General features: G+C 48.6%; 10 protein-coding genes across 13 annotated transcripts; 1 reads left to right on the forward strand and 9 right to left on the reverse strand.

Moving 5' to 3' along the window:
* Nucleotides 1-12,428: 12,428 nt before the first annotated feature.
* On the reverse strand, nt 12,429-13,246 carry HOXD1 (homeobox D1). The gene is made up of 2 exons (XM_088168002.1): nt 12,835-13,246; nt 12,429-12,697 (listed from the first exon to the last, which is right to left on the reverse strand). Exons 1-2 carry the CDS (start codon nt 13,244-13,246, stop codon nt 12,429-12,431), a joined length of 681 nt encoding a protein of 226 aa, XP_088024128.1.
* Nucleotides 13,247-21,019: 7,773 nt separating this feature from the next.
* Nucleotides 21,020-23,648, reverse strand: HOXD3 (homeobox D3). Of its 3 annotated transcripts, none has more exons than XM_014880247.2 (2): nt 23,153-23,648; nt 21,020-22,717 (listed from the first exon to the last, which is right to left on the reverse strand). In XM_014880247.2, the coding sequence occupies exons 1-2, from the start codon at nt 23,646-23,648 to the stop codon at nt 21,966-21,968; spliced, it is 1,248 nt and encodes a 415-aa protein (XP_014735733.1). In that variant the 3' UTR covers nt 21,020-21,965. The 3 variants fall into 3 exon arrangements, with proteins under 3 accessions (XP_014735733.1, XP_088023607.1, XP_088023608.1); XM_088167481.1 differs by having other exon boundaries at nt 21,020-22,725; nt 23,155-23,600; XM_088167482.1 differs by having other exon boundaries at nt 21,020-22,714; nt 23,153-23,600.
* Nucleotides 23,649-37,145: 13,497 nt separating this feature from the next.
* Nucleotides 37,146-38,880, reverse strand: HOXD4 (homeobox D4). Its single transcript, XM_014880248.2, has 2 exons — nt 38,275-38,880; nt 37,146-37,870 (listed from the first exon to the last, which is right to left on the reverse strand). Exons 1-2 carry the CDS (start codon nt 38,681-38,683, stop codon nt 37,566-37,568), a joined length of 714 nt encoding a protein of 237 aa, XP_014735734.1. The 5' UTR covers nt 38,684-38,880; the 3' UTR covers nt 37,146-37,565.
* A 15,682-nt stretch (nt 38,881-54,562) lies between these two features.
* On the reverse strand, nt 54,563-56,384 carry HOXD8 (homeobox D8). 2 transcript variants are annotated; one of them, XM_014880139.2, is made up of 3 exons: nt 56,250-56,384; nt 55,823-55,970; nt 54,563-55,251 (listed from the first exon to the last, which is right to left on the reverse strand). In XM_014880139.2, the coding sequence occupies exons 1-3, from the start codon at nt 56,367-56,369 to the stop codon at nt 54,956-54,958; spliced, it is 564 nt and encodes a 187-aa protein (XP_014735625.1). In that variant the 5' UTR covers nt 56,370-56,384; the 3' UTR covers nt 54,563-54,955. The 2 variants fall into 2 exon arrangements, with proteins under 2 accessions (XP_014735625.1, XP_014735623.1); XM_014880137.2 differs by having other exon boundaries at nt 55,823-56,384.
* A 4,484-nt stretch (nt 56,385-60,868) lies between these two features.
* Nucleotides 60,869-62,849, reverse strand: HOXD9 (homeobox D9). Its single transcript, XM_014880141.2, has 2 exons — nt 62,072-62,849; nt 60,869-61,458 (listed from the first exon to the last, which is right to left on the reverse strand). Exons 1-2 carry the CDS (start codon nt 62,769-62,771, stop codon nt 61,217-61,219), a joined length of 942 nt encoding a protein of 313 aa, XP_014735627.2. The 5' UTR covers nt 62,772-62,849; the 3' UTR covers nt 60,869-61,216.
* A 3,048-nt stretch (nt 62,850-65,897) lies between these two features.
* Nucleotides 65,898-69,312, reverse strand: HOXD10 (homeobox D10). Its single transcript, XM_014880140.2, has 2 exons — nt 68,543-69,312; nt 65,898-67,144 (listed from the first exon to the last, which is right to left on the reverse strand). Exons 1-2 carry the CDS (start codon nt 69,282-69,284, stop codon nt 66,867-66,869), a joined length of 1,020 nt encoding a protein of 339 aa, XP_014735626.1. The 5' UTR covers nt 69,285-69,312; the 3' UTR covers nt 65,898-66,866.
* Nucleotides 69,313-77,132: 7,820 nt separating this feature from the next.
* Nucleotides 77,133-78,548, reverse strand: HOXD11 (homeobox D11). The gene is made up of 2 exons (XM_014880132.2): nt 77,942-78,548; nt 77,133-77,368 (listed from the first exon to the last, which is right to left on the reverse strand). Exons 1-2 carry the CDS (start codon nt 78,546-78,548, stop codon nt 77,133-77,135), a joined length of 843 nt encoding a protein of 280 aa, XP_014735618.2.
* A 6,207-nt stretch (nt 78,549-84,755) lies between these two features.
* On the reverse strand, nt 84,756-85,896 carry HOXD12 (homeobox D12). The gene is made up of 2 exons (XM_014880146.2): nt 85,335-85,896; nt 84,756-84,994 (listed from the first exon to the last, which is right to left on the reverse strand). The coding sequence occupies exons 1-2, from the start codon at nt 85,894-85,896 to the stop codon at nt 84,756-84,758; spliced, it is 801 nt and encodes a 266-aa protein (XP_014735632.1).
* Nucleotides 85,897-91,384: 5,488 nt separating this feature from the next.
* Nucleotides 91,385-93,138, reverse strand: HOXD13 (homeobox D13). Its single transcript, XM_014880145.1, has 2 exons — nt 92,430-93,138; nt 91,385-91,635 (listed from the first exon to the last, which is right to left on the reverse strand). Exons 1-2 carry the CDS (start codon nt 93,136-93,138, stop codon nt 91,385-91,387), a joined length of 960 nt encoding a protein of 319 aa, XP_014735631.1.
* A 7,494-nt stretch (nt 93,139-100,632) lies between these two features.
* Nucleotides 100,633-103,689, forward strand: EVX2 (even-skipped homeobox 2). Its single transcript, XM_014880148.2, has 3 exons — nt 100,633-101,056; nt 102,218-102,474; nt 103,036-103,689. The coding sequence occupies exons 1-3, from the start codon at nt 100,633-100,635 to the stop codon at nt 103,687-103,689; spliced, it is 1,335 nt and encodes a 444-aa protein (XP_014735634.2).
* Nucleotides 103,690-105,181: the final 1,492 nt, after the last annotated feature.

Genomic DNA, 105,181 nt, shown 5'->3' on the forward strand with positions numbered 1-105,181 from the left:
ATTAGTATGTTGAATATATTCTTCGCATGATAGTGGAAGCATGTTATTATTAGAGCAGTAGCAAAAGCAGACGAGCCAGTAGATACATTGGAACAATAGGCTGAGGACTTGAAACAGTGATATGGAAGAGCACTGATTATTTTTAAACGCTGATGAAAGCTTTCTGTCTAATTACAGCTGTAAGTTGAATAGCTTTGCAATTACAGAAACTGTGCAGACTTGAGAAGCTGAGTGGCTTTGCATTAAGATATTGCAAGAGTCTAAATTAAGCTGGTTTGGGCTATTTGAGTCCTTTCATCAGCAGCAGTACTTAGAAGGCTAGAAACACAAGCCATGGGGCAAAAGGCCGAGTTTGAACTAGGGATAAGCTAGGCCAAATCCATATATTAGCAGGCAATTACAAAATAATGTTTCTTTGTAGAGTTCAGTTTGATACAAAGAAGTCATCTGCAGTAATGGAGATGGATGATGCAAACTAAATCAGGAAACAAAAATCAGAAAGTAATCTGGCAAGTATGAACAAATAAATATTAACAGAAATCTGCTGCCAAATCCAAACAATTAGCCAAAACAGGAGGAAAACTCAGTGGTGCTCAGGCCATGCCTCCAACAAGTGGCAAAACACAAATGCTCAGGCTTCTGTCTCTGGGACGGGAGATTGAGGCAGTAATTTTGTTTCTGCATTCCCAGTCCTCCTCCCTGCTCCCACTGAAAGGACTGTTTTAGCACAGTACCTTGTAGGAAATCGTCCAGGGACAATAGATAGGAGCAATGAAACTGACTGCATCGCCACCTTCAACTTTATTCAATACGCCTCTCTCCTCAAGCTTTTCAAGGAAATGCATCATTCTCGTGAGCCTGGCTTCCTGCACAATCTGCATGTGAATTCTTTCTTCAGATGCCTTACCATTAACAAACTTATTTCTGGTAGTTCTTTCTCCGTGCCACGAAAACCTCCCTAGCTTCCACAGATCTTAGAGGCTTCACAGCAGATCTCAAGGTGCTGGTCCCTCTGATTTCAGTGCAGAGAAGGATGCGCTTTCACATGGGTTTTCAAGGGAAACTAAAAGCAGAATTACACTGTCCCTTGGGCTTTGCATTTCAGAAGGTCAGCCCTTAATGAGGGGTGCTTACATGGGCACACCAAAAAGATGGAGTTCGGTTTTCTCATAACCCATCTCTCCACTGGGCTGCCTTTACCCTGTAAGGTATTAACTGCTAGAGTTAAACTATCCATGGGTGAAACAGGGCTAGGACACATATACATATATCACATTTTAAATAGAATGGAACTTGAATGAATTGTTATTCTGCCTAGGAAAAAGCAACTGTTCTTATTGGTTCCCTTAATATTATTAAGACAATTTTTAACATCTCTTGTTCTCTGTTAATATTTTACAAAATGGATGGCTAACAATAATGCATACCTTTACCTGCAGTATGAGTCCTTTGCAGATACAGTTAGGAACATTTTACAAAAGGAATTGTGAGATGACAACTAAAGACTTTTGGACTTGTGCATTTTTTCAAGCTGTTTTCTTTATAACACTATTGTTGGCCATTCAAATTAAAGTCTAGCTAGCTGTATGGGTGACAGTAGATAAGACTAAACAAATCACCAGAAAATGAAGGCATTTAAATTAGTCTCTCCAAAACTGAGGACGCTGCTGTGTGTCACGTGCAGTTCTCAAGTTCATTATTGGCTAAGTCTGGTTTAAGGTGGATACAAGAGTATTGTATCAGCCCAACACCGATAGCAAATATTCCTCTTCAGGGAACTGTTGAGGTGGTAGAGGACACTGCAGAGTTGATCTGTGTTGCAGTATAACCTTTCTTCATCCCAAGACAACAAGGTCGGGCCACATGCTGCTCAACAGACCTCATCAGAGCACTTTCTCAGTGCACAATTGGGGACATCTGCCCAGAACACTGCTCTGCATTTCCACGGAGCAGGTCTCTAACAAGTCAGGCCTCTCCAATACACAGGGGGAGTGCTGACAGTCATAGATTCCATTAGCAATGGTCCTGTCAAAGAGAACTGTGCAGAAATTTTGTGTATGGGTGAAGTGTCTGAAGACTGCTTGTGTGGTACAGCTGGAGTTTTGAGAAAAGGCCAAGCAGTAGAGAGACATGGGGGGAAAAAACAGCACTGAAATGCCTTCTCCTTGCCTGGCCCATTGCCAGGCTGCCCCTCTGGTATAACTTAGAGCATCCTGGAGGCTGCTCAGCATTCTGCTGCCTGTCAGTGTCTTTAAAGAGCTATTATGGCTGCTGGAAATCTCTACAATGAAGGAAGACTTGAATAAGTCCTTCCCTGCCAACACATGCAGTGCCAGGCAGCAGCAGGAGGGCGTTTTTAGCATGACTGCATGCCAGAGGTTCTCTGTACACTAAACAGCCTGGCAAAATACACAGACCAACTGAAACAAATGAATCTGGACTAGCATGATCAAATGAATCTAATAGGGCATTTGGTATACTTTTAAGGCAAGCTTTTGCCTATCAGTGATTTCATGCAATCTATTGTTCAGCATGAGGAATGGTGCCAAAACTACTCAAGCATGAGCCAAGTTGCAAATTTTTCAGTTACACTCACAGTCCTATGAGTTTACTAAGGAGATACCATTTTATAGGGAACTTGAATTCAAAATTGAGGCCAAACTCACCTATGTAGCTCCCATGCACTTCCTTAGGAAGTTGGCGTGTATGTTTTGTGGTAGTGTCCCTGATGGAGTAAGAAATAATGTTGGGCTTATGAAAGTTCAGGAGTACCTTACAATAGATTTTCATACTAATAAAATTAATTGCATGCTGCTGACAGTATTCTCTTATTTTCATAATCAAGTAGGCTCAAAAGGGTCTAATTGTTGTGTAAACAAGATAAGTTATGATTTCTAGAAACATATGTCTATAAAAATGCAATAGTCAGAGTATTAATATCAATCACTTCACACTTAAGGAAGATGCTGCATACTTAATTGACAAACAAAATAATGCTGATGCATTTTCCAGCAACCTACATTAAGATAGAAAGGGTTTATTAGAGTTTTAAGAGCTACAAGAACAGTCTTTCTGAAAGCAAACAGGGAATCACAAACTGTATGAAAGCCATTAGATTAATAATTTTCTTCTTTTCTCACCTCCTTTTCTGCATTCTTTTATTCAGCAGGGTGAGATTTTCAGGGTTGCCAGGCCTTCTTTAGCACATCTGTCATCCCTGCAGCTGCACTGAGCGGACATCAAAGCAGCTGTGCAGAAATCCAAACTTCACTATTTTATTCACTGAAGGTGTTACCAGCCCCCAGGCTCTTGCATATCCCTGTCATTCCCAGCAGCTGCTGAGGAAGCTTGCTCTGTGCTCTGAAATAGCTGAGATCTTGAAGTCAGACCTTGATCTTCCCAGCTTTACCCGAGCTTTCCCAGAAGAGCTCTGCAGGTGGGCAGGGCACAGCCTCTACAGCCCATACTAGTGCTCTCAGCCCGGGGCATCAGGTACCTCCACGGGGACAGGGACATCAGCTCATAAGTCAGAGTCCAAATAAGAAGGAGCCGTGGGTAGGCAAAGAGGGCAATGACCTGGACTGAGCTTTGAATAGATCCCCTGGACTACTGGAGGGGAGGGTGTCCCAGCTGGAGCCCAGGGCCATGACAGTGTCTCAGCAGCCCATGGAGCTTATTTTTCCAAGCAAGTGGTGGATTTAGAGCAACAGGCTTCACACAGCTTATGCTTTATGGGATCAGGATTTGGCTTTTTAACAAAATCTCAGATCAGAGGGACCTGCAAGCAGGAGCTTGCAGAAGGGACACAACAGCTTTGTCCTGGTTTCCCTGCCCGTGCTAATGCACAGTCCACACTGCCTTCCTCTACTCTTCCTGTCAACCTATGCCTTTGGTTTCCTTGGATCCAACCTGTATTAACAGGCTGCTTCCATACTTGTCTATCTTTTTTAAATCCCTAGTTGACCAGACACCACCAAGTCTTTTTTTAAAGCATAGATCTGGACTGCATTGTCAAAATGACATAAATGTCAAAGCAGCAATCATGATTCCAGCTTGCAGTAGCAATGTCTGTAAAGGTTCATCCTGATATTTGTGTAGCTCATGCTGTAGCAAAATCCAGATCCATCTTATTAATGAAAATAAGAATAATTATTCACAGTTTGACTGTAGGCACTGGTTAGGCAAGTCTTCTCAAACTCTACAGATGTTATCTGGAAAATTAAGAAGCTGCAATTGAATTCAGTTTCAGGAAAGCATGGTAAATACTGAGGAGGTTTATTGATTCATCAAAGCTCCCTGTGAGAGGGTCTAAGTCCTTTTCTGGAAGCCAGCATAGAAAGAAAGCACATTCTCCTTCTTCCTTTAGAAATGATCAAAACTGCCTACCCTGCATGGAAGGAAGAGGCAGCTGTAATGAATTATTTATCTTCAACACATTGTAAGAGGGATGTGCTGTGAATTATTGTAGAGCTGGGCAGGAAATGGTTGCCTTATCCCAAAAGATTTTTGAGATTAAGAATGTGTTGCTCTTCTACACCAGGATAAAACCAAAACCCTTTACAAGTTCTAAGAAAGATAAAAAGAGCAAGACCCATCTACAAAACTCTCTCATCAGTCACATAGGTAGAACTCTTAGAACACCTGAGAAGAAAGTTTGGTAGAGAATTCATCAGATCCAAGCCATCCCATTCAACCTCCACATCCCTGGGGAATGCTTTAGAGAGAACAACATGCAGGAGCAGGGACATGAGCCTGTTGATCTTGTGTGAATGCTGTCTCTGCTGAGCCAGGATGGTGCTTAGGTATTGGCTTTTCATGCTGTTCATTTCACTTCAGCAAAAGAGTTGTGTTTGGTTCTGCCTGATTACTTAGTCCTCGTAGAAGCAACCCATTGTTTATACTGACTTTTCCATTTTTACAGCTAAAGGCTGCAGACCTGAATGATCTTTTATAAAATTTTTACCTCTACATGGGAAATCTCTTTTAAAAAGCTTGCATGTAAGTGACTTTATTTTCTGAATCATTTCCCCCATGTATCCCATAAATAAGTTTTCTCTAGCAGGTTTTTTTTTCCCAACACCTCCAGTTTAAACACACAGCCTGATCGTCAAAGTGCCATTCTATATTTTTAAGGGAGGCTGAGAACTGATTCAGCAGATACAATATAGAAGAAACTTCAGAAGTTGAATCTATTCCACCTAAAATCATTGTCTTGTTCCATAAAAAGAGCAAGAAAAGCTTTGCCATATCTTCATTACAGCTGTAGAAGTTCATACTCGACATAGTTTCTCCCCAGGGTAACTGTGGTAAGGAAAAAAAATTATGCTGACTGAAATAACTTGAATGTATATACATTAAAAACACATGGTCTTTTTGGTTGTAGGTATGAGTTGGTGAGGCTGGGTACCTCCTGAGATTTGTGAGGAGATGTGGCAGATCAGATTGATCCTTTCCCTGGCACCAGGAGAAGGATGTAAGAAAAGCACCAGGTGTTTCTTTTGGTCTTTGTAGAGACAGAGCAAGCAGAAATAAAAAGTTGTGCAGCAATGATTGCAGAACATTTTGCAAATAAGATGCACTTTTAGTCTTTTTGAACACTGGGACATGGAAAAGGAATGCCTGGTTGAGATATATTTTGAGATACATGAGCCATATTCAGTTTATTTAAGTGTGGAGAGAGCACAGGCTAGCTAAATTTCAACTTAATCCAGTTAAATTCCAGCCTAGTCCAGCTAACAGCCATGTGTATATGTGATGTTCCAAATCCCTCCCTTCCTCTCTGTTCCCTGGAGACTGACAAAAGTTACAAGAGTAATGTTGCTGGATCTGAAACCTTCTTAGTCAGATGTTTAGAACTAAATGTGTTTAGTGAAATGAATGCTGGTATGGAAGACTTACAGTGATGAGTCAGATGGCCAGTGTGCCTGAACTATCAGCAGAGTTGGATGCAGAGAGGACCAATGCAGAACACGCCCTGACTGAAAAATCCAGCAAATGTGACCGATTGGTGACACTGCCTGTACATCATGTGGCCACTGGTGAGGCTCAGGCTGCAGCTGATGAAGGCTTTAGGGCACAAATTACAGGCTGGCAGTGACCACAGATCTGGGTGTCCCTGTCTGGATGTGACTGATGCCAACGGCATCTATCTGCCATCATACCATCATGTTTTTATTAAATACAAATGAAATTCAAATTTAGGAAATTTTTCTTCAGAAAAACAATCCAAAGCCATATTCTTCCAGTTCTTGAAAGTACAGCCATCTGCTCTGGGTGAGCTCTGTTGCAGGCCTTAGGTCACTGTGATGGACACAACAGCATCACAGATGAATGACATTGACAACGGGCAGACAGAATGTAATGTTTTAATTCTTGTTTGGGTCTATCTTTATTTTTTCTTTCAAAATTATTCTTACACCAGATATGTGAGAGCCATTTTCTTTGTATAACTCTTGCTACAACAATTCACACATGTAAAGTCCCAAATCAGATTAACAAATCTATTTGATTTAGCACTACATTTGAACAGCAACCAGAAGCACCAGGTGTTCCATTTCTTAAGTGAGACGTGACATTAAGAGTGTTCAGCCAGTCCTGTCCTATTTTTTTGAAATTTCTGCCTAGTCACATTGAAATGAAAGTCACAGTGCTCACAGTGCTGGTTACAATTACAAAATTTTACAAATTCTTGGATGCATTAGAAAATGTCAGCCTGTTATGTGTATGCACTGTTGGGGGTCTAGTCTGTCCAGCAGGAGAAAATGGGTTTGATAGCTCATTGGTGTCATGTACCTACTACATGTTTATTCAGCTGGATTTCTAAAGGGAAAGATAGATTATTTTATTGATAGGCTTTTAACACTGTTTGATAATTATCATTGGATTTGATACACTTGGATGTTGAAGAAAATGTCACTCCACATAAATTGTGTAATTTATAAATCTATAAATGTCTGCATATTAAAAATAATTATACCAATATCTATGCTTAAGATATGGATCAAATACTAGAGGTTGCCAGCATTAGAAACTGTTTCCATTATCTGAACAGTTACTGGGCAAAATCAGATCTGAGTAGTCATTAAAAAATTTAGTGATATTTTTATCTATTTTCAAATACCACTCTAAACCTTATAGTGTTTAATCTAGCTTACTTGTTAAAGGAACATAAAAAGAGGCATTAGGAATGTAGATTTAGTGTAGCACAGCCATTAAGATGAAGAGTAATGGCAGGAAAGCCTTAGCTCTCAGATTCTCCTGCTGTACTAATGTCACCAAAATCATATTACTGGGTTATGGGTGTTTTTCATTGGCTCCATGGGCAGAAGAAATGGTTCTTTTTGCCCCACAAAAGCAGGTCTCCTGATCCACTGAATTCACACATGGTGGCATTTTATGCTCACCCACAGCACCATGAATTGATGCATTGCAAAGGTCTGTTCTCTGTGTAAGGTCTCAAGCACCCGGCTTAGGAGTGTCCCCCCATGCTGGTCAGTGTAGGGGTCTCACTCTAAGGTCAGGGCCATGGCCAGACTGATTGGGTTAGACCTGTTAAACACTTCCATAAGACATAATATGCCATCCTGGTTAAAAAATGCCACATTTTTCAGAATAAAATGAATTTTTTGAGTTATTATTTGTAATGCTATGCTTTCGGATGAAGCACAGTAAAAAAAAGATCTGTTTTCCAGGTGATGGGAAGTCTGCTAGGCTAGTAGTAAAGAAACTGACTGGATTTGTTCCTGTGTTTGTTTGTTTACTTAAACTGCTGGTTTTCAGTTTGCTAATTACCAGTGGCTGTTGTCTTCTGAAGAAACAAAAACACAAGAGTACCAAAATTGTTTATGAAAAGCTCTTTTGTGGACCAGTGGTCTAATTTCTTTCAGTATAAAGGAAGCCTTGTCCAGTTTACGAAAAGGTCTCAGGACTGTATCTCCAGCTGAGATTTTAACACTCCATGTAAGAGTAAATTGGCTTAAACAGCCAAGGAAGATTTACAGCTGAGGGTTACTTTGTTCACTTGGCTGATGATCAAGAACAGCAAAAGACTTCCAGATAAAGCTGAACTACAGTACGGCATTGGCTCTGTGAAGCATCTTTTCCCTGTATATTTCCCAGAACTATCTGGAGGGCATTTTAAAGATGTGGTTAAGTAGACGTATGAATAACAGATATTGTTATGATAGGGAAAAGAATGATTTGGTTCACCTTTCTTTATCAGAGTGACTTTCCTTGGCCAAAGACTTCTTAGTTCACTGACATTAGGAAAAGTCATAAAGAAACAATGGTTCATATTGAATGAATCACACAAACATATAGCCATATGTTTATAGCCATATAGCTGTATGTAGCCATATATTGCAAATAGAATAGGTGTCCCCTAAACCTCAGTCACCTCTTAATGATAAACTGGTAACAGCCATGTCTCATCTGGGGTTTCTCTCCGTACCTGTTCTTCAGTCATCAGAGATTCACAAACGTTCTTGGGGATTCCTAGGCACTTGGGCTAACAGAGTGGTGCAGGACAAATCATAAGCATGAATTCTTAGCTGCTAGAGATAAGTTCTTGGAACTCCAAGGATGTGTTTGCAATTTGTAATTTTGTCTGCAAAGATTTTTCTTAAAAGAAGTAATAGTCTGTTCTCCTCTACTAGCAATCTGTACCATTATTTGCATAAACCACGGTTCCAGGTTGTACCAATAAATAATGGAAAGGGACACTTTTAAAAGGAGATTAAAATGTGGCGATTGGGTTGCGTATTTTTGTTTTCTAGCTTACTGCTGGCTGCTTGCAATAAACCTGGATATGCAGCTCATACCATAAAACAGTCGGTTTGACCCTCAGCAAAGTGTTCCCTGTGCTGTAATTCCAAGCAGTAACATAATAAAACTGGTCCACTTGGGAAGACAGATACCCAGACAAGTCTGGGTTCTTGCCTAAACTTGGTTTTCAAAGAGGTGCAATCTTCTGTTATCATTTACCTATCCAAAAGATATGAAATCTCTGCATTCACATATACTACTTAGGAACAGTAATTTAACTACTTTTTTTCCTCTTGGAAGCCTTCCAAATCAATATTTTTGTTCTGTTTTGGGCAAAATGGGAACGTATAAAAAATTACTTTGTTCATATCCCTTTGTAGCCCGGGGCCCTTTGAGCAAGAGTCAGTAGGAAAAAATTAAAATATGACTGAAAGAAAATAGTCTTTCTGTGGTTTCTGATGATGGCTGAGGAAAAATAAGGCCAGGAAGTAGTAGTTTCATAATTTGTGATAAATTATATGGTGGTGAGTATCTCCTGAGTCCAGTCTGGAATATTTTGTTCCGATTGCAGTGAAAACTGCAGCTTGTGCTCTTACCTCTAGCTGCCAAATCTAAAACCTGTTTCCAACTGCCTGGCATCAAACTGAGCATGTGTGAGACACAACACTTGGGATTAATGTTAAATGAGTGAATCTTAGACCTTATCTATCATTTATTTGTCTCATGTGTGCATACATGGATATCACAGGCATTTTTATTTAATTATTTAAGAATTGGCACGTGACTTGCATTAGTTCCTTCCTTTGGGTATCTTGCTGACAGAATAGTGCAAAGGAGCAATATCTAATCCTCATACAGCTAGAACTGTTTGTGAAGAGAAAGATCCTACTAAACTGGCCCTGTCATGTGAGCGGAAATTACACTTAGTATTAAGTACTGGTTCTTAAGACAGAATATAGTTGTGCTCATACCACCAAATTGATTCAGACTGCCATAAAAGAGTCGTAAGGTTTCATCTTAATTTCAGAGTAAATCTCTGTGCATTTGGTCTGTGTCATTTTGATGGATACAGAACTATGCACTGCTACAAGGCCGGGATATGTATTTATTTATTCAGGAAAATACATGTCATGAAAACATTCATTGTAAAAGACTTAGTGTGCTCTAATGGTCTCATCCAGCACCACTGAAATCAATGAGAATCTTTCTTTCCATGTTAGTAGTGCAGGAGTGTGCCAGCAGTACAGAAAGCATTCCTCTGGCCTAAAGTGCCTGGCACAAATGTCAAATCATTAGGAAAATAAAAGGCTGGCAAACAAGCAACCCCATAGACAGGCAGCAAATTTGGAGGCAACTGAAAATACAGCTGTTTTCTGAAGTTTGTATGTGAAACATATGTTCTGAGAAAGATCAGTAATTCTAGCTGTATGTCTATGCTCATTTGTAGTACTAAAAAAAAAAAAAACAAATGAGAGAGTAATAACAGAGGAAATCATAAAAATAGACCTTAAAAACAGCTGCAGAAAAGACCTGGTTAGTATTTTTCATGCCTTTAAAATTCAACTTGCAAAACAAAGTTGATTTATTCAGATTTTCATTAATTTTACCAGATTTTGTTTTATTCTGCTTTAAATAGCAACTTAAAAAAAAAAAAGTGGCAGAAATATTATTTCCTGGTTTTTAATGAATGATCCGCCTGCAGTATAAACACTTGTTTGGTGTCATTACTTTAATGAAGAACTGCAAACCACATATTTTGGCTGCAGCTAGTTTCACACGAGTACTTCAGTCCTGGGAATTTTTAGGGCTATCCCATGAAGTGAACCAGCCTAAGGGACATGAACTGTAACTCTATACACAGAACAAAAATATGCCTGTGTGCATGCACAACTGTGAGCCTCGAGCATTATTGTCCTTTGCCTGTACAGTCAGGATATGATGTGTGACCAAACCCTTCTGTCTTGGGAAGTCCCTTCCTTTGGATGTTCACTGGGGGGAACACCCATCTCCTTGCCAAGGAGACTCCTGCCCCCTTTTAGCTGTGGATTTGTTGCCACATCATCACAACTTGCCTGCCCAGCTTTTGGGAGTAGTTTCCCAGGGTTCCCAACCTCTGCTGAGGCTTCCATCAGCATTGGTTTCCCAGTTCCTCAGCAGAAATCTTCAGAAGAAAGCCTTAAGCAGAAGGGCTGGGAGGATGGAAAGTATTACAGAGAGTAAGGATCTTCTTCGTTGCAGACTTTTTGACTTGAGACATCTTCTCTCTGTGCTCGTTTTACCCATCCAGGCATCCAGCAAAGACAAACAGTTGTTGGTGTCTGGGGCTGGCTTCCAGACAGGGACCCAGTACATTCCACAGGTCCCCATGAGGTCTATCTTCCCTTCTCCCAAAATTGGTTCTTCACCCCAAAGTCCAACACTCAGCAGAAATCCAGGGCAGAAAGAGACTTGTCCAAAATAAAAGCTCTGTCCACAAATAAATAAAATCACCTTCATGTAAATCCAGTTCTCATTCCTCTCCACATTGCTCTTATGCTTTCCCAGGCACAAACAGGAAAAAAGTCTAAACTTGGTTCGTTTTTCCGCTTTGATACCATTATCTTCTCTATGGGAACATTGCCAATCTTTTTTGTGCAAGTATCCAAGTTAAAAACCCAGGAATCCTCTTGTCCTTTTGTCTTTGGTCAAACCCAAGCATCTTTCTGAGCTTCAACAGGTCTTGAGGTTTTGCATATGGTGAGATTTGTTGCAAATGAATTTAAAATGATGCAATTTTTTACCCATAAGATACAATGAGGACTGAGAGAGCTAGATGAACTGAGTCTGGCCCTAGATGCTGTAAGAGGCTTTATGTTGTCTATGGACATATGAGAGGAGGTGGGAGTCAATAGAGTGGCTGCTGGCCAGTCCTGGGCTGCTCAGAGCCTCTGCAAAGGAAATCCCAGCACTTCTGCAGTTCGAAAGGGAAGAGGTGCTCTTCTTAAGACTTTATTTCTTTTTAAATTTTACCTTGCAGTTTTTTTCTCTCAAAAACCGTTTTTTTTTTACTAAATCAGCCATATCAGGAAAAAGAATGGGAATGAATGAATGAATGAATGAATGAATGAATGAATGAATGAATACAAGCAAAACCAGCCTCTTTTTTGCAGCAATTTTGCAAAGGGCAGGGCAAAAAACAAAAGACGCTTCTTTCAAGAGGGGATCCTGGACTCATGCCATGAGCATCTCTGACCCTTCCTGCAAGAGGAAGTTTCCCTGTTCTCCCCTCTCGGAGTTTCTCCCCTTCTACACCAACTCTGCCTGGGCTCATGGATCTGTCTTTGTAAATGCAAAATGTGCTCGGGAGCATGGGGCAGCCCCTCCACGCACCCACCTCCCCCCGAACCCCGGGGGGTTGGCGGACCCGCTCATTGCCCTGCCTTGGGCTAACTCCTAGCTGCAGCCTCCCGCTGCCTCAGCCCGGTCCGACACCGAGCAGCGGCGCTCCGGGCCGGCGGTTTTCCCTGACTCCTCATAAATAAAACTGTACATAAAGTCGCAACAGAAAAAGCAGCGGAACTGCACGGCCGCGGTCCCGCGTGAAAGGACACGGGGTGCCCCAGCTGCCAGCCCAGCCCAGCCCAGCCCCGACAGCCCCGCGGGCCCCTCCGTTGGGCGGCGGAGCCTCAGGCGGGGCCGCCCGGGACACCCGCGGGCGCGGCGGGGGCGGCCAGCGCCTCCCGCTCCCGCTTCTTCTGCTTCATGCGGCGGTTCTGGAACCAGACCTTCACCTGGGCGTCGCGGAGGCGCAGCGAGCGGGCCACCTCGAGGCGGCGGGCCCGCGACAGGTACCGGCTGAAGTGAAACTCCTTCTCCAGCTCCGTGAGCTGCCGGGTGCTGAAGCTGGTGCGTGCGGAGCAGGCGGAAGGTTCCCCCCCGCACGGAGCCGCACCGCCTGCAACGCCGAAAAACGCCGCTTTTCAGAGGGGGCAAAGGCAGGAGGAGGAAGTGGGGCGGGGGTCGAGGCAGGAGAAGGGCAGAGGGGAGCCGGGACGGGAGCAGCCCCCGCCCCCTCCCCGCTGCCCCACTCACTTCTCCCGGGCGGGCTCCGCTTCGCTCGCATCCACTCGAAGGTGCGGGGCGCCGTCGGGGCCGCCGCGGGAGCCGGGGAGCCGGGCGCGGGGGCTGCCCCGGGGCAGGGCGAAAGGTGCCGCAGCCCCCCGGCTCCCGCGCCGAGGCAGGGGCAGCGCCGGGCCGGGTCCGGCGGCGGCGGGCGGATGGACGTAGCGTGGCCCTGCAGTCCGGCTGCCCGGGCCGGTCGGTAGCCGGGGCCCGGCGCCGCGGGGGCAGCGGCCGCGTACCCCAGCGCCTGCGGAGGGGGCGCAGCGCTGGCCGGGGTGCCCAGCCCCAGGAAGGCGTCATCCCCTTGTTGTGGGTACGGGGCCTGCGGGGCCCCGCGGCACAGCCCCGGTGGAAAGGCGAGAGCAAAGTACCCCAGGTCCATGACCCACGGGGCAACACCGCGCCCCGCCGAGGCAATATTGCCCTAATATAGGCCCTGGAGCGGGGCGGCACGGCCCGCCCCGCGGCCAATGGCAGCCCGGAGGGGAGAGCCCGCGCCGGGGGTCCAGCTCCCCTGTGCAAGCCCGGCTACCCAGGTGGGCAGTCCCGCCGCACCGCACCGGGATTCCCCCGGCACCGAGATACCCCTGGACTCGACGGAGTCGCTGCACACTTGCGACGTTCGCCGGGAGTTCGGAAGGTGAGTGAGCTGGCGCTTTCCCGCTATCCGGACTCCTGTCTGGGTACAGGTTTGCGTTCTCCCCTGCCCTGCAGCCGGCCAGGCTCCTGGAAGCTCCCTCGGGAGTCCACGTGGGCACACCCAGGTCTCCACACCCGGAGGCTGGGCGAGGGGCGGGTTGCTACTGCACCTCGTAGCACTTAATGGTCTCGTTCCATCAGATAAGTGCTCTGCAGCCTCTCAGAATGAATCCCCTCACCGTTAACATGCTCACACCGTTAATGGACTTTTATTTTTCCCTTGGCGATTCGGCATTTTTTACTGAGTGTTTGCAGCTGGCAAAGAGCACCAAGTTGCTCTACCCGGCCAAATCGTCCAACTCTCTCTTGGTTTTCAATCCCCCAGAATGGCAGGAAACAGCAAGAAGGTGAAGGAGGTGAAATCTGGACTCCCGAAGTGATCATCTTTCCCTAAATATCTCCGAGTGACACTTGACCATCCAGTCTGAGCCACGCTGATATTTGATTTGTATGATGGTGGGTTTGAGCCAATGCCTCAGCTGATAACCACGTGTCAGTGCAGTTCAGAGCAGCAGAAGGGTGTGCTGAGCAGAGTACACCTGGGCTTTGGTGACTTGGGACTGGACATACAAGGAACACGAAGAAGGGCTACATCATGCTGCTTTGAATTAGACTTGCAGCCTTCTAATTCTTAGTAGGTGAATGTGTAGTCAGCTGGGAAATGCGAGGGTTGTACTTTATTTTTAAAATCTATTTTATTTCTAAATAAAAGCATGAAATTTATATGCCTTCATCCATCATGCCTTCCACTCAACAGCTCAAGGAGATCTACAAGCTCTTGGCCATAGTGCCATTTGCTGTGGTCAGGAAGAGGCCACAGATTTTACAAGGACCATGCATAGTGCCAACCTCATGAAGGCAACCAGAATCCCCAGAGTCACATTCTCCCCAGAGAATCACATTCCGCTGGGTCTCCTGTGAATTTCAGGGGGCTGGACTGGTGACAGGAAAAGGATATAATGGGGAGATATATCCAGATCACTTCATTGACTTAGTATCTCTTTTTCCCATGGAGATTTGTGGTCTGCAGCTCAGCTCCACCATTATACCCAGCTGATGAATTCGGAGCAGATCTGTTTGGATTTTTTTCTGCAGGGGCCCTGAGAGGACACATTGCTGGGATAGGTATATGCAAGCCTGCAAAGGTACATGAGTGTTGCCCTGCACAGGGACTCTGATCAGTGACATGGCCTCCTATCCAGCCCCACTTTCTCCTTAGCTAATATTGTTCATCTACTATAAAACAACTATTAGAGAGCAAAGACTGGCTGTGTGGATTATGTGTTAAGGGTGTTTGAACTTCGTGTCTACAGACACAGCAGTCACTGAAATCTCAGAGCCCTGAAGCTCAGTGTTCTCCTGCCACAGACTTGTTCACTCTGATGGGCTGTGCTGCCCTGATACACTAATAATGGAGTATCACCTAAATTTCTATATTCAGGGGATGCGGGTGAAAATTAGAAGAATAGCTTAAATCAAATACACTTTGTCAGGAAACATACATTTTGAGGAAAGGGTTAAATTCTGGATGATGCCAACTTTCTCAGCATTCCCATGACAATCAGAGCAGTTTGGAAAATGTTATCATCTGAAAAATCAGAAGCCTGGGAACACCAGGTTTTCTCTTTAGCAGAGAATGGCTGTCTATGCAGGAGAGCATCTGTGCTCTTCAGTCTCCCCTGCTGTAAAAATTCCTGCCTGCAGTGAAGGAAAGAAAATTGGCTCCAGAGCAGGGCTGCTGCTTTACTTGAGGCTTGTGTTTGCAGAATGCAACTGGTTTAATTACACCTAAGACTGTTTTAAATGCTAGAAAAGCTGTCTGTGTTCACACCAACATACGATCTTTCCATTTACCCAGCTGGATGCTGTTGCGAGTTTCCTGTTCATTACCTGTTTGTTTTGGCAGGACTGTTCAAGGGTGACAAAAGCAGAAATCAGTGACTAAATACAGGGAAAACATCTCTTGTTGGTGCTCTGGCTTTTGAGGGAGGGCTTTTTCTACACGCAGGAATTTCAGTGTTCAGACTTTAATAGTTACATTCCAGTGATAGAGAACAGAGTGACTGCAGCTGTTTTTTTACAAGGAGTCTAATGGGAAGGATGAAGGACTCCATGGAAGCCAAAAGAAGCAAAAAGAAAAATGGGGGAAAAAAGACTGTGAAGAACATGATGTGTCAGAGACAATTTGAGAATGGGAGGTTTAGGGATGCCTGTGTGAGTAGTTCAAGTGATGGTGAGACAGGGGAGCTGCTGGGGCAGAAACCTCTGTGAGAACAATGGACCAAATGAGCCCTTGTGTCACCATGTTTCTGGAAATATGTGGGCCTCTACAAAGTCTGAGAAAGCCACTGTGGAACCAAGACATGATGTAGGAAAAAGTCCAGACAACAAGCCCTGAGTCCCATTGGTTGCAGACAGCAGCAACTCACCTTAGTGAGGCTGCTTGAGCAGTGTGTGTTGAAGGCAATGGCAGCTCTGAGCCACAGACACTGCTTTGAGACTGAGACATGTGGCTTTTCTCCCTAGAACAAGAGTCCACCCTCTGTGCCTGTCACAGTGACTAGCACACAGGAGATCCCTGCCCAGCCCCCAGACCTGGAAGGCGTGGTTCAAGCATCACCTTGTCCTTACCCCTCTACTGCTACAACACTGCCAGCTGGGCAAAGCTGGTTCTCAGTGGTAACTGGAGATGTGCATCCATGGAGTGGAGACAGCTGGGGTGTGGGTGAGCATCCTGAAAGGAGGTAAGCAAACACTGGGTATTTAAGCAGTGGCCCTGTTAGCACAAGTAAACCACCAATGTTCCTGGGAGAAAGGCTATTACAGAAGGAGGGAAAGGTCTTGGCAATTTACTTTGTAAAATGTGAATAAAACCAGAGATGAACAGAGACTCTGGCACTCCAGGGGAGCCATCCTCACCTCCTGCAAAAGCACAGCCCTTTCAGGCAGTCACAGCAATCCTCAGGAAGGGGTGCTTCCCTCTGCCATCAATATTTCACTGCCACGAGTTCCCCTTTCCCAGATGACTCCTGGGGTAGGAACCTCCGTTCTCCCAGTATGTGGGATTAATGACAAAGATTCTCTATATGGACACAGAAGAGAAAAGTCTATCCCTTCTTCTGTAAAAATTTACTCTGAAGAGTGATTCCATGTTGGCCCCTTGCCATGTAAAGCCCTGTTTCCTGTCTCTGTGGAAATCCCCATGGCTGTGAATTTGGTGGGACAGAAATATTACACATATTGATAAACCAGAGGTGTCAAGGTAAGCCATGCTGCTGTGTGAAAAAAAGAGGTGTCAATAAGTTTGCAGCCAAGATTTCTGTCTTGTCTAGCCTTTCTTGCTCCCAAAGATCGTAAAATATGGACCACGTTTCTTGGAGGAAAGATTGAGGCTATGTACGTCACTCAGCATGGGATTGCCTACTGCTCCCAAAACTTCAGCTGTTGCAAGAAAAAATGCATGTCAGCAAATAAAAAAATGAACCCTGATGTTCAAATTCTACATTCATGAGTATTTTTAACCAGAAGACGTCCATCCTGTCTGGTACAAATTCCTTGCTGTTTTCACTCTTCTTTGTGCTTACTGTCGTTGCATCTGAGCCTTTCTGTAATTCATCCCAGAAAGTTCAGAAAGTTTCAGGACCCTGGGCTCCAAAAGGAGAGACAAAAATTCACCTCTGCCCCTGAGCAGCATCTGCAGAGGCCTAGGGATGTGCAGGCACAGATATCTCACTGTGTCCCATTTTGTATCTCAGCCTATGTGACCCGAGGAGTTCAGTCCTGCCCTGTTACTGCATGGCTCTCAGGCTCTGAGACAGTGTTCGGCTTCTGCTGGATTGGGTTTCTGCTCGGGTCCCAGCTGGCTCAGGTCCAAGCAGAAGTAGGAGGAACCACTGTCGAGTAAAAAGTGCTCTTTGTATGATTGATGATCCTTAACAGAGCCAGCCCTCTCACTCCCCTGGCAGCCCCACTCCAGGCAAGGACCACGGGGCACCCACTGCTGCCTCTCACATGGGAACAGACATATTGCCATTCAGGGATTAACTTGCCACTCAGTCCCTGGAAAGTGGATGCAACCAACAGAGCTCTGGTCCAGTTTTCTTTGCACCTTTTAAAAGCAGAGGTATCTTGTTCATCAGTCTGTAACATGACGTGATACCCAGCCAACCACCACAGCCCTAATTGCTCTGGCAGCACCAGCCTCTTTGTGCTGCCCACCCAGCTCCACCTTTTGTTTCCAGGCAGGTCTGCAGTGGAGTGCTGAACATCTGGGCCTGTCCACCGTGCAGCACACTGTGCCTTTGCCAGACTGCCATTGTGTGTGGCTGCTGGGCATGCACAGCAGGCTGGCATACAGAAGGACAGCATCACATCCTGCAGCTCCTTTCCTCTCTCCTCAGCTGACAGCTGTCAGCAAGGCACCACCCTCCCAGTGGTAGACCAGCAGCCCCATCCCCTTTACCCCGTTTTTTCCCCTGGTCAAGTAGTCCTTTTAGTGCCTGGACCTCCCTGCACACTGTTTCAAAGGGCTTCCCATGGGGCTGGAGGGTTGCAGACACCCCAGTGGTGGATCCTGCCTTCAGACTTTTTGACACGGAGTCCAAAAGACGGAGATGGCCCTCCAGAAAATCAGGGGACTTCTAGGTGATGCTGATGGGCTCCCTCTTTCTTAGCCAGCTTCTTCCCTGCATGCCCTCCTCCTCCTGCAGCCAGCTGCCTCCTCTTCATCTTTGGACAAGGTTGCCTGCAGCCCCAGAGGACCCTGGTGTAGTCTCATAGTGGAAGCTATGGAGATACCCCTGAGTCCTTCTCTGGCCTGCCCAGGGACCAGGGCTGGGAGCCTCCCGTGTCTGCTCAGGAAGTACTTGCTAGTGGAGCAGGAGGCACTTGGCTTTGTTTTTCCAGCCAAACACAAGTGGCGCCTACAAAACTGTGATATCCCTGGAAGTCCCTGGCTGTGCTTGTCTAGGTTCTCCTGCCCTGGCACTGCTAACCAGGCCATACACAGTGGGACACTGATGGGCCTCCCCCCCAAAGAGAAACAGGATGCAAAGGGGTAGCTCAGCCCTGCAGACACTGCATGGAAATAACACAAAGACTCAGCTCTCTTTTGCAATAGGGAAACTGCTGCAGCACCATTAAATGGTGGTTGCTGTAAAGGCCAAACCAGAAAGTGGAGACCCAAACCCCGCTGATCTGAACAGAAGAACTTGCATGGCCTCACTGAAGCTCAGTGCACCCTTGACACTTCTCAGCCAGTGCTGTCAGCAGCTCCCTATCCCAAATAGTGCAACATCGCTGCTGGCATTTAGAGGCCCTGGCTCACTGACCCTTTTATGGGTCTGGAGCAGATGGAGAAAGCAGGGAAGGAGAGGAAGGGGTCCTATGCTTAGTATTTCTAAAGAAAGACAAGGCTAAGATCAACCCCAGGCCTGGGCTTGGCTTACTAGTTGTGTTTTAAATAGGTGACTGGAGTTCATCCCATCTTTTTTTTCACGAAGGAAAAAAAAAGTCTGGCTTATGCCAAAGCATATCTCTCCTCTGGATTGCTGATGCTTGTACAAACATTGTAAAAATGCCAACGATCTTGCTAAAGTTACATTACTTCTAATAATTAGGTTATCATCATGGACTTCTATTGCATTACAAACAAGATGCCTCTGACAGAGTCATGGAGAAGAAAGTGAATTTATTTACAAGAAGATTCTCCCTCACGCATGCTCCTCCTCCCCCACTGGAAACTATGTCTGCTGGCCTCATCTTTCTGCAATACGAAAGTAAATCAGGGCAGTGGGCCTCAGTAACACTGTGTTTGTGGTCAGGGTTCCTCTGAACTCCCTTCCTTCCCCAGATCTCTAAACAACCTTTTCTTTCTTAACAGATTTAATGAAGGACTAATAGTGTAAGTCAGGGCAGACACTGTCTAACAGCCTACAGAGCACAAAGCAAAAGGGAAAAGAACACTGCATGTCCTGCAGAAATGGTGATGCCTCACTGTTTCGCAGATAGAAGCAGGTAATGCAAAATATATTGTGTTTCAAGAACACACAAAAAACCCACACGGACAATATTGTTTGTGGGCACATTGATTGCAGAAAAATTTAGGAGAGACAAACATATGTGTATATTTATGGCATATTACAAAAGTATAAATCACAAGTGGTGTATAGCATTACTTTTTGTGTTGTTTGTATGTTTTGTTTACTCCTGGGTGGTGCTTCTAAGAAACAATTCGTGTGAAAACTTCCATAGAATACAATTTTAGGGCTTAAAAGGGTTAAAATATGTCTCCAAACAAAGCAGTTTATTCTGTTCTGTATTGTTTACAGATCTGTAACACATATATCCAAATTCGCTTGGTTAAAAGTGAAATTTAACAGAAGATACACTTTTCACTGTAGCACAGCATTGTTGAAATCTCACAGAGGGGAAAACAAAACCCTAAGTAATATTTTGAATCATTAGTGCTCAGCTGAACATAAATACCAAATGGCGAGGAAGAAAGCAGGGATGGCAAAGAAAAGAAGAATAAATAAAAGAAAACTTGTCTGTATTGACCAGGATGGGAGGTGGTAAAATATTTCTCACAACAGGAATGCCAGGTCTGTCATTAGAGGATGGAGTAGGAGCTGCAGTGTTTGTCAAGCTGGAAAGTGATGCATCAGACGCTTTGGTGGGGAATACAGAAGTTTGGATTACTATTTAACTCGACATTTTTAGAAAGAGATAAGAATAGTCTTCTCAGAGCAATATGTACTGTCAGGAAGAGACTTTAATCACAGCGTTAACAAAAGAAGTATCTCTGTAAATCCAGCGAGGAGTTCAATACAGCCGTGTAACTAGAGAGGAGGAAACACGAGGGTTCCGAGCATCGTTCCCTTTCCTTTTCCTATCTTTTTATCTTCTTGTTACTTTATTTTTTTTTCTTCCCCGTGTTCACTGTCCTGTTTATGGCAGGGAGGGGTGACGGTGCCCCTCTGCCGCGGTCGGGCAGGGTGGGACTGTCCTTGCCGGGCACCGGGGGAGTGCGGCGGCACCGCCCAGCCACTGTCCGCACCCCGTCTCAGCGTCTCCCTTCGGCTGTGTGTATCTGATTGTCAATTTTCTTTCAAAGTTTATACTTAGGAAAAAAAGGGAAAAGGGAAAAAAACCAAAAAAAAAAGAGGAAAAGCTCGGGCTTCCAAAGACATCTAAAAATTGATTTATGGTTAGTATAAAGACAACAGTATAAAAATAACAAAGGAGGCGGCAGCTGCTGCGCAGATTGCTATGGAGACCCTAATGAAATTAGCACTATCAGAGGGTTTCTAAATTTTTTTTGCCTTCTAAGCTTCTAATTTCATTTCTATTTTGGATAGCCAGAGTGTAATTAAAAAAAAAAAAAATAAAAAAAAAAAAAGAAAGAAAAAAAGAAAGAAAAAAAAAAAAAAGAAAGTAGCCCACCGAAATATTATGTGCGATAGATACCCAGCCAATAAATAAATGTTAACCTCACCGAGGTTTTTATATGCAGGATTTGACCTGAAACAAGATGGCCAAGAGCCCCTCTTTGTAGATCGCCTCCTCAAAGCGGCTGTGCTTCCAACTAAAGGTGGCTTCACCCGGCCGAGCCAGCTGCCAGCCAAGCCACCGAGGAGCTCGAGTGGGGCCAGCCGATTAGAAATAAATACTTTCAAAATACTTTCAATATTTTTTTAAGTGTAACGGCTCTTTGTGTGACGCCACAGTTTGTTTTACTCTATTAATGATTTACGACTTGCTGTCTTAATTAATCCTTACATAAACTACAAACACCAGCCACTGTTACAACTGTTCAAGACTACTCTCTCAACTAGCTCAGACCGATTATACTAAATAGGTGAAATGTAAGTCACCACGGACCTGAATCCCTCTCCCGAAGTATTGGTGAAGAAACTCTACAAATACCCACATAAATACATTAAGACGAGGATAAATAATCAGTGATACAAAAAATGTCTCGCTTAAAATAATAAATACATATCATTTAGTCCAATGCGATCCTTACGTTACGGAAGAACTCATAAATTAACTTCTCTGAAATAAGCTTACGCGCGGGCGAGTTCCGACGGCTCACGACTGGTCTAAAACACCTCAGCATGACGCGCTGCTAACACTACAGCATCTCTAAGACTTACCTTCAAGTACATCATTACCAGCTTATCAGTCCCTCGGTTGGCAGTATATTGCACTGTCATGCTTAAAACAGCTCTAAAGAGAAAGGCTCCTGCTCACGGACCTACTCGGGGCTGCGGAAGAGAGAAGGGAGCTGCTAAGGGAGACAAATCCACTAATACTGTTGGCACTCGAGAGCACAGTAACACTGTCCCGTCAGAAAAGTGAGGTAATGGAGAGGGGAGCGGGGCCCGCTGGCCGCCGCCCCGCTACAGATGCGTGAGCTTGGGTGCCTCCTGCATCCGTCCCTGAGAGGTGTGGTGAGAGGAAAGGTCCGTGTAGGTAGGGTGGGGGTCGCAAGGTCCGTGGTGGTGGCCGCCGGGGATCTGGGCGGCGCAGCTGTAGTCCACGCTGGCGGAGGAGGGGTGCTGCAGGTGCCCCAGGTTGAACATGGGGCCTGAGGCCGGCATCGAGTCCACGAAGTTGCCCCCCACGTAGACGGGGCTGCCCTGCAGGCTGGGGTTGGCGAAGCCGCCGCCGCCGCTCTGCATGGGGTGGGGGTCGTACTCCGCGCCCGCGTAGCGCTTCTGCTGCGGCAGGCAGCTGCTCAGCGGCGCCGTGTAGGCGGCCAGCCCGTACATGCTCTGCTGGGACTTGGCGAAGGAGGTGGGCGAGGGCGCGTCGTAGCTGAGGCTGTTGACGCCGGGGAGCTGGCTGGAATAGCCGACGTGGTTTGGGCCGCTTAGAGGGGGGCTGCGATCCGGGGACTGTCCGACGGGGGAGTGCATGATGCCTTTGGCTTTTTGGTCCTTTTTGTACTTCATCCGGCGGTTCTGGAACCAGATCTTGATCTGCCGCTCGGTCAGATTGAGTAGGTTGGCCATCTCCACGCGGCGCGGCCGGCACAGGTAGCGGTTGAAGTGAAATTCCTTCTCCAGCTCCACCAGCTGCGCGCTGGTGTAGGCTGTGCGCACCCTCTTGGAGGCCGGCCCGGGGGGGCTCTTGTCCTCGCAGCTCTCTCCTGCAGGGAAGAAGCATAAAGAGACATTGGTTCCCCCCATGAAAGACAGCCCCCCCTTCCTCCCGGAGTCCCTCAGAAACCTGCTATACCCACTCGCTCTGTCGGAGCCCGGGGAGGGGGTGCAGAGGGCCCGGGGGTGGCCGCCCGCTCCTCTCTGCCCTACACACACACCGTCCCACAGCTGCCTCTCCCCAGAGACCACCAGCGGCCACCCGTCCAGGCGTCCCCGGGACCCCGCCCCCAGCCTGTCCCACCTGCAGCGCCCGGCCGGGCTGGGACCCCTGGGCGGGGTGGGGCGGGATAGGAGGGCGATGGCAGTCAGAGGAGAAGGACACAAGGCGCGGAGCCAGGGGGCTCAGGCCGAGGGGTTTAGCCCGAGGGGCTCAGTCCGGCTCCCCGGGCCAGCAGTGGGTCGGGGCGGGGATGTTGGGCTACCTGGGGGGGCGCAGGTGCTTTTTTGCTTGGAGTTCTGCCGGGACTCCTTCATCCAAGGAAATATTTGCTTGCTGAGGGTGGCACTGGCCGAGCCCGAGGAGTTGGGGCCCCCCTTGGCTTTTTTCGGAGGGGGCACACTGGGAGGGGGGTTGGGCGGGGAGGAAGGCGGCAGGGCCGGGGGCTGATGCTCGCCGATCCCCGGGGGCTGACTGCCCCCGGGGCCGCCCCCGCCCGGCCGCATGCAGCTCCCGCTCAGCTCACTGCCCTTGTGGGCCGGAGCGCGGCCGGGCACCGAGCCCTGGACGGAGCAGGCGGAGCCGGGGTACTCGCCGTCCAAGCCGGCCTGGCCGTAGGGCTGGTGGGCCGCGCCGTAGGGGTAGGCGTCGGCCTTGCTGTAGGTGTAGCCCCCGAAGAGCCCCGCGTTGTCGTAGTAGGCGGCTTTCTGCATCCTCTGCTCTGCGATCGCCGAGGGCCGCGGCCCCCGCTCAAATAACATTGACCGCCGCCCCGCGCCTCACGTCGTCGGCCCGGGCCACCCGCAGCCACCTGGCGAGGGAAACAGCAGGGACACAAAAGAGGCTTTTAGAGGAGGACACAGACTGGTAGTGGCTGGCACGGGCCGGTCCTGGCATCCCCCGCACCCCGGCACCCTCGGCCTCCCATACAGGGGAGGGCCGGGAGACATCAAGGAAGGAGCAGGGGACCCAAAGAAGGACCAAGGGACAAAAGCGGAGGAGCAGGGTCACCAGGCAGGAGTCAGGGCAAACTGTGCAGCACCAGGGAGAGAGCAGAGTACACCAGGGAAGGACCCGGGAGCTGCAAGGAAAAAGCCACCCGAGAGCGATGGTGCAGGGGGGAACAAGAACACATTGGCAGGACCTCTTACAGGCCACCTTTTGAAGCATTTGGGGGCGATGTTTTATTTGCTTTGTTTTGCCTTTGGACCGTTCTCGCTCGAGTTTGGCTGGATCGGACCCCGCGGTTGTAGGCAACATCTCTGGGTGAGCAACTGTGCTGGCCAGTGTCCCCGAAGACTCACTGGCCCGTTTCGGCCGAGAGCATCCGCGCCCCCGCCCGCCACGCGTGCGCACGGCCGTGCACGGTTGACATGATGGATGGAGCCCGGGCTGCGGCCGGGCAGAGGCAGAAAAATCCCGTCCCCTTTGTAAACCCGCCCTTCTTCTTTCCCCGGATTCCTCCAGAGTTAAAGTATAACCGGCGCCATTCACTCCCTTCACTTTGCACTATAAAGGAAGTCGCAGGTCAGCTCCCCTATTTTAATTCTGTGATGAATTAAATTCCTTCTCCCAACGTTTCTCGTCCCTTTTATTTGTACCCAATAGAAAGAACCTGAGACATCTGAGATAATTTTTAGAGGGTTCTTTTCTTTTTTCAGCCTGCAAACTTATGGCTCTCCCCTCCCCGCCCCCGGCTCCCACACGAGGCTGCTCCCACCGAAAACGCACGGTCCCCTTAGGGCAGATGTTTTGAGGCAGGGTGCTGTTACCTTTCTCCTTGCTGCTCCCAAAACTTTTCTGCGCTTAGTACAAGATGGAAACTGTTCTGTAATTTTGGTGCGGCTTTTTAATATTCCCTGCTGTTATTTTTCTTGTGCGATAGGGTTTTTCTCTGACACTTTTGGTGATTTTGTAAACTAGCACATACTTCACCTGACAATATAAGCCTGTAAATCAACATATCTTAAGACTTCCTTGTATTTCTTCAGGATATAAGCCTACTAACATAACAGAGAAAAGCGGCTAGAAATCTTTGAAAGGTGTCCGACAATTATAGTTCTTCTGCCTATACTTATGCAATACTAGGAAAGTACTCTTCTGTCTCTCGCAAGTAGCTTTGGTCCCGCCAAATACCGTGGATTTGTTCTCTAAAATTCACTGGGAAACACATCTCCGTAAGTCAAAATAATCTCAGCGAGCTGCGATCCACGGCCGCTCTCGGCGGTTTATCCCGTGTCGCAGACCGCCGGGGTCCTTTTCTTTCCTAAACAAAAGCTTGAGATGATCTGTGGAGCTGACGGAAACGGGAGCTGTTTTTCTCTCCTGGAAAATTTTAGTTTAAAAAGTCTGCAGAAGTGGACGGTGGCGATACAAACGAGTTTTAATACCATGTGATAATCTTGACAAGTCTTGGAAGTGTTTTTGTCCAAATAACTCTGTCGTTCTTATCCCACTTCTATCATCTACATTTTCGGGACGGGTCTGGACTGAGGACTTTTGTTAGCACAACACTACCTTAAGCATAGGCTTTTATATGCTTTGTGAAATATAGTTCCCAAAAGAATACAGGGAATCTTAAGAAAGAATATTGCTGTTAAGCTGTTAAAAGCCTTATTTCTTTTCTGAAATACCAACTGCTTGTGAACTCTGCTTGAACCTAAAAAGGAGGCTATGGGCCATAAATCACATGGACAATGCTCAACTGTTTGGTGGCTCATCTTTAGATCTTAGAAAGAGAGAGAGGGACAGAAAGAGGGAGAGGGAGACCTATCCAGGGTTTGATTTTCCACGAGTGAAAGGCCCGGGGTGATGTTTTTATAGGTAACACCAAAGCGGGGGCTCAACACTTGGTTTGGCCAGAAACAGCCTCCGGGGAGAAAAAAAAAAAAAAAAAGAAAAAAGAAAAGAAAAAAAGTGACATCCAAATGGTGAGGCCGACCCGTGGGAGGTGGGCTTGGAGGCACCGAGGGTAGGAAACCGCAAAGTATCCATGTCTGTGTTTCAGATTTCCCTTCCTCCTCTCCAGAAAGGTTAACCTCATCTGAACTGTTAGGCGTTGTACGTGATAATGGGGCTTTTTGTCTTGCCACTGGTTCCAGCGCTTTTGGGGGATGCCGTCCCTCTCACGGCTGTGCCTGGAGAGCAGCTGGGAACCCGAGCGTCCACCCGCGCGTGTGCGCGGAACCCGGCTGGCCCAGGCTGACACTGGCCCGGCACTGCCAGTCGCTTTCCTCCCGACACTTTCATATTAAGCAGTTCTCTACTAAAACTTCCACTACACTTAATTCTGCTTCGGATCAATATCTAATATGATACCGAATAAATAAGAGGCGGTGAGAGCGGCCAGCGAAGCGGTTATTAAAGCAGCCGGAGCTCTCAGGGTGCATATCAATGCACCTGTCATTGCGGTTGTAGCAAAATTTATGACTGCTAGCGCCGTGGCAGTAAACGCTCCGGCCAGGAATGAAAAGGAAAACACTTCCCAAGCCCCGGCACTTTCAGAAGTGCAAAGCAGCCGGCGCGTAGGAGGGAGCCCGGCAAAAGAATCCCCCGCTCGGCACGCTTCCCGGCCGGCGGCCCGGGGCAGCCCTGTATATAAGGAAAGCGCTGGAGCCGCCGCCGGACCCGGCCGCAAGCAGGGCAGCTGGGCACCCACCACTGGGGCTGCGCCTGAGCCGCGGGATGTCTCGTCTTTGAGGGCACTGAGAGCACTGGGGAGCGCGAAGGGGCCCTGCGAGACAGGAGCCGTGGCCGCCGGTGGGGCCTCTTAAACCAGCGACGGAGCCCCCCCAGGGTCCAGCCGCTCCCCGCGGCCGAGTCCAGGCCTTGGCTGCTCCGCAGCCGGGCTCGGCTTCCCTGGAAAGGGGCGGCTTTTTCAGCGGGGCTTTCTGCGGGCTATTCTTTTTCTGACGTGTGGGACGGCGGCGCGCCCCGGGTGCGCCGAGCAGCTCTCGCCGCTCGGCCAGCCTGGGCCAGGGCCAGGGCCGGGCCGTGCTCCCTGCGACGGGCCTGTCGCGATAGGGAAAGCGAGACATGGATGGAAAAGGAAATTTAGAGAACTCACCAAACTTAGGTTTTTTCTTGATTTTTGACTTTAACTGTGTGAGTAGGATCTTCAGGTTCCTTTGGATAATCCGTGGGCACGGACCTGCAACAGAAGTGATAACTCTCAGCGGAAACTGCTTTGTTTTGGACTTTCTTCCTTAGGACTTTGTTAATAAATGCACATCTCGTCCGCAGCCCCTCACCGTGTCTCTCCGTCAGCGTCAGATCTTTTACCAGACAAAGGGTAGATGTTTCTCTTCATTTATTAGTAGCGCTTTGAGAGAGGCGGGGAGCAAACCAACGTGCGAAATAGTCCGGTTGTGGGTCGGAGCCGGGTAGGGCGGCCTGCGGCAGCCGCTCCGACGGGCCCCGCGCACCGGCCGCGGAACCGTGCCTGCCTTCCCGAGCGCCTGGTCCAGTCCAGCCCGGGCAGGGGCGCGGGCAGGCAACGCACGGGGGTGAGGGAGAGCCTTTGCGGGGGAGCTGCGGGCACATTCGAGGGTCACAAGCGCCTCTCCCGCCGCCCGCACACACGGCCCGCGAGGAGTTCGCGGAAACGAAGCTAGCGCGGGTCTCTCTCCATTTCTCCTCCCAGACACCGAATAAGAAAGACAGAAAGAAAGATAAGCGAAGAAGTCCCAGCATTGAAAATGCGCTGCAAACATTTGCTTCCCGAAATTAGTATTTTGCCTTTGTCTGTGCAATGCGTCGATTCAGGACTTTAAAAACTTAAGAGTGCCAGAAAAACCCCCACAAAGAAGCCCGGGTCATTATAAAGACGATTTCTAGCCACTATAAGCCTTTGAAATGACCTTTGGCTCGTATAGTAATAACTCACCACTTAATGAACAACCAACGGAAGCGCCTCCGATAGCTCACAACACAACAGACCTTACAACTTTCCACCAAGTCTTCTCTCTCCCTAACCAAACTCAGTAGGATGCTACATTCCCCTTCCAAATCACCTTAATTTATGCTGGCAAACTGGAGTTAGGGAAGTGGAGCTTCATGATTACACATGATGCTCGCTCAGATTCCTGGCCCGGGCCTGTCCCGGTAACGTCTTATATAATGTATTCACGTGGGCGTACGTCAACTTTAAGTGCTTTATTTTTTTAAAGCGAATTCATTAGAAATAGCACTTTACACGGTGTATGAAGGCAACATAAAGTGGGTTGCACCTTAGCCCCTGAGCGGAGAGATCATAATATTGCAAACCGAGTCATTGTTAGCCGCTGTTGATTAACATGGTAAGTTTTCATTTTGTGCCTAATTAATTATCGACTTCTCATCCCTTTCCGAAGCACCTTCTCAGCCTCACAAGCGATAGCCTTTTAGCTCTAAACATGCTTTATTTAGTCAGAGCTTAGCCAAATACCAAGACTTCCACGGCCACAGGAATAATCCCCAAAGTTTGTACCACGGAGAGAGGGAGCCTGGGCAAGCTGGGGTTGTGCTCGTCTCCCAGAGCTCAGAGAAGACGTTGCCGGAGCTGAACCCAGGGAAATCTTTAGAATTATTCAGGCGTGGGACCAATATAGGTATTATTGAAATTTTAGGTGAAGTTATAAGTGAGTGCTTCCATCGAGCCAAATGAAATGCTGCTCGCAGTAATTGGATTCAGCTGACTAACTTGGCAGGCCAGCAGCTTGGAGGCATACAGCTAAGAAAAATGTTCAGTGCTTTTAACTTCTGATCGAGCAGAGCAACACGCAACAGAAAATAATAAATAAATAAACAAACACCCTAACTTTCTCCTTCTCCCCTGGCCTCCCACCTTATTTCTTTCGGGGCACTCCGACCCCCGCCGAGGACTCGCCCGGGTGACTTGGGGAGGGCAGGGTCCGTTCCAACCTTACACACACTCTTGCTCGACAGCACAACGCTGGGCTTTTCACAGTAGCTTTACAACAGACATAACCGAGAGTTCACCCGGCTCCAGGCAAGCCACCAGTCAGTAGAAACAGGCGTTCCTGGGAGAGTCGGACTAGTTGCAACAGCCCAAGCGGGAGCTGAGCTGAGCTGTGTTTGCAGGGAGGCTGTGTGGTCACTTCCAGACCCCCAGTCCGCCCAGAGAGGCACCGGTTCCCCCCAGGCATCTTCCCACCGCTTTATTGATCAAACCACACAAATGCAGGGCAAGAAACTTCTCGGTAGATAAATATCAAGCCATGCTTCAAATAGCATGTGTAACTCGAAGGCATGAGCATACCGGCAACAGCAGTACTAAGACAATTGCGGAAGGAAAAAAAAAAACAGCCACTAAGGAACACGAATGCACTGCCAGGGAAAAAGGTTCGGGAAGACACTTGGCACGAACATTTGAGAGATCCTATGCAGGGGCTACATTACCGATGAGCCTATTTTAAATCGCCCTTTACAAATCAACACGGCTACCCCCTGCCCGGCTAACCACGGCAACGCATTAATGTGATGCTCAATCTCACTTTGGCAATGGGAGCATCTAGCAAAGTTCTCTCTCTCGTTTATTTGCTTATTTGTAATTCCCTTCCTGAAACCACCGAAAATTGGGGGAAAGATAGGAAAAGGTTAAACGTATTCCCCTAGCTTTTGGAAATGAGTTCACTTTTTATTTAAAGAACATAATAAAAAGAAGATACAGCTTAAAACGTTCAAGTAAGTGGAGACCACTCCATACATTTGCAGCCACTATGGCCAGAGATTCCAAACAAATTCCAGACCGTCTCTGAGTAAAGGAGATAATACAGCCCCTGCGGTTAAACGTCCCATTTTGTCATGCAGTTGCTTACCTGTGTATCAATTTATCATAAACCTGGGCTCCTCACTTTTCAGGATCTGCGCTTGCAGTTCTTAGAATATATCCTTCACCCTTTGTCTGCAGACAATACTCTCCTAAACCTGATCTTGCGGTTTTACAAATATTTCCGTACACCAGAATTCCCGATAGAACGAAAACAGGCTCAGGCTCAACTACCAATAAAAGAGAGCGAGTGGAAATCGGAATTTGTTGGGCTTTAAAAAAAAAAATCAACACACAACCCTTTAGCCATCAGCCTCCTAGAACCAACGACAAGCAATTGGCCGACTCTTGTTTTGTTTTGGTTTTAAATCGTGCGGCCATTGATGAATTTTGGGGGCGAGCAGGAGAAATCCCTTTATAATCAGAAATATAGGCACTGCCTTAAAATACAGGCATATCGGCCCACGTGATCGCAGAGCAGCGCGCCGGGGCCGAGGCTGGCGCGCTCCCCGCGCCCCCGCGCAGCGGGGCTGCCGCGCCGGGCCCGTGGGGCGGGCGGACCCCGCGCCCCTGCGCGCCCGCCCGCGCTGCCCAGCCCGCGCTTCCCGCTCCGCTCCGCGCCCGCCGCCCCCGCACTTACGCGCCCCGCGGGGCTGGAGGAGCAGGGGAAAAGGTGAATTCCGCGGGATGATCCCAGCGCCCAGAAATTCCCAGCGGAGACACAGGAGGTATTTGGAACCGGCTGCGGCCGGGAGCCTGTGCCGGGGGCAGCTCCGCATCAACGCTGCGCTGGCGGGCAGGCGTTGGGGCCCACTGGCGTGCGCGACTTTTTGCGTTCTCCTTCTCCGGACTGGGAAGACGCTGGGCAGCGGGGACTACCCCTGTCTGGAGGCTAAACAAGTGTTGGAGGAAAAAAACCTCATGGCATTTGTGCGTGTGTGTCTGCCCTGAGCCTGCCTCTTTGCTCTGTGTGTATGAAGAGACATGGAATAAACCCTGTGTATATCTGCCATGTGTGCCCACAAAGCTTCCCAACAACACCAGTTAGGCAAAAGAAAAGAAAATATATATATTAGCTTCTCTGTTTGATTTTTTGGTAACATATCTGTAGCTATAAATACACCACACCTAATCTAACATCTGCTATGATTTCATTACCATCCAAAGCATGGGGATGTGACAGTAACGTATTACCCTACAATACTAACTGTAAGTGCATTGTAACATTTATCTAAATTACATTGCTTTTCCTGACTTTGCAAACCAGTTATAAAAAGATTGGAGTCCAGTGATGGAAACATAAGTTCAATGTAAATTATTGTGTATGGCTTCGGATTTATAATCCTATATTTCTTCGAAATGATGCACTTAAATCTCGCCTCAAGTAAGAGGTAATGGTTCTTTATATCCTTTTCAGTCAGCCATATATTTTGGTGTCTGGGTAGTTTTGCCGAGGCCCCCGCGCTCGCGTGTCTGTGTGTACATACAGCAACCCCTACACGCACAGCGTGTTCTGCATACTTGTGTACATGCACACAAAGCCGAACATAATTCTGGCCGCTGTTTAGACATTTTGGATGACGGAGAGGTCTTTAGCTTCCTATGCAAAAGTGCGAAGTGGAAAGCTGGACACGAGCAAAGAACACGAAGGGGATTCAGAAGAAAATGCCTTTATGGAGGGCAGTTTGGAACCGCCCCCCCCACCGCCCCCCCGGAGAAAACATCACAGCCCTTTGGTGTCTTTTCAGAGTCTAGTGCTAAAAGAAAAAAAAAAAAAGAAAGAAAAAAAAAAAGAAAGAAAAAAAAAAAAAAAGAAACACGGGGGGAAGAAAAGAAAGAAAAAGAAAAAAAAAAAAAAAAGCAGGCAAATTTAACGTGAAAATGGAGGACGGCTGAAAGAAAGGAGCACTTTCGCCACCACTGCCAGAATTAAGATATTGTAAAGGGGACTGAAAAAGTATTAAGGAAATGTTAATCCTTTGGCTTGTGGGACTCCAGCTTTGCGCGAATTTGTCTCCAGTAAAGGATCTAAGACTTCTTCAATCGGAGCATATGTTCATAGAGCAATAAAACAGAAAGATTTACAGTCTCCGCCCGCCCCCCAGCAGCCTCGCACCCTTTCAGGAATTACTTATGATGATTTATAACAACAACTCCGGCAATTGTCAAACTGATAAAATAGCCCGGGCTATATGCGAGAATAAACGCTCTTATGAAAGGGTTGCGATTTATGTTCAGGTCCATTTTACTGCATGTCTTGGTGGAGTTTGGTTTCTTTCCCGGCCCAATAGGATAATATAAAACTTCATTGATAAAAATGTAGGAGTTCTCGTGAAGTAGCAAATCTGTTCCTTAGTCACTACCACAGCACATAAACATTTGTCATTTTTGAATAATTGAATTAATGTGTTATTGTTTGAATGTATAATTCATAACATAGGAAACTTTGTCTCTGTCCTGCCACTGAAACGGAAGCAATAAAAAGCTACAATCTAGTGTTTTTAGAAATTACTCCAGCAAGGGATAATAAAGAATATCCTGTTTGCAGAAGGTATTTCCAGCTGACTGGGATTTCACAGAGAAATATCAGACTCGTCCGTATTCTATGGAGTTTCTAGAGAGTGGCTTTGTATAAAAACAAAAAATGCTATTTTTCCCCAGTCCGGGCTATAGATCGGGGGCTCGCAAGACTGCGTGCCCGCTACGGGGCTGGAGGCTGCCGGACTCCCCCGCAGCTCCGCGCCGGGTGGAGGGCTCGGGTGGCCGGGGCAGGAGCGGGCAGAGCGGCCGGGGCCGGCCTTTGTGCGGGCGGCGGGGAAAGGAGCGCCTGGCCCTGGCTCCGGCCCCGCTGTCAAAGACGCGAGGCAAAATTTACGACCCCGCTTGCGGAGGAGCTGAGGGCCCTTCCCCGCCGCTGGGACCGGGCAGCGGCTGCCCTGACAGCAGCATTGTTTCCTCCGCTCCGCTCCGCGCCTCCCCGCGCAGGCAGCCGCCGCTCCGGGAGGCGGTGTGGCCATCAGCCTCCCTGCTCCGCGCCGCTCCGCGCCCGTCCTCTTTCCCCCGCTCCCTGGGAAGCAAAGGTCATCGCTTGCGCCCGGTCCGGTTCCCGGCCGCTGCCGCGCTGGAAATCAGGAAGCAGCGTGCCCTATTTGTCAAGTGTTTGACAGCTGAGTTCATTAAGGCTTAAATAAGGAGGAATAAAAGTAAAAAATATTTACGTACCAGGTGTCTCTCTTTCAGCAGCTACCAAGGAGCTAGGTGTGCAGGGAGAAGGACGGCACCCTTTGTATATTATATTCTTGGGATCTCTTCAGTTTTCAAGTCTGATAGAGTCCTTTGCTTGGCAGATTAATGACGACTCCGTGTTTCTTAAGGGACGTGCTGAATTAATTATTTCGCAAATCACGTGGTCAGGACTTGTAGAAATCTATTCTTATCATCTTCCTTGCACTTTGAAATTCTGCCTGTTATGACTGTTCCTAGCAAGATTATTTTGGTCTCTAGGCTTGGGGGGAAGGAGGGGAAAAAAAAAAAAAAAAAAAAAAAGAAAAAAAAAAAAGGAAAAAAAGAATCAGGGGAAAGGGCTAACAAACATGGCCGTTGGAAGCGGTGTGGCTCTGCACCGAGAGGTCCCTATTTACTGTACTGTACAGTGAGTGGGGCTTGCTATTGACTCTGCCTTTCCTCTTCATTCTTACCTTAACGACTAGTGGTGATATAATATACAGAACTGTATTGATGTATCGGGAGTAACAGGAGGAGCCATTAAACAGCAGAAAGTATAATCACAAGATATGCCTCAATATTTAAACTTAGCGAGTGTGTGCTTAGAAAGGCAACCCCAGCTTCCCCTCGGCACACTTGGGCAGTAAGGGCACATGCTTTCTTCTGGGCACCCTGCTCCCTGCCCGGGCTGAGCCAGAGACTGTATTTTTGGACTCGTGCCTTGACCACTCTCCAGGGGAGGACAAGCCCTCACTGACAAGTACTTATGACAAAAATAGTGCAATCGACTTCTCCTGGCTAGTTGTATGTGTTATTGTCTGAGATGCTCACGCTGGGAAGGAAAAAAAATATGCTTGCCATAGGTGCACGACAAAGTTTAAAGTCTCCAAGTTGTGTTTTCTTGTGATCTTTCTTTTGTATCCGCTGTCAAAGTGAGAGTTACTGCTCAGGAAAAACCACTCTCCGCACTGCAATTTCGAATTTCCATTTCTTTATTTAATTGATTCTTTCCAGGACTCACCTAAAAGACACACATCTGTGTGGGCACCGAGGTGACTTCAGGTGTGGCTCCTTGCCTCCTACCACATATGCAGAAATCCAGGAGTCATTCTTGGAGGGCTTGTTAAATGCAAAGCAGCAGCAAATGGATGACAGGCACTTTTAACTGCAGCCCAAAAGTAAATATAGACTCCAGCTTGGCCTAGAGTCACACCATTACGGCTGAGGCAAACAGCAAACCTGTTCAAAGGGACATTTGGAAGGATGCTATGCAGAGTCACTCATCTTTTAACACTGGAATGATGGGAGGGACCAGCATTTTCACAGAAGAGAGACCCACCTTGTAAGGACTGCTTGTTCAAGGTACAAACCAGAATCTATTTCGCGACACCTTTTATTATTTTAAAAGCATGTGGAGGGCTTACATCAAAACTACAGGCGACAGCTAGTATAAATAACGCTTTAATTAATGGCAGCAAAACATCAGCAAAGTCTATAAAAAGCATCACACTTTAACAGAGATAAGAGTAGTGCGGACGATGCGACCGTTTAACAAAGGCTGAAATGCACAACGTTCACCCGTGATAAACAAAAATAACCATCTTCCCTTCACACAAAAAACAACTCTGGAGGACAGTTACAACCATTTAAAAACCAAAGAAACAGAAACTCAGGTTCGTTTTGCACGGGAGATTACGACCAGTGGATGCTCCTGGTCATTATTACAAATATTCCTGACCATTCGGAACATTGGCAGCTGAAAATTATTTCTGTTTGATACTCTCTGCCTCTACTTCACATATTCTCCGATCCTACGGTGCAATTACACCTATGCAAACCTATAGTGTTCCAGCCTCCCTCAAAGGGGACTTGCAAACGGGGTTGTAAGAGCTGTGCCTGCCGAAGCCAACACTCGTCCTGGAGTTATTAACATTTCAAAAGACAATGAGACAAATTCTGCTCGCAGCTACATGCCTGTTTGACTTCAGTGGGCGGGGGAAGGAAATCTGGGAGCAGAAGTTGGTCCTTTAACTTCGGGAGCCATCTCGGTTGATTGGAAGCACAAAACAAGGATTTTCTTATCCAAGCCCATTATTTTCCAGAACTGTACCACACATGCCAAAGCTGGTAGCTCTCTCTCGATTAACACTTTTGCACTGCTCGCAGCCGACTTATCAGACTTTAAGAAAACAGCGGGGGTCCGGACAGAGGATTTTCAAGAAGTACAGCTAGAGGGGTTTTACTTCCCCACATCCTTTTTCTTCTTTATTTTAATAGATACGTATGAAGAGCAAAAAGATGGCTTTGAGCAGCTCTGGAGAGGAAAGGCCACTACTGCAGGAACCTGGTGTAACAAAACTTGAAAACTTGTCTCAGGAATTCCCTCCTCAAGCGCTGCTGCTCGCTGCTCTCCATGCCAGAGAAAGGGAAGGGTAGTTTGGGTCCAAAAGGTTAAGGGTTTAGAGGTCACTCTTCCCGGCTGAAATACAACTAATCGAATAGAAAATTTGTCCTCTGGGTGAACCTGTTCCTGCAATTTAGCCGAACTTCAGTAAAATACCTTTTCAGCTTCTCAACGTGAAGGCGTCAGAAAAAAGACGTCTTTACTATGTATGAACTCGGTGCTTTTTGTCATAGAAACAATGATGCGAATAATGCGGGAATATCCATCTTTAATATCACGACGTGGAGATATTCAAGTATTGCCATGTGCAAGTCTGAGAACTGGGCTAACCCTAAGGAAGAACAAAGAGTTTTCTCCAGGCTCTAAAACAAAAGACCAAGTCTTAAAGACACTTTGCGGACTTCAAGCGATGAGAAAAGGGCAGAAATTAACTGCTGGCCACAGTTAACGTTGCCGAATACACTCTTGTTGAAAAGCTCGCCTTTTATTTTCGAATTAATTCAAGCCTATTTTGGCCACCATTTTCCCGAGCGAGCCCAGAGAGCCGTGAGTTCTCAGTGGGAAGCATCCAGCCTGGAGAAGGGCACGTTAACTCACCCCCTGCTCTTTCCACCTCCCTTCAGTGTTTGCTATGAATTTCCTTCTTCGCACTTTTCTCTTTATTAAAGGGATCATCTCGTTACAATTTTGGCTATGTAGTCCCTCTCCTAGGCTGCCCTGAGGGTACAGGAGATAAGGGCTGAGCTTTAAACCGCCTGAGCGGAGGTGTAAGTGGCTCTGGGAGCTGGTTTTGTTTGGTTTCGTAGTTATAGCGCACTAAAACTTTGGCAACCAGCAGTCAGGGACAAATTTGTGGATATTAGACCAGCTCTACTCCCATCCAAGCCTTTCGTCTTTCCTGAAAGCAACTTGCTGAGACTTCCAGCCATTGCAGTCATGTGTCATGGTTTGCTTAAAAACAATCATTGTTCTAAGAAAAAAAAAAAAAAAAAAAAAAAAAAGAAACACCCAGAAAAACCCAAACAAACACTAAAACCAGAAATAAACCACCTAATCTTTAAAAACCCACCCAAACCTAAAAACGATACAAACCAAAGCCACAAAAACCCAAAATAAACCCAAAACAAAACAAAGCAGCATCCCACATAGATCATCTCTCTCTAACAGAAATTTAAAATCTGATTGAAAGAATGTGCTCAGCTTTCAGCTTTGAATGGCTCGGTTTATATAAGAAATTACATTAATTTTTCAGTCTAGGTTGCTGTTGGTTTTTGTGGGGTTGTTTTTTGTGGTCCCCTCTCTTTCTTTTTTCTTTTTTTCTTTCCATTTTTAAATGAGGTATCGATGGTTTAAAGCACAGCGCTGAACAGAGCAGACTTTGGAAACAGATTTCAAGCCTGTTAGCTCTGGATGGCACACGGTAAGGAGAAGGGACACTTTTCCTATTCACAAAGAAGGAAATTAAAAAAAAAAAAGGGGGGGAGGGGGGGACAAGAAAGTTGTGTACGTCCAAGACAAGTAAACATTACATATGTGTTCATGAGACTGGGAAGGAAAAATACTGTATTTCAGCTCCCCTTCTTCGTTTTTGGTTTCACTATTTTTCTTTTTGTCTTCATTCTTCTATGTAACAAATAAATAAATACACTAACATTACCAGAACATAAAATAACCCGTTTTCACTTCATTTCTATGCACACTTTTTGAGATGTTATGGAAATGAGCAAGAATTTTCATTACACCGAGAAAGGTAAAGCAGCACCAAAAAAAAGAGTTCACAATTACTAGTCTTTATGCTCGAATAAAAGACTAAGCTATGAATTTCCTGTCCTCAACTTGCCCAAAATGCATCCTCCCTAAATTGCATGGGACAAAAAGACAATTAAAAGTATAAATCCCAGAATAATACATCCAATCTTCACTTTAGAATTCAAAACTGAAACACAGGACAGATTAATTTTCAATGATTTATTATTTTTAAAGGACAGAAGGTCTCATTTAATATTTTCCCAATTTCCACTGCCTGCATGATGGTTTTGGGGTTTTTTCCCTCTTTCTTTCCCTTTTTTTTTTCTCTCTCCTTTTTTAGGTTGTGCTAGCAGAGGCAAATAAAATAAAGTCCAAAGTAGCGTCATTTTGTCTCCTTTGTACAACAGTACCTTAAAGAAAGATGACAGTTTCTCGTGTCCTTAGCTGCTACATGCAGGTTCTGCTTGGGCAGTGTCAGTTATGTACAGTACTGGTCAGAAGCGAAGGATGAAATGGAAAATTTCACCTCTTCTACAAAGTTGTCAAGTCAGTCTGATGGTCCTTGGAACCAGTTTGTAAATGGGGGTTTGAACCAGAGGAAGAAGATCTGCCCTTCGTGTTGGGCAGTTTGTGATCTTTTTTCCACTTCATTCTTCTGTTCTGAAACCAGATCTTGATCTGGCGCTCAGAGAGACACAAAGTGTGGGCTATCTCGATACGGCGGCGCCTGGTCAGGTACCTGTTAAAATGAAATTCTTTTTCCAGTTCTAGGACTTGCTGTCTGGTGTAAGCTGTGCGGGAGCGTTTAGGTTCCCCTCCGTTGTAATTGGGATTCACTGGGAAAAAAATACGGAGAACTTTTACAAAGCTAATCTTGACTTGCCGGTCCGACTTTACAAAAGAAAACCTTATGAGCTGCGAGCATGTGGCCGAGCTGGAATCGTCCCAGTTGCTTACAATGGCCGGGCTGCTTTCCCCCTCGTTTGAGGCAGGCACTACGGGCACACGCAGCTAGGTGGGCTAGGAGCCTCTAGAAGGCTCCTAAAATGGAGTTTTATCCTGCACGGCAAAGCCCCGCATGGCCAACGGCCTATTTCCTCAGCAATAAAAATTTATGGCGAGTGTAATTGGCCACCTCGGCTTAAAAAGCTCACCCACGAGCCTGGCGGGGACTCGGGAGAGCGCCGCTGAGGACGATCGGAAGCAGGGTAGAAGAGCAAAGTAAGAAGAGGATCCTTACCCGAGTTAACATGGACTTTCTTCATCCAGGGATAAACTACTGCTGGCTGCTTAACTGCGGAGCCGTTTGGGGGTTTGAGGGCCGGCTGCTGGCTGCAGGCTCGCGAGTTGGACATTGGAGGCGGTGGACAATGCTCTGCTGGGCCGGGGAAGTGGCTCGCCGGGCCGGATTGCTCCTGTCCGTGACCCCGCGGCTGCCCGGCAGAGCCCTGGGCATTGCTACAGCTATAGGGCTGCTCGCTGTAGTTTGACCGTGGGTAGAGTCCCTGGTGCTGGAAATCAGAGCCCTGCGAGGCACTGTAGTACTCGGCCCCCTGCTCCCCTAAGTAGCTATTCTGCAAATATTCCTCACAAGGAGGAAATTTGGGATCCACATACTTAGAGTTCACCATATACGAACTCATGGCCATTAATTTCTGAAGGTAGAAAATACTAATTTTTCTCGTGTTGTCTTTTTTTCCCCTGCCATAGAGCCCTCCTACTTGCTGTCAACTGAATAAAGTTAGGCGGGCATGTGACCGGCCCGGCCAATGGGGAGCCGGGCGCCCACCGCCGCATTTCCCCGCATTTCCAGCGATTCCACTCAATAACATCCCTCTAACCGAGTGACCCCCCTCTCCCGCGGGCCGCACCCGCAAACCAGGTACCGGAGGTGTAGGGGTACCCCGGGGCGGCGGCCGCTGCCCTGCCCACAGCCTTTTGTCTGAGCCGGCTTCCCCCAGCCCCCGGGGATGCTGCCCTGCCGTCTGATCTACTAGCCAGGGTCGCCACCGGGGCTTGGTACCTCGCTTTAAATAAAATAAGAAAAAGAATCGAAAGGAATATACAGAGCGATGAGCTGAAGCAGGGTTAAAAGGGAAGAAACTGATAAGCAGGCGAGGAAAAGAAAAGCCATCAAAGAAGAGGGTAATATGATGTACAATAGATCTGTCCTGTCTTTGTCTAGCAGAGGTCATCCAAAAGTTACCAGAATTTAGTTCTGCTGAATAAAATTAGGCAATCAGTAACTTCTCATTCACTTTCAAGTCTCAATATATACGTGTGCATACGTGTGCGCTCACAGTCGCAAACGCCAACGTATATTTATAAATTTATACGTGTATGTATTTAAAATCATACAGATGTCAAGAAAGAGTTCACTTTTAACAACTAAAGTTCAATCAATTGAGCAGGAGACGTAATTTAATTAAGTTAAAAATATCACGGGTTTAATGAGATAAATTCGGTCTTCATTTATCAATATCATTCCTGGAGCACAAGTAAATACATTCCAGTGAGGCAAATGCTGCTTTTGCTGCTGTCGTAAATATTTTGATGCGATCTGGACCCTTGACAGGGAAATTTTGCTAACGTCTCGCATATCTAGCTAATTTATGAGTATCTTCTAAAAGACTCATTCATTGATTGGTAGATAATATCTTTTTTTCCCCCTCTAGAAAATTTGAAACTTCTGATGAGTTTTAACTGTTTAAATTCACAGATTGTCAGTGAGAGTTAGGACTGAACGACAACTGAAGTTTTAAGAAACGTCCTAAAACCTAGCGAATAGGAGCGAGGCAGCAAAACTTTCATAATTTCTGGGTGTTCAGCACTCACATGCCTCTTGATTCCGCCAGTATTTTAACTTCTAACCATTTGCAGAAAGGTGAAGTTTTTGCATCGACCATATATTCCCCTAGAATCGAATCTGTGACTATATGAATATCACACAAATTCGGTTCTACAGGGTATATATAGACAACGTAATAACATTCTGTTTTCATCTACAATATAGCAGGTCTTTGCAATTCTCTTAGTCTCTTACTGTCTTCTGAGGAATGCAAACTATTCTGCTGGGACTCAGTTCTGAAATACAGATTTGCAAGAAGGTGGGATTTCAGAAAAGATTCATGCTTGTTATTATTGCTGCAATAGAGCTATACGACCCTCCACCAATTCATAGCGACGAATTTCGTCTACCAAATTCTCAGAAAGACCTGCCGCTTTCTTTAAATTCTCTGCCATTTACGCCCTCACTATGGAAAATGGACGTACTCGGTCAAATTGCGCTATTTAGAATAATAATGGTTAAAGTAATTTAGTAAGGAGTCTTTAAATATTTAGGCTAACACGAATCTGAAGAGATTCTCCATAATTAGAAATCCCCCCAAAATAAAAAAATAATTTCTAAAAAAATCGAAACAGAAGTAAAACAGCCGACAACAGAAACAGCGGTTGGTGAAAAAGATGAGATTAAAAGCTGGAGTTAGTTGCTCTCGGGAAAAAGAGAGTTTCCAAATTTACCTTCATCCTATTATGCTGGTCTAGCTATTATCCCCGCGATCTGCCTGCGAGCCTCAGCCTCGCACCCTCCCAGGTTTTCCCCGCCGTAGCGTTTATGGTGAAGGGCAGGGCGAGAGGTCAGCCGAAATCATTTACAAACATATCACAAAGTTTCATTATTTTTACTTTGTCGACAGCGGCACACAGGAGTACAAAAGTTCATTAATTGTGTCTGACCCAGCTCCTCACTGCTGTCCTGCGGTCAACCTCTTCTCCTTCCACTATTTAAAACAGGCACCATAAGGACAAATAATGGTGCGGGTGTGATACATCCAACCACTGCGGAGGGCAGATTTGGGGGTGTTGCGCTTATCCGAGCGATGTGTACGGGGTCGTTTGGCTGGCTCCAACTCCCAACTGCCTGAGCTGGGAGATGCTATTTTTAAACATCTGCTTTCTTACCACTGCGGTGGTGCCTTCTTCACAGCAAGTGCAACTCAAAACGACTTTATCTCCTTAATCTCCCCCCGGATTCTTCAAATCCCCACCCAGCTATTTTCAGCATCTCTTCCCGCTTTCTCACCCTTTCTCTGAGGAGAGAGGGGATACCCCCCCCTTCCCCGCGGGGGTTATTAACCACCCAGCTGAAGTGGCAGGCTAACTCCCCTCCGCCCCAAAAAGCCAGCTATCGTTTGGGGCAGCCCCCGGGAGCGGACAAGTCCACCGAAGGCTGCCCAGGGAGCAGCGATGGAGCTGGGGAAGCAGCAGCTCCCCGTTCTCCTTAATACTACACATTTTCATATTTGTTAGACGCTGTGACCTGCGTTTCACCTTATTGCACGACTTGCTCAGACAGGTCAAAGCCAAAGAGTTATTGATGAACAAAAGCGTTATATATTCACCTCCTGTTCAACTGCCCATACAAAATACTTTTGATCTATCAGGCTTTTTGTATTCTGGTTCATAATCAGTATGCTAAATGTACGTTGGCAGAAAACAAGTAATCCATACATTTAGGGCCGACCCTGTAATAAAATGCCAAGGGCGTCTACCCAGCAAAGGACTGAGCTACGAGGGGAGGAAAGTTACCTATGGAACACAATTAAAATTGCAACGCTGGAGGCGATTCTTTAGCTCGTATTTATAGAACTCGAAAACCAATATTGCAAAGGAAGACAAAAAGACCAGGGGAAGATTGGCACATACAGTGAAGTAGATTATTTATCAGGAAATAGGGAGAGGAAACGGGGAAACGCAAACAAACACACACGCAAACATTCCTCTCCTTTACATGCTCCGGGTCAGAGCAAGGCTGGCAGAAGCAGGAAGGACAATGTATAACCTAATGAATCTCCAAATATCGCAAGCTTTCTTTCCTGCTTCGAGAGACAAGCCAGTCTCAGCCTGCAGGACCAGGACCAATGCACTTAGCTCCTCTCTGTAGCTAGAAAGATTCAACAGTATTTCCTGATGCACACTGATCTTCTGCCCTCCCCTCGGTCCCCCCTGGCGCAGCTCAGGCAGGACCATCTGGGACGCGAAAACCCCTACAGTAAAAGATTGCCCTCCTAAGCTCTGATACCCATCCCACTCCGTGCCTTCACAGCATTTAAATCGACGTTAGAATCTCTCTTGCCCCGAGACACTTCGCACCAGCAGATCAGCTCTACTGCCCGCAGAACCAGGCTGCAGCTGGGCTGCTTCGGCTGGCCAGCGCTCACCGCCCCCAGCTCCTGCCGCCTTTTTCACCCAGCCACCAGTCTGTGCCAAACGAGGGGAACATCAGAAAGCAGGCACAGCTCTGCTTGGGATCCCGTCTGGAGAAAAGAGTGGGAGTAGCCAAGGTTAGGAGGTGCTGGGATACAACGTGATCCGTCTGGATTCTGCACAGGGAGGCGCTGTACAGTCCCGCCGAGTTAAAATGGAAACGCTGCTAATTGCTTTGGAGTGCTTAAAAGCAGAACGACACCTGTACAGCCCTGTAATAAACCTCCAGGAGACTGCACCTCTGCTTTTAATGCTAGACAGGACTGTGACATGGTGCCACAAACTGACTCCACGAGAACCTTCTTATGCTGACACAGTCCTTTTTTTTTCTCTCTCTTTTTTTTTGTTGGGGGGAGGTTGGGGGTGGAAGGGAGAAGAGGGAAGAAATACTCATCAGGAATCACAGCTTGGGGTTTTTTTTCGGTCTGAAGGGAAGAACCAGGATTTTCGAATAACGCCAATTCTACAAGAAATAAAAGGTTACTTACTGTGGATGTTCTTCCATGCTGCAGAACCTGTTGCAATAAAAACGTTTGTTACTGTTGTATTCCACATACGGGTGATATTTCTGGTGAACAGTTACAAACCACGTTTGATAGATGAAGGCAGAAAGGAGCTGGTGGTTAATCCTGCAAGCAGAGGAGTGGTGGGATGGAAGCCCCTTCCAAATAAGGACCACGTTGCATTCAGGCAGTTTTTTATGAATACATGCTTTCCCTGTGCCTGGGGTGTGATCTTTCACTTTTAATATTCATAGTCTAAATTTTATACCGGGTAATTTCTATATAAATGAAGAGCCAGACCTCCCTCTTTCACTAATGGAAAAGAATAACAAAGGCCTTTTTTTTCTTTTTCCTGGGGGAATCCAGTCACATTCAGATCACCTTTGCCAAACCATCACCTACAAAATACACTATGCAGCATTATATCCGTGCTAAACACAGAAAGACCTGCAATTTTATTAGAAAAAATATCGGATTATTCCAAGATAGATCTCTGTTAAAATCATCTAATTAACCTATCAGTAGCCACGAGAAATACGCCTTTGTTTGCATTATAGAAAAATAGATTTAACCTGAACTTTCCTTCAAATATTTTATTAAATATATTCAAAGATCACATAAGGGAAACAAATCCACACGCTTAGTATAATGCTCCTGAAAAGCGTGGTATATTTAAAACTAAATACTATTGGAGGGTTCCTTTCTGTAAGCGATTTTTCATCTCCTGTGTTGCCTTCCTACGATATCTTGGCGAGTTCTTATATTAAACACAGAGCAATTGCCTCGGTATCAATAGTTCACTGGACAGAGCTTCTCAAGACCTTTTTTGTTAATTTCTTCCTTTTTTTTTTTTTTAAGTTTTGCCCACTCTAGATAACATTCATAGCCTGTGAGAAGAGTGGATTAATATCAGCATTTTGGTACTAAGCACTCCCTTACCGAGCCTATCCTTTTATCTTCAATTTTTATTGCAATAGCAGCTTTTATTATTTAAAAAAAGTAAAATAAAAATAATTTTAAAGAACAGCTTATCTCACTTTAAGAAATCCCATTAAATTCAGAAATCTCAGACAGAGAGCAGCCGGCTCATGCCGCCGCAGCCACCTGAGCTGTAGGTGCCCGTTTCCCCGGCTGAGCTGCTCCGCGGTGCCGGAGGTGCCCGGCTGCGGGAGCCCGAGCACGGCGGCGGAGGGGAGGCTGGTAGCGGACTTACTGTGCGCTCCCCCCGCGGCCTGGGGGACCCGGGAGCAGAGGTGCCTGCACGGTCGCATTCCGCCGACGGTTCCCTCCTAACACTTTCCCGATTACTGCTTCCAGGAACGAAAGCATCTGCACTTGTATGCTCTTAAACTAATTTATGGTGGGAATTATATTTTGGCTTGTCAACTCTCAAGCCATAAAACAAAGTTTATTGGAATCACGTGCTTCTAAATAGCCACTCAGGACTTATCTCTGTGGAACCATAAATAACCTTCAGCTTTAAACTTTTATTCGCTAAATAAAGGTTCTCTGAATCTGTCCTATAAAACGGGACCGGGTCGAAATAGCGGGGATGGGTGGAAGTTCAGCTTCGTGGCTTTATGCCGGCTCTTTTGAGGAGCGTGTTTTAGGAAAAGATGCAAAGGGAACTTAGCACTCCCAAAGTGCTCTTGGGAAAGGAGACGAGCGTGTTTTCTGTGGATACCCGTTCAAACCTTTCTTTATGGCTCTTAGGGAAGGAAGCCCATCTTTAGGAGGAAGGGAAAAAAGGTCACACCAAAACAAAAAAAAACACAAACCGACTGAAAGATGGAACCTTTTCTCCCTTCCCTGTGTGTTTATGGCATTTTGATGAGGGTCCTCTACAAAATGGTTTTGTGTTATTCATCTCAAAACTTGGGAGAGCTCTGCCAGGGGCTGCAAGTTCGCCGGGCACCCGAGGGATCTTTGTGACCAAACTGCTGGTAACAGAGAGGGCACAGGGCTTCGGAAGGAGAGAAAGTGTGAAGCCCGCCACAATGAGATCTTTGAGGAATGGAAGTTTAAGGACGGTTATAAAGCAATAAAAGAGCCCTGGTGTGAAGGGAGCAGGGTGTGAGTTAGCAAATGAGAATTTCAAGGAGTCCGAGCACAGGAAGTCAAATGTCCCTGGCAGTCACACAGCATGAAGAACACCGGGCATCAGCTCCCAATCTATCATGGCTGAGGACGTCGGAGAGGCCAGCAGCTCCTGGTGCATCCCAGGAAGGGTTCGTACCTTCGGCAGAGGGCGGGGAGCTGTGTCAGCCCCGCCGGGGACCGGCCGCGTGCAGAGGGGACACGACCACTCGCCCGGCCCGCGGGTGAGAGTGCGCCTCCGCCCGGGGGCTCAGCTCTGAAAAACGAGCCAAATGCAATTCCTTGCTGGGTGGTGGCACCAACTGGGTGGTGCCTGTTTAACATCAGAGTCTACTCTTACTCGGCCATTTCCTAAAGAATCTAGCTACACAAGTATGAAGTCACCCAAAAGGGCCAGCTCAGTTCTCGCTATATTCTTTACACGGCTACAGTCACAGCTGAACAACTCGTTTTCCTTCAGACAACAAGAGGCATCCCGAGGTCCTTCCCTGCTCCTTTTTTATGATCCGGAGTGGCTCTGCATTCCACTATTTTTTCTTGATCTTTGCAAGACCTTGCTCACATGGCATTGCCTTCGTGTGTTTTTAGTGGCATAAGCTGTGGAACAGCCTCTTCCCTTCCCAGGACAGCTGGTAGGGACAGTGCATAAGGTGGCATTTCAGACACAGTGCATGGTCTGAGAAGCTTTATCAGGCCCAGGGGCTCCAGTCAGCCATCCTAGAGAGAGGTGTGGGCTGCCTTGCATGGGGCTGACTTCGGGGTCTCTTTCAGCTAGTGCATGGTCTGTCATGCACTCAGTCATGGGCAGGTAGAGGGACAAGCTCCCTGGAGCTCCCTGAGCCTTGTTCAGACACCTGGGCCTGGCCACAGCAGGCCCTAGATCAGGCTTTGTGGTAGACTCCAGCTATCCTCCTCCCCAAACACATCACCCTCACTGGTCTCTGGGAGAGGTGTTTCAGCAGCAGGCAGCTGCAGGGAGCCAAAGTGGCCATACCTGGAAAGGGGCAAGAAATGGCTATATACTGGGACATGAGGGGTAGGGTGTAATGAGAAAGTGCAATAAAACATGGGGAAAATACTTTGAGACAAGAAGTACAATGCAAAGTCAAGTGTGTTTGCCCCAGGCCTGGCACTGAGTGCTGGGTTTGGCAAAAGTCAGGTCCCAGGCAGCAGGGCCCGTGGGAAGGCTCCAGGCCCTGCGCCAGTACAGAGAGCATCACATCCTTCCCTGAGTGTCTGTGATTACTTCAGCTCTCTTGGCCTGTCTTGTGGGCAAGAGAAGGCCATAGTTTGGAGATGAGAGACTGACTGCCCAGTGTGTGCAGAGGAGAGGAGCCATAGTGAGGCAGGTAGTACAGCAGTCAGCCTGCAGAAGTGTCAGCCCCTGGCAAACGGAGTGGCCCAGGCTGGGCATGTGCTTCAGGCACATGTGTCCAGGACACTGGGGTTGTGAAAGATGAGGCTGTGAGATAGTGAGGAATTGATGATTGAGATACAGATCCCTCTCATTTAAGGACAAGACAAATGTTTCAGCAACTGACTAATTCTAGCCACGAGATTTTTGAAGTGGGAATTAGAACGATTTTCACATTTCCTATTCTAAAATGCAGATGTGAAAGTTGACTTTGAAGCTCCGGCCAGTTCATTCTCTAGGCTTTTATGCAAGTTTTCATATTTGGGGCTGACGATCTGGAGACAGATAAGAGGTGTAATGAAATAACACAGTAACGATTGGTTTCCCTCTGCTAATTGTGATAAAGAGGTTGGGGGAATTGAATCACATGTGTATGCCGCCATCACTCTCAATGCTGCATGACAGACATGACGATCGACGTCCTACCCCGAGGACCACACTGCCAGAAAATTACAGGCTCCTTCTCTGACTTTGAAGACCGACTAAGCACCTTGATAGCATCCAACGCATTTTGCCCCTCTGCTTTTATCATAACCGCGACTTTTCAACAGTCACCTCGTCGCCCATGCCCTCGTGAAGCAGGATGTGGGCATGCAAAGGGCCCTGCCTGCAGCACCCCACGCCCGCAGGCAGATCCGCTGGCAGCAGAGGCCCGGGGCGGGCAGGGCGGCGTCGAGCCGCGCCTCAACATCAAACGGGGGCAGCGGCGGCGACACCTCGGGTCCGCGGGGGAAGAGGGCGAGGAGTGCGGGGCAGGGAGGGGAGGCCAGGGGCCGTGGGAGCGTCTCGCCGGGGTAGGCACGGCCGGTGGGGGTGGGTGCCGCCAGGGTCGTGTCCGGGCACGGCTAGGGAAGGTGAAGCCTGCAGGCAACAGGTGAGGCGGAGGCAGGGAACTCTGCCGGGCCCCGGCTTGCAAGGAGGCAAGGGAGGATGTGCGGGGGCCGGAGGCTCTGCCCGCGGGAAGGGAGCCGGCGGGGAAAGAGGGTGTTCTGGCACCCGCATCAAAGGAGCAGGGAGGGAAGAGGCGGGTGCTCGACATCAAAGCGCGGGCTGGTGACCGGGAGGGCAGCGGGGCACACGAGGGGAACCCCGTGGCACTGCGGGTTAGGCAGGGTCTGCGGACCCGGGAGAGACGGGAGATCGCGGCGCTGGAGGGAACCCCGCCCATGTTCCCCGCCCGCCGGTGGGCCTCTGCCGTGGGCCAGCGGGCGGCAGGGTACGGGTCCCGAGGCTGGCGGAGGGGCGGTGGGCCCCTCGCCCCGCGGAGGGGAGAGTGGCCAGGCTTGTCCTACAGCGCCTTCTCCTGGAAGAGGCCGTAGAGACAGAAGGGCTGGTGGCTGCGGCCGGGGCCTGTCGCGCCCCCGGCGGTCGCTGCACGGCCCAGCTCGGCGGCCCCGAGGGCGGGAGCCGCGGGCAGGTGACCGCGTCCCGGTCCGTCGGGGCGTGCGCCCACACGCGGACAGATGCGGCGGAGCCAGGCCAGGACGGCGGGGCCGGCTGGGCTGCTGAGGTGATCCCCGCCGCCCTGCAGTCTCACAGCTCCGGCTCCGATGGCTCCCGGCCTGGGGCACCGGGTAGGCACTGCGGGCTGCCTCCCCTTCTCGCCGCCCCCTCCCCCGCGGATGATGGGAGGCGAGCGCTGAGTTTGGGCAGAGCCTGCTGCCGCTGAATGCACTTTTATTGCCTCTTGTCTCTCGCAGAAACCCTTCCTCCGCACCCCGCCCGGCCTCCGCGACCTGCTGCAATGTTTATTGTGCCTCATCTTTTCCTTTCGCTTCCTGTTTTTTCCTCTCCCGCTCCAGCAGCATTGAGTGCCGCACTGCAGTAGAGCAGTAAATACCTTTAACAGCTGCCTGCCAACCGAGGGGTGAAATACCGTCTTTGTTCGGATTTCTTTTTCTATCCCAAGCGCTCATAAAACACCCCTTAGGGATTATATTTTTGAGAGGAACGAGAAAATGAATCCGCGGGATTTTCAGTTCTTAAGAACGCAAAAGCAACGTGACTTCGCCTCGTCTTATCGGGTTTCCCGGGTCCGCAGTTCACACGGCCTCCCCCTCCTTGCACCAAAGCCCTGCCAGACTCGGGGAACAGAGGCTGCACTTCTTTTCAAGGCAACCTGCAGCAGCTAAGCGGGAGCCAACCTGACTTCCCAAATGGCAGCCGGTGCCAGCGGTGCCCCAGTACTGCCAGGGACACTAGGCTGCCGCTTCCTGCCAGCTGCTTTGTGATGGTGTTTTTATACTGCCCGTGCGTCAGTAAAGAGTGCACTGGGAATCGGCTGTTTCCTTTCAACACACAAATTAAAAAAAAAAAACAAAACAAAACAAAAAAACCCAACAAAAAAAAAAAAAAAAAAAAAAAAAAAAAAAAAAAAAAAAAAAAACCAAACCAAAAAATCCCCACTAAGTCATAAATTCTGTCGAACACGTCGGGAAACTAAGCAAGTACGAGAAATTTGACTGTGAATCTTGTATTCCAACAATTTCAGCACACTAACACGTCTATATTCATACCACGTTTTATAGGATATAAAAATACGGTCCTCATATGTGTCATATATAGATAAATACTATGTATAAATATATATAAATGTGCCATAGATAAAATCGCCTATTTATTTGTTATGAATACTTACAGTTCCATCGTTATGTTTAAAAATATAAACAGATCTATGTATATTTGAATGTTAATAATAAATAAATAAATGCATACATGCATCCGATAAGGAAGAGAATAAGAGCAAAAACAAGCCAGGAAGGAAGCCATTTAGAAAAAAGCCGAACTCCCACATAAACCAGTGGAATCATAAATGCATTTGTGTATCCGTATGTGTCAGCAGATGGACCCGCAGACACACACATGCATATTAGAATTCGTTCGAACATTCTGCTTTTGTTTTCTTCTTTTTTCCCCAGGCTACAAATTATTTCAAAACAGCTCAAGGACGAGATTTTCCGAAGTTTTTGGAGAGATTTATAGTCAAGTAGCTATAATTACTGTGTCACTAGGAGGGATTCTGAGAGTGAAACCTAACGCAGTACATATTTTCCACGTTACTCTTGAAGACTGGTGCTATGTTGAAAACGATTCGTCCCAAATAAACCCCAAGTGCTGCAGGAGCGCAGAGCGGCCGGCTAGTGCAAACAGGCAAAGCATAGGGGACAGGGATCTTATCCCTTACTGGACTGGGGCTCGGGGTTAGCAGGCTGAGGGGTGCTCAGGGGTGGATTAAAGAACAATTTCGTCTGTGGGTTCAAAATGTGTACTCAGGACATGACTCGCACCTTTCCACCTTCTCTGTGTATTGTGTAGTCAGGCGTTGTGCTTTCCCGTTAATTAACTGGCTGCTTTCGGGGTGAATGGCGACTGGGTGAATTCCTGCAGTGCAACAGCACGGTGCACTGCAAACACCGACCATCGATGTGAACGCTAAATGCCAAACAGCGAGCTTTCTACCGTACACCAATAGTTTGAAAATGAAGATGAGATGAGTAAAGCATATATACGTCCACAACAATGTACTTCCAAAGAGTATGTGTTCTACAAAGAAAAGCAAATGTGTAGATACCATATATATGTATATAGGTAATATAGATGTATATACATATATAGGTAACGCAGGAATAGTTTCCTTAACTATTCATCTCCTCGATATATTTTAAAATAAACCCAAGGATTTGTTGTTGGGTTTATTTTCGAGAACTTGTCCACCATTTAGCCCCCGATGATTTCCACGTGGGTAAGCAGCCGTACTGCGGGCGTGCGGTCCTGGCTGTGTCTCCGCGGTTGCCGAGCCCGGCCCGTGTGCTGCCCACCGAGCAGCTCGGAGCCGCAGCCCTGGCTCCGCGCTGCAGCGGGACAAGGATGTGAGAAACGTCCCGGCGAGGCAGGCGAGGGCTCCCGCGGCTGGCCCCGGGAACAGCCTCCGGCTCGACCGGCTCGGCGGAGCAGCCCCGCGCCCTCCGCCCCCGCGGGAGCATTAACACCTATTCTCCTGCGAAAACACCTGTTAAGCTTTAAAGTTACTCGACCGCCCTTCCGCCATGGGGAAAACAAAATTAGACCATCACCACAGCACGCTTCAGTCTGGCAGGGGAAAAAAGTATCCCAAAAGCATAAGTAATATACTGGAAGAAACCCCACCAACAGGCGAGGCACTGCCTGCGCGCACCGCGCCCCAGCCTTCCGCCCCTCACGGCGGAACACCGAGACATCGTGGCCCGCGGCGCATTTTCCGTGAGAGACCGCGCGCAACAGCTGCTTTCACTCTGCGGCATGCCCACAAACACTATTAATAATAATAGCACCACCGAAAATTACAATAGGAATAACAACAACAGCAATCATAGTGGTAAAAATAGTAATAGCAATACTAAAAGGAAGAAGTAGGGTTTTCGAGGGACAGGTGACGAAGAGGGACCGGAGTTCAGGGGAGCCGGTGCCGTTCCGCATATCGCAGAGTACCGGCGACCAGCCCGAGGGGAACTGAGTGCTTACCAGTTCGCGGCATTGCCCGCCTGCGGAGAAGCCCGGGGAGGGTTGCTGTAATCCATTTTGCACCCGCGTAGCAATCCGTGTGCCCGAGGAGATAGCGGCAGCGGGGGCATCGAGCGATGGGAGAAGAGCGAGGGGCTGCAGGCGGCGCGGCGGCGGACGCGGGTCTCCGCGCATCCCTCCGTGGGCGCGGGAGAGCAGGCGGCGCGGGGCCGGGAAAGTGTCAGTGCAGTGGCGACGGGACCGGCCGCGGGTTTAGGGGAGCGGGGCACAAACATGAGGGCGACTGCCATACACCTCAGCCTAGACAAAGGTTAGAAAAAGAGGGGCTGAGGCTCTCTGAAGGCAGAATGCAGGGGGAAATTCGCCAGGGAAATCAGGAAAAGGCCATGAAAGCGCTCGCTGCCTGCACATGACCAGCCACAGCCAATGACGAGCCCAAATAGGTCATAAAAAGGTCTATTACCAAGTTGTAAATTTTCTTCAAACAAAAAGGAATTTACTGCAATTCCTTGCGGATTTTGCACATACTGCTTCCCAGCGCCATGTTTCTTTCGCCTGCGCGCTGCGCTTTTACTGAGGCTTCGGTCCCGCCTGCCCCCGGCCTGCGCGCCACGGGCGCGGTGGCGGAACCCCGTGAGCGCGGCCGGGACGCGGGAGATCCGCGCGGGCGCGGAGAGAGGGGCAAGCGGTCGCGGCGCCGCATAAAGAGGGGCAGGGCACTGTGCCGAAGGATCCGTTTCTTGCCAAACGAAAGGGGGCTTAACCCGCATCCCCACCCTCTTCTCCTACCCCTCCCCACCGCTCCGCCGGGCACTAAAAGAAATCACATCTGCTTTAGCGCCCACTACTGAAGCGGAAGCCGTCGCCGACATAAAAATTGTCCGAGCCTCTTCCCCACCCCGCAGTGTGCGGTTCCCGCAGGTTGCGCCGGGCACTGTCACCGCGCCCAGTGCAGGCTGCCTCCGCCCCTGATAAAACCTTCCCGGGGCACCAACACCGAAAATCCTACTCTTAGAAAGTATTCTAAAAAACATTTAAATGGGCCTGTGTCCACAAGGAATACTCGGCTCGGAGACGGAGTACTATGGATGTTTCTTGCTCAAGTTTTGTTTCAGGGAAAAGCCAGAGCCCTCAATCCGTGACCTCCGTGCTGACTGTAACTGCTAACAAAAGTAAACACGCCTAAAGATGTAAGATCGATTTCGGATCTTTTCAACACGCTGCTTCAGGCAGTTGCACACCTTTGAATATTGCCTCGGCGGAGGCTATGGCAACTTTCGTGGTGTCTCTGCGCTGAGCTGCTCCTCAAGGGAACGGAGAAATTCCGCGGAAACCAAAGGCGCGGTCAATTCATTCTGCGGCCTCTCGCAGCCGCTCCCACCGCAACCCGCGCGGCTACGGCTTTTCCTTGCCAGAAGTCCTATGGCTCTGATTTTACAGGGGACTCGGTGGCCGCCTGGGTCAATTTTTGACTCAGTTTTCTTTTTTCTTAGCAAGTTTCCAAGTGAGACCGAGGGAGAGATTCAGATGCCAGGCTACGGGGGTAAATACCTTAACAACTACGGCGATGTTTTGTTTTTGTTAATGAGTAAGACAGGGGCTATTCCAGTTACCACTAGGCCCTCGCCAATTTTGTGCGCTCAGGGAAGGCAGTTCTTGCCTGCGTGGCTGCGTTCCCAGTCAGTCCTAGGAGAGCGACGCTAACGGAAACTTCTTCAGGAATATTTTAATTTTATTCTTTGTCTGATAATTAAAAACAACTACCACAGCGGCGCAGCAGCTCTTTTTCCGGACAAATACTAGCCTAAGGAGTGCTCCGCTGGTGTGTGAAGGTCGTCGATGTGCCTTAGCCTCGCAGGCAGCCCGGGATGGCAGCGGGCAGCACCAGCACGGCTTTCCCCGCAGCAGGGCCGCCGGAACCGAGCTGCGTCCAGCCTCCGCCGCTAACGCAGCAAAAGCGAGAGGCTTTTTCTGCCCGGAGACCACGTATATCGGTCCCATTAGCATGATTGTTGTTTTCAAAAGCGACGGGTTTTGCGCGTCGGGCCATTGGGTTACTTTAAAACGCGCAGCCAGCAGCCCCACATCCTCCCTTGACACTAGGGATATCAGTGTATTTATGCAAATCCATGCAGCAAAAATGTTTACTTCACTGCTTTGTTGCAGCTTCCCCTTGTTTACAACCTTTAGCCAACTAGGCGATTAAAATAAAACCCAGAACAATAGCTCCGCTTGCTAGTGCCTCCCTCCAGAACTGGCGCTGGAAACAGAGCTGGAGCTGTGGAAACATGCCTGCCTCGGTGGTGGGGAGCGGGGAAGAGGAAGGGAAACGAAATGAACCAAACCCGTCCTACGAGTCCCATCCCCGTGGACGGCAGTTCTCGCCGCGCCGGGTGTATTCCCGAGAGAGAAGCGGTGGATGCGGGAGAAGGGCCCAGCAGCGGGAGGGCAGAGCGGCGGCCGGCACCTCCCTGGAAACCTGGCTGGGATTTTCCGAGCAAGGCCTCGGCTCAGCCCCGGCCTCTTCGGGATCACTCTCATTTCTGGGCAGATAAAAGAATTATATGTCGTGTTTGTCGCAGTTTCTGGCGCGTCCATTCGATTTCCTTCACGGAGCCATTACTCAGGGGAGAGTCAGCCGGTAGGGAAAAAATGATGCAAAAATCTTGGTAGGGATTTGTACCTCATCCCTCTACCCTCTGCTTGCTACTCCTAAAAAGGACTGCTCTCGACCGTCCGGTTTGATACCGCGCTCTGCAGGACCGCACCGCGGAGCGGGAGCAAGAGGAGGGAAGGGAGAGGGAGAGAGAAATTAAATTGTTTTGCTAATCACGGGACCTTTCCTCCCGTGCTTGCGGGAACCGTGAGGCAGGCTCTGTCTTTACCAGCTGCGGCCTCCGCTGGGAAACGCATCATACGATAATATTTAGGGGTAGAAACATCTTTCTCTCGGTCTACGCATGGTTTGGGACTCCTAAGAATTACAGCCCTCGAGAAACCCCCACGCAAGGTCGCAAAAGCTTTGTATTTCTCTGCTTGTCAGCCATCCTCGGGGAAGGCTGAGTCCGTTTTGGCCGTAGTTCGCGTGGCAGGACTGGAAGCTCCGCACCGGTTGGAGCAGCCCTTGGGGATGGCGTGGGGCCGGAATTCTCTCCCGGCTCGTCTCCCTGCAGCCGGGCTGGCAGCAAATGGCTCCGTAGGATTAGGGCCGTGTTTGCCGGCAACGGTCCCCTGCACGATCGGCCCGCAGCCCGGGCTGGAGGGCAGGAGAAGGCGAAAGCAAGGCCCAAGGCACACATCGGGGGCTCCCCGGGCCGGCCCGCAGCCTGCCCTCCCCTCGCAGGTGGGGCCGCTGTCCCCGCTGCCCACTGCTTGGCCCACGGCCCCGCAGCGCTCGTGGCAGGATGCAAAAAGCAGGTTTTGTACACAATGTGCCGTTCGCAGAACCCACAGAAACACTCAGCATCGGAGGAGAGACGGAGGGAGGACGCAGGGGAGAGTTAGTCCGAACCAGAGGAAACTCTGAAGGTTTCTTGAGGGGTAGATTACAAAAAGGATATAGGGATGCCGATACATTTTGTAATTTAATAAATTCGGTTTATTTTAATCAAATATTATAGAAGAAGGTTAAATATATTTCTATGTTATTTTCTTCAAGATTAATAAATTTATTTAATTTATTCAACATAAGACAAGAACAAGAATTAAAATAGTATAAGTGCACTTGTGTGATTAATAAAGCGTTGTTAAATGTCTTACTTATTGATATTTATTATTAGGAAGTTTATGTCGTTTCCCACAATCACCGTCTTTTAAGATTGCAAATATATATATATATATATATATATATATATATATATATATATATGTATAACTAAAAATTTATTCCTACAAACTCTGTATCACACTTGAAAAAATTAGTAGATGAAATGTTAAATCTAGAGATCGTTCTGAATACGCTTATAAACAAAATAAAAGCACAAACAAGTGAAGCACCCGAAGCAGGGAAATGTTAAACGGAGGGACATGGGGTCACTCGTCCCACGACAAGATTATGAAGAAGAGTGGATGAGCCGAGATGTCGGGCTTCAGCTCTGGTTATTTTTGATTGACTTTTACAAAGACATTTGGGGCAAAAATTAATTCGTCTGGCCTCCGGCTGTGTCTTCTTCCAGATCATGTGCTTCCTTTTTGGCCTCCCCTTCCTTTCCCTCCTGTCTGGAAGCGGGGAATTTGTCCTTGTTGTTCTCTTTTTTCCATTTCATCCTCCTGTTCTGAAACCAGATCTTTACCTGCCTCTCGGTGAGTCCTAGTGCGTGGGACACCTCGATCCTTCTCTTTCTGGTCAGATAGGGGTTAAATAGGAACTCCTTTTCCAGCTCTAGAGTCTGGAATCGGCTGTATGTTTGTCTTCCTCTCCTCCTACCCGGCGCTGCTGTTTAAAACAAAAACATAGGAGTTTGGAGGTTGATGTGGCCCTTCAAAATAAGGTCCAGGCAGGCAGCGCCCCTCCGGAATCCCTCGAGAGAAGCCCCACAGAACCGGAGGGAGAGAAAGCAGAGGGCACAGAGGAGTCTAGAGCTTTACACATGAGTGAGAGAAACACAGCGACAGTAAATGCAAGAAGCGCCTCAGCTGTCCCTCTGCATAGGACGTTGCGGGGTCACTTTATCATCTTGCATACCACCCCCTTCCCGACCCTGCACCCTTCCCGTTCAGGCAGCGGCGACGGGAGATAGGCGAGAGTGTCAGCTGCGCCTCAGAGCCGAAGAGTCGTCTCAAAGGCTACTCTTGGGTTGGTAGCTGCCAGCTGCAGAGGTTTCTGCTTGCTCACTGCATCCATTTATTATCGCAAGCCACCGCGGTGATAGGAATCGCGGTGAGAGAGGTAGGGAGTGGGGGATACACAGGCAGGGAGCGAGAGTCAGCGAGAAAGAAGCAGAAGGAGGAAAAGAAAGTTTCAAACTCAGACGTGAGATGGAAGCAAATTTTTGACTGCGTCCAACCTTGTGGTCTCATCCAGGGAAACATTTGAGCAGGAGACGAGCTCTGATTTAAGTGGTCTGGTTCCTCGCCAATATTAGCACTGGACGATTTACAGTCAGGATATTGTACCAGCTCGGCCTCTTGCTGTGTCGTAAAAATCTGCTGTCTCTGTAAGTTATCGTATCCGTAAAATTTAGCGGGCTCCCCGTGACAGGTAACCCCGCTGCAGGGGGCAGGAGGCGGAGGCGCAGCGGGGGGAGGAGGAGGCGGCTGGTAGGCGGCCGTGGGGCTCCCCCCGGCCGGGTGGTAAAAGTCCGCGGCCGCGCCGCCGCCGCCCCCCGCCCCGCCGGGCGCGGGGTGCGGGAAGCCGGCGGCGGCCCCGCCGTTCCCGTAGAGCAGAGCGGCGGCGGCAGCGGCGGCGGCGGCAGCGGCGTGTCGGCCGCTCACCTCGGGTGCGAAGTGACAGTCGTAGTACGGGGAATTGATGGCTTCCCCCGCCGCCGCCGCTGCCGCCGCCGCCGCCACCTTGTACTTGGAGTACAGCGGATTGACAAAGTAGGAGCTCATCGGGGAGGGGGCAGCGGCGGGCGGGGGCACGGAGCGCTGCTCACGCCGCCGCCGCCGCCGCCGCCGGTGCCTCTACGCCGCGCTCATGCCGCCGCCGCCGTCGCTGGCCCGTGCGCTCCTGCTCCTGCTCTCCGTGTATGTGGTGACCAGGACTGGATTATAATCGCTCCCAAAATGACCTGCCTCACTGCTTTTACTATTTCCTATTAGGCACACAGCAGCCCGCGCACGCACACACACACACACACACACGCTCATGAGCTCAGGGGGGACTTTTGGCTTCAGTTTACATGTGCCGCTCCTCGGGCAAGAAAAAAACTCGGCCCAGCCCTGCCCGGATCCACCCTGGCCGCGGCACCCCCGCTCCCCCCTCCGGTGTGCGCTCGCTAGGAGCCGCTGAAACCCCCGCCGCGCAGGGGCGAGGCGGCCGCGCAGATCCCGCGCGATAACCGCGGGCGCGCTGCCCGGGGCGACGCCGCCCGGATCACCCAGGCTGCACTGCCCGGAGCGAGGCCTGCAGAGCCGGCCGGCAAGGACAGGGCCCCTCAGAGGGAGCCGATGCCCATCGCAGGGTTTCCGGGGTGTAGGCGAGGTGGGGTGCAGTGGGGTGCCCGTAGGACGGCAGCGTGCAGCGGCCGGGCCCCCTTGCCAACAGGCCCTCCGGGTCATTTCCTTCCAGGCCAGCAGACCGCTGGGAAATGAGATGCACATTTACCCTTGACGCCTTGCACGCATGGCTGAGGCTCCAGGTTAATTGATACTTAATGGAAATCATGCCTATGAATATACTTTCCATCATTTCACCCTTGGTGGACGTCATTACGGAGGCAAAGAGAGGGAGGGGGGAGAAAATTAAAATGTGTGGGTGAACGGTTAGCACCGCTCGGGGACTCTGTCCGAAATAAGTAAGCCCTGTTCTCCGGGAGGAAGGAAGGAAGAGAAGCGCTGCCCAGCAGGCTCGGCGCTGCCCCCGCTCGGGCCGGCCACCCCCGCTGGCCCCCGTTCCCCAACAAACGTAGTCGCCAATCCTCTCTTTCCCGCTTCGTCCTGCAGTGGGAATCAGCTTTTCGGAGAGACACCCTCAGGAGCTGGAGTCCGCCCTATTTTGGAGAGAGACGAAAAATGTAGGTGAAATATAATACTGGCCCAGCCAGAGCCACGTGTGACCGTGTGATGTGAATTGACAAAAAATACTTGTGGTTATATAAAAGGCATCTCAGGCTCCTTCCCCATCACACCCCACTCTTCCACCACCCCCACGCCTCCATGCCGATTAACTCGCTTTGTCTCGCTGGCCAGCCCGGCTGCCCCGCATGTGCGCACCCCGAAGGGCCCTGTGCCCGCAATGACACCCTCGCCCGGGCAGAGGCCTCGGGGCGCACGCGTTCAGGAACTCGCGGAGGTTTAGGGACCCCCGTGTAACACATGGAAAGGTGGGGGAGGCGGGAAAGGCGGGAAAGGCCCGGAGACACACACACGGACAGACAGCAGCAACAGCCCTTCGCCTTCCATCAAGAAGGCAGGAGGCCGGGCCTGGCAGGAGATGAGCGGCTGCACGGAGACACTGCCTCACCCTGCGGAGGGGCACAGAGGGGCAGCGGCTGCTTCTCGCATTCGTGCCGGACACTCTCGGCCCTGCTCCTGTGCATCCTGCCGAGGCGTTAATTTCGCTGTCCAGAGCAGTTCCCCGCGGTGCCAGCGCCGTTCCCCTGCGCCGTTCCCGGTCCCCGCGCGGCCCCGGCCGCGGGCGCGCAGAGCGGGGCGCGGCGGCCGCGCAAGGGTGGAGCGCGGGCGCCCTCTGGCGGCGCGCTGCGGCAGCGACAGGCAGCGCCCTCCGCCCCGAGCTGCCCGCGCTGCCCGCGGCCCTTCGGCCGCGCCGCCGGCCGCCGCCTGGCCAGAAACTCCAACTGCGGGGCCAGTTTTGACCGAATTTTCCTTTGCTTTCTGGTTTTGGGTTGGGTTTCTTATATTTTCTTTTTTTTTTCTTTTTTTCTTTTTTTTTCTCCCCCCCCGGTTAAGTTTTCAGTGCCATTTTCTTAGCACATTTCGGTGACCCTCTTTTATTTTTTTGCCAAAGCTATAATTAACTGCATACAAAGAATGCGCCTCGTTTACACATGGCAGCCAGGAAAGACGCCGGAGCTTTGAAGACGACTGCTATCGCGTTTTCGATCATGTTTCCCCACATATTACACCACGAAATCTCCATGTGTGGTAGTTTCAGAGTTATAAGTTTTTGTATTGAAAATGTTATTTTGTTTGCCCGTGCTTTTATGTATTTATGAATTGATCTATGTAAACGAAAGTAAAGATGAATCTTTGGTCGCCCCCTCCTTCATCACACACGCCTGTGAATAATGCGTGTGCACGAGACTGTGCATATGTGGAAACATATATTAACACAAGCAACGGGTAGGAATTAAATTATTCTATTTGACATTAAAAGTAATTTCCATAGATGAACTGCTTTTCATCGATCGAGATGTTTGTTTTTCTTTCTGCCATTTTGAAATAAATGCACGCAATATTAAAACCAGGTAAACAAAAGGGAAAAAATTGTACAAGGTAAAATGTGTCAATCGGCCTGATATAAAATATTAAAAAGATAGTGTGGGCTTGGTGAAAATTTCTTAACAAAGTCTCTGCTGGAATCAACACGATGCCGTTTTGTGTACAAGAATATTGTTTATGTGTTGTTACTGATCACCCCCTCCCCCCATGGGTATTCGCGAAAATATTGAGGCAAGCATCATAGGATTCATTGCAGTAGAATATCCAATAAAATACATTTCAACAAATAAGCGGACTTCGTAAAATCTCTGTTTCGTGACCTTCAGGTCTTTTTTGAGTCTGTTGCCTTGGCCCAACGCTGACATACTGAAATTTATAGTCCAAGGTTTTAAGACCTAGTTTGTCTGCATTTTTTTGCCTTTTTTTCCCCCCTAACAAACACAAACATCAAAATAAGGTGCTTTCAAAGAAAAGTGCCATAGCATATCGTAAACTCATTAGATCCAGACGTCTAGCCATCTCAATGGTTTTATTATACCATGGTTCTTCCTGTTTTAAAAGAATTATAGGTATCTTCTCGACAATGGATGGGAAGCAATGCAACACCTTTTCCTGGCAGTGCATGCTTTTGCTTTCTTTTTATTTTTTTCTTCTTTTTTTCTTTTTTTCTTTTTTTTTTTTTTTTTTTTTTTTTTAACAGAGGTAAAAAACATTAAACACCAGGTCTCTCAGCCCTCCCCTTAATCTTGAATTAACCGAACTGCTCGTAAATATTTACGGGTCCTTCATTTTAATGGTTGCTCTTTAAACAAAGCATTTTTTACAATGAACTTCATCTCAATTATCTTGATAAAGTCATGTGTGTTTATAAATGCAGAAGGCATGAGGCGCGTTGTTAAATGAGCTCTCGCCAACAAAGCCGAACGTTTGGCAGCAGCTCCAGAGCTCCCAGCCTTCCAGTTAAAGAAAGCAGAGGTTAGAAGCAACCCACCAGGAAAAAAAATTTAGGAATAAAACACATGTTTAACGGAATAGGCATCACTGTGTTTCCTTGGCTCCTGAGGACTGGTGTAGGAGTATTTCCTAACCGATCCCAAGGGATCGCTGACGTTTGAAAGAGCGCTGGTACCTGAGGCCCGCGCACGGCGCGGCGGCGGGCGCACCTACCCGGCCTCTCCGCGCTGACCCCTGGCAGCAAATGTGGCTCAGGGAGGCGGGGGAAGGTGCCGGAGGTGCTGCTGGCCGGCAGCTCGGCCGGCCTTTCCCGCAGCCCCGGCCCGGACGCGCTGGGCCCGCGGGGGCTGCGCGGGGGATGCGCGGCAGGGCCGGCGGCGCAGGGCGCATCGCGAGGGGCGCACAGATTTCTGCTCTCACCGCAGCGCTGTCGTTCGGTCACGGCAGACTTTATTGTGGAATAACTGACAACAATTACAACAGGTCCGTAGCTCGAGACACGGAGTGGTTAATTAATACAACAGTCACCGGGGGCAGGGACGGCAGCTAGCCGGGGGACCGGGAGGCGTTAGGCCTATGGCGAGCGGCTCCAAGGATGAGATAACCTCCTAACAGTGCACTAAAGGGGGGGGGAAGTAGCTCGTGGCCTCTCTGTGGCATCTATTGCGAAGGATTCAGACCTAGAAAGCACAAGTTTGGGGAAAGATTTCTTCTCAGTAGGTCGTGGACAGCACAGCAACCCCCATTGATTTAAGCGACTGTAATTTAATATGTATTTTATTACCGTAATTATAATTAATTTCCTTACCTTTATTTTGGCAAAATAACTATCTAGTCTACATCACTTTTAAGAAACATGTCAAACAATTAACATCAGATAGAGTTTTCAAAGCTAACGTGCACTCACAATATTGTCATCTAAATGGTCTGGGAGGGAGGAGGGGAGCATCAAGAGACTCTGAAAAACACGTTGTCGAGCAAGACAAAATTTCCTGCAATACCTGACACAGACCACGTTTCACTTCTACCAAAAAAAAAAAAAAAAAAAAAAAAAAGAGAGAGAAAAAGTAAAAAAGATTGATGTAAAGTCCCTGGGGTGGAGTGGTGCAGGAGGAGGAGGAACGGATGGGGGGCTAAGGGTGCAGAGGAAGAATAAAACCAAACTAACACACACACACACACACACACACACACACGCACAAAAAAAAAAAAAAAGACAAACACAACCAAATCAAAAAACACCCCCACACAACCAAACAAAACCAAGCAGCCACAACCCAAAAAAAGAAAAAAACAAAAACACCAAAAACCCACACTCCCCTGATAAAAATTCAAACTACAAAGTAAATCAATAGTCCCCCAACTACGTTTCTACCCCATCGTTAGTCTCCTTTATTGCCTTTCTCCTTGTTCATCTTTTTCATTTTCATTCTTCTGTTCTGAAACCAGATTTTGACCTGTCTCTCTGTGAGGTTTAAAATCCTAGCTACTTCGTAACGGCGGTCTCGGGTGAGATACATGTTAAACAGAAATTCCTTTTCCAGTTCCAGAGTTTGATACTTTGTGTAGGGACAACGCTTTTTCCTCGTTGAACGAGCGTGGATCCAGTTTGCTGCAGGGTTATCTGGAAGAAGGGAGGTATATAGGGAACGGGGAAGGGGGGGGGAGAGAAAGGTCGTTAAATTAATTTAACGAAGGATGGACTGTTTTCACAACTTTGGAGGAATTATCATAAAAGCCTTAATGCCCCAGTCTGTTTACTGTACAAATGATGTCTTGATGGTAGGTGGTTATGTGGAGTCTTTTATGGGTGCTTGTTGCTGCTTGCGCTGGGGTAGGCGTCTAGACGTTTTTATAGGTTAGTAAAACTATCAGTTTTGCACATTCGAGCCTTACAGGTTTCGGCAATAAATCAAAGGGGCAATTTCTTTCTTTCTTTCTTTCTTTCTTTCTTTCTCTCTCACTTTCTTTCTTCCTTCCTTCCTTCCTTCCTCGCTTCCTCTCTTACTTTCCTTCCTTCTCTCCTTCTTCCTTCCTTCCTTCCTTCCTTTCTTTCTTTCTTTTTCTCCCTCTCTCTCTCTGCACCTATTCCTGTCTCTATTCCTCTCTGTCTCTCCTACTCCCTATTTTGTTTTGTCTTTTTCTTTAATTTTCTTTCTCTTGTCTTTCTTTCTTTCTTCCTTCCTCATTTGTTTCCTTTTTTTATTTTATTTTATTTTTTTTTTTTTTTTACTTACTTGGGTCAAGTTGCTGCTGCTTCTCCTCTTTCAGATCGCTGCTCGGGCTGGGGTTGTGGCTGCAGGCGGCGGGGTCCTTGGAGCTGCCGGCAGGAGCTTTCTCCCGGGACTCCTGGAGGAAGGAGCTGCACGTGTACTCGGGCACACCGATCCCCTGGGACTCCCGAGACGAGGAGCACTCAGTCCTTTTGGAGGAGGAGGAAGAGGAGGAGGAAGACGAGGAGGCGGCTGCTCCCGTCTCCGGCTTTATCCCGTAGTGGCGCCCGTTGGAGGAGCCGGAGCTGGACGCGGAGCCGCCGCTGCTGCTGCCTCCGCTGCCTCCGCTGCCTCCGCTGCCGCCGCTGCCTCCGCTGCCGCCGCTGCCGCCGCCGCCGCCCGGGAAGCCCGGGAAGGGCTCGATCCAGGAGCGCACGTAGCGGCCAGCGTCGGCTGCCCCTAAGTGGGGCTGGTGCATGTAGGGGTGGTAGATCCCGGTCATTGCCGCAGACGGCTGGTGGTGAACAGTGGACCAGGAGGTGGAAAACACGGTGGATTTTGGTGCAAAGCTACAAGAGGAAAAATCTGAACCCTCTGCAACACCTGATGGCCTGGAGGTCGCACTGTGACCTCCCTGGACGAATCTACTCCCATAAACTTCTTCGCTTTCATGGCCTATGAGAGAATCGACATAATAGTTACTTATGGTGCCACTAGACGACATTTTAGGCTCCCCTCTTAGTCATATAAAAGGTTACACTGTTAACTGTATATGATACCCTCCCGGAGAACAATCGTAGTATTTTGCAGACTGCAACCCTCAACCATTGGTTGCGGAGCCCACGTGATCATATTTACCAATACTGCGAGTAAATCAATCCGCTAAACTGGGGCTGCTGTGATTAAAAAAAAAATCATCATCAACAACGGCCCCGCACAGCGCGCCGCATCGCCTGCGCCCCCGCACCGCATCGGGGCCGCCCGCCCGCCCGCCTGCCCTGCCCTGCCCTGCCCGCCCTGCTTGCCCGGCTGCCCACCCTGCCCTGCCCGTCCTGCCCTGCCCGTCCTGCCCTGTCCTGCCCCCCCCGCTTGCCTGCCTGCCCTACTTGCCCGCCACCCTGCCCGCCTGTGTGCCCTGCCCGCCCGGGGCGCGGCGGGCGTGGCCGCGCTGGCAGCCCACGGCCGCGGCGGGCGCGGACTATTTCTTCACCTTCTTTGAGCGATTTCTGCCATTCATTTCTTAATCAATGAGAGGCAGGGTGTTTAAATAAATCCAACAGCCTTGGCTTGCTAATCACACTCCAAGCTGCTGAGGGAACCCGCTGGGAAAGGGGGATTCTTGCCTGTAAAAACAAACCATCGCAAGCTGGGACTGTAACGACTTCTCATAAAACAGGAAAATGTTACAGTAAAAGCACATTGCGGTACTTCCATATTTCAGAGCATGTGCGGGTATTATTATCCTCTCCCCCCACCCCCGGACAGAAAGTTTCCATGGAAAGGATACACTTTTAAAAAGAGATGCCCATTGTGTTGTTTTAAAACAGGTGGAAGACCTCTGTAATGATTTTATGCCTTTCAATAAAAATTTTATGAGGTGTATTTGATTATAGATTAATGTGTCCCTAATAAAATGGACGGATGGAAACAGCAAAGCCTGTGTCTCCCAGCACAACTGACGTGTGGCTGAACACATGCTCCTCTATCTGAGGAACTTTGGGGCTACACAGCCTTAACACAGCCCCCCTCAAGGTGTCCAGTGCGGCCCGGGAGGGACGCGGGCAAAGGCGACCCGGAGGAGCTGGCCTGGCCCAGCAGCTCGGGGGCTGTCGCTGACCCCAGCTCGCCGGCAGAGCTGTCTCCTCCGCCCCTAGTTCAGGGGGAGCCACGTTCAATGCCTACGTGAGATTTTTTTTGCCCGCTTTGCTTTCTTTTCCATGCCTTCCCTCCCCACCCTTCCCTCCTGGCCTGGTTTTTCTTGCCCGAGCGTAACGATGCCCCGTTAGTATTGAAAAGTAGATTACCCATGGTCTTCTGCCCACGCCTGCTTCCCCGGGCGAGGGACGGTGGCTGTGTCGGGATCTGGAGGAAACGCAGAGAGTTAGTGGCGAGCCCGCAGCACAGCCCGCCGGGGGCACGGACAGCAGCGCTGGGAAAACACTTCCTACTCGCGGGCCGTTATGAGGAAGGGACTGAAATTCCTGTTTATTTAATGATTTATTGCTCTCCTAGGTTGTTTTCTTCCTTTTTTCTTTTTTCTTTTTTTTTAAATATTTTTTTCTTTTCCTTTACCTTTTTTTTTTTTTTTTACCTTTTTGCCTTTTTTTTTTTTAAATCATTTGACTTTTGCATTTTCTTCTGCGATTTTGTAATTTCTATTACATTGTTCTCTAAAAGCAGGGTTTGTGATATGGCCAAGAATTGCCCCTTACTTCAAACAGATAAAAATTGGTAAAGCAGGCAGATTAGGGTGAGCCTCCTTTCTACATACGTTAAACTCTTGGTATGGAACCAGCTATTTACTTCCCACTGCCGAAACTTCTCTGGCGTTGTAGCGAGTATCTTTAAAGGAAAAGAAAAGGCCGTGCAAATGTATGCAGTATTTAAGGAGTTTGGGTTATTTTGTTGATTTGGGGGTTTTGTGTTTTTAGTGATTTTTTTTTTAAGCATCGTGTTTCTGTTTGTTTTCGAAACGGGAACAAGCACAAAGTACCTAGGTGCTTGCGGCTCTTGCAGCTTCGAAATGATGATGCCTTGGTTTGAGGAATATATAACCTCTTCCCTATGAGTAAATGTGCACATGAGGAAGTACTAGCTTAAATTAAATATCAGCGACGAAAGACCAAACAGAATGCCACCAACAGCATTATAAGCAGTATCTGTCACCAAGTCGCACAATATTGGCTCTATCTTGAGTTTAATTTCTTGATTTAGAAACAGCTCAGGGGAGAAATGGGCGTTGATTGTGAGCAAGCTGGTTTCCCAGCGCGAACAGTAACCATGCTACTTTTCCAGTACCCGTTTGAAGGTGAAAGTATGCCCAAGTATTTGCACTTCAGTTTGAAGTCATGTTCATTTGCAAGCTATTTGCAGTTCTACTTAGTATATCTGCTCACACGGGCATTCATCCGCTCTCAGCACACACGCCCTTCCTCAGCTGCCAGCGCAGAGCCCTGCTAATACCATTTTTCAGCTATGTACAGAAAGGGTTAAGAGTCGTGAACGTCATTAGCTGGATGTGTGCTACTAAAATGGAATTGCGCGAAATAAAACTATCTCTGAGCAAACAGGAACGGTGCAGGGTGACAAAAGTGGGTCTGAAGAGGCTGGTGTACTTTTGCAAGCACGCCTGGGAGGGTTTCTGCTCAAAAAAAGTCCACCTCACCAGATGCTGGGAATATTTTGAGGGAATATATTTTTCATCCACGGTCTTCTGAAAGCTGTTGAGCCGACCGAAAACCGAGCTCCTTAACATTTAGTTATGCTCAGCTTTGCATTTATTATGGAGGGGTTTTGTTGTTTTTTTCTTCTTTTTTTTCTTTTTTCTTTTTTTTCTTTTTTTTTTCTTTTTTTTCTTTTTTTTTTTTTTTTTTTTTTTAGGGAGCAAAGACACGAAATCAAAGTCTGCACATTGAAAGAACGCAGTGAGCGGTATTTTTTAAATCAACATACGAACATCAAATAAAATGACACACATATTCCTGACGGCTTGTAGTAGAAAGATTTTTTTTATCACTTACCATTTACGAGTTGTACGAGTTGATTGGATGAGGATGTCCAGTTTAAGTCATAATATTTTACAACATTTTTTATACTCTCCCTTTTTTTCTTTCCTTTTTTGGGTTTTTTTTTTTTTTTTTTTTTTTTTTTTTTGCATTCAGTTTGTCAGACTGCGAACATCACACAATATTTTATCAATTAATCAGTTGTTTACAGAGACATTTATAAATTAATTAGGTTTACATCATTTCCCGGCCCAGTCTCCACCCCACCCCTTAGGGAAAAAAAAAAAAAAAAAGGAAGGGAAAAAAAATGGAGGAAAAGAAAGAAAGAATGCCAGGCAGAAAGAAACACACACAAAGACCAGAATATGGTAGAAAAGGTACACCAGTCCAAAAAGTTTCTGATAGAGAAAGATCAGGAGACCAACCTGCATCCGTGCTTTAAACATTTGCAGAAAACCAAAGGAACCGCAGTAGTTTACAGAGTTTATTGCATTATACATGCAAACAGAACATGCACAAGAAGGACAATTTGCTGCTGAACGACTACTATTCCACATATGCACCACAAGGAAATGTCTACAATGGAGAAGAAGGAGATATTCCATTTTACGAAGGACAATCTCTAAGTTCATTTGAGAGGATAGTTACATTATAATGTGCTTCTCTTTCCCCCCGCCCCCACAGTTTCCCCCCGCTCTTTTTCTGAAAGTATTGAATGTACTCAAAATGTTATGGCCCGTGTAACAGCCCCACATAAATACCATTTTGTTAGTAAAAACATGAAAAAGTCACATTGCTTGGATGTTCGACAGTTCCAATAAGTTAAGACCAAATGATAATATTCAATAATAGTTACCCTGCATTACGATGAGAACAAAAATAAATTACACGTGCTAGGTTTTATATATACTCATCATAGTAATACATATTCACTTGCAGCGCTAAAAGAAGGACGAAGAGTCACATTCTATCAGAAAACAAAACAAAACAAAACAAAACTGGAAAATGCCGGGTTTTGCCAGAGTCTCTCCTGCCTTTATCAAGTGGTGGTGCTGTGCCCATTCCTCACTGGTGCCCCCCCCCGGGGTTAGGGTTTAAGAGAAGGTCAGATTAGCGGTCAGTTCCCGGATTCGGTTCTCCCTGCTCATCTTCTTGAGCTTCATTCTGCGGTTTTGAAACCAAATCTTGACCTGCCTGTCAGTGAGGTTTACGCTCTTACTGATCTCTAGACGGCGCTCTCGAGTGAGATACATATTGAATAAGAACTCTTTCTCTAATTCCAGTGTTTGGTGTTTAGTATAAGGACACCTCTTCTTTCTGCCACTCTTTGCAGTTAGCCAATTGCTTGTTGGAGTATCAGACTTGATTTCCTCTATCAAAATCAAAGAAGAAGAAAAAAAAAATCAAAAATACCTCAGACTGTTAGAGTGTACCCTTGGCCATGACCCCTCCTCTGCAGTGTCTGGCAGATATGGTGGATGTGGGCATTAAACACCGCTCGGGTGAGGTGTGGGCTCAGTGAGGGGACCTGCTGCCAGGCTGGGCTCGCCTGTCCCCAGCACGGCACCCTGCCCTGCGGCCACCCCGCTCTCCTGATCCGGCCAGCAAGGGTCTCTCAAGTTTTCGGCCGGCGTTTAACATTTCAACAATATTTAACCTGCCATCCGCCCCATGGACACATCTAAACGGGTCTAGCCTCGCCATGGCCGACTCAGGCTCCCACGACAATTGCCACGGAAATATTCCAATTACAAAATAGTCTCGCACTGTATTTTGAAGCAGCATCCCCACACACATCAGCTGAATCACACAAGCACACCTATAAACAGATATAGACATTTCCCAGACAAAATGATATACAAGAAATTACGACCCCCTGTCTTGGATTTTTTTTTTCATTTTTCTTTTAGGTTTTCTTTTCCCCACCAGAAAGAAATCTACCCCACATGAAGCTAGACCTGAGCTACTAAATATAATTCAGATAAAGAAATTATCAATGCACACAGAGGGTAAAAATCGACCTAGAGGTTGCAAAGTACATTTTGATAGCAGAAAATTTCTCGTTTTCGGATTCTTCGATACACGCCGTTCGAAAGAAAGGCGTTAGTGCACTTTAAAAGGGAAAATAAAATCAGAGTGCCACCACTTTCAGCTTTCAAAAGCATTTCAAAATACTGGTGCACTTTTGGAGACCAACCCAAGGTTATCTAAAGCATCACATTGAAAAATTCCACCCTTGGACCAGGCAGATAGCGGGCTGCTGCTTTCATTGTGCATTTCTTTCCAACTTTACCCAGCCTGCTAGTACCTATTCCTCACCTATTTTAAGAGGATCGTAATTAACTTTAAATGCAATCAAACCGCAGCAAGGCTCAGTGGAAAAAAAAAAAAAAAAAAAAAAAAAAGGCGAAATACTACGAGAAAAAAAGTTGAGCTGCTCGTATTTTACAACCTCCAGACCTGCATTTTTTTTTAGAGGTATGGGGCTGCTTTTGGCTGCTGCAGCGCATTACGGAGCACACGGCTATATTCCCCGCATCACAGAGGCTGTCTGCGTGCACGGGAGAGGCAGATCTCTACGGAAAATCTTTGGACCGTTTTGTGTAGCATTTTTGCCTGCCAAAATCTTCAGAGAGACAGCACCTGCAGCCCGATACTCCTTAGCATTAAATGTGATGGCTGTGATGCTCGTTAGTATATTCGAGCGTGCTTTATGGTGCTGGCGTGTTGGAGTTACACCACGGCACGGCTTAAACTCGGTAATACAGACCTTTACTCTCCTTCTCCTGGACTTCTGGGCTGGACACGGAGCCTTCGGGCAGACAGCTCCGCTCCTCTTGCAACGTGGACTTGGGCTCGGGACTTTCCACTTGAGAGACTTTAGCGGTGCTGTCTTGGTTGTTCGGGTTTTCATTCATTTTCTTTTCCAGCTGAAGTTGAGCAGATATCTGCGGTTTGGAGCTGCCGCGAGGGTTTAACTGTAACATTACAGTTGAACTCGTTTCAGGGCTATTATTGTACTCTTGGGTTTTCCCAGTGGCGTAGGTCTGGCTCAGTCTAAAATATCCTGGGACAGGAACCTCGGGGTTCTCAATGGGGCATGATTCAGACACCAGCCTCTGGTAGGAAGGGACGTCTGCAGAAATGAGTTTGGATCTCTTATCGGAATACATGCAGCAATTGCTTTCTTCTTTAATATTTGTAGTGAAGGAACAAGTGGGGACCTGCTGTGTAACAGGTTGCTCTATTCGACAAGATCTGTTCGGGTCTGTCCAAGTGTCTACTTGAGGTATATAAGGATGTACATTCATACCCATATTTTGGTGATTAACTTCTCTCTTAGCCAGAGACGGAAGGAGTCCACAGGTTTGCATCCCATACGTCCCAATGTCTGTGCTAGGTGGCATATACATGCTGGCGCTGTTGGAGTAGAAACTGTCACTCCTGCACGCACTGATGAGAGAATCTACTAAAAAAGTATTAGCGGCAGGAGAGCTGTTGGGAAAGGACATTTTGGGGCGGAATTTGAGGAAGAGAGATTGTGTCCTTTGTAGGCTGACATCTCTAGGAAAACATTCCCGTGTAATTGCGGATGCCTCCGCGCGACCACATGACAGGCGGGCCAATGGCAGCGCCCGCCGCCCCGCGCGCCGCCGCCCCGCCGCTGACGCGCCCCGCCGCGCCGCCCCGCCGCGCCCCGCCGCGGTCAACAGCGCCCCCTGCGCCGCCGCGCCGGCACCGCACCGCGCCGCGCCCGCCGCCCGCGCTGCGGCACCGGCCCGGCCCGCGCCCCCCCGCGCCGCGCAACCTCCGCGCCCGCCCGCGCAAGCCCCGGCGCGCCGCGCCGCCAAACCGCGCCCGCCCGCCATGGCTCCTGTAAGAGCCCCGCCGCTGACAAGTGCGGGGACAAAAGGTTGCGGGATTTATTAATGCGTATTAAGGAGAATCAGGGGCGATCAATAAAACCCTCATCTACATTCTCGGGCTACTCGGTAATTTTCTTGCTTCTGAAGCTTTTTCAAGAGTTATACCCTCTGTTGCCGCGCACGGGAAGATATTTTATTAACAAATCAATCGAGACTTTGTAAAGGATAAGATTAATAGTTAAGATTTAGCATAATGGCGTTCGCGTTATGAATTATTGAAAATTATACTATTGATTTTTTTCCTAGCTGCTAACCGAGAAGGTCAATTTTTGTTTTAACACAAATCGTCAAATATTAAAAGGTGGACTTTTGTCATAACTCGAATTTTATAGGGAAGCTACATTCCTAAAATTATTTTACAATGCTCTCTCCCGACCGCCTGGGGAAGGGGGAAAAAAAAAAAAAAAAAGTGGGTTTTTCACTTGCCCTGCAAACCGAAAGCATCAAAAGGGTAATTTCTCCTTCTGTAGTATTGCTCATCAAAAAATATACAGAAACTCATATCCTCACTGCAACTCCTTTAACTCCTTTAAGCAACTTTCTCTGTCTTTTTTTTATAAGAATGATAAATGCATCTGTATTATAAAACAAACAAACAGCAAAGAAAGCAACCAACAGAAGGCAACAGTAACTGTCTACATGGCAGATCACAGTTTTCCGTCCCAACATTTTAAACGTGTTTTATTGTTTTTCCTCCCACTCCTTACCCGTATTTGCACCCGCAGCTACTACATTTTAAATAGTGGCGGTCGAAACTGTTTATTACTCTTTATCGTTTTACTTTCCTTTCTTTCTCATTCTTTTTTTTTTTTCCTTTTTTTTTTTTTTTTTCCAAAGTGGAGTATTTCTTATGCGGGACTAATGTTGTCAAGGACCCTCACCCACACAAAGTGAACTTGTTGATAATTTTTGTTTGGGACTCATTCGCCTGTTTATTTTGGGCCTTTCTACCATCAAAACACCCTTTCAGATCCCCAAGAGCAGGCAGCACGTGAAAGGATTTTAAAAAATTTAAATGCGCCTTTCGCACACTTCCAAACATGCGTTTTCCACCAGCGTGGATTTGAATTTTCCTCTGTTTCCTGGCGTTTGGATGTTTTTGTACTTTACCGTACACTTTAGACTGCTGGAAACAATAAGCCTATTTAAAATTTCGCGGTGGCAATGAGACAGACCTTTTAAAACCTTATCGCAGCTGTTCAAATACAACATCATTGTCAGGTTAAGAGCCAGTGTCTTTTATAGCCGCAGTCTCCAGCTCCTGGGTTGCCGGAGAGTTTAAATATTACCTTCGTAATATTCGCTGCTCGCAGGCTCTTTCGGCAGCATCCCCTGCGCCTGGCGCAGCCCCTGCCCTCCCCGGGCACGCTTGGCCGGCGCCGCGGGCTGAGCCGAGCGCCGGGCGCTGCGGCGCGGTGGCCACGTAAGATCATGATCAGAGCCATGGCTAAGACTCGCCTGCGCCGGGGAAGAAGCCGCGGCAGAGCCCACGACGCTCCCTCCGAGCGCCGCGTCCCCCCCCTCGCCTTCTAGCAATTTCCTCCTCTTCAACAACAGCCTGGACAACCCACAGAGTTTAAAGAAACAAAATACTATTTTTCTTGACGCAGTTTAAGACTTGACTATTAAATCTAATCAGGAATTTTATGCCCATCAAATGGTTCTTTCATAATCTTTATTTACACTGTAAGAAAAGGGGTCCCAGAAATATCCCAGCTGAAAGTATCAGCCCAGAGGTTTGCGGCGGATTTCGCCTAACAGTAAAGTTAAAACAATAAGCAAATGCTGAGCTGCTTTCCACGCCGGCCTCGCTGCTGCTGCTGCTGTTGCTGCTGCTGCTGCTGCTGCTGCTGGAGGAGCTGAATTCTGGGCGCCTGATTAGACATGAGGGCTCTTTGATTTTTTGTAATTGAAAATATTAATTTCATGCATGTCACTACACGGAAACTCAGATGATTGTTGTGATTATAATAATTTAAATATTGCGTTCAGGACTGGCAAACGGCTCCATAAGACCCTTCACTCACGGTAAATCATGAGGGGCTTAAAAACGGGCAGCAATTTTTTATTGAAAATGAACAGTAGAAAGTTTAAGTTTGATGTAAATAGAAGTTGAATAAACATGCGAGAGCCATTGGGGAACTGGGGACTTAGGCTCTGGGCATTTAATGTCACTATTGTTTTAAATCATATTAAAATGGAATAAAGTAATTAACATTAATAAATAAATCAATATTGTGCAATAAATGAGATATACAATCTACATTAATATAAAGGTTTTGCTCTCAGAGCCCCATATTTTTCCGAACGAGGGTGAAAAAATGCCCCAACCAATGGGTCCATGCAGATGTAAATTACTGTTTGTAATAAAGCATAGGTGGACATTACAGTTTTCTCCTCTAGCAAATGTCAGGGCTAAAAACTGGAGGTTACCAGACGTGGCAGCAGGGCTTAATTTTCACTGCCTTATCTCCCTGAACCTTATTACTGGTGATATGATTATGTTTTTGTCTCGGCTGTGCCGAGCATTCTCATAGTTGCAATTTGCTCTGTTTGTGTCTCATTATGTGAGGGGGATGGGAGAGGGGTACGAAAGAAGCTAGATATTTTGCAGATGCCTTCAGTAACAAAAGTATTGCGAGAAATGTCTTATTTTTAAAATAGGCTGGAACCCAGGAAGCTTTTAGTAAATTTCCTTTGATTTACTTGATTTCACCATTTTATTTAGGGTGTCCTTAAACGCGCGGACTGTATATTTTCTGCCACGCTGTTATATTGCAGAGACATTGAAGAAAATTTTATATAAGAATAAAAAAATTGGCTACGATATTGTGCCCTTTTTATTTTATTAAAGCAACTGTCACGTTGCCCAGATTTCTATGTGCCGTATTTTCATAGAAAGAGTCAGCGTCTGGGCTGAGGGCTCAGATTCTCTAGATTTTTTTGACCGAGGTTAGGGGACAGAGACGGCATACTGATGACACAATGTTTTCTCCTAAATATGAAAGCCTATAAAATAAACAAAATAGCACGCTGGTCTTTTCTTCAAAGGTCTTATTTCTGAGCGCAAGGATCTCACAGTAGCACTGACCGTACGCTCAGCTTCGCCCTAAGCCCCAGCCCTTCTCCTATTGTATTTCCATATTTTTGTGGACACAAAAGTGCCTGAGTGTGATGAGTTTTTAGCGTGTATATTGGCAGCCTTCAGCCTCGATATTTGTGCTGCACATTTATCTTTCGGCATATTCCTGCCGCATTTATATTTTAATCAGAAAATAAACAAATGCCCTTTTCGTTCTATGTAAAGGACAAGCCCAGAGACATTTGGAAATAGCTCACAATCTTTTCTATCTAGAGGAATTTAACTGAGAAAGGGGTAAAAAGGAAAAATAGAAGAGGTTACAGACTCTCACAGAATCATCACGTTTACACAATAAAAAAAAATATAGCGGCATTTCTATGTTCTGGTGTATAGATACAATTTTCCAAAATTAACAGCGCACCCTGGTTCCCATCACCCGTTCACATTCTCTGAGTTCGGCCTCACTATAATTGCGAGGGGCTAAAGCACCTCTTATTAAGCCTAATGGGCTCGGGGTTGGTGTGGGCTCTCGCAAGGAGCCCTCTCATGCCAAGATAAACATACACAAAATCTTCGCTAAACATTTTCCCCTAGGAAAGTGTGTGTCCACCGAGACACCGGGGCATTTTCCTCCGGGATACGGCTCTGTCTGCAAGGGCTACCTCTGGCGTCAGGGATCCCAAGGATTTTGGATTGTACAATGCCATTTTATTACCGACGGAAAGGCTATTTCTAGGAAAGTGTTAACAATGAACTTCTTAAAAAAAAAAAAAAAAAAAAAAAAAAAAAAAAAAAAAAGAAAGAAAAAAATAAGAAAGAAAGAAAAGAAAAATAAACCACACACCAACTATCCACACCAACTATCCAGCAGACAAAGTGCCAACAAATGCGTTCGCAAGAGACTGGGCTTTAAAAAATGCGGAATATGGCTAAGCCAACATGAAATAGATTTCGATGAATTCTGCAAATAAGCAGAAAGCAGCGAAACCCTTTCTTTCCCCAGGTTCTGACCAGAAATGCACACTGGAAGGAAAAAATAGATAAAGCAAGCATTTTAAAAAATTTCAGAAAGACAGAACATGCTCGGCTGCTGGAGAACGTCCAAAAAATTCATAAGATTCACTTTAATTCTGTAAGCTCTACTTTCATTTTAATAGATCTCCATAGCACTTTTAAAGAGAGGGACTTCATTCAGCAATGCCTTGGCAAGGTGATGTTAGGTTATTAAAAATATCTCCTTTTCTCTTTAGTCTCTGTCATTCTTTTAAAAACAAGCACTCTCAGGAGCTAATATTAATCTCGCCTTTAAATAAAATACGTTTTTAACATTACGTTTTCTGTATCTAGATGTTTATTTAAGAAAATTCTCGAGTAAGAATCAAAGATAAATTGTGGAAATGCATTTTTTTTATATTACTTTTGTTCTACTAGCGTTAAGGCTGTCCTTAAAGAAGTAGATAGATTTTCGTTCTAGGGAACGAATTCTGAATATCTTTGGGGTTTGATTTTTTTTACTTTCTTAAAATTATGGGATTTTTTTTAAAGCTCGGATGCATTATAAAAGATTACGAGCAAAAAAAAAATTCTTTTAAAGTGGCATATTTCTCCAGCACGTCACGGTTATGGGTTATTTGTTTAATAAATCTTTTTGATGCTTTATTTTCTCATTTGGAAGGCCCTGAAATCTTATCGTTACTTATATATTAGATATTTTATTAGCAGTGGAATTATTATTAGGGGGAAAAGAGACTGGAGCACCAGAGGCTGCGGCATTGCAGCGCCTGGGCGCGCCCTCCTGTGGCCGCTGCCCGCCAGACACCGGGAATTTTCTCCTCTCCAGGTCTTTCTCCTCAGCTCAATTTGTTCTCAGTCATGGGTTTCTTCCTTTCTTTTTAAATAGAAACTTAACACCGCTATCATTGAGCATTTATGCAAGATTAGTGCCACGGTGTTTCGGTTTCCGCGTCCCGCTTTTGAGGTGTTTCGGCATTTTGAAGGCGTGTTAATACGCTGAGATAGACTGTTAAAGCACTGCAGGGAACAGAAAACCAAACGACTCGTTCTCGCCCTGTGGATTAAGGATCGGGAGACACGCGAGAATTTTGCTCTAAGGTCAGGCAAAATGCCGTGAGGAATTCCCCGCGAATTCGCGCATTTCTAATTAATGGGCTTTGTGGGGAAATTGCATAGAAACATCGTCTTTCTCCCTACATTACGAAACATTTTCTACTTAAAAACAAATGTTTTTCTAGGCAAACCCCTCTTTTTCTCATGAACTAAAGAAAAAAAAAGAAAAAGACAAAAAGGAAAAATATTTTTGGGTCGAATTCCCAGGGCGCGGAAGAGAAAGAGGGAAGTGAGGAGCCCCCTGTGCTCCAGCTGGCAGGGACTGGAGCAGGGCACGCTCACTGCACGACGCCGAGAGCTCACCTCGACCCAGCCGGGATTTTCTTTGCGTTATGATGCATTTGCTAATATGGCCAGCTATGCGGTAAAATGTGTGTGTGTGGCTGTGCGTGTGTGTGAGAGAGAGCGAGTGAGGGAGGGAGAGAGTGAGACAGAGAGAGAGTGGGTGGTGGTTGAAAATAACAGAGGAACCTTAAGGCGCCTAATTATTCAGAAAGGTTAAAGGTGATGACCTTGACATTTTGGAAGTTCAAAGGCATACACTTATGTTTTTCTTGCTAAAGTGTTTAAAAAAATTTTTTTTTAGTCATGCCTCCCTCCTCTTCTATTTCTCTATTTTTTGAATTCTCCGTCTTTTCCTGACTTAGTTGGCACTTTTGCCTTCCCTGCCTGCGAGCGTAGCGAGAGCCACCTCGTCCTATTCAGAAAAGGCAAATTCTTTTCTCACTCGTCGCCTTTATTGCACATTGCGGAAATCTCTTTTTCGCCCACCAGAAGGTGTATAATATAACCCAATTAAGCTGTTTAGAACCTCGCGTTTTATGGTGTTGTCTAGACAGTTCAAGGTTTTGTAAACAGCCCAGCCAGGTCACGCAAGATAAAGCGGCGAGGAGCGGAGCGGATCTCCTCCGGGTGCCGGCCCCCGGCGGGGCCCGCCGCGGCCGGCAGCGCGCTCAGCTCCGCTCCCGCCAGCGCCGCGCTCCGCTCGCCCTGCCCGGCAATCACATTGCAGAGAACCACCCCTCTGCTCCCAAAAGTGTTGGGGGCGGTTATGGTTTGGGGTGGGTTTTTATTTTTTTTCTTTCCTTTTTTTTTTTTTTTTTCCCTTTTCTTCCATTTTCTTTTCTTTTTTTTTTCCTTTTTTTTTTTCTTTCTTTCTTTTTTTTTTTTTTTTCCCCCAACTAGTGCCAATTGTTTATAGCTCCCTCTTGTTTGACTCGCTCGGAGCTCTCGGTCTTTCTGCCTTGCTCTTCACTAACGAGTAAACAGTCATTGACGTTGGGGATTCTGGGCTTATTTGGAGCCTGAGCAGTTAAACGAAAAGCCTTTTTCGTTGTTTATAGTAATGGTAGCACCATCAGAAGTGATGGTCTGCAGACAGCCATGTTGGCTCTGTCTCACAGCGAGCGGGGAAGGTACGCATACCTACAAAGGGAGCATTAGGCATCTGAACTATTACTTAATTAAAATGCTTTTAAAATAACCCGACTAGACTTCCTCACGTTATTATTTAACTGAACTTGGCTCTAACCCGGAAAACGCTAGGATCCTTCGGAGATGGAAATCCATACAGTGCACGGAAGTTATAACCTTAACTTTACTAGAAACCATTTATTCACATGAAAAAGACAGTGGCCCATGCTTTTGGATGACAATAGAAACATATATATATATACTTTATATATAGCGAGCGTACATTTACCATCTCTTAAATAAACCGCATTCACTTAAAAGGGAGGAAAGTGTTACCCTAGCTCAAAAGCAACGACAGAGCCCCCCCCGAACTCAATGAATTGTAAGCAACAACTACCAGACACACTGCAGGTCCATTGCTGGTACTGTGGGAGAGGAAAAAAAAAAGCACCTTTGGCGAAAAACACTCGAGAGTGGACAGTTGGATTTACCCTAGCTTCCCCTTATCAGGAATCTGCTCCGCCAAGCCCCGAAATCTCCAGTGGCCATTCAGTGTGGGGAGTTGCACATGAAAATGAAACTTTGAGTTCCGCAGGGTGGATGTGTCAAGTAAACAAATTAACTTTTGCATTCAGATGGTAGGTCAGGGAGACCGATATATTCATTGTTTTTCTTCTTTCTTCCTGTTGTCTTGTTTTCTTTTTTTCTTTTTATTTTTTCTTTTTCCTTTATTTTTTTCCTTTCTTTTATTTTCTTTTTTTTTTCTTTTTCTTTTTCTTTTTTTTTTTTTTTTTTTTTTTTTTTTTTTTTTTTCAAAACAAGGGATTCCCTGTGAAATATTGGAGTCGATCTCTGTTCAGTTTCTTTTCCTTCATCCTTCGATTCTGGAACCAGATTTTAACTTGCCGGTCAGTGAGGTTGAGCATTCTGGACAGCTGCAGTCTCTTCTCTTTGTTTATGTACACGTTGAAGAAAAATTCCCGTTCCAGTTCTCTTATCTGATATTTGGTATAGGGGCACCTCTTTTTCCTTGATCGCTGGGGAATTGCTGAAATTCAAGAGAGAAGAAACTGATTTACGCTGTTGCTACGAACATGCTCAGCTAGGATTTGATCAGACACTTTGATAATATCCCATTGCCTGGAAAGAAGCCCTCTAGCACTTCAAAAAATATTCCTGACGCTTATAATCTCCGGGTGACTTAGCAAAAAAAGCTAATATTTCCCAACTTCTCCTTAAAAGAGAGCTCTTCGAGCAATACAGAGAGATATTTAAATGGGCTGGAAAAATTCCAAGTTTCTCAAACTCCTCTCACACACACCCCCCGCCCCAAACAAACGAAGATCTTAAGTTCTAAACCGAAGGCAGCTCTGAGCACTACCTGTGAAATCTCTCCATCTCCCCCCGATGAATCAACAATTTAATAACAATTAATATCCTCTTCCAAGAATACCTTAAGCCCACCTAAATTGGTTTCCTATCGTAAACACGCTTTACAACGGTAAAGGAAATCTTATAGGATATATAAAATCCTTTGGATGCTTATAAAATTGCACATAAAATGCGGCTTGACAAAGTGTTGGCCTTGTACTCTTGCCCCCAATTTACTACTGATACCTACCTGAACTGTTGCTCTTCTCTGCAACAGCCTCACCAGAAGGGGAATCAGCGCTGTTTGCTGGTGTCACTTTCTTCTCCTGGCTGGAAGGTGTTTTACTACAAGTGCTGTTCTGGGCTTTCAAGTCGCCCTTCTCCGCGTCCCCCTCGCTCTCGGAGTGCTGCTGGTACGGGGGTCCGGGGGCTGTCTCGTAAAACTGGTCGAAGCCTTGCGGCAGGATGCCGTTCCTCCCCACCGAGCTGTAGAAGTTGGAGGCGGCGGGAGACGGTCCGTGGTGGCCGCAGACAGGGTCCGTTTTGAACAACATTTCCGTCCTCCTGTTCGCAGGCTGCAGAAAGTCTCTGTGCATCACCTCTTCAGCTGAGTAATAAGGAGCATAACTGCCCCTATACTGCCATTTGCTGCGCTCTAATCCGTATTCCCTGAATGCTACTTCGCGCACAGGTTGAACATGAGGTAAATTAGAAGAATAAGGAAAAGTCATTTGACAGGACGACGATTGAGACAAAAAAGAGGGTTTCGTCGAGAAATCTGAGGGTGAGACGTAATAGGCGCACCCTGGCAGATACATATTGGATGTGCCGTGACTGCAATCGTCAAACTCAGTCATGTCTTCCTTTTTGCGATTGCAAGCAACCAGGAGGCTTCAATGCATTGAACAAGATCCATCTATTGCACAAGAGGGTTTGGACAGGATCAACTAAGAAAAAATCCCCACCGTGTGCTGACGTGCAATTCATCTTGATTGATTCTAGTGGTAATTATGTCACGTGACGCGATGTAGAAATGTCCTTATATCTATATCAGCCCCTCGGAAAGGCTCCTAAAATCTCTCCAAAGAGCCCTCCCAGCACGGGGAGGCGAGCGCGCCGTTTGTACAAATATAGCCGGTTTTAAGTCTCATCCTTTCACCAGGCGATGTGAGATGCACGTAGGTGGTGCGGATCACCTGGGGCCGCGCCGCCCGGGCAGGCGCCTGCCCACCGCCGGAGCCCGGCGCGGAGCCCCACGGCGCACAGCCCCCCGCCCGCATCTCCGCCCGGCCTCCCGGGCAGCGAGGGGGGAGCACTGCCACCGGCGGGGAACGCAGCCCCCGGAGCGAGGCTTGGGGGCTCACGGACGGGCACCCCCGGCTCGGAAACGTGATCGCTTCCTCCTTAGAGGGAGCGATACTCTCCGGCCGCCGCTCAAGCAGATGATGAGCGGGTGGGTGATGGTTCACTCAGGAAAGCCAAGTCCCATTCACACATTGGAGTGTACGACCGGATCTGCCCGCCCGGCTCCTGCAATCCACAGTTGGCATCAAAACCGGTCACGAAATTCAAAGACTGAGTTTCGATCACCTCGTTTTCCCTCTCTTATAAGCCCAAACACTGCGCACTTGTGTCAGGGCGCCAAACTGAAATGAGAAATACGCAAACAGAACATATCTCAGCAGCCGGATTTACGAAAGGGAGATACTTTCGGGCTCTCTCTAAAGCAGAGGGCTATGGCAGGAAAAGAAGTCCACCAAGCACGGTTTCCTTGGGAAGCAGAGCAGCAGACAAAGTGACCTCTGTTCCCCTGCCTCCAACTCCCACCAAAATGTTCATTTTCATTGGAAGGGAAAAGCAAGTCTCGAGAGCAGGCGACACGCACAGCAGCCGCCAGCCCCGCTCCCGCCCTGCCTTCGAGGGCTCATTTTTGCCAATTTTCCTTTTTTCCTTGAAATATGATTTTATACAGGCAAGCACAAACAGGGCCGCAAAGGCTGAAAAGAGTGGAGAATAACGAATACACGCCAGCAGTAGCCCTATACTCGACCAATTCCTCATTCCAGAAACATTTGCCAGCTCTCTATGGGAATGGTTTTTTTCCGCCACTGTACAGCATAGCCAGGTTAGTTCCACCACATGTCGCTCTCCAAATAAGCCCGATATCTGGGCGAGCTCCCCAGGCCGAGCACGGCCGCCTCCGGACACCCCAGCAATCCCCGGGAGGAGGCTCCGGCAAATCGACAGGCCCCATATCACCTTCACAAAGGCAGCCTCCAGGTCCCATAGCAAGCAGAGAGCCCGGCAGGTGGGGAACGGCCCCACAGCGCTTTGGGCAAGCGGGGAGACGGCCCCTGGGCTCCCCAGCTCCTCGAGGCGGCCGTGCCCGCTGAGGACTCGGCTCCGCTGCTACAGGAGCCTCCTGCTCGCCCCCGGCTACGCGATGCGGAGAGGATCCGGGGGCGGGAGCCCCGCAGCCCGGGCTGCGCCCCGCACCCTGCCCCCCGCCCCACCGCCACCGGCACGGCCCCTCCTGCATCCCCTGGCTCCCCAGAGCAGTCGAGGACTACCCAAGGGGCTTCCATGCCGCAGTCCAGCTAGCCCTCTCTAAAAATACAAAGACCAAAGCCAGGCAGATATTATGGAGCTCATTCTAACATCCTCCCACCGCCGCCTCTTTCTGTCCTTTTCTCTTTTCTTTGTACAGTTGGTTTGTTTTTTGTTATTTTTTTGCTTTGGTTCCTCACTCGCAAAACACCTCAAACGCCACACATTGCTCCCAGCAGATAGACTCTTGCAAGTTGCAAGTTATCACTAGAAATCAAAGCACAGAACCACCATTCCCTCCCTTCATAGGCTTTCGAGCCCTCTCGGTTCTGCTGCAACAGAAAAAACAACCTCCCAAAAATTATGTCTGCGCAGTTAAAATGGCTCCTGTGTCACTAATTACCCTGGACCTTGCAGCAAAGCAGGGCAGGGCTCCGTTTGGATTTTGCTCCCCCCCAAGGTTTCTGATCGCCTATCTCGTCAAGAGAGATGGTTCTGGAAACCTATGGAGCTTCATTTTTTTTACCGTTCAAACAACTAATTGCGCCTTAGCCAGAATCTTTCACCTTCTTTTCGATGCAACAAGCCTAGCATCGATTAAATTTTGGCGCAGGAGCCAACCGGTTTCAACTAATTCAAGTTCAAAGACATGGCGACGATTTGTTAGTACGAAAGCCCTCTTAGTTCTTTAAGAAACGATCTAAATTGGAAACTGTGAGACCAATATCGCAGCAGAGACCCCGCTGGAATAAGGCAGAGCTGGGGGTCCCTGCCTGCCAGAGCGTTTTCACCCTGGGGTCCGTCCCAGCCCAGCTCTGAACATTACAATAACACCCCCCCACACACACGCTCTCCCCTTTCTTTCCTTTTCCTTTTTCCCTTACGCAGATTAAATAGCATCGAAACATAAATGCACATCATGTACACAGTCAGGCGAATACTTTACCGTTAGGCGTCTTGTAACATCTGCAATCGTTGCCTGGAATCACCAAGTATTCAGGTCCAAGAGACATTTCCAAATACTCTCCGTGGAAATTAAAGAGACTTGCGTAACGTTTGGGCTTAAAAATATACCCGGTCCGGCTGGAGAAGATGCGGTATTTTTGTGCCACCCAAGATAAGACACTAACTTGACCTTAACTTTGTTATGGCGCCCCTAGTATCTGGAGAACGTGAACAGACACTGTCTGGCAGCTCTCGTAAAAACCGACTGGAGAAGAGATTCTGAGTCATTTCATTTATTGCCACTACAGTTCTGCAAGAAAGCTTTTCCTCTCTGCCAAACTTTAATTATTTATGCTCTTTTAGGAAGCACAAAGGCATCCAGAGCCATTCCCAACAAACCAAGTTGCGTTTGCAGCCTTATCAAAAGAGGAGGAATGGAGAGCCTCCTCGAAGGGCTTTATCACGTTTAGGCTGCCGTGAAAATGCAAAGATGTTTATGTTTGAGTAAATAAAGGGATGAACCGTCGCCTGCATGCTGCGGAGGGACGCGGGCGTGGGCGCAGCAAGCGTGTGCCCGCTGCTCCATCCCTCCACATACACCCGCAAAGCTGGTACAGGGGGCACCTGATAAAACACCCGAAATAATCCAGTCGAAGGGCGTGGAGCACATCCACCTCACTCGGGTGCATCTCCTGCGCACCCAGCCGGCGTGTCGCACACGCTTGTGCACACATGTGCCCAGGGGACAGCTCGGGTGGGTGTGCACAGGCAGAGCCGCACAGGCAGGGCGCGCCCCGCGCCTGCAGCTCTGCCACGCGTGTGTGCCTCCCCACGCCCGAACCACTGTCCTCGCCCACCGCTTCAGAGGAAGGGATGAAACCTGGAGTATGGGCAAACGTGAAATCATGCACCATTTTCTACCGCCGATGTGTCTGTGCACAGTATGAGATGCACAAACACGTACGCCCGAGTGTGCACACACGGTTACGCACAACGGGCACTGCTGAAATAAATGAGTGCATCTATAGATACACAGGCACACACAAAGATACATAAAGATACATAATACACAGACTTTGTCAACAAATCGCAATTTAGATCCTACCTCCTCTGTCTTTTCTCTTTCCGAAGGCGATTTAGACTAGGAGCTTCACAATAAGCCATCATCGTGGATCAGATGCGTTTAATAAATAATATATTGCCTTTCGCATATTCTCACCCGAGGTTCCTCTTCGGATTTCACATCACCCATGTAATAAAGGGACGGGTTGCACTGGGGAGGACTAAGATAGGGAAGAACAGTGCAATGGGTCAATTTCTCAAGGACGGTAGGCGTCTGAGTAGTATTTCAGGAGAGGGTAAGAAAAGGGACTTTATCTGGTTTTTGCTTTTCTCCTGGCTTGCATCGTTGGGGTTGCTCCTAGTTTTTTTAATTAGGGAATGCCACTGGATGAAGAGACCCCCATTGTCCGCAATGCGTCAACTCCCAGCACAGGGGCTGAACATATCGAAGATTTGGAGGGACCCAGGAGTGGTTCCTGTGGCTGTGGATGGCTAGGTGTGCATCCCTTGGCCCCGGGGAGCTGTCACCCGGCGAGGCTTCGTCCCTGCCTTCCTACTGGCAGCCACCCCGCCATGAACGAGGTAGGGTTTTGTCTGCATTGGGCAATGCGGGCTGTAAGAGTGGCGACAAATGCTTTGGGCTGGTTTTCCTTCTCCCCCCGAAACACCACCCAAGCGTTACCTTTGGGGCTCCCTGGAAAGCTTTCGGGAAAATGGCTACATCTCTGCCTGCCTAGGAACCCGGGATTTATCTCCAAATTCATCTGGACTACCGTGCCCTCTCGAGCAGTACTTGCAAGCACAGGAGTGAGTAGGAGCGAAGTTCAAATATGATTCTTTATGAAATAATGAGTTTATTGCCTTCGGGAAGGCTATAGTCCCGTAAGTAGGTAGCAGCTTTGTGCCGTTCCTTGCGGTTGTTTAGACTTTATGTATTCGCCACGAACAACCATATCTGAGCCTATTTTACTTGCCAGAAAATAAGGCAGCCTCTGCCAGCCTAATTATTATTACTGTTGGGAGGCGTGGAAACGCACTTCGTTGAGAAATTATGACTTAAGTGGAAATTTCAGCCAAAAGACATTCTAATACGGACCTAAAAATCAGTGAGATTTTTGTTTTAGAATTCATATTCTGAGGTATCAGACTAAGGGCAATAAGTAGTTTCCTCAGGCCCTAGAGCTCTGGACGGTCTGACTGCTCTGGTGTTGCAGAGGCCAGCAGCTCTCGGCAGAAAAAGCCTCTCATCAAGATGCGGGGAAAATCGATCTCATTCTCGTCCCAAAACAGTGATCAAACGGCTTAGACACTTCTACCAGCCCCTCTGGTTGGGTTATCCTCTGAGGTTTAGATCTGGGCAAAACCCCGAACCGGTTCTCACTTTTCCCTCATAAAAATCTCTGTAGAAACGGCCATGGAGACGGATTGGTGAAACAATCAGTCCCACCAAAACCTCCATGTTGTTCCGACTCCTGCGCCTGCAGCACCTCGGGGTGAGACGTGGGCCCCAGCCTCCCCCCAGCCCCTCCGAGCCTGGGCCTCTGCCCCGGCACCGCCCGCTGCCTTTCGCCTGTTGGGGCAGCGCTTGGACAAGGCCAAAGTCAGGAGCGCAGGAAGGGCAGGGCCCGGCCCGGCCACCTGGGGAGGCACCGGCGCCCGACTCCGCGGCCCCTGCGCCGCCGCGGGACTCCCGGGAGGCGGCAGGCGCACGGCGAGGGGCGGAGGGGCGCTTTTTCCAGGGAGAGGAACCTCTCGGCATTGCCCGTGGAGCAGCCCTGCCCGCTGCCCGGGCACACAGAGGCCTCCCGGCCGTGCTGTGCCGTCGGGGCGGGCGGAGGGCAGTGGAGCGGGGCCGGGTGGCCGCCGCTGAGCCGCGCTCAGGTTACGCGCGGGCCTTGCGCGGGTGTCACGTGCGCTCTCCGCCGGGCTGCGGTCGGATCTGCGGCTCCGGGGGCTGGCAGGGGGAGGGTGGAAAGGGGGAAAAAAATAAAAAATACTAAAGAAAAAGGTTTATTTGCTAACCACTTTCCCCATCGCTGCTCGAGCAGGTTACTCCAAACCACAAAACAAGCCGGCGCCGCAGGCTCGCCCTGGCGTGCAGGGCAGCAGATGAAGGGAGCGGCCGGGACTCACAGAGCTGACGTCTTTACTAGGAGTTATTCCTTTATTTTGCTGCAAAATGATGTTTACATACAGATAAAAGAAATCGATCTTAGTTTAGCACCGGTTGTTCTCCGGGGAAAGAGAGGGTAGGATGCAGGAGAAAATCTATATAAATGGAGAAAGAAAGGTAAAAAGCTGATAATACATGTTTCCGTGCTGGTCCGGCTGGTCTTCTTCATCTTGGCTAAGAACTCAGCTTTGCCTATTTACGCAGGGATCCTACGCGTTTCGAGAACTTGGTTTAAATGGTAAAAAGACGCACTCCCCGCGTTTCACTGGCGCGTACGCTCTACTCTAGGGGTGAACACTCCGGGCACAAGTTCATGCAGGAACGGGCGGACTCTGCTCTAGTACATAGAAAGAGCCTGCTCTCGCATTACTACTCTTTTCTTTTTCATCCTCCGGTTCTGAAACCAAATTTTAACTTGCTGATCGCTTAAATTCAGTCTGTTCGATAGTTCTTTCCTCTTCTGTCGGTTAATAAACTCATTGAGGAGAAACTCATTTTCCAATTCAGCAATTTGTTGTTTCGTGTATGGTTTCCGTTTCTTTCTTGATCTCCCCTGGGTGGGACACCAGGGCAAACCTACAACAAACACGTCGATAATTTAGTGGATCAAGTCTGCGTATGCAAATATAGGAATACGCAAAAAAAAAAAAAAAAAAAATTAAATAAGAAAACCCCCCCCAAAAACCCAAACCTCAAACCAACCTCAAAAAACCTCACAAGATATCAGAGCGAAACTAGGTCAGAAAACTGGGCAAAGCATATCTGACAGCACAATTTCTATCTAACCTCGGAGTCAGATTGAGCGATTTTTGCTCCGAAAGAGTTACAGAGAGGGTTACAAAGTAATTACAGACATCTCTTAAAAAGAACGTATAGCTAGGTCGCTTCTAACTAAAGCGAGATATTTAAGGCATACCATCCTGCACTGAAGGTCTGAGGCATGACTGGACTGCTGCGGGCTGAACTGTCAGGTTCAAGTTGACGGGATTCTTGATGTCCTCCTTTAAGCTTGAATTGCAGGAATTCACTTCAAAAAGAGTAGCCGAGCCATGCAAACTTCTCTGCAGGCTCGAGTGGTCATACTTTACGGGCTTTAAGTTGGCTGTGTGAGTAACAGTTGGGTCATTTGCAAAAGATTGCCTCTGCCTGCATCTCTCCTCTTGTTTAGAGCTCGTATCGTGGGCGTAATATTTATTGTTGTCTTCCAGGCATTCCTTGTTGCCGTTGGAGCTGATGTTGATTGGAACGGAGCCGGGGAGGTAAGGCTGCGCCGCGCCGCCGAACGCGTGGCTCTGCGGCTGGGCTGCGCACGAACTTGAGCAAGTCCAGGGGATCGAGCTCCGGGGGTAGGAAATGGTGGGCAGAGCCGCCAATTGACTGCCATTAGCCCGCAAATTAGGAAAATAAAAGGAATCTGGAGATTGCAAATTCAAGAGAGAACCAACGTAGCCAGATCTGTAGAGACTGCGATCACACATTTCCAACAAAGGACTTCAGCTGTTCTTACAGCGGTATTTAGTTACAACAGGGAATAAGCGGAAAGCCTGAAACGATTGGACGAAACTTTGCAGACAGGTTCTTCAAAGCCGGTAATTTCAGCACCGCCTCCAGCGACCGAGCCACAGAGTCCCCCCCCTTCCCCCCCCTTTTTTTTTTCTTTCTCTTCACCCCCACTTTTAAAAAGTCTTATGATAACACTCGAAATATTAAAATATCGAGCTCGCAAGGGGGAGGGGAAATCATGGTCTCCACTTCTATAAAAGTGGCCGGGGAGGGTTGGCAGAGCTGCGGCGCCGGCGGAGAGATGAGAGGAAAACAAACATTTGCCGAGAGGAGAGGGCAGCCCCGGGTGCAGCTGCCGTGCTGGCGGTGCCCCCCGGCTGGCAGCACCCTCCGGGCCAGAACGATACCCACGGTAAGAGTGAGCACCGAAGACTGGAAATAACTTGTGATGTCTCCGAGATGTGGATGTTTAGGCACACGTATGTGCTTCTGCCCCTAACTGCATCATATGCATCTGCATATGCGTGCAAATAAAGTCTTAATCGATCGGATATTACCGGGATCGTCGTTCTGGCACACTAATGACCAGTACTGTCTTAGGTCCGCACGTCTGCCCCTTTTTACCCCTTTTGCCTTTCATCTTCAATTGGAAGCGCTTTTAGGCTTCTAAAACCCGGAGTCTCTTTTGTCTTTGAAATACAATCAAACAAACATCAACAAACAGAATAACAACAGCAACAACACGGAATTATTTGAGCAATCCTCTGAGATTAAATAAATAAATAAATAAATAAAAATCGAAAGACTTCAAGAAAGAAAATGCCAGGGTCTGCTCTTCAGCAGAGAGGGTGTGAACGCAGCAGCGGGCAGAGGGGCAGCCTCATCTCCCAGGTTGTGTGTGAGGAATTTTTCTCTCCTGAAAAGAAAATTATCCCTTACTGTTTTATTACTGTGTTATTTTGGGGAGTTACACATATTTTTACATTTTTGATTGATCAAACAAGAGACCATTTATTCCGTTATCTCTCTCATTTCCCCACAACCCCCGAGTTACTAAAATCATATCTGAGAGCATCCTCACGGGAGATTGCTCGTGTCCTTTCCTAAACCGTGCGGTTCTCGAGAAGAGTCAGGGCCCCGTGTGCTGCACCCAAAGACACTGGCAGGGAGCTGGAAGGCTCGGAAAGGAGCAGGGTACCCACGAGCTCCGCGCTCCCGGCCGCTCCCTGCCCCACCGCCCTACAAATCCGAGGGACACTCTGGAGGCCGATCAGCCTCTCGGACCGGGCGTTTCTGTCCTCGGCCTCTTTCCCGAGAAGATCTCCCTTGGTGTGCTTGAGTCCGGCGTCAAGCGAAGCCTTAAAGCCCGGAGTTTCCCACTTTCATTACCTCCGTTAAAAACTTGAACCTAGTTAGCAGGTAGGGTTAATTTTCCCTGTTATTATCCCCTTAATCACAGTTTTAATCTTGGTTTTATTTCTAAGGCGAGATCAGAGACACTGCCCTTCTTGACATTCTCCTAATCAAATTCATCTTTCTGTTTAATGGGAAATGGAGGGAAATTCTGCAGTAATTTCATTGCCCCGAAAAAAAAATCTTTAAATGATTGCTCTCTCCTAGACCACACAGGACCACACAAGCACCGCTGGAGGATATTGCTGACCACTGCCTTTAATTTTGATTGTTTGAATTATGTCTGCCAATTGAATCTCCCTCTTATTAGCTGACTTGTATTCCAACTTTGTGTTCCCGAAGAAGATGGGCAATATTTTTTTTTCATAATAGCCTTTTTCGAAAGAGCTGTTTTTCGGTTCTTGGAAGAGAAAAGGCACATTCAGTTCAAAGGCTATATTTTTGTCTGCAATAAACACGAGGAATGGATGTGAGTTCCCAGTTACCGGAAAGAAAGGTGACACTTCAAACTAACTTTTATGGGGTTAGAGAAAACAGAGCTTTCAATTAATATTCAACTCATTTGTAATTGCTAATTAATTAAAAAAAAAAAAAAAAAAAAAAGAGAAAATAATAAAAACCTGAAATAGCTGGAGACACTCACAGTTACGGAAAATGTTTAAATCTACATGGGGAAAAAAAAAAACATTTACAGAAACATCTTGTTCCAGAAGCGGCTGGCCTGGGAGCCGAGGGGAGCGGGGTGGAGTGGAAGGAGAGCCTCGTACGGGCTTCTGCTGCTTTTTCCAGCCACAGCCGGCTGCTGGTTTGGGGGCGGCGTGTTAATGCCGCGGGTATCCCCCCGCCTGTGTCTATACAGGAAATATCACCACTGAGGAACAGGGCAACCCGGAGGCCTGCTTTCACACGCTCCTTTCCTCTTTTCCGCTCTTTTTTTTTTTTTTTCCCTCTGGCTTTTAAATAGGCGTCCGGACAGGCCTGGACATCAGAGCTGACCACACTCTATAATTTCACTGGCATAGTCTTCCAGTTTACAGACGAAGGGTGCTCTGCGTGTGACCGATCAGCCTCCCTCACTCATTTATCACTCGGAAACGCGGCTCCCGAAGCAAGGAGAAGGCTTCCCTTGCCTATGCCAGGGGTTGTCCAGGAGATGGCAGGATTGCCTCAGACATGGCTGGGAAATAGGGCTGCCTGACAGCAGCCGAGCAATGCATCATTGCGCCACTGTGCATTTGCAATTCGGTTTGTCGAGGTACATGTTAATTATCTGCAATAACGTGCGCTACATTTCAGACGAACCATCATACTTCCTTTTCTCTAAACACGAGCGGCTGTGGCCGGCTACCGCGGGGGCTGCACGGCTGCACCCCGGCCCTGGGGCCACGTGAAACTGATGTCCTGAAGAGCCCAAGCTGTGGCCAAGGAGGTTTTGAACAAGGCTCACCAATGCCCCAGCTCCAGGCTTAGAAAACCCTTTTGCTCTCAACCGGTAGGTAGAGGGGCAGATGTCCGCCTCACCTTCCTCCTGCCTGTAGCTGCTGGCTTCTTAATGATTCTGCACGTTCTTACGAAACTAAAAGGCGACTCCTCTCCATCTGGTACCGATTTGCCAGACAGTTCGGGTTTCCTTCTGCCCGGAGAAGGAGGCTTTGGCAAACTGCGCCTTCTGAAAGCACGGAGCCCGGCAAAGCCAAAGGTTAAGCCTGGAAGGAGGAAGAGAACAGCCCGCGATGGCTCCGCGGCCGGGAAACAAAACAGCTCTGGCAGTGCCCGGCCGTTCGTCTGCAGGGAGACTCGGTGGGAGGAAAAACCTCTATAGAATTAATGGCAGTATGTGTGGGTGAGTGGTGGTGCCAAGGGGGAGAAGACAAGAATTTAAAACATTCGGCGAAAACAAGGTTGCATCAGCAGAGAGGGCCGTTCCAGGCACGTAAATTATGAGCACCACAAGTGTCCTTTTGTACTAGAATTAAACAAAAATGCGCTTTGCGATAAAATCTGAACTGCTCAGAAATGGCCTTTTTTTCGTCCGCTCAGGGAAAACAAACGCCATGAACGTGCAAGCGATGTAGAAAGGGGAAGGAAGAGGGTGGAGGAAGGGGAAGATAACATCCCGATGGAGCCAGCCGGTTGCGGAGAAAACGGAGTGGCATCGCTCCGGGCCGGCCGCCCGGGAACCGGCAAGTGCCGGGACATTTTAGAAATGGAGAACAAAGGGGCGGCGGGCAGGCAGAGCAGCGCTCGGAGGAAGAGGGGAGACACAGCCTTTCTCCTGCTTCGCACGCCCTGTATTTCTCACCGGCAACATTTCTTTCTCGCTAAAACCCTTTCTTATCGACAAGGCACTCTCGAATGCTCTTCCTCATTCTTCAATGTGCATCTCATTGTATCTACCTCTCATTTCCCAGGAACGGCGTACTGTAAGTGTCCCTGAGAGGACCCCAGGCAAACCTGGAACCCGTGAAACCCCCTGCGGCAAAAGAAGGCGAATTTCTTTCTCTCTTTTTATATATATAGCGAAAAGAAATAATTTTATTAAAGATGGTTTAGGAAAAGATTTGCAACATCGTTAACAGTTTGGAAGTTCAGATTGTATTTCCAACACAAAGTAAAAGCTGACTTTAAGACAAATTTTAAAAAATGGTTTATGAAGAAGTAGGTTTATCGTATGTCTTACCACATACAAGGGTAATCAAAATGTTTAGAGCAATAGCATATTATAATAAATAATACTAGTTTGGAACACATTTTAATAATTAGACAAGGCACATTGACAGAGAGGATACCGCTTCTCTCTCCTAGTTGTTGATTAGCGTGTCTGATCACCCTGGGTATATCATAACATGCACACTAGGTTTAAAAGAACAAAAAAATCGACAAAATCTTAGCCTTTCGGCCCATATAAATTATGGCATCTTTTGAATTTCCTTATTTATTGCTTCTGTCATTAACACCCGTTTAGTTTTGTAAATTAAAAGCTAGCAGTGACCTTCGCTTGTCCGACAAGAAGTATTTGGGCAGGAGGAAGGAGAAGAGTCTCTTGGGCCGGTCCAGACAAACAGGGCAGAGCGGACATTTCCCGCCAGGTCTGTGCAGGTCCATACACACCTCTGTAGGGGCAGCCTCTCCTCTGGCTGCAGGGCGAGCTGGCCAATCCGTCATGCCGAGGGCGCTGCCCCGAGGCGCCGCGATCTGCGCCTCCGCGGAGCGCTCAGCCTCGCAGCTCCGTCCGGCAGCGCCCGCCCGGGGACACAGCTCTTCCCTTTTCCAGCCACGGCTCCTTTTCCAGCCGGGCAGTATGGACTCCTTGCACTGAAAACGAAACTGCGGCGGAAAGAACCCACAAACCCAACCTCGACCCCAAATCTGCAGAAGCAGGGAGCGCGGTGGGACATGCCTGCGATTCTGCGCCTCGCAACAGCTCGGAGAGGTTCTCCCTTCTTCGAAAAAGTAATTAAAAATTCTGCTGCAGCCAGTAACCCTCCACGCAATTCTCTCCGGGTCCCAGTGGACCAGGCAGGTTTGACCGAAGCCGAGTGCTGCGACGGCTCCGTATTCCAGCTTTCTTGTATTTCCGATGGATTTTTTTTTTTTTCACTCGGCATGTTTTGAAGTTTACGATACCAAATCAAAACTGACACTTTTTGGCACTGGCTGGTGCTCAGAGAAAAAAAAACAACCAAAAAACCCCCCAAAACAAAACAGAATACCCCCCAAAGATTTAAGCATGAAAGAAAATTATAACTGTTACCGTTCAACATATTTAAATTCGTTTATACTGGCCTAGAGGGAAGAACAGAAAATATAATTATTATTATTATTATTATTATTATTATTTTCAAAAAGAAGAAACTATAATTCAATTCAAGGCTTGTCAACACTCCCTTACACTGAGAGAAAAACGCTGACTTTCATGGAAAACAATTCCCGAAATTTCGCCACCGCTGGAAGGACAAAAAAAATTAAATATATTTTCAAGTCTTTCCGAAAGTCTTTAGCTGGTTGTAAATTGAGTTTATATTTTCATCATTGTCCGCAACTAATATATCAGGATACGTTGTCTTTCAGTTTGGAGACTATTTTCTTGTCCTTCACCCTCCTGTTCTGAAACCAAATGGTAACTTGTCTCTCAGACAGGTTTGTGGCTGCCGATATCCTTCGCCTCTTGTCCTTGTTAATGAACTTGTTAATGGCATATTCATTCTCGAGTTCTTTAAGCTGCAGTTTTGTATACGGCACTCGCTTCTTTCTCCCACGCCGGTAGACACACATATCAGGCTGGTTTAGTGCAACGTCCCCTATTGTAAAAGACATTATGTGAAAAATCAGAATTTTATTGCAGGCGTTTAAAGCTTAACCGATACTTGTTGGGCACTGGTTTTCATGGGCAAATAAATAATGCCGAGTTGTTTACAGTTTATTATTATTTACACTGCCACATTATTTGCTCTAGTAAAGCACCACCAAAACTTTGATGGACTGTCATCGCTTTTCAGGCATGCATCGCTAACCGAGCATGCAGGGCGGCGGGGGCATTGGCTGGGGGGCTGAGAGTGGGTCGGTGCTGGCAGCGCACACACAGAAATCCCTTTGGTGAGAGTTTCCCGGGTTTGTTTGTATGTGGTTTGTGCCTCTGTGCCCTCACTACTCGCAGTGTCTTAAGTGCTCTGGGGCCGCCGGATCAGTCGCCAGCAGGAGAGGCGGAGGAGAGCAAGCCTTCGAGCCACCGTCCTGCAAACTTCAAACGCGACCACAAACCCGACCACCGAGGGAAGCAGCGGGAGAAGGGGCCCGAGACCGCCCCGGCACTCGCGGGCCGGGGGTCCGGTGCCTTGGCGCTGGTGGCTGGGAGATTCTGGGGTCGGTCCCGCGGGTATGGAAAGCAGAGGGTGAGGATTTTCTCAGGGGTAGACGGCTGAGGGGGGGAGTGAGAAAAAGAGAATATCCACCGCCCCCACCCTGCTCTATGCGTGTCTGTGCAGCGTGTCCAGCTCGGCAGGCCGCCCCTGCAGCCCGGGGGGCGGGGGAGGGGACGGAAAGGCGGAGGAGGCGCGGGGGAGTTCTGCTCAGACCATTTCTCCCCCTCTCGTACCTGGAAAGGACGATTTCCAGAAGTGTGAGCTCTGTGTCTGATCTTTGGCACAGTAAACCTGACTATTCCAGCCATTAGCCAGAGTCCAAGACTGATAGCCCTCCATTGATATGTATGTTTCGTGTCTCGGTTCCCCAGAGCCAAACGTTGAGACCATGTCTATGTACCCAGGAACGTGCTGGTAGGGGGTTGTATAGCCCTGGTAGAAGGACACTTCCTTTGCCCTGGAGGAGACTTCATTGGCGGGGACACTCGTGCTGGTCAAGCTGGAGACGTCCATGTACTTTTCCACGGGAAAGCCGCCAATGGAGGCATGGGGGGGAGACTTCAGGGCGTTTTGCTGTATCCCAACCCCATGGGACATCCTGCAGCTATAGTATCCATTGCCAAAGTGATACCCATAGCCCAGCGCGGGGGCGGCGGCCGCCGTGGTGGAGCCCGGGCAGTCCTTGGTCGGGGGGTCGGGCCTCGCCGCCGCCCCCGAGCGCTCCCCTCCGCCGGCGTAGGCAAAACCCGAGGCGGCGGCAGCGGCGGCGGCGGCGGCGGCCGCTCGGCCCGTGTGCGCCGCCCCGAAAACGGGCGAGGAGAGAAAATTACGGCACTGCCCGGGGGCTCCTCCGCCGCCACTGCCGCCGCCGCCGCCACCGCTGCTGTCGCCGCGCAGTCCGTCCATCTCCCAGCTCGCTGCTTTGCTCATGGCCTTGCACATCGCGGGCGGCGGCGGCGGCGGCTCGGTCCCCGGCCGGGCATGATGCGGATGGTTATTTGCCTCCAACAGGTTGGATCCTGGCGGTACGTTTATAAAAACGAAGTCCAGGTTGGGAGGGGGGAGCGGGGTGGGGGCGGCCTGCCCCAGATTAGTTTGCCTCAGCCTGGGGGGCTGCTCATAGGCTGCCGTCGGAACATGTGACCCTCCCGCTGCCCGCACTGCCCCTTTCGCCTCGCAGCCCCCCGGTCGGCACCGACGGCGCCCCCACCCTCTATTCCCACCCCCGCCCCGCCGTCGCGCTCCCGCCCCGCCACGGCCCCGGAGCTGGAGCGGGGGGGGAGATTGGGTGGGCGAGCGGCAGTGATGCCCCTCCGGACCAACCTAGGCCCCCGTCGCCTTCTTCTCCCCCTTCCTCCTGCCCGCGGCTTCAAAAAGGCCAGCCGAGTACCACTGGACCTTTTGAGGCCGCGGGAAGGGGCCCTTTTTACAGCCACGGACAAGGGTCTCACCGGATCCACAGCGAGACCTTCTCCAGTTCATTGCTGCGCCTGCAAGAGGGGGAAAACCCCAACACTTTGTATTTGTCTTTGTATTCCATCCTCTCCACCTCCCTTTTCCCCGGAGATATATGGAGTAGAATGGCTTTGTTCTATGGGAAAAGGGGTCCCCTGGCTTCACTGAACTGTTGGTCCCTGGCAGAACCCTTCCTTTACTCCCTCCCCTCCCTTACCTTCTCCCCGATATTGCTACCGGCCAGGAAAATGCACGGGATCTGTGCGCAGCGCAGGATGGTAAACCTGGCACTCATTAGATGTGGCTTTTTTTCCCCGTGCAGTGTCAGTTCATGTGGTGGTAAGGCAGCCTAGTTAAAACGCAGAGCTTGCTTACGCTGACGGCTGTTCTTGTGGTGACTTCTCAAGACGGCGGCAAATCCTTCTACCGTCTCTCTCAACTCTCACACTGATTCGGGATAGAAATGCAGGAGTTCGAAGTACTGGAAATGGAGAAAGCTCCGAAGACGACTCCCAACTCCAGCCCCAGCCCCAACCACAACCTCAACCACAACCCCAATCCCTTCCTACCCATCTGGACCGAATCCAGTCGCTCCGCAGTTGTGTATTGCACACTTGGCTCTCTCGGGCGCGGAGGACAAAAAGTTGCTGGGAAAAGCATCAGCTTCGAGGGGAAGGGGAGGGAAACTCCGCGCCGCTGAAAATCGTATATCTGAGGCTGTGTTTACTGTCCCTTCGGAGGCTCAGGCGCATGAGAGAAGAGAGGCAGCCGCCATGGAGGTGAAACTCTGTGCCGACACCATTTCGGGGCTCTGGGGGTGTCCTTGCTGAGCAGCCTGGGCAGGTGGTGGCGGGGATCCCCGGACGCTGGGCTGTCGTGGGATACCTGCAGGTCCCGCAGTAGCCGCCCGTCTCGCAGCCCTACTTTGTAGCCGGTCTAATAATCGTCGGCACTATCTGGGAGCGGGGTTTGGAATGACAAACGGGTGCCCATAATTACGGGAACAACCGGATGGCATAGAGGAGTTCATGTTCATTACCTCTGACCGCATAACTGCTATTAAGTTTTCATAATCAGCTAAGATGTGAGCCAGGCGTGATTACACGTTTCTTTCGGTTATAAGCCGAATCGGTATTTACACTCAGGACATTAAACCCTCAGTAATTAGAAGGAAGTTTTGTCTAAGAACAATTTTCTCACCCTTTTATGTCCCTGCAAGCAACTTTCTAGCGAAAACGTTGCTATAAAAAGAAGTCCAGAGAAACGAAGGATTTTATTTCTCCGGATATCTTTCCATGCCTATTCCCACGTCCTGTTGTGTTTCCTCTTTCAATAAATGCAGTGAAACTTTCTCTCGTGTCTCTTATACCTTTATATAAGGCCGCGAAAGAAAGGAACACCTAAAGAGCAGGATTTCGGAGCTTTTTGAGGTCGACTGCATCAAAGGAAACCACGGTGCAGTTGCAGCGACTCCCTTAGAGGTCTTCAGCCCTGCCGAGACCTCTGCTCCAGCGAGAGCCCCTCGGTGTACCAAAAACTCTTAGGGCGGGTTCATGACCAACAACTTCAATTCTATAATGAGCTGCTTTGTGAAGGGTGTAGAAAACAGCATTGCCTTGCATGGCAGGATATTATGCACAGGAATAAATGATCTCATGAGCAAAGGTCGGTTCTTTGAGAGCACCCACCCAGTTTACAAGTAGCAGGATGCGTCCCACACCCCCGGTCCAGGGGGCCGCGCCTTGTGGAGGCCCCGAGCAGCCTGGCGCTTCCTTTGCCCAGTGAGAACAGCTCCCATCGAGGCTCAGCTCCGTGTCGGGCAGCGCAGAAGGACCTGCCGGGCTGGCCGGGCCTTTCTCCTTGCGAGGCCGTCCTTGTCTTCTCTGAGCAGCGCTTCCAAGGGTGGCCAGGGCCCCGGGGAGTCGCGTCGCATTTTCCATTGACACATTGCACGGGAATCTGCAGAATACGTGAGCTTTCTAGCTGCAGACGTGCTTGTACTTCCCCAGAAGAAAAGGTTGTGGGGTTTATTTATTTATTTACGTTTAAACATTTTTACAATCCCGAAATATCTCATTTAGTCAAGTGCATTTACCCTGATTTAATACAGTCAGGATTCCACTCAAACTTTTAGCACAGGCTTTTAGCCTCTGCCTAGTATCCCTCTCTTACAGGAACCTCTCGGATTTTTTATCTCGTCCCTCGCCAGAATTTGACGATGGTAATTGTGTCGATAGGATCTTGTTTCTCATGTTAGTGTTTACTGTAGGAAAAAATTTTCTTGTCCAGGACAGAGAACGCAAACAAAACCACTCGATTTATATGTCTCCCAAACCTTATCCCATGTCCGCTGGGTTCCGTTGTTATCTTTTAACTTGTACGAATTTTTAATAGCTAAACCGAATAGAAGAACTTTCATTTTCCCCCATGCCTTTAAAAAACAGCCAGTTATGATAACGAATAAATTGAACAGCAACACGTTGAGAATTGTTAAACCATTTCCCTCTCCAGATCTATGCCACAGCTTCTCACTTCTTTAGTTACTTCAACCTTAAATAATCCGTTTCGAGGCGGAGAAAGTTTTCCCGGGGCTTCCCACACGGCCTCGGTGCAGTGGCCACGGGCGGCTGAGCACTGCGGGCGTTGAACTTGAGCTCTCGGGTCACGGGCTGGTGCTGGCCGCTCTCTGACTGCCACTGAAACTGCGCGGGGACCTCGGGACCCTGACCTTGGACCAGCTCGGCGGCCTGCCGCAGTAGCAACCTAAAGGGAACCATCGAGTCCCTTTGCTACCGGACGTGGGCTTTATCGTTTGAATTAAATTCTGTCTATGTACAAAGGCAACCTCAGAAGACATCATGTAACTATGAAGCCCGCGTAGCGTCCCGTGAATTTCTGCCTGGGTAGTGTGGGGAGGGACGGTGTGCAGGGCCCGCGGGGACACGCTATGCTCGTGTCCTTCACTCGCGAGTGACATTTCACAGACCATATGGACTGAACACGGCCCACGACTGGCCCTATGCTGATATGGCGGCCCGAGGCAGAGGGGAGAACAGGGGCTGAGCAGAAGCGTGCTGCGTGCTCAGACACGCAGGGCAGGCGCTGCGCGGGCGGGGAGCTGCCCTGCCAGGCGGAGCCGGCTGGCGGGAGGGGAGGGCAGGGCTGGACTACAGGGTGGCAGCACCTGCGGGCAGGACAGGCGAGCAGAGAGGGCAGAGCCGTGGGCAGGGCCGACGGCCAGGTCAGGTGGGACCTGCAGGCAGGGCCGGGGACTACGACAGGCAGGACGGGCAGGGCAAGACAGCAGGTCCGGACAGCCGGGCAGGGCTGAACGGCGGGGCAGGGCTGGCGGGACAGCAGGGCTGGCAGGGCAGGGCAGGACTGCAGGGCTGGCAGTGCCGCCGAATTGCCGCCAGGTGGCGCCGCCGTGCCTGCCGCGGGCGGAGCGCGCTCCCCGCCCCGGGGCTCCTCGGAGCGGCCCCGCCGTGACCGGCTCCCCGCGCCCCCCAGTTCCCACCACCACCGCCCCCCCGAGCACCGCACCGCCGCTTTCTCCCACCCCGCTGGCCGCGTCCCGGAGACCCTGCGCTACCACGGATATCTCTCTGTGCGCTGCCCTGGGGTCCTGCTGGCAGCCTGCCCCGCTGCGGGATAAGAAGCATATATCCCCGTCTTCCCAAGAACGCTCTGACTGGTGAAAAGCTGCATGAGATGTTTGTCTCATTTAACAGGAACTTCATTTCAATTAAGCTACGTGACCCTTTTTCCCCGTGTAACATTTAATAAGTGAGTACTGAAATATTCTTTGATGCCTCCAGCAATAACTTTCAAGGTAAAAATCTGGCCAAAGGCCTAAGCAGCTATTTAAACTTACAAGAACCACTGAGTAAACAGAGTCTAACAAAAGCTCACATACTTCGCCAGTTTCTAGGCAGTCTCTGTAACTTCCTCCCTCTGCCCGCTAATGTCTCTTCAATGTCCATGCTTCTTCCGGCTTAGCTGTTGATTTTTAATAACTACAAACATATTCAGAAAGATTTTGTAGACAGTGCTACTCTCTTTGGAAAAAAAAACCCCAAAAACAAACAGTCAAACAAAAACAGAATACCACAAAAGAAAAGCAACAATCCAAAAAAAAAAAAAAAAAAACCAAAACATAAACCCCCAGCCAACAGGCGCACACAAACAACAACTCAAGAAATAAATATCAGTGCAGTAAATACCTCTAGTTTTCTGGGAATATAAACAACAAAAAACTATTTTATTAAGGGGTTGACGGTTTGGGGTGAACTGATTAACTGCATTGCAGGGAACGGTTTTGTAACCTCGCCTCAACCTAGTGGATTTTAAGATACTCTGTACATAAACTAAGGTAACAGTATTATTTAAAAGGTGCAAAATATAACCCTAGTAAAGATCATTCATAGCCGCACTTGAGTGTAACTTATTTTTCTCACATTGGGGCTTTTCACATAGTCTTTTTCATCCGCTCCAAATAGCATAAAACCAGTTCTTTCCTTTTTAGTGGTGCAGTTATATTTTTTGAGTCGAAAGCTGTGCCTGTTCTGGTGGTGTGCGCATACGATCGCCTCCGAGATGTGGTATCTCGGTTGTGGTTTTCGAGAGAGCAGAGGGAAAGATGCTCGCCGCGTTACAGCATGTAAGAAAACAGACGAGGGCGCCAAACGACAGCAATAAACCCGGCCGCAGGCTTCCGCTCCGCCTCCACCCCGCCGGGACCGGCGGCTGTGCCGCCGCCTGCAGCGGAGCCGGGCACGGCGGGGAAGCGAGGGGCTGCGAGGGGCTGCGAGAGCGCGGCGGGGCCGCGTCCCCCGGGCAGGGTGGGGCGCTGCCAGCAGCCAGCAGGGCGCCTGCGAGGCCGCGCTCCGCGGGGACACCCCGGGGACACGGTCCGTCCCTCCGGGAGCGCCCCGCGAGGCCGCAGCTCCCGGCCCGGCCGGGGACCCCCTGGGGTGTCTGGAGCCCCCTGGCCTGCGCAGCGCTCCTCTCCCCGCCGCATCGGCCCGCTCCTCAGCCGCGCCCGCGGGCAAGGAAAAGTTGACATTTACTCTGGTCTGGGTTGGGGGCTGTAAAACGCAGGACACCACACCGCAGTCTAAATTCACGTTTCAAAAGTTTGACATAAAACTCTCATTAATAGAAGGCTGGATTTTGCAAACAACGCCTAGAATGTTTCTTAAATATTTGGTAGAATGTTTAGGAAGATTTTAACATGTTATTGAAAAAAATTGACAAGTATCCCATTTTCGAACTATAAATCATGCGCAAGAGCACTAGAACTTAGGAGACCAAGATTAGCAGGAGCAGCTCTTCTCATAAAAAAAAAAAAAAAAAAAAAAAAAAATCAAACCCACGTTTAATCGCAAGAAACATTCGAATGTTTCTCCGGGAGATGAAACTAGTATTCTCAGGGTCTAAACACTAGATGATGTGGGTGAAAAAAAATCACAGCGAGAAAAAAGGTTGGGCAGCTATTGAAGCGCACTCTAGAGATGCTAACGACAAAGGATTTATCTTCGTTTAAATGGTTGCCATCAGCGTCATTATTACTAGCAAAGTTACCACTGAAGGGAGACTTTCCGACTGTCACGTCTGCCGAGCGCGGCAGCCCGTGTCTCCAGCAGCGCGGCGACGCTTCGCCCCGCGGCACCCGGCAAAGAGCGGAGGGATGAGCTAACTGAGCCACAGGTAACTTTGGAGAGAGGGTGTTAAGGTGGTGTTTCTGATAGGTCGGAGCCCGTAGGCAATAGCCCCCCATCCATCATTTAATTCTATGATTGTTTTTTAATTTTCAAATGCTTAGGTTTTATTGGTGGTGGGGAGGAAAGAAGCAGGGGGCTGGAGTGAAAACTGCCGGGAGAATGAAATGGACGTCCACGGAGTGTTTTAAATCACGAATGAATTTAATGTTCTCCAGTTATTTCCTTCCCCTATCATACCGTACAACAATCAGTATTTTCCCAGAGGGAAGAAAAACCCCGGGCTAGCTTCGTAGATAAGCAGGATTATAGAAAGTAAAAATGAGATCATATTTAAGGACGCAACAAAGACAAAGATAATAGAGTTGTAATATACTAGATTGTAGCAAATATTTTAATCTCCCGATAACTACTGTAGGTACATTTGAATCTGGGCAGCAGACTTATAAAGTCTGGGCATAAGGCTCTCGCGTGTGAGGGGGTGCGTGGGGGTGTCAGTGTAAATTCCTAAATAAAAGTACTAACGTGGTCTGGAAATGGGAGGGAAAAGTAAAGAGATATCAGAGGCAGGAGGTTCTCGATCCTCTGGTCCTCTTCCAGGATTTCCTTGCCTTGTGATATAAAATTCGCCTCAGAAATAATAATAAAGAAAAGCATTATCTAATATTTAGCATGTAGTTCTGTCCGAGGACAAATGAGAAAGAAGCTGCATCATTAGGACCTAAAAGGCAACAAAACAAAAATCAGAGCATAATGATGCACCTAAATGAAGGGGGAAATGTTGCACAGCTCATTTTATTAATCAGACTGTCAATTCCACCCCAGAGGCCAAACCCCAGAGCAATTCAAGCAGGATCTGATCAAGCTAAGGACAGGAGCTTTACTCCTCACTTCTTGTCTTTCTTTCTTTCCACCTGGATATATTTGTCTGCTCTGAAGCCGCCTTCATTATCCACTGACAGGAGCTTGTATTTATTTGCTTATAAACCTGTTACAATAAATGATTATTCGAACAGCGTCATTCGTACCTTAATGACGAGCACCACTTTTTGATGAATGACATTTCGGGCTAGAAAGGATGTATGGGTCATTTTGACCAGTCATTCCCTCGCTTTGGCATCCCACAATTTTTACACCTCCCTCAAAAACAGATAATAATATTTAGAGACACTTGCCAGGCTGAATGTGAATTAGCCCCTGCTGCAGCTCATCATTAGTACAGGACCAGCCCTGCAACTTTGACATTTTTTATAAAGCTGAGATGATGGAAAGAATAAGAAAAGAGATGATCCTGATGGAGAGAGGGCTGCACAGCCCTACAGCTGGCAAAAGGCTCTCGAATTTGTCAGACTCAGCTGGAAATGCGGTGTTGGAGGCCCTTGAAAATTCTCCGCACAGTGGTCGCCTCAGCCCGAGACTGACTGCCGCCTCCCTGCACAGCGCTATAGGGGACATCTCCGCCAAAGGCAAATTTGAAATAGACACGTTATTCAATCTCCAGCATCCGAGCAGCGAAAGCACTGTCTCCTCCGAAATCCCGCCGTCGGAAAGCAGGAAGAAAATCAGCCTTTATTCCGAAGTTGCTCAAGAGGCAGATATGAACAGTGATGTGGAGGTGGGCTGCTCCGCGCTCCGCTCCCCAGCCAGCCTGACTTCCTCCCAGCTGAAGGAAAACAGTAACAAAGGTAACTCTTCCTTTATCATCTTCATCTAAGCCCCGCACTTTGCCAACTGGCTTTAAAAAACAGAGGAAACCCACCGCCACCGCCAAAGTTGCTGGCCTCTGCATCGGCGCTCTCTCTTCTGCGAAGACAGAGCTCCAGGCTGTAAAATATTATTGCAATTACTGTGCTACCCCAATAGCCGAGATACACTGTCCGGGCAGCTCCCGTGCCGGTGCCTTCGTGTGTGTGTGTGCATGCCCAAATCCATTGAGATGTAGATATATATCCAGAATATATGTGGGCACAAATATCCACCCACCTATATTTAGGCAAAGCTTTCACCGTGTATTTCCCCGCTCTCTTGGAGCTCTCGGTGTCTCTTGAGCTGTATATGAGTGTATATACATAGATTAAATTAGAGAGAGAGAGGGGGGGAATGCGAGGAAACTGCCCGCGTTTGACTGTGTGTGTCCTTCTCTGTGTATATGCAACGTGCTGTCTGTGTCCACCTCGGGCTAATTTGGCATTGTTCACTTTTCATCTGCTTGTAAGAGGCGTTTTGAAACAGCCTCATCTCCTTCCCCGTTCTTTCCGGGGCACGGTGATGGACGGTGGTTGTTACTGTTGCTGGAGGTGGAGGTTGTTATTATTGGGGAGGTGGAGGCAGATGAACGGTGGATTTCCTAGGGGCCACAGTGCATGCCTTTTTCGTCAAATGTGCCAGAGAAAGGAAGGGATGCTCGACGTAACCCTAGAGAGAGAAGGAAAAAAAAAAAAAAAAAAAAAAAAGGGTTTTATGACTGCTTTTATTTTGTACGTCTCAAACGAAACTAAAGAACGGCAGTCGAAGGGGAATAGGCTAGCGCCGAGCCTGGGCCCCGAGCCACGGCCCGCACCCTCGCCCGCTCTCCCCTGAGCTCGGCTGTCCTGCAGTCTCCAAGCCCGCCCCATCTGAAAATAAAGCAATTATAAAGGATTAAAAAACCCCAACCCAACCAAAAAACCAAACAATAACAAAAAAAAACCCTCCAAATTCAAATTTATCGATTCTGTTAGCAGCAGGGATTTGTAAGAATGACAGCTGGCCTTGAGCACGGGTGCAGCGGGCCCTGTCCGGCCTGGCCGGGGGGACTGGGGGGCCACCGAGCCGCCCGCTCTCACCACCGTGCCCTCGCCCTGCAGGCTACGCGGAGAGCAGCCCGACGCCCAGCGCCCCCGCCGCCGCCGCCGCCCCCGCCGCGGGCATCGGCAGCCTGCACAGCGGCGGCGCGCTGGGCGGCTCGGCGGCGGGGGCCGACCAGGTGCGCCGCTACCGCACCGCCTTCACCCGGGAGCAGATCGCCCGCCTGGAGAAGGAGTTTTACCGCGAGAACTACGTGTCGCGGCCGCGGCGCTGCGAGCTGGCCGCCGCCCTCAACCTCCCCGAAACCACCATCAAGGTACGCCGCGTTCCGCGCCCCACCGAGCCGCGGCTGCCCCGCGCAGCCCCGCGGTGCCAGGGTACCCCGGGCCGCGGCCGGCTGGGCTCTCGGTTAAAGGACTCGCAGGGCCCACAGCTATGAGCACCACTCGTGCTCGTTCGCTTTTCTGCATCCAACACTTCCCATTAGCTTTTTAAAAAGTTGTTGTTATTACTATTGGTTTTATTTTTCTCGTCAGTTTTTATGACGTTAGTCTATTTCCTAAAGTGAAGAGGATAAACGTAGGGGGAATGAATGAGTATCAGTACCGTGAAGAAAGAGTCCTGAGTGGGGAGGAGGGAGAGATTCGAAGGGAAAACATTTATTCGGATCGAAGGGGTCCCTCTCGAGTAGAGGGAGGGCCGTACCCACCGCTCCCCTTGGGCAAGGTCACAGGAGATTGCTCCGGGAGCGAAGAGGGGTCGCCTAGAAGCGTTGGCAATATGTTTCAGTGGGTGCCCGCCGGTGTCCGAGGGAACGGGTGCGCCAGGGCGCGGAGTGGAGTGGAGCTGAGGCCGCGCTGTGCTTGTATCCCCGCAGGTGTGGTTCCAGAACCGGCGGATGAAGGACAAGCGGCAGCGCCTGGCCATGTCCTGGCCACACCCGGCCGACCCCAGCTTCTACACCTACATGATGACCCACGCGGCGGCCACGGGCAGTCTGCCCTACCCTTTCCACTCCCACGTCCCGCTCCACTACTACCCGCACGTCGGGGTCACGGCTGCCGCCGCTGCCGCCGCTGCCTCGGGAGCCGCCGCCGCGCCCTTCGCCACCTCCATCCGCCCGCTGGACACTTTCCGCGCCCTCTCGCACCCCTACTCCCGCCCGGAGCTGCTCTGCAGTTTCCGACACCCCGGCCTCTACCAGACCCCGGCCGCCGCCGGCCTCAACAGCAGCGCGGCCGCCTCGGCGGCAGCGGCGGCGGCAGCGGCGGCGGCGGCAGCGGCGGGCTCGGGGCCGCCGGGGAGCTCGGCGCCCTGCTCCTGCCTCAGCTGCCACAGCAGCCAGACGGCAGCGGCGGCGGCGGCGGCGGCCTCGGCGCTGGGCTCGCGGGGCGGCACGGCCGCCGACTTCCCGTGCACGGCGGCGGGGCAGCGCTCCGAGAGCGGCTTTCTGCCCTACTCGGCCGCCGTGCTCAGCAAGGCCGCGGTCGCCTCGCCGGACCAGCGGGAGGAGGCGCCGCTCACCAGATAACTACCCTGGCCCGAGACCGGGGATGTTTGTAGAGGGAAACAGGGGGAATGGGGGGTCGGGCCGGGGGGCGCCCCCGCACTCGGCTAAAAAGTTCTGTCTATTTTTTTATTGCTGAACCGCCCCGCCGTGGTGGGGGGAACCGCGGAACCGGCGGGGAGAGCGCTCCGCGCCTCCTGCGCCCCCGCCGAGGCGGCCCCGCGGTGCTCGCTGCCGGGAGCTGCCGGGCTTCGCGGGGTGCAGGCAACCGGCACGGCGGGGGCAGGGAGGGGCAGCCGGCGGAAAGGGAATGTGTTTCTGGCCTCTTTTTTTTTTAAAAATTATTTTTAAGGGTTTTTTTAATTATTGTTATTATTATTTCGGTTTGAGTTGGAGTAAATGGGAAATGTCTCGAGTATTTCCGTACGACATGCGGTAGCTAATGAGGCAGCCGCGTCCGGGCCAGTAACGGGAAGTGTGACATTGTCAGGATGGGGAGAGGCATTTTTTAAGATCACGCTTTCTAACTACCATAATCCACGCTATCTGGGAAATACTTGAATCTTTCTAGGTGTAGGCTGTTGTCCTGAAGCATTTACCTTCTAGACACTTTTCTTAATTTAATTCTTTTTCTCGACGTCTTTTTCTTCTCTCGGTAAAACGGCTCTTGGATTTATTTCTCACGCATTTCTATCGCGCCTTTGCCTCTGAAAAGCCACCACTGGGTAACTGAGACCTGCTATACCAAACCACTGCTACTGGAGGGACTTCCTTGAACTTGAAGAAAGGCACATCAAAAACCACCAGTGTTACTGCCATGTCAATTTTGATGCTAATAATGTGCAGATTATGACGAAAATTGCCAATCATGTTCTCTGATGGACCTCCTTTGAATGTGGAATTGGAAAAAAGTTCCCCGCACAGAGACCTGCTGTCAAGTACTAACAACCCGCTAAGGGAAGTCATTAGAAGAGACAGATAAGAGACTTGGTACATAAAACATTGTTCTTGGTGCATAGAATGTATGTTATTTAATGTTATCTCTCTTACCTGAAGTGATTTCGCACAAGAAAGCCACTTTCTTATCATCTCAATTGCCAATTTTCATTTTGGTAACTTGGACACCCCGGGTAGACTTTTCTCTGTTAAGTTGGTATTCCACCAATGTGAAGAGCCTCATTAAATCAAACCCAGATATTTCCATAATGCTCCCTACAGAGCCACTTCACTCTTCACATAATGAGATTTTTCTGAAGAGTTGAAGCCCTCATCTAACTTGCTATTGCTTGTTTAGGCCCTGTGTGATTGTGAATACACACACACACTCACATACACTCTTACAAAAAACAAAAAGAAGAAAATAAAAGAAGAAAGAAAAAACCCTCTATTACGTATTTCGATTAAGTGTCCAGAAATACTTATATTTTTAAGACACTGGATTTTTTTTCATATTCTAATAATGAACTTTCAGGAAACTATTTTGAAGGCTATGCTGTTTTGTTCAGTGAACATAAAT

The sequence above is a fragment of the Sturnus vulgaris genome, chromosome 7 (genome assembly GCF_052056855.1).
Source record: "Sturnus vulgaris isolate bStuVul1 chromosome 7, bStuVul1.hap1, whole genome shotgun sequence".
NCBI classification, from domain to species: Eukaryota; Metazoa; Chordata; class Aves; order Passeriformes; family Sturnidae; genus Sturnus; species Sturnus vulgaris.

Excerpts from the sequence above, each read along its gene's own strand:
- HOXD1 (XM_088168002.1), bottom strand. The coding sequence starts at position 13,246 with ATGGACCTGGGGTACTTTGCTCTCGCCTTTCCACCGGGGCTGTGCCGC. Across the intron at positions 12,698-12,834 it reads GCGGAGCCCGCCCGGGAGAA|GCGGTGCGGCTCCGTGCGGG; the intron begins GTGAGTGGGGCA and ends TCGGCGTTGCAG.
- HOXD3 (XM_014880247.2), bottom strand. The coding sequence starts at position 23,648 with ATGTTATTTGAGCGGGGGCCGCGGCCCTCGGCGATCGCAGAGCAGAGG. Across the intron at positions 22,718-23,152 it reads AAGCACCTGCGCCCCCCCAG|GAGAGAGCTGCGAGGACAAG; the intron begins GTAGCCCAACAT and ends TCTTCCCTGCAG.
- HOXD4 (XM_014880248.2), bottom strand. The coding sequence starts at position 38,683 with ATGGCCATGAGTTCGTATATGGTGAACTCTAAGTATGTGGATCCCAAA. Across the intron at positions 37,871-38,274 it reads GAAAGTCCATGTTAACTCGG|TGAATCCCAATTACAACGGA; the intron begins GTAAGGATCCTC and ends TTTTTTTCCCAG.
- HOXD8 (XM_014880137.2), bottom strand. The coding sequence starts at position 56,369 with ATGAGCTCCTACTTTGTCAATCCGCTGTACTCCAAGTACAAGGTGGCG. Across the intron at positions 55,252-55,822 it reads TCCCTGGATGAGACCACAAG|CAGCGCCGGGTAGGAGGAGA; the intron begins GTTGGACGCAGT and ends TGTTTTAAACAG.
- HOXD9 (XM_014880141.2), bottom strand. The coding sequence starts at position 62,771 with ATGTCGTCTAGTGGCACCATAAGTAACTATTATGTCGATTCTCTCATA. Across the intron at positions 61,459-62,071 it reads GCAGCAGCAACTTGACCCAA|ATAACCCTGCAGCAAACTGG; the intron begins GTAAGTAAAAAA and ends CCCTTCTTCCAG.
- HOXD10 (XM_014880140.2), bottom strand. The coding sequence starts at position 69,284 with ATGTCCTTTCCCAACAGCTCTCCTGCCGCTAATACTTTTTTAGTAGAT. Across the intron at positions 67,145-68,542 it reads CCAGGAGAAGGAGAGTAAAG|AGGAAATCAAGTCTGATACT; the intron begins GTCTGTATTACC and ends TGATTTTGATAG.
- HOXD11 (XM_014880132.2), bottom strand. The coding sequence starts at position 78,548 with ATGACTGAGTTTGACGATTGCAGTCACGGCACATCCAATATGTATCTG. Across the intron at positions 77,369-77,941 it reads AGAGAAGAGCAACAGTTCAG|CAATTCCCCAGCGATCAAGG; the intron begins GTAGGTATCAGT and ends CTTGAATTTCAG.
- HOXD12 (XM_014880146.2), bottom strand. The coding sequence starts at position 85,896 with ATGTGTGATCGCAGTCTCTACAGATCTGGCTACGTTGGTTCTCTCTTG. Across the intron at positions 84,995-85,334 it reads CAGACCTTCAGTGCAGGATG|GTTTGCCCTGGTGTCCCACC; the intron begins GTATGCCTTAAA and ends TGTTTGTTGTAG.
- HOXD13 (XM_014880145.1), bottom strand. The coding sequence starts at position 93,138 with ATGTGCAAGGCCATGAGCAAAGCAGCGAGCTGGGAGATGGACGGACTG. Across the intron at positions 91,636-92,429 it reads CTGGAAATCGTCCTTTCCAG|GGGACGTTGCACTAAACCAG; the intron begins GTACGAGAGGGG and ends CTTTTACAATAG.
- EVX2 (XM_014880148.2), top strand. The coding sequence starts at position 100,633 with ATGATGGAAAGAATAAGAAAAGAGATGATCCTGATGGAGAGAGGGCTG. Across the intron at positions 101,057-102,217 it reads GAAGGAAAACAGTAACAAAG|GCTACGCGGAGAGCAGCCCG; the intron begins GTAACTCTTCCT and ends CTCGCCCTGCAG. Across the intron at positions 102,475-103,035 it reads TCCCCGAAACCACCATCAAG|GTGTGGTTCCAGAACCGGCG; the intron begins GTACGCCGCGTT and ends GTATCCCCGCAG.